At 40.7% G+C, this 144,179-nt stretch overlaps 5 protein-coding genes and 4 pseudogenes across 5 annotated transcripts; 2 read left to right on the top strand and 7 right to left on the bottom strand.

The window, feature by feature from the left end:
* Positions 1-1,712: 1,712 nt before the first annotated feature.
* LOC101277213 (zinc finger protein 709-like) lies at positions 1,713-26,067 on the bottom strand. Its single transcript, XM_033401333.2, has 4 exons — positions 25,941-26,067; positions 11,600-11,726; positions 11,324-11,384; positions 1,713-9,475 (listed from the first exon to the last, which is right to left on the bottom strand). Exons 1-4 carry the CDS (start codon positions 25,941-25,943, stop codon positions 7,912-7,914), a joined length of 1,755 nt encoding a protein of 584 aa, XP_033257224.1. The 5' UTR covers positions 25,944-26,067; the 3' UTR covers positions 1,713-7,911.
* LOC117195755 (uncharacterized) lies at positions 15,870-15,963 on the top strand (annotated as a pseudogene).
* A 6,505-nt stretch (positions 26,068-32,572) lies between the features above and the next one.
* Positions 32,573-45,121, bottom strand: LOC101277456 (zinc finger protein 709-like). Its single transcript, XM_033401335.2, has 4 exons — positions 44,981-45,121; positions 35,841-35,967; positions 35,576-35,636; positions 32,573-35,185 (listed from the first exon to the last, which is right to left on the bottom strand). Exons 1-4 carry the CDS (start codon positions 44,981-44,983, stop codon positions 33,211-33,213), a joined length of 2,166 nt encoding a protein of 721 aa, XP_033257226.1. The 5' UTR covers positions 44,984-45,121; the 3' UTR covers positions 32,573-33,210.
* Positions 45,122-51,002: 5,881 nt separating this feature from the next.
* LOC117199251 (zinc finger protein 791-like) lies at positions 51,003-76,291 on the bottom strand. Its single transcript, XM_049707346.1, is given in 9 exon segments — positions 51,003-51,647; positions 51,650-51,712; positions 51,715-51,746; positions 51,748-53,052; positions 53,437-53,497; positions 53,699-53,825; positions 65,829-66,006; positions 71,494-71,627; positions 76,217-76,291. Coding segments are annotated over 9 exon segments (2,115 nt in total). The 3' UTR covers positions 51,003-51,507.
* LOC125963825 (interleukin-1 receptor-associated kinase 1-like) lies at positions 75,529-77,932 on the bottom strand (annotated as a pseudogene).
* A 5,724-nt stretch (positions 77,933-83,656) lies between these two features.
* On the bottom strand, positions 83,657-102,978 carry LOC117195732 (zinc finger protein 709-like). The gene is made up of 4 exons (XM_033401337.2): positions 99,987-102,978; positions 89,901-90,027; positions 89,468-89,528; positions 83,657-89,081 (listed from the first exon to the last, which is right to left on the bottom strand). The coding sequence occupies exons 1-4, from the start codon at positions 99,987-99,989 to the stop codon at positions 88,025-88,027; spliced, it is 1,248 nt and encodes a 415-aa protein (XP_033257228.1). The 5' UTR covers positions 99,990-102,978; the 3' UTR covers positions 83,657-88,024.
* A 2,499-nt stretch (positions 102,979-105,477) lies between these two features.
* On the top strand, positions 105,478-107,123 carry LOC105748372 (ETS domain-containing protein Elk-4-like; annotated as a pseudogene).
* A 13,924-nt stretch (positions 107,124-121,047) lies between these two features.
* On the bottom strand, positions 121,048-132,965 carry LOC101277937 (zinc finger protein 709-like). Its single transcript, XM_033401336.2, has 4 exons — positions 132,702-132,965; positions 125,248-125,374; positions 124,982-125,042; positions 121,048-124,305 (listed from the first exon to the last, which is right to left on the bottom strand). The coding sequence occupies exons 1-4, from the start codon at positions 132,702-132,704 to the stop codon at positions 122,829-122,831; spliced, it is 1,668 nt and encodes a 555-aa protein (XP_033257227.1). The 5' UTR covers positions 132,705-132,965; the 3' UTR covers positions 121,048-122,828.
* Positions 132,966-133,791: 826 nt separating this feature from the next.
* On the bottom strand, positions 133,792-142,921 carry LOC101278181 (ETS domain-containing protein Elk-4-like; annotated as a pseudogene).
* Positions 142,922-144,179: the final 1,258 nt, after the last annotated feature.

Consider the following 144,179-nt stretch of genomic DNA (forward strand, 5'->3'; position numbering starts at 1 on the left):
TCCCACACAATCACTGCAGCCAAGATCTGAACAGCATGCTTGTTTCTCTAAGAACACAGGCAGAACATTATATTAATGACATCTCCTCTAAGGACATTAAGGACACACAAATATTGAAAAAAGAAGCTCACAAAAAGCAGATGGGACAAGGCCATGCATATAATGTGAGTCCCTGATAACTCTGTTAAATTTCTGGAAATTATTTGATAAGCTGAGGCCAGCTCCCTCCCTGACACCATGAAGAAACGGCTATCGTTCCCCATAGCACCTACAACATCTACATGGTTCTTTTGATGTTCTGGAGGCAACATATTCCGTGTTTACAAATTTTACTTGAGCTCATTTTTTTTTGTTATTTGCAAGTTTGCCACCTTGTATGGGTACCCTGCCACAAAAGGCTAAAGACTCTCTTCAATTACAAGTGGCACTCCAGTTAGTGCCCTTAGAGAATCCTTCACTAGAGGCAGTATGTGAATGACTTGCCTCTTTGCTCTCCTTCTCAGGCCTCCTCACAGGAAGATAGCAGCCACCTCCTAAAGCTTTTAGCCTTAAAGGAACATAAGGTCGCCAAAGAAAAATTGCAGTTTGCCCGAACCCAGGTTCAATATTTAGGGCATCTGATATCAGAACATGGGTGACACATAGATCCAGATAGACTTCATAGTTTCCTAAGTTTCATGGTTCCCAAAGTAAGCACCAATGGTGAGGTTTTCTCAGGCTAGTGGGTCACTGCCAAAACTGGATTCCAAATTTCTCTCTTATGGCTAAATCTCTGTATGTTTTACTCAACAGTAACAACCCTGACCCAATTTTATGGAAAGAACCGGACAACAAAGCTTTCAAGGCCTTAAAGAAGGGTTTGATGGGGACTTCCCTGGCGGTCCAGTGGTTAAGACTCTGTGCTTCCAATGCAGGGGGCAGAGGTTCAATCCCTGGTTGGGAAACTAAGATCCCACATGCCATGTGGCGCAGCTAAAAAGAACAAAAAAGAAAAGAATTGCAAAGAATAGAGGTGTTTAATGAACCCACCTACCCTTGGCATTCCAATTATCAGATTCCCTTCATCCTTTTGGTATATGAAAAGGAATGGAATGCCCTTGGGGAACTCACCCAAAAACATGTACCACCACCCACCCATAGCATAGGGTTTTATAGCCAGCCAACTGGACCCTGTGGCATGGGGACACACCCCTGCCTCAGCTTAGAGCCATTATGGCCACTGCCCTTTTGGTTATGGCCATGCATAAAATCATTGTGGGATCCCCTTTAGCCATTTTTGTACCTCATGCATTTGAAGCTCTCCTAAATTTTCATCACACTCAACATTTCTCAGGCAGCCGCCTCACCTCCTATGAAGTCCCTTGTTAACTGCCCCTCACATAACTCTTTTACACTGTAATAACTTTTAACTCTGCTACTCTTCTCCCTTCCATCACTGATGAAGTACTCACAACTGTTTTAACACTGACGGACCACCTCCTGACTTGTAATGATGTGCAGGAAATTCCATTGGGCAATGTTGACTTCTCATGGTTCACTGATGGTTCTTTTTTTTTTTTTTTTGCGGTAAGCGGGCCTCTCACTGTTGTGGCCTCTCCCGTTGCGGAGCACAGGCTCCGGACGCGCAGGCTCAGCGGCCATGGCTCACGGGCCCAGCCGCTCCGCGGCACGTGGGATCTTCCCGGACAGGGGCATGAACCCGTTTCCCCTGCATTGGCAGGCGGACTCTCAACCACTGCGCCACCAGGGAAGCCCTCACTGATGGTTCTTATTTAAAAGGTGACAATGACAAATACTGTGCTGGGTATGCTATTACAACTCCTTTTGATGTTGTTGAGGCAGCATCTTTACCTATGGCTGCTTTGACCCAACAGGCTGAATTACGTGCTCTTACACAGGCTTGTACATTAGCCAAGGACAAAACTGCCAGTGTTGGTACTGATAATAGATACGCTTTCACAGTAGCTCGTGATTTTGCAATGCTGTGGAAGCAACGTGTCTTCCTTACTTCCGATGGAAATAAAGTTAAAAATGGCCTCTATGTTCAGGAATTACTGAATGCAATAATTCCCCTTCCGCATTAGCTATTAAGATTCTGAGGGTTGTTTTTTTTTTTTTCTTGGCTGCGATGCACGGCTTGTAGGATCTTAGTTCCCTGAACAGAGATTGAACCCATGCCCCCCAGCAGTGGAAGCGTGGAGTCCTAACCACGCCAGGGAATTCCCCAAAGGCATTTTAAATTTGACTCTCTGAAGCTAGGGAAAATCACCTTGCTGATATTTCTGCAAGGAATGCTGCCCTTAAAAGGATCTAGAGCAGCCAAATGTCTGTCATAGACCAAAGGGATATTTGCCCAAATAATTTAGAAAAACTGGCTAGACAGGCCCAACAATTGGTCTCAGAAAAGGAAAAACAAGATTGGAAATTCAACAACTTTTGGTTTGATAAAAAGAGAAAGCTCTTGTTTGGACAAAATACCAATCCATTCCTACCAGAGTTTCTAAAATTCCCACTCCTTACCACTATCCATGCATTAAACCATTGGTCAACTGACCAAATGATATCCTTCATCACTCAATATTGGTGGGGAAACATTAACAAGTCCACAAAAAGTGCCTACCTCACTTGTCCCACTTGTCCAAAGCATAGCCCAGTGAAGCCTGTCTGTTTCGCCAATAAACATTTAAAACTGCATAATGGGGATTTCCCTGGTGGCGCAGTGGTTAAGAATTCGCCTGCCAATGCAGGAGACACGGGTTCAAGCCCTGGTCCGGGAAGATCCCACATGCTGCGGAGCAACTAAGCCCATTTGCCACAACTACTGAGCCTGTGCTCTAGAGCCCACGAGCCACAAGTGCTGAGCCCGAGTGCCACAACTACTGAAGCCCACATGCCTAGAGCCCGTGCTCCGCAACAAGAGAAGCCACTGCAATGAGAAGCCCGTGCACTGCAATGAATAGTAGCCCCGGCTCACCACAACTAGAGAAAGCCCACGTGCAGCAACAAAGACCCAATGCAGCCAAAAATAAATAAATAAATAAATTTATTAAAAAATAAAAATAAATAAAACTGCCTAATGAACCATTTGAGGCCAGCAAATAGATTTCATGCAACTTCCTGTCTAATGGATATAAATATGTTTAAGACATGGTCTGTTATGTTTCCATACCGGACTGAAGCCTTCCCTTACAGACATGCTACTGCCTCTACTGTGGCTAAAATCCTTTTGGAAAAGATTATCCCTACCAGGGGAACTCCTCAAATTTCACAGTGATTGAAGAACCCACTTTACTGGTTAGGTGCTTTGACAAGTCTCTGCTGTTTGACAGGCAACACTGTCACTGTGCTTACCACCCTCAATCGTCTGGTTTAGTCAAACACACTAATGGTATTAAGACTCAATTGGCAGAATTTGTTGAGGTCCTACAAATACCTTGACCAAACGCACTGCCGTTAGTTCTTCTAAATCTCAGACCCACCCCTTTTGGAACTCATAAACTCTCACCCTTTGAGACAGTCACAGGACACCCAACGCACTTGACCTACTGCTTCTTTTGACCCACAACTGATAAAAGGGGAGATGCTCCAACATTGCAAAGGCCTAATTGTTTCTATGAAAAGTAATCATGTTTTGGTAGAAGAGTCTTTTCACAGTGTACCCTTGGGAAACAAAGACCTTTAAGTATCACATCTTGCAACCTGGAGATTTCATTTATTCAAAAATACACCTCCAGAAGAACTCTCTTCAAGCTCATTGGAAACACCCCTATCAAGTACTGCTGACCAACCCTTGTGCCATCAGATTCCAAGGAATGGACTCTTGGATTCACGTGACACATCTATGACACACCTAAAGAAAACATCAAACCCTGACTGGAGCTGCACATCATCTGGTGACTTGCAAGTAAAGATTTCCCAGAATTGAAGCAGACAAGATTTGATGAGACAGCTTTCCCAAGATATCAGGACCAAGTCTGCTGGAAGTTTGTTGCCAAACCCTTGATGATGACATAACTCTTCAGATGATAGCCAATGCTTATTATCTTAATAACATATGGACTAGATAAAAAGTGCCTGAAGGTTCTCTCTCTTACCCCTTCTTGTTACTCAAATGTGACCTTAGTAGGTTTCTTATCTGGTCACTTTCCCTTTGACATGAGATACTAAACCCAGGAAACCCTGACATTGAGGGGAAAAAGCTGCTGAAACTATATAGAAAACCTGACTCTTGATCAACGATGCTTTCAGAGAAAGATTTTCATCAAAAGGGGAAAATGGAAAAAATGAATACACAGAAACCTCAAATAGAGTGGGCAGACCACAAGGGGGAGCGCTCACATCCTGCAATGACAGTGGAGCCCAACAGGAAAGAAGAAAGATACCGCTTCTTTCCTGGCAAGGACTCAGCCAATGAAGTCACTGATGCTCTGTTTATTACAGCCCTTCCAACTTTCTTTTCTGCTCTACACAAGTGTTCACCTTCCCTTGCTGTGCAGGAACCTGCAATGTGACTCACCATGTTGCAGACCACGAGTTGCAGTGCTCCGCTGATCCTCAATAAACTCACCTTGGCTAGAGTAGTATCTTGTAGTCTATTTGTTTCAGGTCAAGAAGGTAAAAGGTTAGGTTATTGATTTGCGATCTCTTGTTAACATAGGCATTAATTGCAAATAGAAACATTTCTATGTACTATTTTAGATGCAAACTATAAACTTTGACTCCTTAGGCATGATATAATTTTCCTCATTATCTCTAATTATATATTTTTTGCTTTAAAGTCTATTTGGGGGGCTTCCCTGGTGGGGCAGTGGTTACGAATCCCCTGCCAATGCAGGGGACATGGGTTCAAGCCCTGGTCTGAGAAGATCCCACATGCTGCGGAGCAACTAAGCCTGTGCACCACAACTACTGAGCCTGCGCTCTAGAGCCCGTGAGCCATAACTGCTGAACCTGCGTGCCACAACTACTGAAGCCCGTGCGCCTAGAGCCTGTGCTCCACAAGAGAAGCCACCACCACAAGAAGCCTGTGCACCTCAACCAAGAGTAGCCCCCGCTCGCCGCAACTAGGGAAAGCCCGTGTGCAGCAACCAAGACCCAACGCAGCCAAAAGTAAATAAATTAAACAAATAAATAAAAAATAAAATCGATTTTGCTAGTTATTTTTATAATTTCTCCAGTTGTGGACTCATACTCCCCTAGACCTCATTGATTCCTCCCATGGTGGTTCCACCTTCTTAACTGAACCCTTTCTCCTTGACATCAGTGTCTAATTTGCACCCATGAGATTTTAATTTGTGGAGATGACTGGCAACACTGCTGGTGGGTGGGCTGAGTCCTGACATGAAAATGTACATTTTTTTTTTTTTTTTTTTTTTTGCGGTACGCGGGCCTCTCACTGTTGTGGCCTCTCCCGCCACGGAACACAGGCTCCGGACGCGCAGGCCCAGCAGCCATGGCCCACGGGCCCAGCCACCCCGCGGTACATGGAATCCCCATGGACCGGGGCACGAACCCGCGTCCCCCGCATCAGCAGGCAGACTCCCAACCACTGTGCCACCAGGGAAGCCCCACACTTTAAGTTAAATACAATAAAACGTGACTGAAGACATATTAGGGATTACACTCAGCTATGAATAACAGGAAACACACAGAACCTGCCGGATATGAGGAAGGTGCTGATGCTACACAGAAGGACTGCATCAGAGCAGTCACTGCGCAGTGCAGTAGAGGAACAAACTCTCATGTAGTTCTTTTGGACTGTACCACTGTAACTGTCATAGTGGAATGGGGAGCACATAGTCAGGAGCAGTATAAACAGAACAAGGTGCTTACAAATTAGACCTTATACAAATAAGATCTAGAGAACAGGGCACTCAGTGCTTCAGAGAATATTCTTAACCATGACAGTCTAAATTTCTTACAAGGTGGACACATGAGAGCTTGCAGGAAAATCCAAACTGTATTGGATCTTTAATGTTGAATTTGGGGACAACTGTAGAAGCATACAGCTCAGATCAAGTGGAAGTCAAGCAGTCTATGGTGGTTTTGAGGATATACTTGACTGATAGGGAAAATAATGTGGAAAACGGGCTGGAAGCAAGTGTCTACAAAGGCCCTATGCTTCTGTTTCCTTCCATACAGGTGACTTCAAAACCTGACTAAATCATACTTCATTTCTGCATTCCAAGTTTCATGTAAGTTAGGCTTTGGTGACTTCTCACATGGGATCATAAGGCAACACATTCTAGAAAATGTAGTTCATGTTACTCACATTAATATAACAGGATCAAGGGACATTGCCAAATCTAAATTTTATTGCCCTTTCACACGTCTCTCTTCTTTTTTTTTTTTTTTTCAGTATGCGGGCCTCTCATTGTTGTGGCCTCTCCCGTTGTGGAGCACAGACTCCGGACGCGCAGGCTCAGCGGCCATGGCTCATGGGCCCAGCTGCTCTGCGGCATGTGAGATCCTCCCAGACCGGGGCACGAACCCGTGTCCCCTGCATCGGCAGGTGGACTCTCAACCACTGTGCCACCAGGGAAGCCCCGTCTCTCTTCTTAATGTAAATTCCATAGTCCAAATCCCAACCAAAAGAAATGACAAAGTGTAAAGGACAAAAGATGAAGATAATTCACAAGAGACTGCGCTATGATAAACTTTGCATACTTACAAGTATATAGCAATTATATATTCCATGGAAAATAGAATAAGGATCTTTAGGCAATAAAAAGATAGTTTTCTGCTAAATAAGATGGAATATATATATATATATATGTATATATATAAATATATAAAATGAATAAGGCATATCCAGTACTTGCCACAGGAAGCCAGTAGGAAAAAAAAACCAAACCGGCATTTTTCAATGTTCTTTTCCTTACATATAACTTACAAAATTAGGTAAAAATTAAACCTACTTGCATACTAGAAATAAACTTCAATTCATGGTTCCAATAGACTTCAAAATAGACACACAAAAAATTACTAAATAACTAAAAGACTACCTATTAATTTTTAAGGAACTCTTGCTTAATGAGTATCTACAAAATTATCTCACTTCAATGTGTAATTTGAAAACAAATTAGAAATCCATACTAGAGAGAATCACTTTAAGAATGAGTCAATTACAAAGAAAATTTATAACATTTCTTTCATGTTGTGAATTTTCAGACAGCGTACCCATAGTACTTACATGGAGATAATTTCTTTCCAGTGCTGTTTTCATATGACTTTGAAAATATTTGTTAAAATTGAAAAGTTTCCCTAATTTTTCAGTTACAAAGTTTCTAACGCGTGTACATTTTTTTTTTTTTTTGTGGTACGCGGGCCTCTCACTGTTGTGGCCTCTCCCATTGAGGAACACAGGCTCCAGATGCGCAGGCTCAGCGGCCATGGCTCACAGGCCCAGCTGCTCCGTGGCATGTGGGATCTTCCTGCACCGGGGCATGAACCCGTGTCCCCTGCATCGGCAGGCGGACTCTCAACCACTGCACCACCAGGGAAGCCCCGCATGTACATTTTCACATAGTTTTGTAAGGATGTGGGGCAAGTGAAGGTTTTCCTACATAGTTTACATTCAATACAATTCTCTCCAGTGCAAGTTCTTTCGTGGCTTTCCAAGGAAATGGGACTGAAGGCTTTCCCACATTCCTTACATATATACTGTTTCTCTCCAGTGTGCACTCTCATGTGTCCTTGGAAACGTGTGATACATGAAGGCTTCCCCACATTCCTTACATTCAGTTTCTGTCTAGTACGAGTTCTTTCATGTATCTGAATATAACAGAGAGTGCTGAAAGCTTTGCCATACTGTTTGCAAAAATACGGTTTCTCTCCAGTGTGAGCTCTTTTATGTATTTGGAATGAACTGGGAAAAATAAAGGCTTTCACACATTCCTTACATTCATAGTGCTATTCTCCATTATGAGTTTTTTCATGGCTTTGAAAAGAACTGGGACAACTGAAGGCTTTACTACAAGTTTTACATTGATAGGGTTTCTCTCCAGTGTGAGTGTTTTTATGTGCTTGTAAAGAACTGGGACAATCAAAGGCTTTCCCACAATCCTTACATTTGCAAGGTCCATCACCAGTATGCATTATCATGTGTCTTTGAACATTTGAGGGATAAATAAAGGCCTTTCCACATTCCTTACATTCATAGGGTTTCTCTCCAGTATGAGTTCTTTCGTGTTTTCGAATGGAACTGAGATAAGTGAAGGCTTTACCACATTGCTTACATTCATAGGGCCTCTCCCCAGTATGACTTTTTTCATGTATTTGACGACAACATAGAAAACTGAAGGCCTTACCACATTCCTTACACTTATATGGCTTTTCTCCACTGTGAGTCCTTTCATGACAATGAAAGTAATTGGGACAATCAAAGACTTTCCCACAGTCTTTACATTTATAAGGTCCATCTCCAGTATGCTTCATCATGTGTCTTTGAAATTTGGCAAGATAACTGAAGGCTTTCCCACATTCCTTACATACATAGGGTTTCTGTCCAGAATGAGTCCTCTCATGTTTTCGACAGGAATTTGGACAACTGAAAGCTTTACCACAATTTTTACACTTATAGGGCTTTTCTCCACTGTGTCTCCTTTCATGACTTCGAAAGGATCTGGAATAACTGAAGGCTTTACCACATTGCTTACATTCATAGGGTTTCTCTCCAGTATGAGTTCTCTCATGTTTTCGAAAGGAACTTGAACAACTAAAGGTTTTACCACATTTTTTACATTCATAGGGCTTTTCTCCAGTATGTGTCCTTTCATGTCTTCGAATGTAACTGGCACAACTGAAGGCTTTACCACACTGCTTGCATTCATATGGTTTCAATCCACTATGAGTTCTCTCATGTTTTATAAAGTAACTGGGACAATTGAAAGCTTTACCACATTGCTTACATTTATAAGGTTTCTCTCCAGTGTGCGTTATTTCATGAATTCGACAGTATCTGAGAGAACTGAGGGCTTTACCACAGTGCTTACATCTATAGGGTTTCTCTCCAGTATGAGTTCGTTCATGTTTTTGAAAGTTGTGGTGATATCTGAAGGCTTTTCCACATCTTTTACACTCATAGGGTTTCTCTCCAGTGTGAATCCTTTCATGCCTTTGAATAGACTGGCGAAGCTTGAAGGCCTTCCCACATTTCTTACAATCATAGGGTTTCTCCCCCGTGTGAATCTTCTCATGGGTATGTCTGGACTGACGATGCTTGAAGGCTTTCCCACATTCCTTGCATTTATATGGCTTCTCCTCATATTCCTGATACTCACGTGGTTTGGGTGTAGTGTGAGATGTCATGTGCCTATTAAAGGATGAATGACGCATGAAGATTCGTCCACATACACTGAATTCACATAGTTTTATTCCAGTTTTCTTTTTCTGATTATGATTTGAAATTTGGCTAAATGTTTCCCCATACTGACTACCTTCATTATTTTTACAGAGTCTCTCTACCATATGACTGCTGTAAAAAATAAGAAGGATATTATTAATGAATTGTTTATTAATTATATTTAGTAATAGTTATGACAATGAAAATTTTACCATTTTAAAGGAAAGTGCACATTTTCTGCACATTCTGATTGAAAGTGAATTTACTAAAGCTCTGCAAGATAATCATAGCAATTATCAAAACAGTAATATTCATAAATGGTGATTCTGAATACTGATTCTAAGTGTACTATTTTTCAAACACTCAACATTTAGGACACATTTGAGAAAAAAGGTTTGATGCAAAAATTCTAAGATTCATTAATTTTAAGGCTGGGATGATTTATTTTATTTCTTTGTTTTACAATGTCATGGCATAAACAATCTTGAGAGAGAAGAAAGAAGCTAGAGGAATCAGGCTCCCTGACTTCAGACTATACTACAAAGCCACAGTAATCAAACCAGTATGGTGCTAGCACAAAAGCAGACCATAGATCAATGGAAAAGGATAGAAAGCCCAGAAATAAACTCATGCACTTATGGTCAATTAATCTATGACAAAAAAGGCAAGAATATACAATAGAGAAAAGACAGTGTCTTCAACATGTGGTGCTGGGAAAACTGGACAGCCACATGTAAAAGAATGAAACTAGAACATTCTCTAACACCATATACAAAAATAAACTCAAAATGGATTAAAGACCTAAATGTAAGACTGGATACTATAAAACTCCTAGAGAAAAACATAGGCAGAACACTCTTTGACATAAATCGCAGCAATATTTTTTTTGGATCTGTCTCCTAGAGTAATGGAAACAAAAGCAAAAATAAACAAATGGAACCTAATGAAATTTAAAAGCTTTTGCACAGCAAAGGAAACCATAAACAAAATGAAAAGACAACCTACTGAATAGGAGAGAGTATCTGCAAACGATGCAACTGACAAGGGATTAATTTCCAAAATATACAAATAGCTCATACAGCTCAATATCAAAACACCAAAAGACCCAATCAAAAAATGGGCAGAAGACTGAAACAGACATTTCTCCAAAGAAGACACACAGATGGCCAACAGGCACATGAGAAGATGCTCCACACCACTAATTATCAGAGAAATGCAAATCAAAACTACGAGGTATCACCTCACACCGGCCAGAATGGCCATATTAAAAAGTCTACAAACAATAAATGCTGGAGGGGGTGTGGAGAAAAGGGAACCCTCCTACACTGCTGGTAGGAATGTTAATTGGTGCAGCCACTCTGGAGAACAGTATGGAGGTTCCATAAAAAAGTAAAAATAGAATTACCATATGATCCAGCAATCCCACTCCTGGGCATATATCTGGAAAAGACAAAAACTCTAATTCGAAAAGAAACATGCACCCAGTATTCATAGCAGCACTATTTACAACACCCAAGACATGGAAGTAACCTAAATGTCCATCACGGATGAATGGATAAAGAAAATGTGGTATCACTTACACGTGGAATCCAAAAAAATGATACAAATGAACTTATTTATAAAACAGAAATAGACTCACAGACATAGAAAACAAACTATGGTTACCAAAGGGGAAAGGGTGGGGGAGGGATAAATTGGGAATTTGAGATTAACAGATACACACTACTCTATATAAAACAGATAAACAACAAAGACTTGCTGTATAGCACAGGGAACTATATTCAATATCTTGGAATACCCTATAATGGAAAAGAATTGGAAAGAGAATGGATATATATATACGTATAACTGAATCACTTTGCTGTATACCTGAAACTAACACAACATTGTAAATCAACTGTACTTGAATAAAACAAAAAATATCATGGCATACTAACATTCTGTCATGGGACATTGCTTTCTCATGTGAGTATAACTCACCTTAGATTTGTCCCATGATTTTCATACTGATTTTCAGTATCAGGGTCTTCCCATTTTTCTCCTAAAATGCAGACCAACAACAAAAAAAATCATTATAAGTTATAAAATATCAGAGAAAAGTTGTTACATGACAGGTCCATGATGAACTATGACCATGCCTGGTTTATTTACTAATGTAGTCCCTTTCCACATTTCACCTCTTGAAAATGTTGATAAGCAAGCAACACTGGTTCTCTAATTGACTAAGTAATTAAGTAAGAATGTCATCATCCCTACCTATTGAGGTCAAGTTCTTAAAGGTTTCCTGCATCACATCTCTGTAGAGTTTCTTCTGGGATAGATCCAGCAGAGCCCACTCCTCTGTGGTGAACTTCACACTCACATCCTCAAAGGTCACTGAATCCTAAAACATCCCAAATATGTATGTGAGAGAATGGACAGAATGAAGAGCACCAGCAATCTATACTCAATTCGTAGTAAGTTCACATATGACTCTGCGGTCTCCAAACATTTGTTCTATAACTTTGTCATTAGAACTCTCACTCTATGGTGACACTCCCTCATGAATTCAAGAGCATCATGAACACAAGGAATTTACTGCTACATTTGTACTGTGATCACTTCAAGTCTTTATTCCTCTCTGTCAAGACATAGAGCACCTTGGAGAAATAAGAGAAACTTGCTATACAGATGAAAGAAATAATCCATTTTAAGCACACCGGTTCATTCTGATAAAAACTTTCTCATTCCCTCTTTAGTACCCACCATATCGTGCAGCACTATACGAGCACAGGTTCACATCTGCATGAGGTTTTAACAAATAACAACACAGTGAAGAACTGGAAGGTTTTCTTTCTATTCTCATCATCAGACACGAGGCCAAAAGTCCTGTGGAAATCCAACCTGTAACAAGATCCAGCTAGTCATATTGTCCTGAAGTACTCTAGGCTAACAGAAGTAGTCAGATCCAGGTGGGTGAATGAAAATATTCTTGTGGAGGAGTATAAATTAAAATTTATATAATATTTATCACATACTCAGTTTTGCTTTCCTTTCTCTGTCTCATTTCAGGGGGCTAGGAAGTTATTCAGAGTCAGAGCCGAGACATGAGGAGGAAAACAGGACAACTCACACCTCCACAAAATCCCTATATTCATGTGCCTTGGGATGGCTTCTGAACAATTTTTAGAACACCCATACTGAGATGATAAGATCACAGAACACCTCATTTTGGCAGAATCATACAACTATAATCTGGGCCTTGATGACCTTGGGGAACAGGTTAAGACAAAGTTTGCAAGGGCTTCATTAAAATCTTCAATGGTTTCATGGTGAATTTGCACAAATTATAAAAATACATAAAGAGTTCAACAGTGCTTTCTCAAAAAAAAAAAACAAAACCCTTTTCTCTTAAAACAGCAAGTGATACCTGACCAGCCACTCTAGAGGCTGTCCTCCCACCTTCTCTCATTTCTGAGCTCCCAGGTGGGGCACAGCAGCATGACAGCCCATCCTAGGTATAGGAATTCCACAGTGGCATAATTTCCTAAATGCTGGTCCCTGAAAGAGACCAATTACCCGTTGATGTCCATGTGAAGGGAACAGAAAAAAGGCTCCCATCCACCAATTCTGATGCTAGAATTAGCTTGTTTGGTAGAGCAACATCAACGAAGGAACACCTCTCTTGTTGTGTGTCCAGGGAGTAAGAGGAGCGGCCTAGGGCAGCCCTAATTACTCTTTCTTCACTGGAACAACAACACTTGCTCATAACAAAATCCAACTACCTAGTGTGCAAAGACAGTGAACATTAGCAGGCCCAAGAATGCTTAGCCTTAGAAATGCTTGCTCACAAATTTCATCTTTCACTAGTATCTGGGATCTGTGATTTTTGGGAGTAAGCTGACCAACCTTACAGATAAAAGTGCCTCAGTGAGCCTAAAGTGTATATGGTAAACTCCTGTTTTCCTTTAGAGAGTGGTAATTTTGTGTCATGTTCAGCAGAAGGTGCCTACCTGATCAGCACCCACCTCCCTAAACAACTATGGTCACTGAGTCTCTAATCTGTTACTTGGAGAACTGAGCCCATCCTACGTGGTAACACCAAGAGACAACATTTGAGAGCTTGCTTCTGGTTTCCTCCACACCAAATTTAATTCAATACTAAACAAGACTAATACAAAATATTTAATGATCCTCATGTAAAAAAATTTTTTTTAATTATTGGGTAATGTTAAAGTAGACTGAAGTAAGTCAAATGATGGCATGTGTTCTTAGAAAGAATTCAGCATCGCCCAGATGTCATCTCTCCCAAATGATACATTTTTTAAGTTTTGCAAATACCTAAAACAGTTTTTAGGACTCGATAAAAGCTACTCCTCCAAACCTAATACAAAGAAGGAATGCCCAAAAATGGACAAATTCTTCTATGGAAAAACATGGCAGTCTACCTAACACACCTCTATGGTAATTCAGAGGATACAAGTATTAGCAGAAAGAAAAACAAACAGAACAAAGGAAAGGAAAAGTGTCTTCCATAGACCAGCATTTAATATGGAAAGTTGTTCAAGGACAGAATAGGAGATTAGCGGCAAATATCATGAACACTTGACTACATAAGGGACAAACTATTATCCAGTTGGAAAAAGGCAGCATATTTCCCTTCATTCCATAGACAATGGCCTCCTCATTGTAGATTTAAAGATAAAACTAGGCCACTTTTAGAAGTCACAGGTAAATGTTTTATTGATAGAAGAATAGAAAGAGTAGCTCATATAAGCAAAAGAATGATCTATAGAGACAAAGACAAATTCAAATGTATTAAAATTAAGGTAGTTAAAAGATACACAGGGCTTCCCTGGTGGCGCAGTGGTTGAGAGTCCGCCTGCCGATGCAGGGGACACGGGTTCGTGCCCCGGTCCGGAAATATCCCACATGCCGTGAAGCGGCTGGGCCCGTGAGCCATGGCCGCTGAGCCTGTGCGTCCGGAGCCTGTGCTCCACAACGGGAGAGGCCACAACAGTGAGAGGCCCACGTACCGCAAAAAAAAAAAAAAAAAATTACATAAAAAGGAAAATATCTGCAATGCACACAGATATAAAAATAGAAAAGGGCTACTTTGTAGAGTTAAAATGAACAGAGACAATTTTAAAATGGAAAAAGAAGCAAAACATATGTAACAGATATGAAAAGGATAATATATGAAAAAATGTCTATCACCTTGGCAACTGGGTAATAGGACACTAATATGTCCAGTAAATCCCATTTCACAGTGATTAGAACAAAACTTAGTCAATTTAATAATCTCAAGTGTTGGGACTTCCCTGGTGGTGCAGTGGTTAAGAATCTGCCTGCCAGTGCAGGGGAACAGGTTCAATCCCTGGTCTGGGAAGATCCCACATGCCACGGAGCAACTAAGCCTGTGCTCCACAACTACTGAGCCTGCATGCCACAACTACTGAAGCCTGCGTGCCCTAGAGCCCATGCTCCACAAGAGAAGCCACTGCAATGAGAAGCCTGCGCACTGCAACGAAGAGTAGCCCCCACTTGCCACAACTAGAGAAAGCCCGTGCGCAGCAACAAAGACCCAAAGCAGCCAAGAAAAAAAAAAAAAAAAGCAGAAGAAGAAAAAGAAAATCCCAAGTGTTGAAGACCATTGGGGGAAAAAATCATTAAATTATGCACAAATGGAGGAATGGAATGGCCAAGTGATATACTCCATTGCTATTTCCTGTGAATATGAACTTGATCACTATTTACAGCCGAGCAATTCCCAACAATGTCCACAGAATTTATTGCATAGTTGCACTTGGAGAGATATGCAAGGGTGGCATACACTAATATCAACAGATCTGAAGGTTTTATCAATAAAACAGTAAAGCAAAGAGTACTGTAAAAAGTGCAGCATGTTACCTATTCTGTAACTGTTATGGTCTCCTGCAAAGACAGATGAAGCCTCGCCCGAGATTTAGTTCAGATGTCTACACTGATGATAACACATACACACGTAAAGAGCATGAAAGGGGTTTCTTACTTCTATAATGGAAGTGTTTGGGAAAAGGAAAGGAAGCCTCTGAAGAAGGTGAAAAATGCCTTGAGACATCAAGGGAAGAAGGAAAGGAGCCTGGCCTGGGTTTTTTATTGAGCTTAGGGGATGGTATAGGGTGAGAATTCAAGTACACGAGCAAGGCCTTCTGTGGATTCAATCACTTGCCAGAATCAAAGGAAGGGAGACTGAGGCTTTCGTATCACCATGTACAGATGTGGGCACAAGTAGATGAAAGAAAGAGGAAGTAAGGTTTAAAGTTGTTAGTAGTCAAACATCAAAAAAAGGAGTCAGAGACTTCTTATCTATGGTCTGGTATCTAAGGAGCTTGGAAGTCAGCTTCTGGTACCTTCTAGTCCTCAGAAGAAAAAAAGCCAGAAACTTAAAAGCAACAACTCTTCCACCAGAGAACTGAGGTCACAGGGTAAACTGCTGTCTCCAAATTAGAAATAGAAACAAAAAAGTATACCCAGACACCTGAAACTAAAACAACATTGTAAATCAACTGTACTCCAATAAAAATTTTTAAATAAAATTGGAACAATACAGAGAAGATCAGCAGGATGACATGCAAATTAATGAAGTGTTCCATATTTTTATAAAAATACTGAATCACTATGCTGTACACCTGAAACTAATATAATACTGTAAATCAACTGTAAAAATAAACAAATAAAAATAAATTAATAAATAAAAATATACCCAGAATAGTTTCTTCTTTTTAACAAGCCTGTCCTGAAAACAATCTATTTCACAAGCGCGCAACTAACTGGGATTTTGCTAGAGCCTAACTGACCTGTGGCTGTAGGGAAATAGCCAACGTGAGTCTCTTTTAGCATTTTCTGCTCTCAAAGGTGGGGGCACCTCTGAGGATAATAGTGCTTTTTTCCCCTCCTAACAACAAATATGTGATGTCCCAATGCCACTTCTCCAACTCTCTGTCACCAAATAGATGTCCAACAGTTCAATTCAATTCTAACACTAACTCACATACGTTACACTCTATAGATTTAAGCGCTCAGTACTAGACAATGCCTCTACTTCAGATGCCAGACACAAATGGTGTGCTTTGGTTACCAACGTTTCTACTCAGCCGTCTACAAATCATAGATTTCCTTGACACACCATCAGGTTTCATAATTTACTTAAAACAAAAGACACTCTATCACCCTTATTACTCAAGTCATTCCAAGGACTTCAAAAGTTTTTGCTAGGAATGCGGGACACAGACCAAACATCTTTCTCATTGTAACACAGAAAGTCAAACCCAGAGATACAGGATCACTAAAAGATTGAGATCAAATCAGTGTCCTAGAGAATGCTTCCCCTCTGCCCACATCTACTTCTACATCAACTGGCCTCTTGTTTAATATAAATGGGCTATACAGAAAGACCTAGATGCTTTCCGGTAACATCAAGAAGAAGGCAAGGATGTCCCCTCTCACCATTCCTTTATCAATCTTATACTGGAATTTTTAGCTAATGCAATCAGACAGGAGAAGTAAATAAAAAGGATAAAAAATGAGAAGAAATAAAACTGCCTTGGCTGGCATATGACAAGACTGTCTTTGGAGAAAACCTCAAAGAATTCCAAGAGCAAAAAAAAAAAAAAAAAAAAAAGACCTTGAACTACTAAGAGAGTAGAGGAAGGTTGAAGATTAAAAGGTTAACATGCACAAGTCAAGTGCTTTCCTACAGATCCACACATAATACTGAACTCAACTTTGACGAAGGACCAAAGGCAATATTTAATTTAGAAAAAATTTAGTCTTTTCAACAAATAATGCTGGAAAAATTGGATATCCACATGCAGAACGAAGAAATGAATCTAGACAGAGATTTAAAACCTTTCATAAAAATTAACCCAAAATGGGTCAGAGTAGTTAGTGTAAAATGTAAAACTACAACATTCCAAAAAGATAACATATGAGAAAATCTAGATGACCTTGGTTTTGGTGATTAATTTTTAGATACAAAAGCAAATGCAAGATCCAAAAGATAAAAATAACTTTGACTTCATTAAAACGAGAAACTCCTGCTCAGTGAAACACAGTGCTAAGAGAATGAAAACACAAGCCACAGACCGGCAGAAAATCCTTGGAAATCATCTATATGATAAAGCGCTGGTATCCAAAACATCCAAAGGACTCTTAAAACTGAACAAAAAGAAAACAACCTAATTAAAAATGAGCAAAAGATCTGAACACACATTTTATTGACGATATACAGATGGTAAATAAGCACATGAAAAAATTCTTAATATATTACCAGGAAACTGAAAATAAAAGAATGAGATATCACCCGACACTTCCTACAATGGCTAAAATTACAAACATTCAGAACACCAAATAATGGCAAAGATGAAGAACTGGTGGTAATGGAAAATGGAAAGCTGGTGGAGTTTTGATGTGGATCTTGTGAAGCCATTAGTGGAAAACTAAACCTCTCAGGAAACAGAAATTAAACAGTTGGTGGTGCTTTTGAGGATAAGCTTGATTGGAAGATCAAAGAATGTGGAAATATTTAAAGGAGCAAAAAATCTGAAATTATTTAAAATATATTGGAAAAAAACACTCTTCTCTTTTCAACACCAAAAGCCGTCCTTTGATGAGATCAATTTAATAAAAGTGATAAGTATCTAGTCAACATAACAGAGAAAGGAGGGAAGACAGAAATTACTCATATCAGAAATGAAAGAAGGGGGAAATGAACATGAAAAAGCACTTGACACCATCCAATATCCATTTATGATGACAAACTAATAATAGAGGGGAACTCTCTCTTTTTGAGAAAGAACATTTACATGACACCTGGAGCTAACATCATACTTAGTGGTGGGAAACTAGATGCTTTACTGGTAAGACAGGAATGGAACAGAGCAAGAAGATCCATCTCACCACTCCTATTCAACACTGTACTACAAACAACACACACACACACACACACACACACACACACACAAAGAAAAAAATAAAAACAAAACACATTGTACTAGGAGCCCTAGTCAATGCAGTAAGAAAAGAAAAGGAAATAAAAGATATACAGATTGGGAAGCAAGAAATAAAACTGTCTTTGTTCTATATGACATGATTGTCTATGTAAAAGATCTGAAAGAATCTACAACAGATTACTCTTGGAATTAATAAGAGCAGAGCAAGGTTGAAGGATACCAAAGGAAATAAGGTATCAAGCCATGAAAACACATGGAGGAACCCAAAAGGGACTTCCCTGGTCGTCCAGTGGTTAAGACTCCGTGCTCCCAATGCAGGGGGCATGGGTTCAATCCCTGGTCGGGGAAGTATGATTCCCCATGCCGTGCAGCCGAATTAAAAAAAAAAAAAAGTATACTGCTAAGTGAAAGAAGCTAATCTCACAAAGCTACACACTGTATTATTCCAAGTATGTGACAATCTGGAAAAGACAAAACTATGAGCCAAGAAAAAAATCTCTGATTGTGAAGGATTTGAGGGTTCAAGGGAAGAATGAATGAATAGGTTGGGCATATAGGATTTTTAGGGAAATGAAACTACGCTATAGGATACAGAAATGAAATGAAGGATATATGTCATTAAACATTTGCCAGGATCTATAGATCTTTTAACACAAGGAGTCAATGCTACTGTAAACTGTATACTTTAATGTATCAACATTCACTGAACAATTTTAACAAATGTTCCACACACAAGATTTAAAAATAGTGTAAACTGTGTGGATGCAGAGTGGTTATGTGGGAACTCTCTGTACTCTCTATTTTTCTTTTTCTGTAAGCCTAAAATTGCTCCAAAAGAAAACTGAAGTGAATTAGAAAAAAAAAAGTTGAAGACAGACTCATTGCAATTCACCGCTGATGACTGATGATCAAAACGGGACACCTTTCATACAACTGATTTGAACTTATTTCAATAAGCCAGTATGGTGCTCCATGAGCCTGAGACCTGTTAACGGAAGTGAAACTTCAACTGAATGTCATGTTGGAGAGCAGCACTGTATTTTCTGAGAAGTGCCACGGTTACTACCAGTCATGTCTAGGACTCCAACATGGATAAGAGTGTCCTGGTGAGTCCCTATATTGTGGACCTAGTATATGTACAGATGAGAATAACCCTGAATTCTATTTTGGGTATCTCTAAATCAAGAGATCCCAACATTTCTTTTAATACAAAGCGGCAATTCTTGGACATCGTCCAAAAGGTTGTGAATACATGTAGATGGGGCCAAATTTTGGCCAGTATCAAGATGACTCTCTGATGTTTGGTTAGCTGTGTGGTTTGGTCATTTATCAGGGATATCACAAGGGATGAAGAGCAGCAACTTTCCACTGAGCTCATCATGCACAAATGCATATTGTCATCCTTAATGTCTATGCACACCCCAGAGCTATGCATTCAGTTAATCCCAAGAAACTCCCGAGGGAAGTCTCCATCTGGGGGAGTAGTGACCTCTTCCAAGACCACAGCATCCTTTAATGGACTGAAGAGGGAACAGGCCACCCTCCTGCAGGAGGCATAAACCAGGACAGGTTTTGCTCCATCATTGCACACAGTGGTGCTGGTAGGCATGCCAACCCGATGGGGTGCTAGTTCTAGGGTCAAAGGCACAATGGGCAGCTCAGCAGAGGGTCACAAGCTCAGTGCTTATGAGACCCTTTCTTTTCTTTTTTTTTTCTTTTTGGCTGCGTTGGGTCTTCATTGCTGTGCGCAGGCTTTCTCTGGTTGCAGCGAGCAGGGGCTACTCTTCGTTGTGGTGCACGGGCTTCTCATTGCGCTGGCTTCTCTTGTTGGGAGCACGGGCTCTAGGCGCACGGGCTTCAGTAGTTGTGGCTCGCGGGCTCTAGAGCGCACGCTCAGTAGTTGTGGCACACGGCCTTAGTTACTCTGCGGCATGTGGGATCTTCCCAGGCCAGGGCTTGAACCTGTGTCCCTTGCATTGGCAGGCAGATTCTTAACCACTGCGCCACCAGGGAAGCCCCAAGACCCTTTATTTTCAAGAGAGCTTAGTGTGTGACAGTCACTGCAGCTCTAATGGCAAACAGTGTGAGGCACAGGGCAGTTTCTTGCATCAGAAGCCTATGGACAATTTAAGGCCATCGTGGGTTAACTCTAGGAGGTATGAAAGGTCACTGAAAACTCTACAGTGAAGGAGGCTAAGAGGACTCTAACACAAGTTAGTGTTATGTATGGCTGTTGTACGGCAATTTAAACACAGTCTAGAGCCTTCTGTGGTAGGGGTGACCTCAAGGTGGGCAAATTTCCAAGCAATAGCAAATATGGGCTCAAGTAAAATTAGTAAACAAGGAAAACGTTGCCTCCCAACACCAAAAGGACCCAGCAGATCTTGTGGGTACTGAAAAAGACTGTATAACCATTTCTTCACAGTGTCAGAGAGAGAGCAGCCATCTGATTATCAAAGAATTTTCAGGAACTTGACCAAGGCATGAGGGTCTTATCTTATGCATGGGTCAATGGCCCATCCATCTCGTATGAGCTCCCATTCCAATACTAGTTCTGAATGAGTGTGAAACGAATATCCTCAGAGGAGGACGTCATTAGTGTGATGTCATACCTGTGTTCCTGGAGCAAAGTGCACGCAGTGCAGATCCTACCTGCAGAGACTGTGAAATGGCAAGGATGCTGAGGTTCCCTGAGGATAACCAGGTGAAGATGTATCATGTCTCTTCCTCCATGACATATAATTTAAGTAACCCAAGCTTAAATCAGTTAAAGCTAATTCCTTTGCTGTGTCACAGTGAGGTTATGGTGTCGTCCCTAATAACTCAGAGGGTCAGGAGCTTTGTTGCAGTAGAGGGAGAAGCAGCTGCAGCAGAGGTGCTGCCGATGAGCCCTCTGGTATTTGGAGAGTATACTCAGTCCACCAACTACTGGCTCCCTTCCTTCTCTTCTCTTTCTTTCCCTTTGAAATAACTGCTCTTTAAGAAGTAACCCCTAGGCTCATCTCATTCACGGGGTATAATAGTATTCATAACACCCTAATGTAACAGGGGTTATTTGCTCTCTTGCCTTGTTACAAAAGTCCTTTTACACACACACACACACACACACACACACATGTGTGTGTGTGTGTGCATGTGTATGTGTATATATATATACATATACATATATATATATATATATATATATATATATATATATTCCCCCCCACCCTTTGCCGAGGCAGTCAGCTTGCGGTATCTTAGCTTCCCGACCAGGGGCTGAACCTGGGCCACAGCGGTGAAAGCACCGAGTCCTAACCACTGGACCACCAGAGAATTCTCAGGCCTTCTATATTAACTGACCTGATTAAGCTGTACTAACTTCACAGAATGCACTAAAGTATTTTACTTTGTCCTCCTAAACTTCATCCCCTATAGCATGATAATCATTAACCAAACCCTAATTCCTAAGAATAACAGCACTTTTGACTAGCTGTTTTGCAGGGCTAGATGGTATCTACAGATAAGGGTGACTTAGGAGCTGGGACCTCCTGCCTCCTGGGAAAATGCCACAAGAAGATGAAAAACTGCCCTCTCACTTCTCCTCCTAGCATAAAAGAAACCTAAATTCTTTTCTGAATTAAGATGGCTCTTTAGGAAGTTAGTCCACCTTCTCGGTTTGCTGACTTTCAGAATAAAGTCACTACTTCTTGCCCCAACACCTCACATCTCATTTTATTGGCCTGTCATGCAGCTGTAAGCAGGTAAGTTAGGGGAACCTCAGGGAAAAAGAACCCTGGCTTTCTTGACATAAGAGAAGCCATTTCTGGCCTAAGCCATTTTGTGATCTAAGCCTGGCCACAATGCTTGCCCTTGAACAGGTCTCAGTAATCAATGAGCTTAAGGAACAAAGGAATGAAAGAACAGAGAAAAAGTAGTCAAACAATAGTGCAGTGATACAGCAGAGTCCTAGTTCCTCCTCAAGGGATATAGATATATATACAAAATAATATATCTTTGAGTTCTGCAGGAATGAAGGCCCCCACCCGGGTGGAGGACAGAATGATGATGTTGACCCTCCTGACTTCATAAACCAAAGCTTGGACTCTGTCGACCTTTGCCCCAATTTTATGCTGAATTCTCCTCTGCTAAATCCCCTTCATGAATATGCATGTACCCTTAGCTTAAAACTTCCCCAATTTTGTTGTTCAGGGTGACAATGCTTTGGGAAATATCCCCAGTGTTCTCCTTACTTGCTGCAAGTAATAATAAATCCTTCCTTCTCCCGATCTTTGGCTTGGTTGTGTCTATTGGCTCAACACCCACCAAGAGGTGAACCCAGTTTTTGGGTAACACAGTGAGCAGTATGAGCTTGAACTTGGTAACACTAAACCCCTCCTAAAGTTGGGGAGACACCAGCCTCAGACACATCTTCACTCCAAACACATAGATGGGTTACACCCAAGACATCCACCCAGAAACACTGTAAGGAGGGCCCCATGCCCATACTCCTGCTCCCAAAGGACAAAGAATTACAGAAACTGCCAATTCAGAATCCTCTGTATACAGAACCCAGCGTTGCTGGGATCAACAGTGCCACACAGGGCAGGAGAGCACACAGGAGGAGACCCCAACAAATAGCAGCTCATGGAGCAGGAGCTTCCAGGTTTTCTTATCAGCCTGCCCAGGTAAGAAGCTCTAGGGGAAAAGGGAGGGGTGAGGCTTAAGTTTTCAGTAGTCAAACATCAAATATGTGGAACAAACAGAAGAAAAATGTGCATTCACATGACTTGGTTTTATATAAAGAAACACTAGCAGGATGATGGAAGTAATCAAAACTTGTTCTTTGCACAGAAGTGGAGTGGGATATGTGGGCAGGGAGTTGCCTTAAGTTAGTTTCCTATCTTAGGGATTTTTTTAACCTTCCCATGAATTATTTATTTAAAAGAAGGAGAAAAAATTTTATACGCCATATTTTGCTATGCTTAATAATTATTTTATATTAACTTTTACATTTAAAAATTAATTTAATTTTAACTTTTCTACATAGGAAACCACACCAAGACTTAATCCTTTAAACAGTAAGGTGTATAAGACTGCAGACTGTAAATAATTTACAAATCCCTTTCTAACGAAAAGGACTAGGGGCCTCACAGTTTGTCCTTCCACTATATTTCACACTGGTGATGTTTTCAGGAACGAATGGCATACTCTAATACACTAGGACTTGCAAAGTAAGAGCTGAAGTAAACTAAGAATTTCAAATATTTACAGAGGCTTTGAGGATTTTCCTCATATCGATGAAAATAGAAATTCAATTGTTTTTTTCCTCACATTCATTAAAATAGGAACTCATTTACCTTAGGAATAGTATAATAGCTTTTAAATGTCAAATTTCTCTGGGGACAGGCACATACACTGATCTAAAAATGAAAAAAGCACCTGAGAACTTAAATATGCCCATCTCACATCTTGAGGTTCTCTTGCCTAAATGGAATAAAAATTCTATTTGGCTCCACAATTTTCTTGCCTTACATCGTATCTCTCGATCAACTTACATTTTAAAATCCCAAGTGCTGGTGCAAACTAGAGTTAAAGGGCTGCAATATTTTGGATAAAAGAATCCAAATACTGAAATAAAAACAGATAAGCAGTCTGCTTCCCTCAAATTCAGAAGAAAACCCCATTTTCAGAAAGTTGAACATATTCCAGACTTGGTGTCTAAACACTCCAGGTTGAGATGGAACCCCTAGAGTGGGTCAGTCCCTGGTGAAGGAGGGTAGGGACAGGTTAGCAGCCACACGAATCATCTCTGGGAGCTCTACATGTCCTCCCCTCTCCTGTAAGCATGGAAGCACTCCCTCCTCCAGGCTTCTCTTGTCACAAGTCAGGAAACTCTCAGGCTGATTCAGTTTAAGGCTCTGACCCAAAGGAACTCCCCAATTCATAAACCTTCTCTCCATGAGACAGAACACCTGATCTTCACAGACTCTCAGTGTGTACAAATTACACTAACTGCACGTACACTGTGGATGCAAAACTCAAACACTCTGTCTAAAAGTGTCTAGGCCTACGAACTACAACTACAACCTAAAAAAGGCATCATCCCCACCCCCACGTGCAGGTGCACCGCCAGCTTTCCAAAGCTCTGCATCTTCTCTCACTATAGTTTCCTTCTGTGGTGGATGCGAACAGGGAGGACACCTGAAAGGGTAAGGCTTCCCAGGAAGAACCAACTAGATTTCGCAGTACTTCCCTTACCAACTTCAAGGGGGCCTTAGTGAGGCTCACTGACCACAGGCCTCTACTCTCCCTGGACTTGCTTTGGATCCCTGAGATTTTAAATGACACAAAGCCAGTTTTTGAACAATACAGCAGAATAACTTAAATCCAGTGTTTATGTGGGAAGGAGGAAAGAAAATGGTAAGGCACTTTAGTAGTTCAAGCAGAAAACCCCAAATATCTATTCCATCCAGAATAAAAGATGTCAGTTAATTATTATTTCCTTGGCAAGAAATTCATTTGTAAATAATTAACTATACTTGAACACTTTTGGTCTAAGCCCTGCAATTTCATTTGAAAATATCCAAAAGTAAACACAGACCTCAGAAACTTACTACACACGTTCAGGGAAAGAAAGAGTGGAACCAAAACTCTTAACAAATGTAATGTAATACAAGAATATTTTATCTTCTCTCAGAGTCACCTCTTTCTTGCCTGTTTGGAACTATTTTATACTGTCCTTATAGCTCTATTGATTAAATACGTTTTTCCTTTATTGAAAAATGCAGACTAAGTCAGTAAATCTCTTTAAAGTACAAACCCAGGGAGAGGCAGTGCTGACAGTTTCCACAAAAATAAACTCCACCCAAAAGCCTTCCCATAGGATGTATGTGTCCTGTAAGGATTCTGGGGGAGAGGCACAAGGTTTTCATACAATGAACATGGTTCCGTGTGGTTATTCGTCTTTCTTCACATGTAAAACATCCACAGATAAAAAAAAATAAATCTTTAAGGGCCATCCATGGCTCTGTGGGAAAAGGATAAACAGTTAAAATATTCGGTCGCTTTGAAATGCACCACAGAGGACAAATAGTTGATAGTGATGCTGTGAATCGGAAAAGCGAAGCTGGCTTTGGGAATGGGAGGAGGTATATATTGCCAGAGCTAGGCTGGGGAAACAAGAGCTGTGAATTTGAAACCCTGCTCTAAAAACCACAACACTCGTAAAACTCAGAAGAAAACGAGTCCCGCTGACGTGAAAGGAGAGACTGTGGACTCCATAGAGCACAGCTCCTCCCACGCACGATCCCCGGAGACCCAATCACAACTGTTCCCTGATGACCCTCCCTGTGGTCACCGCACAGTCTCGGGGAGACGACAAACTGCGGGCGCAGAGCTGCCCAGAGAGGCTCCGCGGTCAGGGCCCAAGTCGCCGCGCGCAGTGACGGGACAGGACGCCCGGGGTTCCGGCTGCCGGCCCCGCCCCCACGCTGCCAGACCGAGGGGACTGAGGTCCAAGCGGAGACACACGCGGCTCGGGTCCGCATACCCCAGAGTTGACCGCGGTCAGACCCGGGTCCTGCCAGGGCCGGTTCCGACCAGACCGTGCACCGCATCTCCACATCGCTGGGCAGCGCACTTACCATTTCTAGGTTTCCCTGAGTCCCTCCTATGACTCCCACGACCGCTGCAAAGCACAGCGTGAGGGACACTGCGGCAAAGCCACAGAGGCGATTAAGGGCGAGTAGGGATGTCTGCGCCAATGCAGTGCATGTCCCCACCCACTTTCCCCAGCGGGGTTCTTGATTGGACAGTTTGAGAGGCCTCGCCCCCCACGCTTGAGTGACAGCGGGGCAGGAAGATGCATGTCTGCGGAACCAGACTCTGCGGGTGGGCGGCGACCTGATCCGGCAAAGGATGTTTGCATTTAAACGGAACTTCTTTCCGGCTTCGGGCGGCCTGTGTTGTTTTCGCCCAGTTCTGTATGAACGCGGAGGTACAGGGAAATGCTGATTAAATTCCCAAATGAATAAAGTAAGTACAGCATTGGAAGATGGCCCATATCAGGCGACACTGAAACAATAGGGTCTTACGTCCTATATGGGTCAGGGTCTTGGCTTAAGTCTGTCAGACCATTCTAAATTGTGACCCTTGTTTAGAAACAAAGACACTTAAGGTGACCCCGCCATCTGTAATAGTCTGGCTCCATTTTAATATTTGTCCTTTGACAGGATTGAGCCTTCCATCCATCCCTGCGTCTTCCCCACTCATATAAAATTATGAAACAACTTGCCAATTTCTTACAAAGATTATAGCTGGCATTATAATAGGTATTACATAGAATCTTCAGATCATTTTGTGAAGTAGTGCCAGTTCAGCAGTGTTAACTCTTCTGAACCATGAAATTGGAATGTTTCCTATTTACACTTGTCTTAATTTCTTTTCATCACGTTTTGTAGTTTGAAAAGTACTCATTTTATACTTTAGGTTTAGCTTGTTCTTTTTCTAGTTTTTGAGGTGTAAATTTAGGTTGTTAATTTGATAGCTTTCTTTCTTAATATAGGTGTTTATAAGTTTCCCTTTTACTATACCTTATGCTGTATACAAGTCTCCTTGTATTTATCTCCCCTGCTGTGTTTGGGTATCCCTAGAAACTCAATGTTAAATAGTCTATGTCTTAAAACTCTGTTTTAATCCACTCCTTTTATACTGAGCCCTGTTGATACGGTAGGAAGGTACTAGTGTGGGAAAATGTTCTCTTATGATTGAACCCGTAATGTTTTGGCAGGACAGAATCCCTGGACTATGAGCCTCGGAACAGGTTCTTAGTATTCATTCCTTCCCTTTTGACACAGAGAAAACCTGAAGGGTCAGGGAGCTGTCTGACTGCTCTGCCCCATTTCAGATAAGGTTTTGGCAAGTTAATTTTCTTTGAGAGCCTGAGTTACAGGGAACAGAATGTTTTGTATGCTTATCAAAATTGTTTTCCTGATTCGTGCATGAAGCATGAGGCAGTGTTTTTCCATCATTCATGAGGAGAACCTGGTTGGGCTCCTGTAGGAAAAATTCATAAATTTGGGGGGTTCCCTGAGACTGGACTCCCTAAATGTTTTAAATCTCAAGGTAGTCCAATCTGTGTCTCCAGCAAATTCAAGTTACCAGTTTAAATGTTCCTAGAGGTTACTAGCTCCAGTTGCTTCACCTCCAGGTAACTGACAGTTCTATTTATCTGTCTCTGATTTGGGGAGCATTGATTGCCATGTACTCAAATCTTTCATGAATCTAAGAACAGGGTTGCCTTTCAGGTTGTTTAGTTTTTCTTTCTTGTTGTGAAGATAACAATGATCTCTCAGAGCTCTTTACATATCCGAGCAGAAACCATCCATTCAGTTGTGCTGTTCTGTATTTTTCCTTTATAAGACTGTCTATCATTTCACTTATTCATTCCTCTGCTAGTGACCATGTAGGTGGTTTCAAAGTTTTTCTTCTGTGATCATATTTGGATCTCTGTATTTGAATTTCTTTCCTCATGTTCTAAAATAGCTTACCCTGAATACATGTTTGTCACCCTAAAGACATTTTCCATGCGTTACCTTCTGTTTTATCATTGCCCTTTGGGGACAGAATTAACACCTTACCCAAAATGGGATCAGATGTCAACACTGATGTTCTCAAGTGCATCAAAAGAAAGATGCTGGACTTCCCTGGTGGCGCAGTGGTTAAGAATCCGCCTGCCAATGCAGGGGACATGGGTTCAAGCCCTGGTCCAGGAAGATCCCACATGTCACGGAGCAACTAAGCCCATGTGCTACAACAACTGAGACTGCGCTCTAGAGCCTGTGAGCCACAACTACTGAGCCTGCATGCCACAACTACTGAAGCCCGCACACCTAGAGCCCGTGCTCCGCAACAAGAGAAGCCACTGCAAGGAGCAGCCCACTCACCTCAAAGAAGACTAACCCCGTTTGCTGCAACTAGAGAAAGCCTGTGTGCTGCAATGAAGACCCAATGCAGCCAAAAATAAATAAATTTATTTAAAAAAATAGAAAGATGCTTATTACTCAAAGGTACTTTCTAAGGAGAGTCGGGCAAGGGTAAGCTACTTCAGGTGCCTTGTGTAAAGAATGGCTTGGCTATTTAATGTGTGTATAAGTGGAGGCTGCAGGTTTTCAAGTTTTGACCCTCCCACCTGCTGACACAAAAAGAAAAGGAGCAGGTGTCACCCTTCCTAACTTAGTTATGCACTGTAGGCCAGACAGGTGAGCAGATACCCGAAGCCTTAAGAGTCAGATATCAAAAATGAGGTCAGTTCTTTCACTCCTTAAGTTTACAGACTGAATGCTGCCACATCTCATTGAAATGAATTTGAATATTAATTGAAAAGCCATGTGACACAAGCAACATAATTAAGATGATGAAGCTTCGAAACAACATTGGAATCCTGTCATGCCCGGGTATTTTGAGGGATACAGGAAAGTGTGTCAGTATGGTTCTGGAATTCTGTTCAAATATTTCAATAACGTTGTTGTTGTTTATTTTAATTTGCTGTCTCATTTGTGTTACTGGTGGCACTTTGCCAGTGTATTCCACCCACATGCAGCAAGAAGCCCTCCTAGGGGAACAGAACTCTCCCTCCCTGGCTCATAAATAGTGCAAAGCCAAGCGGTCATCAGCTACCATGTCCACTAGAGAGTTGTTCTTCATGGAAAACACCTGAGGCATTAGCTGACTACTACATGTATTTTGAAAGTTTTTGACATTTCTTGATTGGCATTAATGATATGTTTGTTGAATGACATTATGTGTGCCCAGGTCAGTGCCAGGGGCTCCAACGACAATGAGTCTGTGATTGTAAACTGTAGGAAAAGAGCACATTTGTGTTGGATGGGCCAGAGGGGTTTGAAGGAGGGTGCCCCAAATGAAATACTGACATGTAGGTTACCCAGTCTATGGATGATGTTAGGAGGAAGAACTGGGAGTGGGATATACATGTGGTGGCCAGGATCTACTATGAAAATAAACCAAAGACCTGTAGGAGTGACCAGAAATGTCACTGACAGAATGTCTAGTATAGAAAGGCTCTACTCGTAAGATAACAGTAAGCCTGATGACCAGAACAAAGTAACTGGCCCCAAAGACTGTGGATTAAATCTGAATAATGCCCTGAACAGCAGGAAGACCTATGTATAGAAGAAAGCAAGCTTTAAGTAAGCCATTAGAACATCCTATGAGGGTTGTAGACTGGGGTCCTGAGACTGCCAGTGAATGCCTTTTTCAACAGCCTGGTTTTTCAGAATTGAGTGGATATCAATAATTTCTACTGTGTGTCGGTGAGTGATTGCATTTTGGTTTCAGAAGGGTTATGTGTGATAGGATAAGTAATTTTTGTATATAAGTATCTACCAAGTTTAGAGCATAGCAAGTAGCCAGTAGAGGGGGTGAAGGGCCCTACAAAGTCTGTTTGCCATCAGCTGTAGGGACCCCTTCCTTGGTCAGGAAACTATGTCTATTGAGTTTATTACCAATGGTGTGTTTGTTCACATCAGATGCCTTGGTCAGTCACTAAGGCAGCCATGGCAGAGATGGGATGTCCCATGAATATTGCCTAACATTGAGGTTAGAGGCCTCTAAGTGGTTACGGATTGCGGGGGCTCACAGGACCAAGGTTAATACCATCAGATCCCAGGTGAGAGTGTGCCCAGAAGTCAATTTATCACTCTGAACACAGCCTCTGCAGACTGAGGTTTAATATATGCACAGAGTAAGGACTGTCATTGATTTGGACTTGGATATTGTGAGGCGTTACTCTCAGACTTCTTAATGCCAAAGGGGGTAACTTTGGATAAGGAGCTGTGATTGGTGCTTGAGGCACCTAGATCATTGGCAGTGGCCAAAGGATCTGTAACAATGTACAGATGAGTTCCATTCTTGGCTGGGGAATTCTCTATTGCTAGCACGATTGCCTGGAATTTGACTAATCCATCTAATGCTTGGGTCCAATCTCTCATCTCAGATGGCCTGTTTGATTTAGGGACAGAACACAGCATCTCTGCAGTGGACCCCATCAGGTGTGGTGGCAGCACACTGTATATAAAGTATGTGGACTCCCTGGTCTCTCCTAGGATCCCAAGTGACTCCTCAAGTGGCCATGTGTCCAGAAAGAAGTGACCTACTCTAGAACAAAAGACATTAACTGGGGGGGAACACAGTTCCTTCAGCAAGTGGGATGTGACAGAGGGGCCAATTTTTGCTTTATGCTGCAAGTACCAATGGCTTTTTAACGAGGAAGACTCTGCTTTGCAAAACTGAGGGGTCCTACATTCATGACCCAAGGCAAAATAGGAAATTGGCTGTGGAGGCTCAACTCTGGCCATGGGAGGGCCTCCATTTACAGAACAACTCTGTCAGCTGCCAGCAGAGCTGTTCTAATTGTGTGCAGTTAACAGCTGAGGAGAAGAGTTTCTGGTACAAGAATGCCTTGGATAACTTGTGTCCACCATGGGTGGTTTAGAGACACCTGGATGCATAAACAGAGGCTGCTAAAGCCTTTATGGTAAATGGGTGTGGGGAGGGAGACAATAATGGAGTAACTGTTACGTAGACAAATTCCAGAGTGTATGATTCCCCATTCAAACTCAGTAAAAATTGAAGTACTGTGTGAACAAGCAAGCAAACATATTTTACAAATATGAGACAGCCAGGATTACTGTGGCCGATGGAATGTGCCCATAACATAGGTTCTGCCAACTGTTTCTATTACCCTCTCAGCTCACAGTCACTGGTGTTGCCTCAGGAAATTTTCCAGAGTGGGATATACATGGATTTCTAAAGATGTTTCCACATAAGCAGGCACAGAGTAGGCTTGAGAGCTGGAAATAGTCTACAGATGGTGATGGGAGGAAATGATGTGATTTATACAAACGAGGATGTCTCCAGGTAGATCCCACTTGGGATACACCATTAGGTTTCAGAACCACAGTATTCCTGATATGAGGAAGGAGCTTATTCTCACATGGAAACAATGGGTCAAGGCAGACACTGCCCAGTGCAGCAGAGAAACAAACCCCCATGTTGACCTCTTTGGCTGCACCCTTCTGAATGTCATGGTGAATCAGGAAAACATACTCACTAGCACTATTAATGGCATAAGGTGTTTCCTATACAAATTAGACATTATAAAGATATAAGCTACAGAAGGTGGTAATCAGACAATACTCCCAATGATGAAACATGAATTACTTTCCAAGTGGACATGAGGCCTTACAGAAAAATTCAAACTCTGATGGATTTTGATGTGGAACTAGTCAAGACATCAGGGGAAAACTAGACTTCTAATAAAATGGAAATCAAATATTTGTTGGTGGTGTTGGAGATACTCTTAACTACAGGGTCACAGAATCTGGGAAATAAGCTGCAAGACATTGTCCTCAAACCTCCTATTCATCTTTCTCTTTCCCAGTGTGGTGGCTCCAAAATCTGAATAATACCCTCTTTGCATCTGCCTTTCAATCCAACTCAGGTAATGCAACTGATGACTTCTAACTCAGAGTCACAAAGGAGATGAATTCTGGTAAATCTAGCTCCTAACATTACTCACAGGCAATGTATCTCCAACTCTATAGATTTTTTTGTCCTATCACAAGTCTCTCTTCTTTTTTTTAAATTTAATTTTAGTTTTATTTGTTTATTTTTGGCTTGGTTTGGTCTTCGTTGCTGCGCACAGACTTTCTCTAGTTGCAGCAAGCAGGGGCTACTCTTCGTTGTGGTGCACGGGCTTCTCATTGTGGTGGCTTCTCTTGTTGCAGAGCATGGGCTCTAGGTGTGCGGGCTTCAGTAGTTGCAGCACATGGGCCCAGTAGTTGTGACTCATGGGCTCTAGCACGCAGGCTTAGTAGCACACAGGCTTAGTTGCTACACAGCATATGGGATCTTCCCGGACCAGGGATCGAACCCATGTCCCCTGCATTGGCAGGCGGATTCTCAACCACTGTGCCACTAGGGAAGCCCCCTCCCCTTATTTTCAGTATTTATTTATTCATTTGGCTGTGCCGGGTCTTAGTTGCAGCACACGGGACCTAGTTCCCTGACCAGGGATTGAACCTGGGCCCTCTTCATTGGGAGCACAGAGTCTTAACCACTGGACCACCAGGGAAGTCCCATAAGTCTCTCTTCTTAATTCAAATTCTATTCACCAACTACCAGTCAGAAGGAAAGACGAAAAGCAAAGAGGAAAATCATAATTTACGTAAAAGTATACTCTTTGACAACCTTTCCATACATAAAAATTTATTCCAAGCCTTTAATAGAATAGGAAACTGAAAAAGGCTCCTATACCCACCACCCCCCAAAAAGGATCTTTCTCAGTAAAAAAGGTGCAATATATATAATAGATTAGGAGTATACAGGAACTGTGACCCAAGGCCAGTAGAAAAATCCCAACATATACCAAACTGCCATTTTCAATGACCCTTTAACAGAGAATGAACAGAATATTACAAAAATTTAAGCCTACCTGCATATTAGAAATACATTTTAATTCATCCATGGATCCAACAGACTTCAAAACAGAAAGAGAAAAAAACCATCTGATTAAACTCAAAATCACTACTTTTGAACCTTATGTACTATTGTTGAAAGACAACTTACAGAACTCACATTAATATTTATTTTTGAAATTCGTAGAGATCCTATGTCCAAGGATACACTTTAAGAAAGATCCTTGCTAAACACAGCATATTTAAAAACTTTTAAAACAACTCTTTCATACTGAAGGTTTTCTGGAACATTAGGCATGGATTACTTTCCATCAAGTTATCTCATGTTACATTTATACCTCTTCATAGGAGTTTTCACGTCTAAGGATGTGGGCCAACTGAAGTGTTTCCCAAGCTGTTTACAAACAAGAGGTTTTATCTAGTGAACCTTTTCATGCCTTCGTAAATTACTGTGATAAAGGAAGGCTTTCCCACATTCTTCACATTTATATGGTTTCTCTCCAGTGTGCAGTCTCATGTGCCGTCGAATGCTTGACAGAGAAATGTAGGATTTCCCACATTCCTGACATTGATAGGGTTTCTCTCCAGTGTGAGTTCTTTCATGCACTTGAACATAGGTGGAACTGAACGTTTTCCCACATATTTTACATTCATAGGGGTTTTCTCCAATGTGGGTTCTTGCATGATTTTGAAGAGAACTGTGAGTACTAAATGCTTTAGAACATGTTTTACACACATACCGTTTCTCTCTAGTGTGAGTCTTTTCATGTCTTTGAGAAGAACTGGTAACAAACAATGCTTTCCCATATTCCTTACATTCATAGGGTTTTTCTCCAGTGTGATTTCTTTCATGATTTTGTAAACCTTTTTGAGAACTAAAACTTAAACCACATTGTTTACATTGATAGGGTTTCTCTCCAGTGTGACTCCATTCATGGATTTTAAGAGAACTGGGATTAATGAACACTTTCTCACATTCTTTACATTTATAAGGTCCATCTCTAGTGTGTGTTATCATGTGATATTGGAAGGTTTTGTACCATGTATAGGTTTTCCCACATATTTTACACTCATAGGGTTTTTCTCCAGTATGGGTTCTTTCATGCATTTGGAAACCTTTTTGAGAACTAAAACTTTTACCACATTGTTTACATTGATAGGGTTTCTCCCCAGTGTGACTCTTCTCATGTATTTTTAGAGAACTAGGATTAAGGAATACTTTCTCACACTCTTCACATTTATAAGGTCCATCTCTAGTATGTGTTATCATGTGATATTGGAAGGTTTTGTGCCAGGTGTAGGCTTTCCCACATTCCTTACACTCATAGGGCTTTTCACCAGTGTGGGTTCTTGCATGATTTCGAAGAGAAGTGGCACTACTCAATGCTTTAGAACATGTTTTACACACATACGGTTTCTCTCCAGTGTGATGCCATTTGTGTATTCGGAAGGAACTGAAATAACTGAAGCCTTTACCACACTGCTTACATTCATAGGGTTTCTCTCCTCCGTGACTCCTTTCATGTGCTCGAAAGGTTTGTTTACATCGAAAGGCTTTTCCACACTGTTTACACTGGTAAGGTTTCTCTCCAGTGTGACTCCTTTCATGGGTTCGAAGAGAACTGTGGTATCTGTAGGCTTTCTCACAGTGTTTACATTGATACGGTTTCTCTCCTGTGTGAATTCTTTCATGTGTTTGAATGCTTTCATGACAACTAAAGGCTTTTCCACACTGTTTACATTCATAGGGTTTCTCTCCAGTGTGAGTTCTTCCATGTACTCGTAAGGAACAGTAATAACTGAAGGCTTTGCCACATTGTTTACATTGATAGGGTTTCTCCCCAGTGTGACTCCTTTCATGTATTTTAAGAGAACTGGGATTAACAAATACCTTCTCACATTCTTTACATTTATAAGGTCCATCTCCACTGTGTGTTATCATGTGTTTTTGAAAGGTTATGAGCCATGTGAAGGCTTTCCCACATGCCTTACACTTATAGGGTTTTTCTCCAGTATGAGTTCTTTCATGTTTTCGAAGACAACTGAGAGTACTCAATGCTTTAGAACATATTTTACATTCATACAGTTTCTCTCCAGTGTGACTTCTTTTGTGCATTAGGAAGGAAGTGAAATGATTAAAGGCTTTACCACAGTGCTTACATTTATATAGCTTGTCACCATATTTTTGAAACTTTCCCGGTTCACATTCAATGTGACATTTCATGTGTCTAGTAAGGGATGAACGATACATGAAGACTTTTCCACATGCACTGCATTCACATGGTTTTAGTCCAGTAGTTTTCTTCTTCAGATTGAGAGATGGAATAAGGCTGAAGTGTTCTCCACAGGAACTACTGTCTTTACGTTCAAAGAGTCTCTCTACCATAGGACTTCTGGGAAAAATGAAAAGTACATTTCTAATGATTTCTTTATTGATCTTATATTTCTTGTATTTATTATGATTTATAGGAATAGTATAGGTTTTCCACCTTGTGTGAATTGTTAGAAATTGAATATACTGAATGTACTGCAATGGGACTTCACCCTTCCTACTATTAAAAGTGATATTCAAATATAGGGTTTATTAATAATATTTGCAAGTGATCTATTTTGCAAACACCTAACATTTATGTCACATTTAAGAAAATGTTTTTGGTAGAAATTTTCTAAGAAGAACTAAATTTGAAGAAGGGGCTATTTGTTTTGTTTGCTTGTTTTAAAAATGTCATAATTTACCAGGATTCTCACTTGAGACAATGCTTTGTATTGTGAGTGTGACTTACCTTAGGTTTCCCCCCTGGTTTTTGTACTGATCTCCAATGTCATGATATTCCCATGTTTTTCCTAAAATGCAGACCCAGAAAAATTATTCCAAAATATTAGAAATTAATAAGAATTATTTGATTCTATGTCCATTGTTTAGGGTGACCAAGCCCAGCTGATATCCCAATATCCTCCCTTCCCCAATTCCACATCTTAGAACAATGTCAAGTAGCACAAAGCATTTGTTCTCTAACTGACTAGGTGAAAGAACGTCCCCATCCTTACCTACTGAGGCCAGGTTCCAGAAGATTTCCTGCATCACATCTCTGTAGAGTTTCTTTTGTGAAGGATCCAGCAAAGCCCACTCCTCCAGGGTGAAGTTCACAATTACATCCTCAATAGCCAATGAGTCCTAAAACACCCAAAATATGTGTACAGTAAGATGCATGAGACTGACAGCACTAGGCATCTATATTCCATTTATAGTAAGGTTACTTATGAACCTGTTGTTTCCAAAGAGTTATTCTATGACTTGATCATGAGAAAAACTTATTCTCTCCATGCTTCCTCGTAAATTTAATGGCATCATGAACACACGGATATTATTTACACATTATTTTTGTGATCACATGATAACTTATACCTCATTAATGGTAGAGCCCAGAGATTGCTGGGAAACGACAGAAATGCTATACAAGTAAAACAAATATCATTTTAAAGACATTGATTTCGTGTGACAAAATTCTTTCATCTTCTCCCTTATTTTTTTTTTACATCTTTATTAGAGTATAATTGCTTTACAATGGTGTGTTAGTTTCTGCTTTATAACAAAGTGAATCAGTTATATATATACATATGTTCCCATATCTCTTCCCTCTTGTGTCTCCTTCCCTCCCACCCTCCTTATCCCACCCCTCCAGGCAGTCACAAAGCACAGAGCTGATCTCCCTGTGCTATGCGGCTGCTTCCCACTAGCTATCTACCTTACATTTGGTAGTGTATATATGTCCATGCCTCTCTCTTGCTTTGTCACAGCTTACCCTTCCCCCTCCCCATATCCTCAAGTCCATTCTCTAGTAGGTCTGTGTCTTTATTCCTGTCTTACCCCTAGGTTCTTCATGACATTTTTTTTTCTTAAATTCCATATATATGTGTTAGCATACGGTATTTGTCTTTCTCTTTCTGACTTACTTCACTCTGTATGACAGACTCTAGGTCTATCCACGTCATTACAAATAGCTAAATTTCGTTTCTTTTTATGGCTGAGTAATATTCCATTGTATATATGTGCCACATCTTCTTTATCCATTCATCCGATGATGGACACTTAGGTTGTTTCCATCTCCAGGCTATTGTAAATAGAGCTGCAATGAACATTTTGGTACATGACTCTTTTTGAATTATGGTTTTCTCAGGGTATATGCCCAGTATTGGGATTGCTGGGTCGTATGGTAGCTCTATTTGTAGTTTTTTAAGGAACCTCCATACTGCTCTCCATAGTGGCTGTACCAATTCACATTCTCACCAGCAGTGCAAGAGGGTTCCCTTTTCTCCACACCCTCTCCAGCATTTATTGTTTCTAGATTTTTTGATGATGGCCATTCTGACTGGTGTGAGATGATATCTCATTGTAGTTTTGATTTGCATTTCTCTAATGAATAATGATGTTGCGCATTCTTTCATGTGTTTGTTGGCAGTCTGTATATCTTCTTTGGAGAAATGTCTATTTAGGTCTTCTGCCCATTTTTGGATTGGGTTGTTTGTTTTTTTGTTATTGAGCTGCATGAGCTGCTTATAAATTTTGGAGATTAATCCTTTGTCAGTTGCTTCATTTGCAAATATTTTCTCCCATTCTGAGGGTTTTCTTTTGTTCTTGTTTATGGTTTCCTTTGCTGTACAAAAGCTTTGAAGTTTCATTAGGTCCCATTTGTTTATTTTTGTTTTTATTTCCATTTCTCTAGGAGGTGGGTCAAAAAGGATCTTGCTGTGATTTATGTCATAGAGTGTTCTGCCTATGTTTTCCTCTAAGAGTTTGATAGTTTCTGGCCTTACATTTAGGTCTTTAATCCATGTTGAGCTTATTTTTGTGTATGGTGTTAGGGAGTGATCTAATCTCATACTCATCTTCTCCCTTATCATCCACCATTTATAGCACTCCATGAGGTAGAGGGTCAAATCTGCATGAGTTTTCAATGAATGAGTCTCCTGAGGAGAACTGGAAGCTTTTCCTCCTAGTCCTGTCACCAAACATGAGAGTCCAGGGGGCCTGTAGAAATCAAACTTTTACCAAAGCCCAGCTGGCCCCACTGTTCCAAAGTCCTCCAGCCCTTTAGAAGTAATTAGATGCACCTGACTGAATGTAACTCTTCTTGTGGGGAAGCACTGCTTTTAAGTTGTGTAATAATGATCACAGACTGTGTTCTTCCCTTCTCTCTATGTATAATTTCATGCAGCTAGAAAGTTATTCTAAACTTAGAGCTCAGACCTGAGGAAAAAGGAATAACAACTAAGACCACAAAATCCCTCTACTCATGTGCCTCAGGGATTGTTCCAGCCAAACTGTAGAATACATACGGAGATAATAGCCAGAATAGCTCCTCCTGATCAAACCCTGTTCCCTTGAGGAAAAGGTTAAGAGCTACAGATTGCGAGTGAGTTCACTTAAGTTCATATGGGTTGATGGTGAATTTGTCCATGATTATAAAATATGTAAAGGTTTCATCAGTGGTTTCCTCCAAAACAACATAAGGTCTCCATTCTGCAATTGCAAGACCTAATGTTTCCTGAGCAGCCACGCTAGCTGCTGCCTGGCCAACTTACGTTCTGGAATTTATGAACCTAAAAGTTGTGATTTTCAATCTTACTAGAAGAGAATGAAAACATTTGAAAGTCTTCCTAGAGCCATGAGACAAATGACTTCAAAAGACAAACTGGTGTCTCTGGAACTGGGAAAGAGAAAATAAAGACGTTTTAAAATATGCCACAAATATTCTGTTCTTAAGTGCTGTACTGAAAAAAAATGTTTCACCAGAGTGTAATGCAAAGACAAAAGGAACAAAACAGATAGAACACGCTATCCATAAATCCTAGCATAACTTTTTCTAACAGAAGATTAAAAACACATATAATGAAAATAACTGAAGGAAAAGAGAGACAGAAAGAAACAGAAGATGTAAGTAACAATCACTGAGATTTTTCTAAAATTAATGATAGACAACAACTGTAGATCCATGAATCTCAGTGAACACTAAACATGAAAACACCTAAAAAGAAGACTAAAGTATATCATACTCTAACTAGAGAAAAATCAAATGCAAAAAGAACATATTTTAAGAAGCCAGAGGGGGAAACAGACCTCAGGTATAGAGAAATTAGAATTAAACTGGACACCTTTTCAGAAAACAAACAAGCAAGAACAGAGTGGGGCTTCCCTGGTGGCGCAGTGGTTGAGAGTCTGCCTGCTGATGCAGGGGACATGGGTTCGTGCCCCGGTCCGGGAAGATCCCACATGCCGTGGAGCGGCTGGGCCCGTGAGCCATGGCCGCTGAGCCTGCGCGTCCAGAGCACGGGAGAGGCCACAGAGTGAGAGGCCCGCGTAATGCAAAAAAAAAAAAAAAAAAGAACAGAGTGGATTGAAATGCTTAAAGTTCTGAAATTAAAACCACTCTAAGAATACTACATCAAGGACAATTATCCTTAAAAAACAAGGAAGAACTGAGGACTTTCTGAGACAAAAATTGAGGGAATTTGTCATTACTACATCTACTTTGAAACAAGTGTTCAAAATTCATAAGAAAGGGAGGGAGACGCAACAGGGAAGACATATGGGAACATATGTTTATGTATGACTGATTCACTTTGTTATAAAGCAGAAACTAACACACCATTGTAAAGCAATTATACCCCAATAAAGATGTTAAAAAAAAAATTCATAAGAAAGAATACAAATGATGAAGGTGGATTAGGAGGGGAATAAATAAACATCTTTAATATTATCATATATAACAGATAAGACTTTGTGTAAAATAATATTAACAACAATGACACTGGTAATGAAAGCCTTGTGGATAAGTAAGGTAAGACAGGAGGGAATTGAGAATAGTGTGGTATGAGATACCTGTACAACCAATGAAGAGGTATAGTATTACTTGACAGAAGACGTAGGCTAATTCTAAATATATACTGAAAACTCAAGGGCAACCACCAAAAAAAATTTTTTTTAATGTGTAACTGATAGGCTAAGAGAGGATTAAAATGAAGAATCAGGTAAAATGCTCAGTTAAAGCCAGAGAAGATAGAAAAAAGGGGGAAGGCAAATGAAAGAAAGAACAAAGGCAACAAATAGAAACAGGAGAATGTATGGTAGATATTAATCCAACTGTATTAATCACCATTTCAATCATCAATGGTCTCAATACAAGTGAAAGACAAATACAGTAATATCAGATATTAAAAACTGTAATTATATGTTGTCTACAAAAATTCATTTTAAATATGGAGACACAGGTAGATGAAAGGTAAAGGGATGGAGAAAAATGCACTATGCCAAAACTAATAAAAAAAAAAGCTGGCATTGGTATATGAATTTCAGATAATGGAGATTTCAGCCCAAGGAAAACTCAGCGATAAAAAGGGGCTTTACATAGGGACAAAAAGGTCCATTCTCCAAGAAGGTATAACAATCCTTCATGTGTACATACATAGCAACAAAGGGGCAAAGTACTTAAGGAAAGACGTGAAGAATGCAGGGAAGGATACATGAATCCATTATTATAATTGTACATGAACACCCCCTTATCACAAGCTATAAATTTCAGCAGGCAGAAAATCAGGAAGGACAGAGTTGAACTGAACAAGCACCATGAAACAACTCAACTTAACTGTAACCTATGGAATGCTTTATGCAACAAGGGCAGAATACACATTCTTCTCAACTTTACATGGAACATTCACTAAGACAGAACACATTCGGGGATATGTAACATACCTTAACAAATCTGAAAGAAGAAAAATCATACAAACTATGCTCTTAGACCTCAAAGGCAATTAATCTAGATATCAATAACAGCAAGAGTTGGAGAACCTCTCAATACCTGGAGATTCAACAACACCCTTAGAAATAATACAGAAGATCAAAGAAGTCTCAAGAAATATAAAATTTATTTTGAACTAAATGAAATGAAAACATAATGTGTCAAAGGATGTGGGATGCAGCAGAAGAAGTGCCTAGAGGGAAATTTATGCCATAAAACAAATACACTGGAAAAACACCAAGATGTGTAAACAATAGCGTAAAAGCATGTACCTTAGGAAACGATAAAAAGAAGAGCATATGAAACGCAAAGTAAACAGAATAAAAGAAATAATAAAAATTAGGAAAAAAGTAAGGTAACTGTGGGATATCGATGGAGAAAAAAAATTTTTAACTCTTGTTCTTTTTTTTAAAAAAATATTTATTTATTTATTTGGCTGCACCCAGTCTTAGTTGCGGTTCATGGGGTCTTCATTGCAGCATACGGACTCTTAGCTGCATGCATGTGGGATCTAGTTCCCTGACCAGGGATGGAACCCAGGCCTCCTGCATTGGGAGCGAGAAGCCTTAACCACTGGACCACCAGGGAAGTCCCTAACTCTAGTTCTTTACCAAGATTAATGACATTAATAAATATCTAGTCAAGATAACTAAGAAAATAGGGAAGAGAAAAAGTACAAATATCAGAAAGGGACAGAGGGCGAAATGAAAATGAAAAAGAATTTGATAAAATCCAACAACCATTTATGAAAACAAACTGCTAACAGAGGGAACTTTCACCTCCTGAGAATGAACATCTTCATGAATCCTGTAGCTAAATATATAACATTTGTTTGTATAACATGATTATCCCTGTGAAACATCTGAAAGAATAAACAATGAAAGAGATAGCTCCTGGAATCAATAAGAGACTGAGATTGAGGGTTAATCAGTTGCTTTCCTATAGACCCACACAAATGCATTCAACTGAACTTGGAGAAAGATGGCAAGGAAATTCAAATGAAAAGGGAAACTTTTAAACAAATAGCACTGGAAATAACGGATATCCACATAAAACACATGCACACACACAGACATACAACAATGAATGTAGACACAGGCCTTACACATTTCACAAAAAATAACTCAAAACACATCATAGATCTCAATGTGAAATGCAAAAGTAATAAACTCCTAGAAAATAATACAGAAGGAAATGTAGGTGACTCTGGGCTTAGTGATGAATTTTGAAATATAACACCAAATGCAAGGTCTGTAAAAGAAAAAGGTATAATTTCACTTCACTGAAATGAAAACATTCCTGCTCTGAGAAAGAAAAGTGTTAAGAAAATGAAAAGACAAGTCAGAGAGTAGGAGAAAATCTTTGCAAAACATTTATCTGATAAATGACTGGTATCCAACAGATGCAAAGAACTCTTAAAGCTCAACAGTAAGAAGAAAAACAACCTAATTAAAAATGGGCAAAAGATCTGAACAAACAGCTCCCCAAAGAAGATACACCAAAAAGAAATATGCTACATGAAAACATACTCCACATCAAATGTCAATGGGAAATTGAGTAAACAACAACGAGGTATCACGACACACTTATAAATGGCTATAATTCAAAATACTCAGAACGCCAAATATTGGTGAAGATGGGAAGATAATCCTCAGTCATTGTTGAGGTGGAAGGAAATTGGTACCCTAACAATGAAAGACAGGAGCTTTCTTTCAAAAAATATACTCTTATTATGTATAGTAAGATTCAGCAATTACACTCCTTGCTATTTATCCAAATGAACTGAAATCTTATGTTCACAGAAAACCTGTATACAAAAATCTGTAGAGGTTTTATTCATAATTGGCAAGAGTTAGAGTTAAGCAAGGTATACTTCAAGAGTCTAATAAATAAATGATCAGTGCAATGAAATACTCTTTGGTGATAAAAAGAAATGAGGTATCAAGCTTTGAAAATACATGGAGGAAGCTTAAAAGTATATTGCTAAGTGAAAGAAGCCAATCTAACAAGGTTATATACTGTATGGTGCCAAGTATACGAGGTTCTGGAAAAAACAAAAGCATGAGACCATAAAAATATCTTTGGCTGTGAAGATTTTGGGCTTTTGTTTTAAAGGATTTGAGGATTAGAGAAAGAGATGAATCAACAGGCTGAGCACAGAGTATTTTTACGTAAGTAAAATTACACTACATGTGCATAAACGATGGACACATATTGTGTATTGTCAAATCCATACATTACATAACACAATACAAAAGGTCCACACTAATACAACCTGTGCACTTTTAATGCATCAGTATTGGTTCAGCAATTCTAACAAATGTAGCAGTCCTACAAGATTTAAAAAACAGTGAATACTGTATGGATGGAGAAGGGTTATGTGAGAACTCTCTATAATTTCTGTTCAATTCTTCTCTAAACCTAAAACCAATCTAAAAACGCTGAAGTCTACACCAAAAGAAGAAGAAGACGATGACAGATCTGTACAGCTCACCCCTGAGGACTTTCTGATTTTTCTTTAGGTGTGGTGAACCATGGGTGTGCTTATCTACCAAGGCTGTCCCAATTGAGGGATGAAGGGCAGCAACTCTCCACGGAGTTCCAATACACCCTGACAATACCTCAGGGGTGTACTGTCATCCTTAGTCTATGCACTTCCCCAGACCTGTGCATTCAGTTAATCCCAAGCAACTAACCAGGGAAACAAGGTGTTGGAGACAATGGCTCCTCCACCACCAGAGCATGTTTCAAAGGACTGTAGAAAGAAATGTCATCTCTCCACCGGGAGGCATAAGCCAGAGGGCCAAGGTTTAGCTGCATCATATAACAAGTAGGTGTGAGTAGTCAGTCTGAGCTGACTGGGATGCTCTTTCCAGTACCAAAGCCATAACAGGCACCTCAGTGGAGCCCTCTATTTTTAAGAGATCCCAGTACGTGGAGACAGTTACAGCTTTAATGGAATATTAAGATGGGACCTGGGCAGTGCCTTGCATCAGAAGCCTATGGACAACTTAAAGCCGTCCTCCAGAGAGCCTCCCATTACTGCCAGCGGGGTTAGAGGCCTCCTCATGACACTGATTGCTTTATAGAATTTAAGGAACTCACTTATGTTGGGTTTGAACTAATCTCTTTGCTGTGCCAAACTGAGACAGTGGGTGTTGTCCATCATAACCCAGAGGGTAAGGAGCCTTGTTGTAATAGATGAAGGGGCAACATCCTCTTAAAAGTTATTTTAAAAGTTTTGGTGAGCCTTCTGGAATCTCACCACCTACTAGCTGCTTTTCCCTGTCTCTTTTCTTTCACTTTCTTTGAAGTAACTGCTCTCTAAGTAGTGACTGTCTTTTGGGCTCACCTCATTCACAGGGTATAATCATCCTCCTACTCTTCCAGTCCTTCCCTCAACACTAATGTCTGGGCAAACCCGGCTTCAGTCACACCTTCACTCTAAACACAGATAGGTTCCAGCTCAGACATCAATCCAGGACCATTGGAAGGAGGGCCCCATTCTCATATTCCTGCTCCCAAGGTACAAGGGATTAACAGAAACTGCCAACTCGGAGTTCTAAGTGTATACAACCCAGGCTTGGTGGGGTCAACAATGCAATACAGGGCAGCACAGGAGGAGACCCCAGCAAACAGCAGCTCACAGGGCAGGAGCCTCCAGGCTTTCTTATCAGCCCGTCCAGGTAAGAAGCACTAGGGGAAAAGGGAGGGGTGAGGCTTAACTTTCAATAGTCAAACATCAAATATGCGGATCCCAAGTAATCATTCCAAGAACAAAAACTGTAAGGAAAACAGGCATTCGCACTGGATTGTTTGTGTATAAAGAAACGCTAAAAGGATGATGAAGTAGTAATCAAAACTAGTTATCTGAGGGTGGCTGGAGTTAACAGTGGAAGAGTGTAGGAGGATATGCGGGCAGGGAGTCCTGAGATACTTTCCTCCCTTAGGAGTTTTCTACAAAGGAAACTACTGCAAGATCTGATCCTTTAAACAGTAATGGATATAAACTTGTAATCCATAAAAAATGAAAACCTCCTTTCAAACTAAAAGGACAAGGGACATTATAGTTGGTCCCTCCACTATAGTAAACAGAATGGTCCCTTAATGACCCTCCCCGTGGTCAACGCACAATCTGGAAGAGACACGGGGCTGCGGGTGCAGAGTTGCCCAGAGAGGCTCCGAGGTCGGGCTGAAGACGCTACCCGCATGGACCGGGTCCCGGCTGCCGGCTCAGCCCCCACGCTGCAAATCGGAGGGGACTGAGGTCCGCGCGGCGCTCCCGGTGGATTCGTGTCCGCAGACTCCGGAGTTGACCGCGAAGAGGCCGGTTCCGGACGCTTCCGACCAGTCCCTCCGCCCCGTCTCCGCTCCCCGGGGCAGCACACTCACCATTGCGAGGTTTCCTAGGTCTTCCTGCGTCCTTCCCTCGACTCCAACCACCAGAGCAGGTCAGAGCGGAACAGAAGAGACGGAAGCTCTACCAGAGACCCTGAAGGGTAAGTAAGCCGCCAGCCCAACGCTGTGGGAAGAACCGACGTCCACGCCGGTGCGCCGCGTCGCCCCGCCCACCCGCCTCCTGATTGGACAGGTCCCAGTGCCCCACCCCCTCATGCCTGAGTGACAGCCTGGGAGAGGAAGCCTGAGTCAGCGGAACCACTTTCTGCGGTTGGGATGGGACCTGTCCCCGCCTGGCACTTTTGGTTTGTGACAGAAATTTTTCCTGCCCCGGGATTGTCTCTGCTCTCTTTCACAGCTCCTCGTGCACTGGGATTCCTGACTCAATTTTAAGACGGAGCAAGTACAGATAAGAGGATGGCCCAGGCCTGCCCTGCCTGGAACAAGGTTTTATGTCCTCCAGGGCTCAAGGGCTTGGTGTAAGGCTGGCTGTATGGCCATTCATGGAGCTGTGCTTCTTGTTAAGAAACGCAGACATTTAAATGTGAACTCATCATCTGTAGTAAAGGGCCGGCTCCATTTTCATCTTTGGTCCTTGACAGCGCTGAACCTTCCACCCATCCCTGCCCCATCCCCACTCATTAAGTACTTAAGGTACCTAATCCCAGCGCACTTGGCTCTGGTAGGAGGTCTGAATCAGTCAGCTGGGTGCCAGGACAAATCTCAGTCAAACCACAGGCTGTGAGGTGTGTGCATTAACTTCTCAGGCGTACATTTTACACTGGAAGGAAATTTATTTTAGATCAGTGTTCCCTGTGTGCCTAGAAAACCTTGAAATGTCAACAGCTATAATATATATATATAAGGCAATTGTATTCCTATTTCCACTGACAGAAGAAAAACTATAAATTGTACTTAAAATTGGAATGCACCTAGAAACTCTTCCTGCCCCCCATCTTTATTGAAATATAACTGACTAATAAAATTGCATCTAAAGATTAAAACATAATGATTCTGATACTTACACTGTATTGTATAATAGATATTTGCTGAGAAAGTGGATCTTAAGCATACTCACCATGCAAACAAAAATAAAGGTGACTAACTGAGGTGATGGATGTGTTTAACCTGGAAAGTCTTATATTCCCAAGAGATTGAAATGCAAACTGCTTTACATTGCAAAATACTTCATGCATTGATTTCTTTGAACAGCTTTATGGAGACATAATGCACATACTTTAGAAGGCATCTATTAAGTGTACATTTTAATGGTTTCCGTATATTTGCAGATACACACAATTATCACAATTTTTGAGGATTTTTGTTACTTCAAAAAGAAACTCTTCTGCCCTTTAGCTATCACTGCTAATCTTCTTATCCTCCTATTCCAATCCCCCAGCCTAGAAAACCACTACTCTACTTTCTATTTCCATATTCTGCTCTTTCATATTAAAAGAATTATATATGGCCTTTTGAAGGACTTCATTCACTCAGCATAATTTCTTCAAGAGACAACTATGTGTGAATATTGCCTTCGTTTTATGTCAGAATAATATTCTACTGATTGGATAAAACATGTTGTGTTTATCTATTCACCTGTTAATTGACATTTGGATGTTTCTCCCTTTTGGTCACTATGAATCACATTACTACAAAATTCATATATAAGTTTTGATCAAATATGTGTTTTCATTTTCTTGAGCATGTACCTAGGTGGGATTGATGGGTCATATGATAATTCTAGGTTTAATATTTAAGGATCTCCCAGACCTTTATCCAGAGCAGCTTCGCCATTTTATCTTCATTCCACCCCATATGAGAGTTCAAATTTCTCCATGTATCCTCGATAAAACTTATTGCCTCTTATAACTTATGGCCTTTTTAATTTTAGCCATCCTAATTGTTGTCAAGTGGAATCTCACTGTGGTTTTGATTTGCATGTCCTTGATGACTAATGATATCCAGAATCTTTTCATATGCCCTTGAACATTTGTGTAGTTTACTTGGAAAAATGTGTATTCAGATCCTTTGTCATATTTAAATTGAATTATTTGATTTTTATAAATTGTTATGTCTAGATATTTTCATTACAAGTTCCTTTTCAGATATAAGATTGGCAAAATTTTCTTCCATTCTGTGGGTTGTGTTTTCACTCTCTTGCCCTAAAAATTTTACTTATATTTGTAGTAATATACACATACCATAAAATGTACATGTTCACCACTTTTAAGTGTATAGTTCAGTACTATGTAATACACTGCCATTGTGAAACCAATCTCCAGACAATTTTCATCTTCCACAAACATGTTGAGATAAACAAATAGACTGCCAGTTATTTCTCCAGCAAAATATGGGTTTATCCAGGACGAGCAAAGAATTGTAATTTGGGATCTGCAACCTTGGCATGTGAGATCCCTGGAGCAAGGAGACGACTCTTTTAAAGAAGGGAAAAGGATGTTGGGAGGGCTATCATAAACAAAGAATGATCTGAGCAACTGAGGGTTCAAAGTACAGTGGCTTTTCATTGGCTGAGTTATGACAGTTTCTCACTGGCCAAGATCTTGAGGCAAGAAGAGAAAGCCCTCCTTCTTTCTGTTGGGCTCAGCTATCCTCATAGGGTGTGATAGCTTCCCTTCTGGTCTCCTATTTAATTTAGGTTTCTGTTTATTAATTTTTTACATCCGTAAGACAACAAGTCCTCATTCTCCCATTGCCCAGCCCCTGGCAAAAACTATTCTACTTTTTGTCTCTAGGAATTCAACAACTCTAGGTACCTCATACCAATGAAACCACACAGTGCCATTTCAACAGTGTTAAATATTCTGATCCAAGAAATTAGGATGTTTTCACATTTATCTTACATTCATTTATTTATGTTGACCATGCTTTGTAGTTTTCTGAGTATTCATTTTGTATTCCTTTTGCTAAATTTATTCCTAATTATTTTATTCCTTTTCATCTTATTAGAAGTGCATGTCTTAGCTTCATTATATCATTCCAAGTGTATAGAAATACACTAAAAATAATTATTATATTTTGATCTTGTATATTATCACTCTGCTGAACTCAATAATGAGCTCTAATACTTTAAAAAAATTCTTTAGTCTTTTCTGAATAGACGATATCTCATCTGGAAATGGAAATAGTTTTTCATCTTCCTAACCAATCTTTAAGCATTTTATTGCCTTTTCTTGTATAATAGTTTTGGCTAAAATCTCTAGTACATTCTCAAATAGAAGTGACAAGACCAGATATCCTTGTTTTGTTCCATATCTTCAGATGAAAGCATCCAATCTTTCATCATTAAAAATATTAGCTTTGGGTTTTCCACAGATGTTCATTATGAGGGTAAGAAATTTCTTTCTATTCTGAGTGTTTTAATCATGGTGTATATCATAGGTGTATATCACTACAACCTTCCCTTTTACTACTCCTTATGCTGCATACAACTGTCCTTGTATATTTCTCTCCTGGTTTTTACTTAATACTAAACACCATGGAAAATATTTAATTTCTTCTGCTCTTTAATAAAAATTGAAGTTGTTACTTTTATTTTCTAGGTTTCCAGAAAATGTGCTGGAAGTCTAAACATATGGAAATGAAACCTGTGAATAGCAAAATGTGCTGTGGGCTTTGTGGATCATCGAAACGAGAGGCGTCCTGCTTAAAGGAAAAAACATTAAAAATTTCCCATATCTCCTTTTATACTCAATTATGATATTACATGAAATGACACAAATCACCAAAACTTATAGGCCTCACTTGAGTCATAAAGGAGATATTAAAAATATTACATAGTATACTAAACAGTAAATTTATATATTATAACGGAGGTACTGCTTGGTACCTCAGGAAATACATCAGTGTTTAGATAACAAGTAGGAAATGCAAAAGCTGTTCCAAAGGACCAGGAGCTGGCCTGTATTCTTTGTAAGGCCAAGTCTTTTCCTGTTGAAAAGAAAAATGTCACACACCTCCTTCATCAAGGCACTCAGTGGCCATGAAGGACAAAGACATTTATATGGATATTTTATAACACTATCTCTAAAAATGGTAAAAGATAAAACTCCAAATCATAAAAATGACCAGTACTTTCCTTTTCTTCCTAATGTGACTGACTGGAATGTCTTATGAAAAAACTTTCACTCTAATTCTCATTTTTACCTTCTAGAAAACAACAATTATGATCACCAATGAGAGAAAAGTTTACCTCCTCACACCATTCAATTCAGAAAAACATCTTGCTTGGTTAAATAGCAATCATATCCTCTAACAAGAGTCAAAATCCTATAAGAAGTCCATTTCAGCATCCTGTTGCTATTATACTTCACAGCCCTTTGCGGTCTGTGTTCATTCTTATTAAAATTCATTATACTTCCCCCTTTTTTTTTTTTTTTTTTTTTGTGGTACGTGGGCCTCTCACTGCTGTGGCCTCTCCCGTTGCAGAGCACAGGTTCCGGACACGCAGGCTCAGCCGGCCATGGCTCACGGGCCCAGACTCTCCACGGCATGTGGGATCTTCCCGGACTGGGGCACGAACCCGTGTCCCCTGCATTGGCAGGCGGACTCTCAACCATTGCGCCACCAGGGAAGCCCCCTCTACTCCCCTCTTTGACTACAGGTGTGATCCTATGGGTCAGTGGCAGAGGGCACTGAAAAATTTTTACATTTTTGGTATTAAGAGTGAATGAGAAATGAATTTCAAATCAAAAATTTTAACTACAAAAAAGTAAAATTTTTCTGAGAAAAAAATACTTGAACATGATAATACTAATGCAAAAATATAATGATTAAATGAATAAAAATGCAAATTTATCTGAATATCCATAATTATAATGGGTATTTTAAAATATATTCTGAGAAAAGATAAACCACAGTATTTGTTAGCATATGAAAGCTTAGGAAAGAGTTGATAAAATATCTATCCGAAACAACTACAGAATCATTTCTTTCACCAAAAAATGAACATACTTTTAATCATGTACAATCAAACATAACTGAAAACAAAGAGGGATTATATTCAGCTACAAGTAACAGAAAACACCCATATTTTTCTTGATATGAGGAAGGGGCTTCTTCTCATATAGAAGGAGTGGGGTCAAGGCAGCCACTGCACAATGCAGCAAACTCCCATGTCATTGTTCATCGCTGCACCATTGTGAATGTCATGGTGAATCAGGAAAACATACTCACCAGCAATGTTAACAGCATAAGGTGTTTCCTACACAAGTTAGACATGATGAAGCTATAATCTACAGAAGAGGGTAATCAAACAATACTCCAAACCATGAAATTCTGAATTATTTTCCAAGTGGACACAGAAGGCTTCACAGAAAAATTCAAACTATAACAGATTTTGATGTAGAATTGTGAAGACATCAGAGGAAAACTACACTTCTGATAATAGAAATCAAACAGTTGGTGGTGGTTTTGAGGATACTCTTGAATACAAAGGCACAGAATCTGGAAAATAGGATGAAAGGTGGTGTCCTCAAACCTCCTAGGTATCTGTCTCTCTACCAGCGTGGTGGCTCCAAAATCTGAAGTATGCCTTCTTCTCATCTGCCTTTAAATTGTACACAGGTGACGCTATTGGTTAATTCTAACATTGAACCACAAAGGGGATAGATTGTGGAAAATCTAGGTCCTAATATTACTCACAGGCAGGATATCTCCAACTCTAGATTTTTTTATCCTATCACAAGTCTCTCTTCTTCAAAGTCTATTCACCAAATACCAGTCAGAAGGAATGAAGAAGCAAATGGAAAAACATAATTTACGTGAATGTACACCCTTTGACAACCTTGCCATACAGAAAAAATTATTCCAAGTGTTTAACAGTATGGAAAATGGAAAAAGGCTCCTATACTCACCACCACCCAGAAAAGATCTTCCTGTAATAAAGGTACAGTATATATAACAGATTAAGGATATCCAAGAACTGCCACCCAAGGCCAGTAGGAAAATCTCAACAAATACCAAGCCTAATTGCCTATTAGAACTACACCTTATGGGGTATATGTATACGTATAGCTGATTCACTTTGTTATAAAGCGGAAACTAACACACCATTGTAAAGCAATTATACTCCAATAAAGATGTTAAAAAAAAAAACAAACTACACTTTAATCACCCATAGGTCCAACAGACTTAAAAATGGAAAAAGAAAATATCATTACCTGATTAAAGGAAAAATCACTACCTTGTAACCTTATGAATTATTATTAAAAGATGACTTCCAGAATTACCTCACCTAAATATTCATTTCTGAGGGTAACTTGTACAAATCCAACATCAAGAAAGGCACGTTCATAAAGATCCTTAGTAAACACATATATTCATAAATTTTTATAACAAGTCTTTTATATTGAAAATTTTCTGAAACATTATTCTTGGATTACTTTCCAACAAGTTACCTCATGTTACTGACATTTATATTTGTTTCTCATGGGAGTTTTCACATATAAGTATGTGGGCCCACTGAAGTCTTTCCTAGGCTCTTTAAAAACTATATTTTTTATCTAGTGAACCCTTTCATGCTTTTGCAAAGTAGAGAGATCAGAAAAGGTTTTCCCATATTCTTCATATTTACATGGTTTCTCTGTAGTATGCATGCATCTCTGAATGCCTAAGACAGAAATGTAGGCTTTCCCACATTCCTACGTTCATAAGGCTTCTCTCCAGGGTGAGTTCTTTCATGCACTTGAACATTAGTGGAAGCGAAGTTTTCCCACATATTTTACAGTCATAGGGTTTTTCTAGTATGAGTTCTTTCATGTTTTTGAAGAGAACTGGAAAAACGAAATGCTTTAGAACATATTTTACACACACACGGTTTCTCGCCAGTGTGAGTCCTTTCATGTGTTTGAAGAAAACTGGGAATAATAAATGCTTTCCCACATTCTACACATTTATATGGTTTCTCTCCAGTGTGCAGGCTCATGTGTCTTTGAATGCCTGAGAGAGATATGTAGGCTTTCCCACATTCCTTACATTTATAGGGTCTCTCTCCAGTGTGAATTCTTTCATGCACTTGAACATAGGTGGAACTGAAGGTTTTCCCACATATTTTACATTCATAGGGTTTTTCTCCAGTATGGGTTTTCTCATGTTTTCGAAGATATCTGGGAATACTAAATGCTTTAGAACATGTTTTACACATATATGGTTTCTCTCCAGTGTGAGTCCTTTTGTGTATGTGAAGAGAACTGGGATTATTGAATGCTTTCCCACATTCTTCACATTTATATTTCTCGCCAGTGTGCAGTCTCATGTGCCTTCGAATGCCTGAGGGACAAACGAAGGCTTTCCCACATTCCTGACATTGATAGGGTTTCTGTCCAGTGTGAGCTCTTTCATGCACTTGAACATAAGTGGAAGCAAAGGATTTCCCACATACTTTACATTCATAGGGTTTTTCTCCAGTATGGGTTCTTTCATGTTCTCGAAGGTATCTGGGAATACTAAATGCTTTACAACATGTTTTACACACATATGGTTTCTCTCCACTGTGACTCCTTTCATGTATTTGAAGAGAACTGGGGTTAATCAATGCTTCCTCACATGCCTTACATTCACAGGGTTTTTCTCCAGTGTGATCTCTTCCATGTTTTTGGAAACCTTTTTGAGAACGTAAACCTTTACCCCATTGCTTACATTCATAGGCCTTCTCTCCAGAGTGAATTCTTTCATGTGTTTGGAAACCTTGATGATTACTGAAACTTTTTCCACATTGCTGGAATTCATACAGTTTCTCTCCTGTGTGAGTTCTTTTGTGCCTCTGTAAGGAACTGTAGTATTTGTAAACTTTCCCACATTCCTTACATTTATATGTATTATACAGTCTCTGATCATATTTTTTAAAATCTTGAGGTTTGTGTTCAATGTGACATTTCATGTGCCTATTAAGAGATGAATGATGCATGAAGACTTGTCCACATACACTGCATTCACATGGTTTTAATCCAGGAGTTTTCTTGTTCTGATCAAGAGGTGGAATAAGGCTGAAATTTCCTCCACATGGATTACGGTCTTTACGCTCAGAGAATCTCACTACCGTATGATTTCTGAAAATGTGAGAAGCACATTATTAATGATTTATTAATCATTTTATATGTATTGCATTTATTACAATTGATAGGAATAGTGTGGTTTTCTAATTTGTGTGAATTGTTAGGAATTGAATATACTGAATGCTCCGCAACGGACTGCACCCTTTCTATTGACAAGTAATATTCAAATACAGGGTTTATTAATATTGCTTGCAAGTGAATTATTTTGCAAATACTGGACATTTATATAACATTTAAGAAAATATTTTTGAAAGAAACTTTCTAAGAATAATTAAATTAGAAGAAAGGGCTATTTGTTTCGTTTGCACATTTTTAAAATTTCATAATATACCAGGATTCTCACGTGAGTCAAAGCTTTCTATTGTCAGTGTGACTTACCTTGGTTTTCCCCCCTGGTTTTTGTACTGCTCTTCAATGTCATCATCATCCCATTTTGTTCCTAAAATGCAGACCCAGTAAAATGATTCCAAAGATTGGAAATTAAAGAAATATTATTTGACTCTATGTACATTGTTAGCTGTGACCATGCCTGGTTTATATACCAACATCCTCCCTTCTCACATTACACAACTTAGAACATCAATGAGCAAGAAGCATTTGATCTCTACCTGAGTAACTGATGGAAAGTCCCCATCCTTACCTACTGAGGCCAGATTCCTAAAGGTTTCCTGCATCACATCTCTGTAGAGTTTCTTCTGTGTAGGATTCAGTAGAGCCCACTCCTCCAGGGTGAAGTTCACAGCCACATCCTCACAGGTCACTGAGTCCTAAAACATCCCAAGTATGTGTACAGTAGGATGAGTGACAGCACTGGACACCTATATTCCATTTATGGGAAGGTTATGTATGATTCTGTCCTTTACAAACATTTACTCACCCTCTGTCCATACCTTCTTCCTCATTAATTTATCAGTACCATAAAGACATGAAAATTATTTATACATTTTTACTGTGATCACATTACATTTTATTTCTCTCTAATGGCAGGGCTCAGAGAATACTGGGAAATGACAGAAATGCTATACAAATGAAACCAATATTATCATTTTAAGACCATCAATTCCTTATGAGAAAAATTATTTCATTTCCTTCCTTATTACCCACCAATTCCAGCACTCCAAGAGACAAGGGGTCAAATCTGTGTGAGGTTTCAATGCATAAACCACTGTGAATAACTGCAAGCTTTTTCTTCTCTTCCCATTACCATGCATGAGAGTCCAGGAGGCCTCTGGCATGTAACATTTAAAAAGGTCCAGCTAGTTACAGATCCTACAGTCCTCTAGAACATTAAAAGTGACAAGATACAACTGGCTGAATGAAAATATTCTTGGGGAGAAGCACTGCTTTTGCCCTGTGTCATATGTATTACAGATTCAGTACCTCCTTTGTCTCTCTGTCCAATTTAATGGACTAGAAAGTTATTTGGAACAGAATTCGGACATGACAAAGAAGGCATGACAACTTAAACCACAAAATCCCTACACTCCTGCACCTCAGGGCAGCTTCCTGCCAATTCTGGGAACACACAGGCATACACACTGAGATAATAATGTCAGAAGAGCCCATGTGACACACCATGACAGTCGATCCTCATCCCTGCTGACATTAAAAAACAATTTAAGGAGAGGAGAACAAGATGGAGGAGTGGAGGGACATGGAACTCACCTCCTCCCGCCAGTACATCTACATGTGGAACAAATTTTTTAGAATTCCTATTTAAAGCCTGCAGAAGATCTCATATAACCAAAGCTGCAAGAAAGATCCCCACATAACTGGGTAGGATGAAGGGAGAAGAGAGAAGAGAAACTGAGATGAGACCTGTGCCCCTGGGAGGGAGCTGTAAAAAAGGAAAGGTCCCCTAAGCCAGGGAACCTTCTTCACCAGCTGGGAGGTCCACCAGGATTGATAGGGAGCTTCAAAGGCTGAAAAGGAGAGTGTGGCAGCTGGCCTGTAGCCTGGCAGGGTAGAGAGAGATCCGAACTGAAGGTCCTGGTAACGTGCCCACACTTCTCAGCCCAAGACATGTGCCTGCTGGTGTGTGCAATGACTGGGTGCAGAAACGTGGCTTCAACGGACAGACCCAGGGAGAGGACTCAGTTTGCCTGCACAGAGACAGCCCACAGGGCCTGGACTGTGGCCTGGGTCGCAACTGAGGGCATGAGCAGGACGGAGAGTAGGTCTGCCATAGGAGCCCCATTGTCAACACAGGCAGGAGGGGAACAGGTCTGCCACAGCAGCCTCATTGTCAGCATGCTCATAGAAGGGATCTAGCTGCAGTGGGTTCTTTGAACTTTGTGGGCCTGCACAAGCAGAGGCAGGGCTGAAATCTGAGCCAATTGCAGGCAGTCCTACTGCGGGTGCTGGGATGCAGCTCCAGCGGGTTCTTGTTCCAACAGATTTTGGGACCGGGACTGCTTGTGCTTGCCTGAGAGCCACCTGAGCCAACTATCTGCTGGGTCAAGGGGACATGACTCTGTGGGTTTAAACACTGGTGGCCCTGTGGGCACACATACACGCCTAAGGAATCTCTAACCTGATTACCAGAGCCCCCAAGGGAAGGTGGCCATCAAGGGCAGTGCCAGTAGCAGTGATCTTTGTGGGTACGCACACCAGCTGGCAAGTAGCATCACAGAATCACACACCCCACAGACATCTCCTGGGGATGAAGATGAAGCAGCTCCTCTCCCAGTGGGAGGCCTCCAGTGTCACCTACCTCACACCACAGCTTAGAACCGGATCTAGGAGCTTCTATTCCAACAACTAGAGAGCAGACCCTGCCCCCAACAGACCTGTGACAACCACAGAGCAAAGAGGAGGCCCCGCCAAACATCCAGTGCAGTCTCTGGTCACCACAAGGCCAAACACACCAACAAGGGCCAGCAGAACCTGATGAGACACATGGCAAGCATACATACTAAAAACAGCCCTTGCACCATGAATATTGGACTCAAGCAGTCTACACAGTGACACTCCCACAAAACATCAGCACTGCAAGACCACAGTAGATAACTGTTTCTCCTAAACTGACAGAGTCAGAGAAATATAAGAAAAATGAAATAGCAAAGGAACTACTCCCAATTAAAAGAACAAGAGAAATCCCCTTAAAGAACAAACAATGAAACAGACCTCTCCAGTCTACCAAACCCCAAGTTCAAAAAGGAGGTAATAAAAATGCTGAAGGTATTAAGAAAGGCTACCAATAAAAATGTGGATCACTGCAACAAGGAACTAGAAACTATAAAGATGAGCCAATCAACATTAGACAACTCCATTGCCAATATGAATACTGAGTTAAACATAATAAATAGCAAACTTAATAATGCAGAACAATGAACAAGTGACCTGGAAGAAAGAATAATGGAAATCACCCAATCAGAACAGCAGACAGAAAAACAAATGAAAAATATGAAAGTAACACATCAGATGTATGGAACAATATAAAGCATGCCAATTTACGCATAATAGAATCCAAGAAGGAGAAGAAAGAGAAAAGGGGATTGAAAAAGTATTGAATAAATTATGGCTGAAAACATCCCAAACCTAAAGAAGGAAACAGAGATCCAGGTACAGGAAGCACAGAGGGTCCCAAACAAGATGAACCCAAACAGACCTGCTCTAAGATATATCATAATTAAAATGGGAAGAAGTAAAGATAAAGAGAGGATTCTAAAGGCAACAAGAGAAAACCAAAGAGTCAATCACAAGGGAATCCACATAAGGCTATCAGCTGATTTCTCTACAGAAGCTTTGCGGGGCAGGAGTGGCAAGATACACTGAAAGTCCTGAAAGGGAAAAACCTGCAACCTAGGATACTCCACCCAGCAAGATTATCATTTAAACTAGAAGGAGAGATATAGAATTTCTCAGAAAAGCAAAAACTAAAAGAATACAGCAGTACTAAGCCTATCTTACAAGAAATATAGAAAGGTCCCCTCTAAATGGAAAAGCAAGAATCTATATGAATGGGAAAATCAAAATAGTAAAGGTAAATATATAAGAGGACTGAAGATCACTTAAATAAACCAGTACATAGATTAAAAAAGAATCAAAAGAATACTGTGAAAGCAATTATAACTATAAGGAACAGCAAAAGGGAAATAAACATGAAGATGTAAAATAAGACATCAAAATCACAAAACGTGTGGGAAGGGAGTAAGAATGTAGATCTTTTACAATGTGTTTGAGCTTATATGACTACCAGTCTAAAGCAAGTACATAAAGGTTAACAAACTTGAAAATCAGGCTAACCACAAACCAAAAACATACAATAGATTCACAAAACCCAAAATGAAAGAAACTCAAGCATAATACAAAGAAAACCATCAAACTACAAAGGGAAAAACAAAAAGAAGAAAGGAACAAATAAGAAATATAAAATCAACTGGAAAACAAGGTTTTAAATGTCAATAAATACATACTTACCAATAACTACTTTATGTGTCAATGGAATAAATGCTCCGATCAAAAGACAGAGTGGTAAACTGGACAATAAAACAAGAACTTTCAATGTGCTGCCTACAAGAGACCCGATTTACAGCAAAAGAAACATAAACATTAAAAGTAAGGGAATGGAAAAAGATATTTCATACAAATGGAAATTACAAGAAAGTAGGGGTAGCAATACTCATATCAGACAAAATAGACTTTAAAACAAAGGCAATAAAGAAAGACAAAGAAGGACACTAGATAATGATAAAAGGATCAATACAAGAAGAGGATATTGCACTCATTAACATACATGCACCCAATGTAGGAGCATCTAAATACATAAAACAAATATGAGCAGACATAAAAGGAGAAATTGATGGGAATACAGTAATAGTAGGAGAGTTTAACACCCCAGTGGCATCAATGGACAGATCTTCCAGACAGAAAATCAGTAAGGCAACAGAGATTCTGAATGACACAATAGTTAGATTTAATAGCTATATATAGGACACTACATCCAAAGAAACCAGAATACACATTCTTTTCAAGCGCACATGGAACATTCTTCAGGATAAACCACATAGTAGAAAAAAAAACAAGGCTCAACAAATTTAAGAGGACAGAAATTATTTCAAGCATCTTTTCTGACCACAACAGCATGAAACAAAAAATGAAGCACAGAAAGAAAAACGAGAAAAAAATGATTACATGGAGACTAAAAACAACATGTCCCTAAAAAAACCAATGGGTCAACAATGAAATCCAAGAGGAAATTAAAGAATACCTCAAGAAAAATGAAAATGAAAACACAGCCATACATAATCTATGAGATGCAGCAAAAGCAGTTCTGTGAGGGAATTTCATAGTGATACAGGGCTTCTTTAAATAAAAACAACAAATCCCAAATAAATAACCTAACCTACCATTACAAAGATTAGAAAAAGAACAAACAAAACCTAAAGTCACAGAAAGAGGAAAATAATAAAAATCAGAGAGGAAGTAAATAGAGATTTAAAAAAAAATAGAAAAGATCAATAAAACAGAGACTTGGTTTTTTGAAAAGATAAAAAAAAGAAAAAAATCAACAAACCTCTAGCCAAGCTCACCAAAAAGAAAAGAGAGAGGACCCAAAGAAACAAAATGAGAAATGAAAGGGGAAAAACAACAACCAATACCACAGCAATACAAAAAAATCATAAGAGAATACTATAAACAAGTATATGCCCACAAAATGGACAACCTAGAAGAAATGTACAAGTTCTAGAAATATACAGCCTACCCAAATTGAGTCAAGAAGAAAGAGATAATTTGAACAGACCAAGCACTAGGAGTTAAATGGAAACTGTGCGAATCCCCTGGTGGTCCAGTGGTTAGGGCTCAACACTTTCACTGCTGTGGCCTGGGTTCAACCTCTGGTCGGGGAACTAAGATCCCACGAGCCATGTGGTGCGGCCAAAAATAAATAAATTAATTTAAGTTTAAAAAATTGAAGCTGCAATATAAAAACAAAAACAAAAAACTCCCTGCAAACAGAAGTCCAGGACCAGAGAGCTTCCCTGGGGAATTCTACCAAACATACAAAGAAGAACTTATACTGATCCTTATCAAACTATTCCAAAAGACTGAAGAGGCGGGTACACTCCCAAAGTCATTCTATGAAGCAACCATCACCCTGATGCCAAAACCAAAGACACTACATAAACAAGAAAATTACTGGCCAATACCTTTGATGAATACAGATGCAAAAATTCTCAACAAAATGTGATCAAATCAAATCCAACTATACACAAAAAGGACCATACAACATGATCAAGTTGGATTCATCCCAGGCTCACAAGGATGGTTCAACACACACAAATCAATCAATGTGATACATGACATCAACAAAAGAAAAGACAAAAACCACATGATCATCTCAACAGGTGAAGACAAAGTATCTGATAAAATTTAACACACATTCATGATAAAAACTCTCACCAAAGTGGCTATAGAAAGGACATATCTCAACATAATAAAAGCCATTTTTGGCAAACCCACAGCCAACATAACACTCAATGGTGAAAAGCTGAAAGCATTCCCAGTAAATTCTGGAATGAGACAAGGATGCCCACTTCCACTACTTCTACAACAGAGTATTGGAAGTCCTAGCCACAGGAATCACAGAAGAAAAAGAAATGAAATCCAAATCAGAAGGGAAAAGGTAAAATTGTCATTATATGAAGATGACATGATACTCTATATAAAAACCCTAAAGACTCCACACAAAAACTACTAGAACTGACAAATGAATTCAGCAAGGCAGCAGAATATGAGATAAACATACAGAAATCTGTTGCATTTCTTTACACCAAAAAAGAAATATAAAAAAGAGAAAGTAAAAAGACAATCCCATTTAAAATCACATCAGGGACTTCCCTGGTGGTGCAGTGGTTAAGAATCTGTCTGCCAACGCAGGGCACACATGTTCAAACTCTGGTCCAGGAAGATCCCACATGCTGCAGAGCAACTAAGCCTGTGTACCACAGCTACTGAGCCTGCACTCTAGAGCCTGCAAGCCACAACTACTGAGCCCACATGCCACAACTACTGAAGCCCATGTGCATAGAGCCTGGGCTCCACAACAAGAGAAGCCACCGCAATGAGAAGCCCACGCATTGCAACGAAGAGTAGCCCTCACTCGCCACAACTAGAGAAAGCCTGCGCAGCAATGAAGACCCAATGCAGCCAAAAATCAATCAATAATAAATAAATAAATTTACTAAAAATAAATTACATCAGGACTTCCTTGGTGGTGCTGTGGTTAAGAATCCACCTGCCAATGCAGGGGACACGGGTTCGATCCCTGGCCTGGGAAGACCTCACATGCCACAGAGCAACTAAGTCCGTGCACCAGAACTACTAAATCTGCACTCTAGAGCCTACAAGCCACAACTACTGAAGCCCGCTTGCCACAAATACTGAAGCCCGCTTGCCTAGAGCCTGTGCTCCACAACAAGAGAAGCCACAGCAATGAGAAGTCCATGCACTGCAACGAAGAGTAGCCCCTGCTCACCGCAACTAGAGAAAGCCCGTGCACAGCAACAAAGACCTAATGCAGCCAAAAATTAATTAATTAAAAAAATAAATAAAATAAAATCACATCAAAAAATGAAATACCTAGCAATATGCCTAACCAAGGAGGTGAAAGACTTGTATGCTGAGAACTATAAAATATTGATAAAGGAAACCAAAGATGATTCAAGGAGATGGAAAGATATTCTATGTTCTAGGATTGAAAGAATTATATTGTTAAAATGGCCACACTACCCAAAGCAATCTACAGATTTAATGCAATCCCCATCAAATTACTCATGACATTTTTCAAAGAACTAGAACAAATAATCCTAAAATTTATATGGAACCGTAAAAGACCCAGAATTGTCAAAGCAATTCTGAGGAAAAAGAACAAAGTTGGAGGAATAACCCTCCCAGCCTTCGGACAATACTACAAAGCTACAGTAATTAAAACAGTGTGGTACTAAACAAAAACAGACATAGAGATCAATGCAACAGAATAGAGAGCCCAGAAATAAACCCACACACCTATGATCAATTAATCTTTGACAAAGGAGGCAAGAATAAACAATGGAGAAAAGATATTCTCCTCAGCAAGTGGTGTTGGGAAAACAGGACAGCCGCATGTAAATCAATGAAGTTAGAACATTCCCACATACTATACACAAAAATAAACTCAAAATGGCTTAAAGACTTAAATATAACACCTAATACCGTAAAACCCCTAGAAGAAAATATAGGCAAAACATTCTTTTGCATAAATTGTAGCAGTGTTTTCTCAGGTCAACCTACCGAGGCAATAGAAATAAAAGCAAAAATAAACAAATGGGACCTAATCAAACTTATGAGCTTTTGCACAGCAAAGGAAACCATACACAAAACAAGATGACAACCTATGGACTGGGAGAAAATATTTGCAAAGGATGTGAGTGACAAGGGCTTAATTTCTAAAATATACAAACAGGGCTTCCCTGGTGGCGCAATGGTTAAGAATCTGCCTGACAATGCAGGGGACACAGGTTCAAGCCCTGGTCCAGGAAGATCCCACATGCCATGGAGCAATTAAGTCTGTGGGCCACAACTACTGAGCCTGCGCTCTAGAGCCGGCAAGCCACAATTACTGAGCCCGTGTGCCACAACTACTGAAGCCCGTGCACGTAGAGCCCGTGCTCTGCAACAAAGAGAAGCCACCGCAATAAGCCCGCACTCTGCAATGAAGAGTAGCCCCCGCTCACCGCAACTAGAAAAAAGCCCACGCACAGCAACAAAGACCCAACGCAGCCATAAATTAATTAATTAATTAATTATTTTTTAAAAAGGGACCTAAATAGACATTCCTCCAAAGAAGACATACAGATGACCAATAGGCACATGAAAAGATGCTCAACATCACAAATTATTAGTGAAATGCAAATCAAAACTACATTGAGGTAACACCTCACACCAGTCAGAATGGGCATCATCAGTCTACAAATAATAAATGCTGGAAAAGATGTAGAGAAAAGGGAACCCTCCTACACTGTTTGTAGGAATGTAAATTGGTACACTATGCAGGTTCCTTAAAAAACTAAAAAGAGTTACCATATGATCCAGCAATCCCACTCCTGGGCTTTTATCAAGAAAAGAGGAAAGCTCTAATTTGAAAAGATACATGCATCCCAATGTTCACAGCGGCACAATTTACAATAGCCAAGACATGGAAACAACCTATGTGTCCATCAACAAATGAACGGATTCCAAAGATGTGGTTTATATATGCAATGTATTATTACTCGGCCATAAAAAAGAAGGAAATAATGCCATTTGCAGCAACATGGATGGACCTAGGGATTATTAGACTAAGTAAATCAGACATTGATAGACAAATATATGATATCTCCTATATGTGGAATCTAAAAAAGAGTACAAATGAACTTATTTACAAAACAGACAGGCTCACAGACATAGAAAACAAACTTATGGTTACCAAAAGGGAAGGGGGGAAAAGGGATAAATGGGGAGTATGGGATTAACACATGCAGTTTACTACATATTAAATAGATAAACAACAAGGATTTGCGTATAGTATAAGGAATTTATAAATTGAAAAAAAAAATTTAAGAGCTGCAGATTGTAAGGGAGCTCACTGAAGTCCATGATGTTTTCATGGTGGATATTCCCATGATTATAAAATAAATAAATCTGTTCACAGTGTTTTCCTCCCAAAGAACATAAAATCACCATCCTCTAATCAGAAGGAAGTCCTCTGTGACCAGCCACTGTAGAGGTGTCCTTCCTTCCTCTGCCATTGTCAAGCTCCTCTAGGAAGAAAAGGAACATGCAGTTTAACCCCTAAGCATAAGAATCCCTTAGCTGAAGACAGCACACACTGCCAGTAGGCTATAAAAGGGTATATTCCTCCATAATTGAGGTCTCTGGCGAGTGTAAGGCAGGCCTCTCAAGCAGGCGTGAAATAGCTTGAGAGAGCAAGGAAACGTGTGTGGACTTTTTTATTTTGGTTTTGTGGTGGGATACAGTGAGACTTTATACACAAGGGCAGAGCATGTGTGGATTCAATCTTTTCCTAAGCCAAAGGTAGGAGCAAAGCCTTTCTCACTGCCTTGGATACATGTGGGTCACAAGGGGAAGACAGAGGGATGAGGCTCTAAAGCTGTCCACAGCCAACTGTCAAAAAATTGGAGTCAGGGCTTCCTTGGTGGCACAGTGGTTGAGAATCTGCCTGCTAATGCAGGGGACACGGGTTCGAGCCCTGGTCTGGAAGGATCCCACATGCCGCGGAGCAACTAGGGCCGTGAGCCACAACTACTGAGCCTGCGCGTCTGGAGCCTGTGCTCCAGAGGAGAGGAGAGGCCGCGACAGTGAGAGGCCCGTGCACCGCGATGAAGAGTGGTCCCCACTTGCCACAATTAGAGAAAGCCCTCGCACAGAAACGAAGGCCCAACACAGACAAAAATAAATTAATTAATTAATAAACTCCTACCCCCAACATCTTCTTTAAAAAAAAATTGGAGTCAGAAGCTTCTACTTCCGGCTCTAGCATTTAATAACTTAGAAGCTATCATTCCCAACCTCGCAAGAAAAAAGCAAAATAACTTGAAATAAACTTCTCTTCTTAGTTTCTTCACAGCATTTAGGTCACAGGGCAACCCACGATCTTTAAAATTGGCAAAGAGAAAATAAATACAACATTATAAATATTCCCCAAATATTCTGTTCTTACCATGGCCTGTCAAAAAATTCTATTTCAGCAGAGTTTAATGGAAACACAAAAAAGACAGAACAATATCTATGAACCCTAACATAAACTGTCTTAAATAGAAGATTTATAACCATCATGGGATTACGAAAGGAAAAGAACAGAAGAAATTAGTGTAGTAACAATCATTGAGATTTTCCTAAAGTTAATGATACACGACACACTGTAGATCCAGGAAGCTCAGAGGACACTAAACACATAAACAATAAAAATGCACAACCAAGTAGCCCGTATTCAAACTACACAAAAACCAAAGACAACGTGAATATATATGGAAAGAAGCCAGAGGGGAAAACACCTTAGTTATACAGAAACAAAGATTAGAATTAAATCAGACTTCTTTTCAGAAACCATGCAAGAAACAAGAGTGGAGTGAAATATTTAACGTTTTGAAACAAAAAACAACTCTCCTAGAATTTTGTGTCAAGCAAAATTATCTTCCAAGAATAAAGGAGGAATAAAGACTTTCTCAGAAAAAAATTGAGACTTTGTCTTAATAGACCTACTTTGAAAGAAACATTCAGAAACTCATCAGAAAGAATGTAAATGATGAAGATGCAGGATTAGAAAAACAATATATGAAGGTAAAATATCTACTGTAATTCTTATAATTAATATGGCAGATAACCACTTTGTTTCAAATATGAACAAGAATGTATTTGGCAATTATAAACTTATGGATAAGTGAAATAAATGAGAGCCATGTGACAAGGGACCAGAGATGGGGGAAATGGGAATAACTTCATATGAGGTACCTGCATGCCCAATGAAGTGGTATCGTGGCACTTGACAAATGTGGCTTAGTTGTAAATGTATACTGAAAACTCAAGGGCAAGCACTAAAAAAGTGAAAAAATATGTGTAATTGATATACTAACAGAGGATTAAGAAAAACAATCAGGTAAAATGCTCAGTTAAAGCCAGAGACAGCAGAAAAAGTGGGAAGACAAAAAGAAACAAAGTACAAGGGTAACAAATAAAAACAATAAAAGGTGTGGTAGGTATTAATCCAACTGTATTAGCCACCACTTTAATCAAGGTCCCAATACAACTGAAAGACAAATACAGTAATGACAGATTTTTAAAATCACACTTAATCGTATGTTGTCCACAAGAAATCCACTTTAAACCTAAAGACACAGACAGACGAATGTTAAAAGGATGAAGAAAAATGTCCTATGACAAAGCCAGAGAGGGGCAAGGCTGACAGATCAACCAGGAAATCTTCCAAAGAGGACCACCACTGGCAGGATTTCGGATAGGATGTCTGTGCCCAGAAAAGATCCTGAGGGAGAGGCATGAGGATTCAAACAGTAGTTCCACGTAGTTATTCATGGCTGTCCTCTCATGTCAAATATCCACAACGAATATAAATCTATAAAAAGGAGTCATCCATGACTCTGTGGGGAAAAAAATTAAAACAAAAAAAAATTGGGTCTGCTTGAAATGCACCACGAAAGACAAATAGTTGATAATGATGCTGTGAATCGAAGAGGAGAAGCTGGAGTTTTAGAATTCGGGAAGGAATCTGGAAATTGAGGCATTTATTGCCACTCTAGGAAGAGCTAGGCTAGAGGGACAGGGTCGTGGATTTGAGACCCTGCTCCCCAACCATTTGGAAAACTCAGGAGAAAACGGGTCCCGCCCTGGGGAGAAAGGAGGGACCACACAGCTCCTCATATACAGGTACCCCGGGGACCGAGTCAGTATTGTTCCCTGATGATCCTCCTCGTGGTCACTGCACACCCTGGGGAAGACGCGGGCTGCGGGCGCGGAGCTGCCCAGAGAGGCTAGGAGGCGGGGCCGAAGTCGTGGCGCGCAGTGACGGGACAGGACGCCCGGGGTCCCGACTGCAGGCCCCGCCCCCACGCTGCGAGCCGGAGGGAATGAGGTCCCAGTGGCTGTCCAAGTGGACACGGGTTCGCAGACTCCGGAGTTGAACGCAGGGAGGCCCGGGTACCGCCTCGGCCTGTTCCCGCCGGTTCCTACCAATTTCTCCGCTCCGTCTCCACACGCCGGGGAGGCACACTCACCATATCCAGCTTTTCCGGGTCTCCCCGAGTCCCTCCTACGCCTCCCACGACCACTGCAGAAACGACTGGGACCATTAAGGGCGGGGAACGCCAGATATCGTCCCTGGGACATCGGAGTCCGTGGCGACTTTCTTGCGGGTGCTGTGCGTCGCCCCGCCCACCTCCACCAGCGGCCCCCCTGATTGGACAGTTCGAAAGTCCCGCCACTTCGTGCCTGAGTGACTGCAGAGCAGGAGGGCTGGGCTCCGCCCAAACATCTTCTCCTCTAGGTGGTAACCTCACCAGCCAGCTCCATTTGCATTTAAACAGAAAGTTTTCCTGGCCTGAGGCTGCCTATGGTGTTTTCACCCAGCTTTTTGTGAAAGTGTGGGCTCAGATGTGCGCCGGGAATTCCCGATTCAGTCTCAGGTTGGAGAAATACAGAGCAAGAGGATGGCCCAGGCCAGGTCTGCTCGTAACAAATGGGCCATCTGTCCTCTGCAGGTCAAGAGCTTGGCGTAAGGCTGCGGCGAACCACTCATGGAACTATGACCCTTATTTAGAATGTCAACCATAAGGACCACCAATTATAAAGAGGCAAAATGGCAGTCTATTGAGGGATCTTAGAATTGCAATTCAAGGGGTCACAGATTCTGGAGAGACCCAGAATGGCGTCCGACCCGAGGAAAATGGGTAAAAGTTTTTCTAGGAAAAAGGTGGTTGTTCATTCAGGCTTAAAAACTTCTTTACCAAGAATTTGGATTGGAGGGTAAAATTCGTCTATACATACCATTGGGTTACGGAACACATCTCATCCGTTTCTAGGGAAAGGTATGTTTTCTTTAGTCCAGAATAAGTCCAGTTATCATCATCATTATTTGGCAACTCAGCAATTATTCAGCCATTTTATTTAGAGAGCTCAGCAAAATTCCAACGCGGGAAGAAAGATGGGGGTCCTTTGGTCACATCTCACTCGTTCCTGACACAGTTCTTTTCATAAGAAACACACTTAAGTGTGACCTCACCGTCTGTAACAGAGGCTGGTCCATTTTAATCTTTGATCTTCGCGAGCACTGAGATTTCCCTCATCCCTTTTCCGCCCCCACTCTTTTGGTACTTAAGGTAAAGAATCCCAGAACACTTGGCCCTGGTGAGAAATTTGAAGCCCGCAGTCCTAGGTGGGTGCAAGGACTCTGCTCAGTCTAACCATAGGGTGTGAGATGTGTTCATTAAGTTCTCATGTCTGCATTTACACTGAAAGGAAATTTATTTTACATCAGTTTTTGCTGCAAACCCTAGTGAACTTTGAAATGTAAACGACTATGACATCCCTAAGGCAATTGATTCCTATTATTTCTGTTACAAGAAAAACAATAAATCATCCTGTAAACTTGGGATTCATCTGGAAACTCTTCCCCCACAGCTTTCTTGAGGTATCATTGACTAACAAAATTGTCTATCCTTCTGTTACTACCACATCTTGATTACCTTTGTTTAGTACAAAGTTTTGAAATCAAGAAATGTTAATCCTACAATTTTTTTTTTCTTTTTCAAGAATGGTGTGGCTATTCTGGTTTCTTACAATTCCCTATAAATTTATGAAAGAGATTGCCAATCAAATTACTGTTCAGATTATGATTATTGAATCTTAGATCATTTTGCAGAGAAGGGCCATTTCAACAATGTTAAGTCTTCTGATCCATGAAACTGGGATGTTTTCCCATTTGTTTATACATTAATTAATTTCTTTCAAACATGTTTGTAGTTTTCAGAGTATTTGTTTTATACTTCCTTTGTTATATTTATTCTGTTTTATTGCCTTTGATTCTATTGTAAATACATTTCTTTTCTGAATTTCATTATCAGAATGTTCATTGCAACTGTATAAAAATGCAGTTGTTTTTATTTTGATCTTGTATCATACAACCTTGTTAAATTCAATTACTAGTTCCTATAGTTTTTTTAGCAGACCCTAGAGTTTATTATATATAAGATACCTGACTGGAAGTAGAGACAGTTTTACATCTTCCTAACCAATATGCACGCATTTTAATCCTTTTCTTGCCTAATGAGTTCTTGGCTAAAATCTCCAATAAACTGTCAAACAGAAGTGACAAGAGTAGACATCTTTTGTTAGTTATGGCTGGGGGTAAGCATTCACTGTTTCACCATTAAATATAATATTAGCTGTGGGTTTTCCATAGATGCTCAATATGAGGTTAGGACATTTCCTTCTATTTTATTTTATTTTTTTATTTTTGGCCGCTTTGGGTCTTCATTGCTGTGCGAGGGCTTTCTCCAGTTGCCGTGAGCAGGGGCTACTCTTCGTTGCGGTGCACAGGCTTCTCATTGCCGTGGCTTCTCTTGTTGTGGAGCACGGGCTCTAGGCACCCGGGCTTCAGTAGTTATGGTATGTGGGCTCAGTAGTTGTGGCTCGCAGGCTCTAGAGCACAGGCTCAGTAGTTGTGGTGCACGGGCTTAGCTGCTCTGCAGCATGTGGGATCTTCCCGGACCAGGGCTCGAACATGTGTCCCCTGCGTTGGCAGGCAGATTCTTAACCACTGTGCCACCAGGGAAGCCCTCCTATTTTTGGTGAGTGTTTTAATCATGAAGGGGTATTATTTCTTTTGTCAATTATTTCTTTGAATCTATTTAGAAGACCTTGCATCTATTGACCTCACTCATTACATTAATGATTTTGAGATGTTAATCCAAACTTTCATCCCAGGAACAAATCCCACTTGGTCATGATGTATAATTCTTTTTATCTGTGGCTGTATTGAGTTTGCTAGTATTTGTTGGGTGTTTTTCCATCCGTATTCACAAAAGAAACAGGTGTGTCTTTTTTTTTTTTTTTTTTTGGTACTTCACGTGTTGGCTTTGGTATTAGAGTAGTTCTGGCCTCACAAAATGAGTGTGAAGTATTGTCTTCATTCTATTATTTACAAGACTTTGTGAAAATCAGTAATAAACCTGTCACCCAGGGGAGAAACCCGACGGTCCCTAAACCACCATGCCTAAATTGTCTCTATAAACAAGTACACCTGTCTTAGGCAAGGAGGCAAGGAAGCCAACCGCCCCACCCTCCCATTCTAATAAAAACCTCCCTCCTGGCAAACTTGCAGAAAACCAGAACTAACTGTATCTACTAGTTGTGTTTACATGACAGCAAAAAGAGGGCTTAACCATAAGAATCCAGGATAATCTGACTGAACTTCAAAAGTGGGACAAAGGTCACTCTACAGCCGATTACCATCTCATCGTAATAATAAAATCTCCACCCCTCACCCCCCTGCCATATTGGTTCTACATGCTTCTGACCCAGACCCAGAAGGGCCACCACACAGCAGCAGAAAAGAGAACTGAATTGCATTCCAGGAAACCTCCATCCATTTCCATGAGTCAGGATGACAAAAGACACTCGTCCCCTGTAACCTCCTTCACCATTTTCTATAAAAAGCTTATCCCTGCTTGCAATCAGAGAGAAGGTGTCTTTAGAGCATTAGCTCCCCTTCTCTTTCTCTGGCCATTGAAGAAAAGCCTGTCTTCCTTGCACCAAACTCAGTTTCCTTATTGGCAGCTCAAACCTGAGCAGGAAAGAACTCCCTGACCCAGCCAGGGGGTCTTTGGTTCAGCTAGGGGCCAGGAGGGGAGTCTCCAGTCTAATTCAGTAACAAATCTTCTTTAAAATTTTTGGAGAACTTTGTGTAGAAGCCATCTACGCAAAGGTAGAGTCTAGGTTTATTTTACGCGTGGATTTTGTTTACTAACTCAACCACTTCTCTTTTTACAGTTCTATTCTGATTTTCTGGGTTTTTTTTCTTTTTCCGTTGTTTTTTTTCTTTTTACTAATATGTATTTTTTAAACTTATTATTGAAATATAGCTGATTTACACTGTTGTGTTAGTTTCTGCTGTACAGCAAAGTGATTCAGTTATACATATACATTCTTTTTTATATTCTTTTCCTTTATGATTTATCACACGATATTGAATCTAGTTCCCTGTGCTATACAGTAGGACCTTATTGTTTATCCATTCTATATATAATAGTTTGCATCTGCTAATTCTCTACTAATATGTTTTGTTTTCTAGTCTATTTTGCCTGGTATTTATATAATCTTTCCAGTTTTCATGTTGGTGTACCTATCATACGCTTTTACTTTCAATCTGTTGGTATCTTTGCATCTAACGTGTGCTTCCTCTCAGGTAGAAGGTAGTTGGGTCCCTGGGCTGAGCAGCTGGGAGTGTGTCAAGCAGAGTAGATTGGAGCTTTGTTTTCCTTAGACACACCAAGGACAAAGTTAATGGCAGGAGCTGAGCTCTGCTGGAGTAACGAGATAAGAGGACCGCATCTATCAATCCTGAGGTCAAGGAAACCTCCCTATCTGCACATGGGCAGGAAGGCTCCTTGGAGGTCAAAAAGGGAGGGGGCACCACCCCACAAAAAGTGTGGACATACTCCTGAAGTCCTCTGTGTTGGAATCCATTTGGGCAAAAAGTTGCGCACGCATATTGGGGAGAGCTCTAGGACAGGTCAAGTGTGGAAAACAAATGAGATAACTGGCCAAACGTAAACAAAGATCCAGAAGAACTGCCCTGTATAAATGATGTAACCACCTCTTTACTGTGCTCCTCATTAGGGAGGACCCCACACCCCTTCTCTCCAGGTGTGTATTTCTGCCTTGCTTCTGTCTTAAACAAACTGTTTCTCCATGTGCTCTCCCACATGATATGCTGTGTCTCTGATAATAAACTCTGTACCTGTTTTTACAGTTTTTGCCTCTTTGAGAAATCCATTTTTCAAATGGGGCAAGAGCCAGGGAAACTTTGCTTCTAGCCTGGTGGTCTAGCAGCTAGGATTCCTGGTTTTTCATCCAGGCTACCCAGGTTCAATTCCTGGGCAGGGAACTAAAACCTAGCTTCAAGACCACTTGCTGTTGTCTCTCTGAGATCACCTCTACACAGAACATAAATGTAGATCATCGTTTGTTTGTTTAATCTGGGGTGACAATCTCTTCCTCCTGTTTGGATCATGTAATCCATTCACATTTAGTATTTTTGACATAGTTGCAATTATACCTGCCATTTTACTTTTTGTTTTCTACAATTCTCATGTTGTTTTTAGTTCTTAGTCCTCCTTTACAAGTTTCTTTTGCATTAAGTGAATATTTTCAAGTGTAACACTTTCATTTTCAAATGACTTCTCCATTATATATTTAAAAACATTTCAGAGGTTGCCGTTTTAACATAGATGTATTAAATTACTAAAATGAGACTCAGATTTATACTAGCTTAATTCCAGTGATACATGGAAACGTTACTCATATAAAGCTCTATCCCCTTTTGCCCTTTTTGTGTTGTTATTGTTATGCAGATTACTTCAACTTATGAAATAACCCCCAAAATATTTTCTTACACTTATCTACCATCTGTAGTCATCTCCTTAGCCCAGTACAGCTTTACTCCCACCTTTGTGCTCTTTAATGGCAAATGCACTCACTACACAGATATTCTCTCTATGTTGCGCATTAGACTGTTACTGTTACAGTTACTAGACTGTGTGTTACTACACACAGTCTAGTAACACATTACATACCTAGGATTTATACAGTTCCTTTGACATCAGTTGAAAGAAGAAAAGAGAAAATATGTATTGATTCTGCCTTTTCTAATTACAGAATTACCTGTATGAGTGTTTTTGTTTCTTTATGTTGATATGAATTACCTTCTGGAGTCCCTTGCTTACAGCCTGAAGAACTCCTCCAGTAATTCCTGTGGGGCAATTGACAGTCAATATATTCTTTGAGCTTTTGTTGATCTGAAAAATGAAGGGCAGCCTTCATTTTTTTCAGAAGGCAGTTTTTGGTGAATATAGGATTGTTGGTTGACAGGTTTTTTTCCTAGTGCGCTTTGAATATTTCCCTCTGCCTCTGGCCTCCCTGTTTTTTGCTGAGACATCACCTGGTTTTACTGGGGTCTCCTTGTAAGAGTTGGCTCATTTTTCAATTGCTCTTTATTCCCACCATCTGGTTCCTACCTTCCTATTTCTTTGCATGTCTCATATTTTGTTGTAAACTAGACATTTTAGGTAATATATTGCAGCAACTCTGGGTTCTGGATCCGTTCCTTCTGGGGATTATTATGGTTATGTGCCTATTTATTTGTTCAGTGACTGCCTGGATTATTTTAATGAAGCCCATTCCCACTGTACTGAGAAGTCAGAGCTGGTGTATTGAATTAAGAATATGCAGATTATGACCTGCTGAATAACGGGCACATCCTGTTCTTGACCTTAAAAATGGAAGTTATTTTACCAGTAAAAATGAGTTTATGCAGAAACAGCAAAGGATTGCAACTCTGGACAAGCAAGCTATAACAAAAGCCATAGTCAAGACCAACAAACAAAGGAGAGGAATGTTGTTTTATTGAGATAAAGGAGGAAGTTGGGAGGAGCTTTTATTTTTTGGCTGTGCCGCACAGCATGCAGGATCCCAGTTCCCTGACCAGGGATCAAACCTGCACCCCCTGCATTGGAAGCACAGAGTCTTAACCACTGGACCACCAGGGAAGTCGGGAGAAGTTGCTTTGATGGAAAGTCCACTGGAGAAAAGTGAGAGTTCAGGGTGATGACAGTTTCTCATTGGCTGAGCTGCTGGGCAACTCAATTTTTTGTAGGAAATGCAATGTACATTCTTCTCTTTGTGACCTATAAAGGATGATTCTTTCCTGATGAAGATTCTACTGTTGAGGTGTGTAAATGACAATTCCTCCTACAACTGATGTGGAGAGGTACTGGGCTACAGGTCCCCATCATAGGCTCCCAACTCCATTTTAGTGAGGTTCTCTTTTATAAATTCTCATAACCATCCACATGGGGTGGGCAGCTATCTCCCTCAGCAAATGAGTTCCCACTTTGGGTAAGTGAAACCCATGGGGTTGTTTTGATTGAAGGTGCAGTTTCAATAAACCCAGAGAAAGCAAGTACAGCCAGGAGATCTATTACTTACACATCCCAGAAGTTGGGGGCTGAGGGGGGCGGTTACAATGACCCTGGGAAAAGGGCAGTCCTCAGTCCCAGGTCAGGAGCAAGCAGGAGAGAGAGTAGGCACCTACCAATTATAAGACGGATGGCGCTGTCAAGTAAAAAAACAGTGCACAACCTAAAAGTTGACAAATATGTTTTTTAATTAATTAATTAATTATATTTTTGGCTGCGTTGGGTCTTCGTTGCTGCGCACAGGCTTTCTCTAGTTGTGGCGAGTGGGGGTTACTCTTCGTTGCAGTACGTGGGCTTCTCATTGTGGTGGTTTCTCTTGTTGTGGAGCATGGGCTCTAGGCGCATGGGCTTCAGTAGTTGTGGCTTGCGGGCTCTAGAGCGCAGGCTCGGTAGTTGTGGCGAACGGGCTTAGTTGCTCCGTGGCATGTGGGATCTTCCCAGACCAGTGCTTGAACCTATGTCCCCTGCATTGGCAGGCGGATTCTTAATCACTGCGCAACCAGGGAAGCCCGAGAAATACGTTTTATTTGGCAGAACTTCTGAGGACTCAAGCCCTGGAGACAGCCTCTCAGATAACTCTGAGGGACTGCTCTGAAGAGGTTAGGGAGGAGACAGAATACATAGGAATTTTTACAATAAAAACCAGGTAGTTGGAACATGAAAATCAGGTAGTCTGGTTAATTAAAGAAAACCAGATATCTCAGGTTAACGAATTTAGCACTTTTCCATGTACAGGAAGATGCAATAATCTGGGGTCACTGAAATCGTTCCTTTGATATGCACCTTAACTTACTATCCTTGATGGTCCTTACTATCTAGGACCAGTATCCTGCTCTTCTCCATCCTGAATCCCCTCAGGGAGCACCCTTGGGGGTGGCAGCAGCACTTGCTGGCTAGATGGCCCCAACATCCTTTGTTTACTGATATGGCAGATAACAGTCTTCATCCACAGTGCAAAGGTCACTAACTTTTCACAAGCATAACTCTAAGTGGTTTTATTGTTTGTTTTTGTTGTCGTTTGCCTGTTTTTGGCCACGCCTGGCAGCACGTGGGATCTTACTTTCACAACCAGGAATGGAACCTGCGCCCCCTGCATTGGAAGCGCGGAGTCTCAGCCACTGGACCGCCAGGGAAGTCCCCCTAAGTGGTTATTTTAATAAATGTCCTGAGAAAACCTTAGCAGGAACTAAGAGTGGAATCCTAAACTCAAGTCTTTATCTAAATGTCCAGATTCTGGGTGTGAGCAGGGTTATCATACTGTAAAATGCCTAGGCAGTGACTAGGAAAGACAAAAGCAGTTTTTTGAAAAGTGGTTTTTCTCACCACACCCCAGACATAGTGAAACTTCTAACACAGGTCCTCAGATTGGGCGCAGCTTTGGGTAAACCCGCTGTATCCTGGGATGACAGGACCATTGGTGAGGCTCTCTCACTCTTGCACAGACCTCACCCAGTGGTGAAATTAAATCAATCTGTGGCTGATGGCTTGACTGTTTTCACCGACACGGAGCAGAGAGGGGGAGGAGAGCAGGAAAGGGCATAATTTACTCTCCAATTTATTCAATGCAATTATGGTTCCTTTGTAGAAATATCTCCCAAAATCAGTACGTGATATTTGTTTAACCCTTGGAATCCTCCTCTCAGCACTCTAAGCTCCCAACTCTACCCAGAAAACTAGGCAGTGTACAGGTAGGCTACTTTCATTAAATACAGAATCTACTCCTAACTGATTTTCACCTCATTTTCCACTTTTTTGCTAGGGTCCTTTGACTTCCACTTTTCATAATCTTTTGCCAGGCACTTTAATTCTTTGGAAAGGTAGTCAGAGCTCGCTTCCCACCCACGCACCTACACCCCACCACCCTGTACTCAGGAAAAAACCTCTGTGCCAATCCTGGAGCTGTTTGGGGGTAATAGGAAGCCTCTCTGAATGACAAGACCATCCTAAGAGCTGAGTGCTCAATGGAGGGGAGACAGCAGCCAGTGGTCCTCTTGATTGTATCTTCAGGCACCTCAGGAATGACTTATGATACAGCCACCTCACCTGCTGGGAAAAGGGCAATCAACACCCTGTACTGTCAGTGCACACAAAGGCATCACCTCTGTTCCATGTGTAGGGAATAAAAGAATCGTGTCCCAAGTTTGTAAGAAGAGTCATCCAGCAGTATTAACCCCCAGCAACAGGCAGTAGGGGCCGGTTTGAATAGTTGAAGTCTGTTCTTTCTAGGAAAACAGTCCTCTTGAGTGGGAGCTGCGGTAACATTGTGCCATGTTTTCTAGGTCACAGTAGTCTAAAGTGGAATCTTCAGCAACCTAAGCTGAGAGGAGCTAGAGAGGGAGTGAAATAAAATGCGTATTTTATGGCAAGTCAAGAAAAGTTTAAACAAATTCTTCTCTGCCCTTTGGCTTCCTCTCTCCTCCCACTGTGCCTTGTGTATCTGCATTATGCATCAGCTAGACCTCCCCCATCAGCAGGAATGTCTGCTCAACCATAAAGAGTAACATTTTTCTAGCATCAACAAGACAACTCCTTAAAAGATAACATTTCTTCTTGATCTTGTAAGAGGTCACATGACCCACCATGATCCTGCTTAGATCTGGATTATGTAAACTGTCAATAATATGTCATTTGATGTACAGCCCTCTACCTCAAAAACCTTATATAACTGTGCCTTGATTTCTTTTTTTTTTTTTTTTCCGAAGTGTAAGCTTTACTACTCCAGCACAGCTTGGACTTCACCAACGCCTACCTTCGTGGGGCATGTAGTGCGACTCATGATTGCAGACACAAAATCATTTGAAGCCTGTGCTACAGCTCTGGGCTACTTTCAAAGACATTCAGTTACACGAACCGTGACTTGCTTCTAAAAATGTGAGTCCCATTTTCATTTTCCTTCCTCTCTGCCTTGCTCCCTACTTCCCGCCTTCTTGGGACTTCTCACTGTCTGGGTAACAAAGCTTGGGCCTAGCCAAACCTGGGGTAGTGAGACCCCTCTGTCACAAGCAGTGCCCGGGCCTGAGGCTGAGCCTGTGGCCTCTGGAGCCCAACCTGGCTTGGGGCAGCACCAAGGGGTGGCCTGTTAGGCTAGTTCCCAGCTCCCTGGGGAAGCCTGCGGACACTGGCCTTATGGGAGGCGCTACTGCACTCTCTGGGGCCTCTCAGAACTCCCACTTCTAGTTAGTGGACCGAACCACGGGACAGCCACACCTCACTTTTCCTTTTCCCAATTACAAGCAGTTGGGAGGGCCCCTGGCCTCATCAGCTCTGTCATCAGAGTGGCTGCTTTTCCCCAGGGCTTCAGCAAAGTCCGAAAAGAAGGCCTAAGGGCTGCTGCTGTAGGCCTGGGCTGCGGAAGCCCCGCCCAGCTCTCAGGGGAGCTGGCACCCCGCTAGTCCCACTGGACCACTCACCTCTCCTCCTTGGCCTGTGTAGCCAGCAGCCTTCAGACCTGCCCTCCTCCCCGCCACCGGCCCCTCCAACGACATCGGCTTTCCTCTCCCGCGAATGCTGGCCTCAAGGCAGGCTGTTGAGAAGTCCTGCCCTACTGACAGCCAGCAGCAGTCAGCCCGGAGGGCTCTGAGCCCTGCCTGTGCCCACACCCCAAGAGCAGCAGGGCCACCACCTGCCCTCCTCCGTGAGGACGGAGCCCCCACTCCCCTGCCCAGAGACTGCAGAGGGTTCGCGAGCTGTGAGAACTTCCAACCATGAGAATTTTGACCTCCGGGTTTAGGGATCTGACCAGATGGACAGTTCAGCTCTGAAACTCATCACTCTCTTCGGGGCCCTGCCTGTTCTGTTGTTCCAGGCCCAAGTCTGGGAGGGAGCTGGACGACAGCAGCTGCAGGCTGTCTAGGACCCCATCCTCGTGCAAGGCCAGCTTCTGCAGCATCTTCTGTTGTGCTGGCGTGATGACGCTCTGCGGGGGCTGTGACGACATCGAGCCGCCCAGGAGTGATCCTTCCATAGCTGTGGGCTGGAGCCCCGGGCCGCTCCCCCAGCTCGACTCTCGGGTGGTACCCCCTTGAGTGCAGCCAGCCTGCCTGAGGGGTGCTGGTGCACAAACGGCGGCCCCTGGGCCAGAGCTGCCTGGCTGGGCTGGGCCCAGGGGGCAGCTTGGGGTCAGCAATGCAGGGCAGCAGATAGGCCGGACATGCTCTTGTCTCTATCCACGGGCTGGCTGGCACCTTTCTGCGGCCTCTCTGGAGCCTGGGCCAGGCCTCCCGAGGGCGCTGCCAGGGGCTGCCATGGGCGGGCACCGCTCAGGGCACTGCTGGTGGTGGACACGTAGGAGTTCTCTTGCGGGAAAAGGGTTGGCGGCTGGCGGCCTCTGGCTCCAGAGACGGTCCTGCCACTGCTGCCTGCAGCTTCTCCAGCCTCTGGTACACCTGGTTCGTGGGAGGGGGGATGGGGGCGGTCTCCTCTTGGCCCGGTGGTGCAGGCAGCAGCAAGCCAGATGGCCCAGGGCCAGGCCCAGCTCTGGTGGGCATGGCCCGGGCCTGCGTTCCAGGTGTTTCTTGTAGATTTGGGTGGAGATCAGGGCCGCTCAGGCATCTGCAGCCGGACCTGCTTGGAGTGTGGTCTGGGTGCTTTTCAGGGCCACCCCAGCCTCCTCGGCTTCCTCTTCAACCAGGTCTTTCAGATACTTGGTCTGGGCACCGTGCATCCTCACAGCCCTCCGGCCTGTGCCATGACTTCTAACGAGCGAAACAGTTCTCAGAGCTTTCTGAGATGCTCTTCCCAGGTTACAATCCTCAAATTTGGCTCAAATAAAATTTTCCAATTCTTTCTTAGATTGACGGATTAATTTTTCATTCACAGGGAGTGCTCTTGGTTCAAATAACACAGACTCATATTTCATACAAATCTTTATGAGTTTTTCTCTTCTTCAAGTTTTATTGAGATATAATTGCATACATCACTGAAGGTGTACCACATAATAATTTGACCCACATACATCAATGCAATGCAAACTTATCACACTAAATTTAATGAGCATCCATCATCTCCTATAGATACAAAAATAAGAAATAGAAAATAAAGTTTTTCCTTGTGGTGAGAACTCTTAGAATTTATTCTCTCAGCTACTTTCATATGCCACATACAGCAGTGCAAATTATATTTGCCATGTTGTACATTACATCCTTAGTACTTATTTATCTTTGAACTGGAAGTTTTGACCTTTTGACTGCATTTATTGAATTCCCCTCCCCCACCTCTGGTAACCACAAATCTGCTCTCTATTCCTATGAGTTTGTTTGCTTTTGAAATATAATTGACCTACAACACTATGTTAGTTCCTCTTACACAACACTGTGATTCAATATTTCTATACATTTCAAAATGATCACTGTGATAAATCTAGTTACAATATGCCACCTTACAAAGATACTACATGGTTATTGACTCTTCCTAGATTTACTTGAACAAATGTTCTTCATCTGCTGTTTGCCTTTAAGACTATTTCTGGCAGCTTGAAATATTTGTTATTAAAATAATTTTCACGAGTTTTATTGAGGAATGAGTCTGAAGACCTCCTCACACTGTAAGGACATCCTAATACATTTAGTATGAAGCCCATTCCAGTCAATAGAGAATGAAAGTGATAGCTCTAAAATCACTTGTCATTTTATATGTGATCAAAATTGAGAAATTTTGTTTTTTATGATTTCCAAAACGATACTGAACACTTCACAAAATTTACTGTTTAGGAGATTACACAGAAAAAATGACTCCTCAATTATAAGGCACAATTTGATTTCTAATAGATAAAAATTAAAATACAATGTTAGTCATGATCCTTCACATAAACAGAACCATCATGATGCGTGTAAGTGTATGTGTTTATACACATATATTAATTTTCCTTTTCCTTTTTTTTCCTCTTTAAGAAAGTGGCTCATGTTCTTATGGAGGATTGGCTAAATAAAAAATATGCAATCGAGGGAATTCCCTGGAAGTCCAGTGATTAGGACTCTGTGCTTTCACTGTTGAGGGCCCAGGTTCAAACACTGGTCAGGGAACTAAGTTCCCACAAGCCATGTGGCGCAGCCAAAAAAAAAAAAACAATCTAAATGGGCACGTTGGAAACCTAAGGGAAGAATTGTAGTTGAAGTCCAAACGCAGTCTAGTGGCAGAATACTTCTGGTTCAGGGAAGATCAGTTTTTGTTCTGTTAAGAACTACAGGGGCTTCCCTGGTGGTGCAGTGGTTAAGAATCTGCCTGCCAATGCAGGGGACACAGGTTCCAGCCCTGGTCCGGGAAGATCCCACATGTGGCAGAGTAACTAAGCCTGTGCACCACAACTACTGAGCCTGCACTCTAGAGCCCACGAGCGACAACTACTGAGCCCGCGTGCCACAACTACTGAAGCCCGCGTGCCTAGAGCCCATGCTCCATGACAAGAGAAGCCACCACAATGAGAAGTCTGCGCACAGCAATGAAGAGTAACCCCTTCGGGCTTCCCTGGTGGCGCAGTGGTTGAGAGTCCGCCTGCCGATGCAGGGGACATGGGTTTGTGCCCCGGTCTGGGAAGATCCCACATGCCGTGAAGCGGCTAGGCCCATGAGCCATGGCCGCTGAGCCTGCGTGTCCGGAGCCTGTGCTCTGCAACGGGAGAGGTCACAACAGTGAGAGGCCCGCGTACCACAAAAAAAAAAAAAAAAAAGAGTAGCTCCTGCTTGCCACAACTATGGAAGGCCTGCTCACAGCAATGAAGACCCAATGCAGCCAAAAAAAAAAAAAAAAAAATCAGAGCAGAAATAAGTGAAATAGGGACTAAAAAAACAGAAAAGATCAATGAAACTAAGAGCTGGTTCTTCGATAAACCTTTAGCCAGACTCATCAAGAAAAAAAGAGGGCCAAAATCAATAAAATCAGAATGGAAAAAAGAAAAGTTACAACCAATACCACAGAAATACAAAATAATGTAAGATACTAGTATGAACAATTACATGCCCATAAAATGGACAACCTGGAAGAAATGAAGAAATTCTTAGAAATGTACAAACACCCAAGATTTAATCAGGAAGAAACAGAAAAAAAATTGCTAATTATCAGGGAAATGCAAATCAAAACTGCAATAAGGTACCACCTCACAGCAGTCAGACTGTCCATCATTAAAAAGTCTACAAATAACAAATGCTGGAGAAGGTGTGGAGAAAAGGGAACCTTCCTACATTGTTGGTAGGAATGTAAATTGGTGCATCCACTTTGGAACACAGTATGGAGGTTCCTCAAAAAACTAAAAATAAAGTTGCCATATGATCCAGCAATTCCACTCCTGGGCGTATATCCAGACAAAACTATAATTCAATAGATACATGCATCTCTATATTCAGAGCAGTGCTATTTACAACAGCCAAGACATGGAAACAACCTAAATGTCCATCGACAGATGAATGGACAAAGAAAATGTGGTACATATAAACAAGGGAATACTACTCAGCCAGAAAAAAGAAGGAAATAATGCCATTTTCAGCAACATGGATGGACCTAGAGATTATCACACTAAGTGGAGTAAGTCAGAAAGAGAAAGACAAATACTATATGATATCACTTATATGTGAAATCTAAAATATCACACAAATCAACATATCTACAAAATATTATATATATAGGATGGATAAAAAAATGGTCCTACTGTATAGCACAGGGAACTATATTCAATATCCTGTGATAAACCATAATGGAAAACAATATGGAAAAGAATATATACATATATATAACTGTGTCATTTTGCTATATGGCAGAAATTAACAAAACATTGTAAATAACCTATTCTTCAATAAAATTTTTTAAAAATTAAAAAAAAAACAGGAATAGGGGCCAAGGCGCTATGCCTATTTATATACACTGGTTACTCTATGCACATTAAAGGAATGGAGAAGGTGTAAAAAAAATGACACAACTGAATGTATTTAGGAAACAGAAATAGACTTACAGACATAGAGAACAGACTTGTGGTTGCCAAGGGGGAGAGGGGGTGGGGGGAGGGATGGATTGGGAGATTGGGATTAGCGGAGGCCAACTATTATACATAGAATAAACAACAAGGTCTTACTGTATAGCAAAGGGAACTATATTCAATATCTGTGATAAACAATGGAAAACAATATGAAAAAGAATGTGTATATGTATAACTGAACCACCCTGCTGCACAGCAGAAATTAACACAACATTGTAAATCAACTATACTTCAATAAGATAAACATAAAAAAAAAAAAGAGTATAGTGTTTCAGAAAGGGATCACTGGCAACGTAGTCCTATCTTTCTCCCTTGCCAGCTTTGTATTGCCTCACAATTTACCTAAATTTATAGACCTCAGTTAAGTCACTAAAATGATTTCAAAAATATTACCTAGTATACTAAGAAGTGAATTTATGTATTTTATAACCCTATCTCTAACAATGATAAAAGATAAAATGCAAAACCATAAAAATGACCAATAGTCCCCTCTTCTTACTAATATAATTGAACGAAGCTTCTTACTAATTAAGTTTATCTCCACAACACTGTTTTTGCCTTCAGGAAAATGATTATGAACACCAACGATAAAATAAACTGCCTGAAAGCATTCAATAAAGAAAAATGTCTTGCTATCTTGTATAGCAATCAAATCCTCTAACACAAGTGAAAATGCTGTAAGAAGTCCTCTCAAGCACACTGTTACTATTATACACCACAGTCGTATAGGGTTTGTAATCATTTTTTTTAATTGAAGTATAGTTGCTTTACAATTTTGTGTTAACTTCTGCTGTACAGCAAAGTGATTCAGTTATACACATAGATATTCCTTTTAGTATTTTTTCCATTATAGTTTATTAAAGGATACTGAATACAGTTCCCTGTGCTATACACTGGGACCTTGTTGTTTGTCTATAATCATTCTGAATAGAATAGTTTTAATCACATACAATAAAATAAACACATTGAGGGATTATATTGAGCTAAAAGTAATACGAAACATGCATAGCCATCCTGACAGAAGGAAGGTGCTTATTCTCACATGGCAACAATGAGTCAAGGAAGCCACTGCACAATGAAGCAGAGAAACAAACTCCCATGTCATTCTTTCTGGTGGCACCATTGTGAATGCCGTGGTGAGTCAGGAACACATACTCACTAGCACTGTTAACAGCATAAACTGTTTTCAACACAAATTAGACATTATAAAGATATAATTCAGAGAAGAGTGGAATCAGAGAATATTCCCAACCATAAAACACTGAAATACTTTCATGGTGGATATAAGAAGACTTACAGAAAAAATTCAAACTCTGATGGATCTTTTATGTGGAAGGTGTGAAGACATCAGGGGAAACTACACTCTATAAAAATGGTAATGAAACACTTGTTGGTGGTGTTGACAATACTCTTGACTATAAAGACACAGAATCTGGAAAATAAGCTGGAAGATGGTGTCATTGAAGCTCCTATGTGTCTGCCTCTCTCTCAGTCTGGGGACTCCAATATCTAAAGAATGTCTTCTTTGCACCTGCTTTAAAATCACACAGGTGAATTATTGGTGAATGCTGATATGGAACCAAAAAAAGGATGGATTCTGGAAAGTCTAGGTCTTAATATTACTCACAGGCAAGATATCTCCAACTCCAGATTTTTTGTATTATCACAAGCCTCATAGTCTATTCAACTAATACGAGTGAGAAGAAAACACAAAAAGCAAATAGGAAAAATCATAATTTACATAACAGTATGCTCTTTGACATCCTAGCCATACATAAAATTTATTCCAAGTGTTCAATAGAATGGAATGGAAAAAGGCTCCTATACGCACCACCACAAAAAAGGATCTTTCTCAGTAAAAAGGGTGAAATAGGGATTTCCCTGGTGGTGCAGCTGGTGCAGCGGTTAAGAATCCGCCTGCCAAAGCAGGGAGCACAGGTTTGAGCCCTGGTCTGGAAAGATCCCACAAGCCGCAGAGCAACTAAGCCCGTGTGCCACAACTACTGAGCCTGCGCTCTAGAGCCTGCGAGCCACAACTACTGAAGCCCACGTGCCTAGAGCCCATGCTCTGCAACAAAGAGAAGCCACTGCAACGAGAAGCCTGCGCACCTCAATGAAGAGTAGCCCCCACTCGCCACAACTAGAGAAAGCCCACGTGCAGCAACAAAGACCCAACGCAGCCAAAAATAAATAAATAAATATTTCTAAAAAGGGTGAAACATATATAATGGATTATGAATATCCAGGAACTGCCACACAATACTACTAGGAAAATTCCAACAAATACCAAACTGCCATTTTTCAATGTCCCATTAACAGAGAATGAATAGAACATTATAAAAATTGAAGCCTAATTGCATATTAGAAATACACATAAATTCACCCATGGATCCAACAGGCTTCAAATGTAAAGAGAAAAAAATCATTGTCTGATTAAAGGAAAAATAAGTACCTTTGAAACTTATGATTATTGTTGAAAGACAACTTATGGAATTAACTCACATTAATATTCATTTCTGAAATTAGTATAAATGCATCATTCAAGGATACACATGAAGAAATACGCTTAGTAAAAACAAAATATTTATAAACTTTTAAAACAACTCTTTCATATTGAAGGTTTTCTGGAACATTAGGCACGGAGTACTTTCTATCTACTTATCTCATGTTACTACTATTTATACTTCTTTTCCATGGGAGTTTTCACATGTAATGATATGGGTCAAAGTGTTTCTCAGGTTTTTTTTTAATTAACATATTTATTGAGGTATAATTGCTTTACATTTTGTGTTAGTTGCTGCTATATAACAATGTGAATCAGCTATACATATACATATATCTCCATATCCCCTCCCTCTTGCGTCTCCCTCCCACCCTTTGTATCCCACACCTCTAAATGGTCACAGAGCACCAAGCTGACCTCCCTGTACTATGCGGCTGCTTCCCACTAGCTATTTTATATTTGGTAGTGTATATATGTCAATGTCACTCTCTCACTTCGTCTCAGCTTACCCTTCCCCCTCCCCGTGTCCTCAAGTCCATTCTCTCTGTCTGGTCAGGGAACTATGAGATGTGGCAACTACGAGTTCGCATACTGCAACCAAAGATCCAGCATGCCTCAATGAAGATTGAAGATCCTGCATGCCACAACTAAGACCCAGCACAGCAAAATAAATAAATAAATATTGGGTTGGCCAAAAACTTCCTTCGGTTTTTAAGTAAAAATGAAAGACACATTTTTCATTTTCACCAAAAACTTTATTGAACAGCATATTCACCATTTTGTTCCATTACCTTCTGCCATTTTTCTGGCAACTTCATAATTCCATCTTTCCAAAACTTTTTATCTTTTTGAGTAAAGAACTGTTCAAGGTGCCTTTTACAGTCTTCCAGGGAATTGAAATTTTTTCCAGTAAGAGAATTTTGTAAAGACCAAAATAAATGGAAATCCGAAGGTGCAATGTCTGGTGAATACGGCAGATGAATCAGAACTTCCCAGCCAAGCTGTAACAGTTTTTGCCTGGTCATCAAAGAAATATGTGGTCTTGCGTCATCCTGATGGAAGATTACGCATTTTCTGTTGACTAATTCTGGATGCTTTATGTTGAGTGCTGCTTTCAGTTGGTCTAACTGTGAGCAGCACTTGTTGGAATTGATCGTTTTGTTTTCCAGAAGGAGCTCATAATAGAGGACTCCCTTCCAATCCCCCCATATACACAACATCACCTTTTTTGGATGAAGACCAGCCTTTGGTGTGGTTTGTGGTGGCTTGTTTCACTTGCCCCACGATTTTTTCTGTTCCACATTATTGTACAGTATCCACTTTTCATCACCCATCCCAATTTGTTTTAAAAACGGAACGTTTTCATTACATTTCAGTAGAGAATCGCACGCAGAAGTACGATCAAGAAGGTTTTTTTTTGCTTAACTTATGTGGAACTCAAACATCAAAGCGATTGACATAACCAAGCTGGTGCAAATGATTTTCAGCACTTGATTTGGATATTTTGAGTATGTAGGCTATCTCCCACGTGGTATAATGTCGATTGCTCTCAATTAATGTCTCCATTTGATCACTATCAACTTCAACTGGTCTACCCCAATGTGGAGCATCGTCCAGCAAGAAATCTCTAGCATGAAACTTGGTAAATGAATTTTGACACGTTTGGTCAGTCACAGCACCTTCTCCATAAACTGCACAATTGTTTTTTGCTTTTCAGTTGCGTTTTTGCCTTTCTTGAAATAATAAAGCATAATATGCCGAAAATGTTACTTTTTCCCTTACATCACCAATATTAAAATGGCTACACAAAAATTCACCAATTTTGATTTTTTTAAAATGCTTACTGATATGAGAACTGCCACAATACAATCTAACAAAATTGTTTCAAATGAAGTTAAAGACAACTTAGTGCTACTAGACCATTTTTTTTAATTAAAAAAATTTTTTTTAATTTATTTATTTTTGGCTGCATTAGGTATTTGTTGCTGCATGCAGGCTTTCTCTAGTTGCAGCCAGCAGGGGTTACTCTTCGTTGTGGTGCGTGGTCTTCTCATTGCAGTGGCCTCTTTTGTTGCAGAGCACAAGCTCTAGGCATGTGGGCTCAGTAGTTGTGGCTTGCAGGCTCTAGAGCACAAGCTCAGTAGTTGTGGCACATGGGCTTAGTTGCTCCACGGCATGTGAGATCTTCCCAGACCAGGGATTGAACCCTTGTCCCCTGTGTTGGCAGGCAGATTCTTACCCACTGTGCCACCAGGGAAGCTCTGCTAGACCATCTTACAGAAAAAAATGAACAAACCTTTTGGCCAACATAATATTTTTAAAAAACTTACTCACATTGCATAATGATTAAATGAAGAAAGCTACAAGGTTTTTCTGAATATTCATACATAAAAAGGATACTTTAATATATTCTTTGAGGAAATGAAAAGTAACATTGTTAGCTAATGAAAGCTTCAAAAAGAGTTGGTAAAATATTTGAAAAGACTAAAAAACTACTGTTTCACAAAAAATTCAAACAGTTTCAATCATGTAAAATAAAAGACAATAAAAAACATGTTGGGGGATTATATTCAGCTACAAGTAACAGGAAACACCCATAGCCATCTTGACAGAAGGAGGTGCTTATTCTCACATGGAAACAATGGGTCACCAATGTCCCTGTGCAATGCAGTAGAGAAACAAACTCCCATGTCATTCGTTTTGGTGGCACCTTTGTGAATGTTGTGGTGAGTCAGGAACACATACTAGTATTACTAGTATTATTAACTACATAAAGTGTTTCCTACACATATTAGACACCATAAAGATATAATCCAGAGAGGAGTGTAATCAGAGACTATTACCAACCATAAAATACTGAAATAACTTTCAAAGTGGACACAAGAGGCCTTACAGAAAAAATTCAAACTCTGATGGATCTTTGATGTGTAAGCTGTGAAGATATCAGGGGAACCTACATGTCTATAAAAATGGAAATCAAGCATTTTTTGATGGTGTTGAGGACACTCTTGACTACAAGGACACAGAATCTGGAAAATAAGCTGGGAGATGGTGTCCTTGAAGCTCCTACATATCTGCCTCTCTCCCAGTGTGGGGAATCCACTATCTGAAGAACGTCTTCTCTGCATCTGCTTTAAAATCGCACACAGGTGAGCTGTCGGTGAATGCTAACATGGAACCACAAAAGGGATAGATTCTGGAAAGTCTAGGTCCTAATATGACTCATAGGCAAGATATCTCCAACTCCAGATTTTCTTTATTATCACAAGTCTCACAGTCTATTCAACAAATACCAGTCAGAAGGAAACACAAAAAGCAAATAGGAAAAATCATAATTTACATAACAGTATACTCTTTGACATATTAGTCATACATAAAATTTATTCCAAGTGTTTAATAGAATGGAAAATGGGAAAAGGCTCCTATACACACCACCACCAGAAAGGATCTTTCTCAATAAAAAGGATACAATATATACAATATATTATATACCTAGGAACTGCCACACAAAACTACTAGGAAATCCCAACAAATACCTAACTGTCATTTTTCAATGGCCCATTAACAGAGGATGAATAGAACATTATAAAAATTTAAGTCTCACTGCATACTAGAAATACACTTAAATTCATCCATGAATCCAACAGGCTTCAGAAGTAAATAGAACAAAGTAACTATCCAAGTAAAGGAAAAATCACTACCTTTAAACGTTATGTACTATTGTTGAAAGACGAATTACAGAATGAATTCACATTAATATTCGTTCGTGAAATTAGTAGAAATCCACCATTGAAGGATACACTTGAAGAAAGATCCTGAGTAAACACAACATATTTATAAATTTTTGTTTGTTTGTTTGTTTGGCTGCATTGGGTCTTTGCTGCTGTACATGGGCTTTCTCTAGTTGTGGCGAGTGGGGGCTGCTTTTCGTTGCAGTGCACGGGCTTCTCATTGTGGCGGCTTCCCTTGTTGTGGAGAATGGGCTCTAGGCGCATAGGCTTCAGTAGTTGTGGCACGTGGGCTCAGTAGTTGTGGCTCATGGGCTCTAGAGCCCAGGCTCAGTAGTTGTGGCACATGGGCTTAGTTGCTCTGTAGCATGTGGGATCTTCCAGGACTAGGGCTCGAACCCATGTACCCTGTATTGGCAGGCAGATTCTTAACCACTGCACCACCAGGAAAGTCCTATAAACTTTTAAAACAACTCTTTCTGGACTTCACTGGCAGTCTAGTGGTTAAGACTCCGCACTTCCATTGCACGGGGCACAGGTTTGATCCCTGATTGGGGAACTAAGATGCCCCACATGCTGCACAGCCTGGCCAAAAAAAAATAATAATAAATAAAATTTTTAAAAACTCTTTCATATTGAAGGTTTTTTGGAACATTAGGCATAGATTACTTTCCATCAAGTTATCTCATGTTACTTACATTTATACTTCTTTTCCATGGGAGTTTTTACATGTAATGATATCGACCAACAACCCAGGCTGTTTACAAATAAGGTTTTATCTAGTAAACCCTTTTATGGTTTCATAAACTACAAAGATCAGAAAAGCTATTCCCACATTCGTCATATTTTATATGATTTCTGTCCAGTGTGCAGTCTCAGGTCTTTGAACGACTGAGAGGCAAATGAAGGATTTCCCACATTCCTGTCATTGATAGGGTTTCTGTCCAGTGTGAATTCTTTCATGCACTTGAACATATGCAGAAGTGAAGGTTTTCCCTTCATTTTTACATTCATAGGGTTTTTCTCAAGTATGGGTCCTTCGATGTATTTTCAAAACTGCTAGATATCTATAGCTTTTACCACATTGTTCACATTGATATGGTTTCTCTCCAGTGTGACTCCTTTCATGTGTTTTAAGAGAACTGGGATTAATGAATACTCTCTCACATTCTTTACATTTATAAGGTCCATCCCCAGTGTGTGTTATCATGTGTTTCTGAAGGGTTATTTTCCATGTGAAGGCTTTCCCACATTCCTTACATTCATAGGGTTTTTCTCCAGTGTGGATTCTTTCATGATTTCGAAGAGACCGGGCAGTATTCAATACTTTAGAACATGTTTTACACACATATGGTGTCTCTCCTGTGTGATGTCTTTTGTGTAGCTGTAAGGAACTGAAATGATTGAAGCCTTTTCCACACTGCTTACATTCATAGAGTTTCTCTCCCCTGTGAATTCTTTCATGGATTTGAATAGTTTCAGGACTTTTAAAGGCTTTTCCACATTGTTTACATTGATAGGGTTTCTCTCCGTTGTGACTGCTTTCATGCATTCGAAGACAACTGGGATAAATGAATGCTTTCTCACATTTCTGACATTTGTAAGGTAAATCCCCAGCGTGAGTTACCATGTGTTTTCGAAAAGTTGTTTCCCACATGAAGGCTTTCCCACATTCCTTACATTCATAGGGTTTCTCTCCTGTGTGAGTTATTTTGTGTAGTCGGAAGGATTTTTGATATCGAAAGACTTTTCCACATTGTTCACATTCATAGGGCTTCTCTCCAGTGTGACTCCTTTCATGTGTTCTAAGAGAACTAAGAGAAATGAATGCTTTCCCACATTCTTTACATTTATATACCTTCTCATGGTACTTTTGATACTCTCTTCGTTTGTTTTCAATGTGACATTTCATGTGTCTATTAAAGGATGAATGATGCATGAAGACCTTTGCACATGCACTGCATTCCCATGGTTTTAAACCAGGAGTTTTCTTCTTCAGATTGAGAGTTGGAATAAGGGTGAAGTTTTCTCCACAGAAACTACTGCCTTTACTTTCAGAGAGTCTCTCTACCATAGAACTTCTGTAAACAGTAAGAAGATTATCAATGATTTCTTTATTAAGAAATCATTTATTTATTGTATTTATTATGATTTATAGGAACAGTGAGGTTTTCTATCTTGTGTGAATTGTTAGAAGTTGAATAAACTGAATGCTCTGCAACAGGACTTAACCTCTTCTATTAAAAAGTGATATTCAAATATAGGGTTTATTGACTGCACATGAACTATATTGGAAACACAGAACATTTATATCACATTTAAGAAAATACTTTTTCGGAGACATTTTCTGAGAATAGAATAACTAAATTTGAAGACTGGGCTATTTGTTTTTGTTGACTTCTTTAAAATTTTCAGAATATACCATGATTCTCACAAGACAATGCTTTGAATTGCGGGTGTGACTCACCTTAATTTTCTCCCCTGGTTTTTGTACTGATCTTCAATGTCATGATCTTCCTGTTTTGTTTCTGAAATGCAGAACCAGAAAAATGATCCCAAAGTACTAGAAATGACAGAAAAATTATTGGACTTTAGGCCCATGATGAGCTCTATGTCTAGTTTCCTTTCTTTCTTCTTCTCTTTATTTTGGGGGGGCGGGTGCTGTGCAGTATGGCCTACAGGATCTTAGTTTCCTGACTAGAGACTGAACTGAGGCCACAGCAGTGGTGAAAGTGCCGAGTCCTAACCACTGCACCGCTGGGGATTTCCCTTTGATCCCCACCTCCCCTAGTTTCTTTACCAAAGTTTTCCCTTTCCACATTCCACAACTTTGAACAATATTGACAGGTAAGAAACACTTGTTCTCTAATTGACAAAGGGAGGGAATTTTTCATTCTTACCTACTGAGACCAGGTTCTGGAAGTTTTCCCGCATCACATCTCTGTAGAGTTTCCTCTGTGAGGAATCCAGTAAAACCCACTCCTCCAGGGTGAAATTCACAGCCACATCCTCAAAGGCCAATGAGTCCTAAAACACCCAAAATAGGAGCACACTGAGATGCATGAGACTGACAGAACTAGACACGCACACTCGATTTATAGGAAGGTTACATACAATTCTGTTGTTTACAAAGAGTTATTCTATGACTTGATCATGATAAACTTATTCTCCATACTTCCTCAATAATTTAACAGCATCATGAACAAATGGAAATTATTTACACATAACTTTTGTGGTCACAGTATCGCTTATATCACAATAATGGCAGAGCCCAGAGAATGAGAAATACTTTACAAATGAAAGAAACGTCATTTTAAGAACAATGATTTCTGCTGAAAAAATTCTTTCATCTTCTTCTTATGATCCACAAGTTACAGTACTCCATGAGGCAGAGGATCAAGATTGCATGAGGTTTTAATAAATAGGCATACAGTGAAGAACTGGAAGCTTTTTTCTAATCCTATCACCTATCATCAGAGGCCAGGTGACCTGTAGAAATCAAACTTTTAACAAAGCCCAGCTGGCCACACTGTCCCAAAGTCCTCCAGGCCTTTAGAAGAAATCACAATCACACACAGTTGCCTGAATATAAATATTCTTCTGCAGATGCACTGCTTTTAAGTTGTATAATGATTAGCATAGACTCTGTTTTTCCTTCCTCTCTACATATAATTTGATGCAGGTAGAAAGTTACTTCAAATTTAGAGCTCAGACATGGGGAAGAAGCATTAATATGTTAGATCACAAAATCCCTATACTCAGGTGCCTCAAGGCGCTTCCAGCCAAATTCTAGAACACACAGTGCAATTACATGCCCAAAAAACTCTTTCTCTTCACACCATAACAGTATACTCTGGGTCTTACTGCCCTCAAGGAACATGTTAAGAGCTACAGTTTACAAGGGAGCTCACCAAAGTCCATAACACTTTGATGGTGAATTTCCCCATGATTATAAATTATGTAAGGGTTTCATCATTGGCTTCCTCCAAAAGAACATAAAGTCTCCATCCTGCTATTTCAGGAACAGGAGTTTTCCAAGCAGCCAGTATTGCAACTGCTAAGTGAAAATCTAGTCTGGGATTTATGAAATTAGAAGTTGTGATTCTCCATCTCACGAGAAGAGAATGAAAAATCTTGAAATAAACAAGTCCTCCCAGAGCCATGAGAGCACTGACTTCAAAGGGTAAACTGGTGCCCTAAAACTGGGAAAGAGAAAAGAAAGACTTTTTTTTTTGCAGTATGCGGGCCTCTCACTGTTGTGGCCTCTCCTGTTGCGGAGCACAGGCTCCGGACGCGCAGGCTCAGCATCCATGGCTCACGGGCCCAGCCGCTCCGCAGCATGAGGGATCCTCCCGGACCAGGGCACAAACCCGCGTCCCCTGCATCGGCAGGCGGACTCTCAACCACTGTGCCACCAGGGAAGCCCAGAAAGACATTTTTTAAATATGCCCCAAAGATTCTGTTCTTAAGGCTGGTACCCAAAAAAACTGTTTCACTGTAGTCTAACACAAAGACAAAAAGGATCAAAAAAGATAGAACACAGTATCCATGAACTCTGGCATGACCTTCTTTAACAGAAGATTTAAGATACATATAATGAAAATAATTGAAGGAAAAGAGAGACAGAAATAAGTAACGACCACTGAGATGTTCCTAATATTAATGATAGACAACACCCATAGATCCATGAGGCTCAGTGAACAATAAAAATGAAAACACCTAAAATGGAGACCAAAGTATATTATATTTAAAGTAGAGAGAAAAACAAAGGCAAAGAGAATATATATTGTAAGAAGCCAGAGGTATACTTTAGGTACAGAGAAATAAAGATTAGAATCAAACTGGACTTCTTTTCAGGAAAAAAAAACAATAATAATAATTATATACATACGTATATATAAAAGAACTAAGTGGATTGAAACATTTAAAGTTTTGAAATTAAAAAAAAAACAGTGTCCTAGAATTGTTAGGAAGCACAATTATCCTTAAAAAATAGAAGGCCATTTTGAGACAAAAATTGATGGAACTTGTCATTAGTATGCCAACTTTGAAAGACATTAAAATTCATCAGAAAGAACGTAAATTATGTAGGAGAATTAAAAGAGGAATAAATAAAGGTAAACATCTTTTATATTTCTTTTATAATAGATGATACTTTGTCTAAAATCATATTAGCAAGAATGACATTGATAATGATAACCTTGTGGATAAGTGAAATAAATGACAGCCATATCAATAGGGACAGAGGAGGGGAAATGGGAATAGTGTGGTATGAGGTACCTGAACAACCACTGAAGAGGTACTGCGTTAAGTTGCAGACTGATGTGGGTTAGTTCTAAATGTATACTGAAAACTCAAGGGCAACCACTAAAAAAGTTCTTTACAAAGGTATAGGTTAAGAATGGAAAAAAGGAAGAATCAGACAAAATGCTCAGTTAAATCCAGAGAAGGTAGAAAAAAGAGAAAAGACAAATGAAAAAATAAGGGCAACAAATAGAAAGAGTAAAAAGTGTTAGATATTAATCCAACCATATTAGTCACCATTTCAATCAACAATGGTCTCAATACAAATGAAAGAAAATTACAGTAATATTAGATTTACTTATTCACTTTTATTGAAGTATAGATGATTTACAAAGTTGTGTTAGGTTCTGGTGTACAGAAAAGTGATTCAGATATATATATACATATATATATATATATATTCATATATATATATTCTTTTTCATATTCTTTTCCATTAAGGTTTTCTACAGGATTTTACAGTACCTTGTGCTATACAATACGACCTTGTTGTTTATCTATTTTATATATAATAGCTTGTTTCTGCTAATTCCAAACTCCTAATTTATCTCCCCCCACCCCCTTTCCCCTTTGGTAACCGTAACTTTCATTTTGATGTCTGTCTGTTTTTGTTTTGAAAATAAGTTCATTTGTGACATATTTTAGATATCACATATAAGTGATATCATATGGTATTTCTCTTTCTCCATCTGATTTACTTCATGTAGTATGATAATCTGTACATCTATCCATGTTGCTGCAAATGGCATTATTTCACCTTTAATGGCTGAGTAGTATTCCACTGAATATATATACTACATCTTTATCCATTCATCTGCCAATGGACATGTAGGTTGTTTCCATGTCTTGGTTGCTGTAAATAGTGCTGCTATGAACATTTGGGTGCCTGTATCATTTCGAATTAGAGTTTTCTCTGGATATATACCCAGGACTGGGATTTCTCGATGATATGGCAACTCTAGTGTTTTGGGGAACCTCCATACTGTTTTCCAAAGTAGATGCACCAATCTACATTGCTTCCAACAGTACAAAAGGGCTCCGTTTTCTCCACACCCTCTCTAGCATTTGTTATTTGCAGACTTTTAATGATGGCCATTCTGACCAATGTGAGGTGGGCACCTCACTGCAGTTTTGATTTGCATTTCTCTAACAATTAGCAATGCTGAACATCTTTTCATGTGCCTATTGGCCATATGTATGTCTTCTTTGGAGATATGTCTATTTAGGTCTTCTGCCCATTTTTTATTGGGTTGTCTGGTTTTTGTTATTGGATAGTATGTGCTATTTGTATATTTTAGAAATTAAGCCCATGTTGGTGGCATCATTGACAAATATTTTCTCCTAGTACGTAGGTTGTGTTTTCATTTTGTTTATGGTTTCCTTTGTTGTACAAAAGCTTATACGTTGTTTGGGACCCATTTGTTTATTTTTACTTTTATTTCTATTGTCTTGAGAGACCAACCTGAGAAAACATTGGTATAATTTATATCAGAGAATGTTTTGTCTATGTTCTCTTCTATGAATTTTATGATGTCATGTCTTACATTTAAGTCTTTAAGCCATTTCGAGTATATTTTTGTATATGGTGTGAGGGTGTGTTCTAACTTCATTGATTTACATGAGGCAGTCCAACTTTCCCAACACCACTTGCTGAAGAGACCGTCTTTTCCCCATTGTATATTCTTGTCTATTTTGTCAAAGATTAATTGACCATTGGTGTGTGGGTCTATTTCTGGCCTCTCTGTTCTGTTCCATTGAGTCTATATTTCTGGTTTTGTGGCAGTATCACACTGTTTTGACAACTTTAACTTTGTATTATTGTCTGAAATCTGGGAGGGTTATGCCTTTAGCTTTTTTCTTTTTTCCTCAGAACTGCTTTGGCAATTCTGGGTCTTTTACAGTTCCATATATCTTTTAGGATTATTTGTTCTAGTTCTGTGAAAAATGTTATGAGTAATTTGATAGGGATCACATTAAATCTGTAGATTACTTTGGGTACTATGGCCATTTTAACAAAAATAATTCCTCCAATCCAAGAGTATGGGTTAGCTTTCCATTTTTTTAAAAATAAACTTATTTATTTATTTTTGGCTGTATTGGGTCTTCACTGCTGCACGCGAGCTTTCTTTAGTTGTGTCGAGTGGGGGCTACTCTTTCTTGTGGTGTGCAGGCTTCTCAGTGCAGTTGCTTCTCTTGTTGTGGAGCACGGGCTCTAGGCGTGCAGGCTCTAGAGTGCAGGCTTAGTAGTTGTGGCACATGGACTAAGTTGCTCCACGGCATGTGGGATCTTCCCGGACCAGGGCTCGAACCCATATCGGCAGACGGATTCTTAACCATTGTGCCACCAGGGAAGCCCAGCTTTCCATTTTTTGATTCAGTTCAATTTCCTTTATCAATGTTTTATGGTGCTCAACATATCTCTTTCACCTCCTTGGTCAGGTTTGTTCCAAAGTATTTTATTTTTTTCGGTGCATACTGTTTTTTTTTACTTTCCCTTTCTGATATCATAATATGTGATTTTTAAAATTACAATTATATGTAGTCTACCAAAAACTCATTTTAAATATGAAGGCACTGGCAGATGAGAAATAAAGCAATGGAGATAAATACACCATGCCAAAACTAACCAAAAGAATGCTGGCACTCATATATGAACTTTAGAGAATGCAGATTTCAGACCAAGGAAATCTCAGGGGTAGAAAGGACTTTACATAATGACAAAAAGGTCCATTCTGCAAGAAGCCATAACAATCCTTCATGTGTACATACATAGCAACAAAGCGGCAAAATACATAAGGCAAGACATGAAGAATGCAGGGAGGAATACATAAATCCATTATTATAGTCATACATCAACACCCCCTTATCATAAGCTGTATATAACAGCAGGCAGAAAATCAGGAAGGACAGACTTGCTTTGAGGAATACTATGAAATAACTAAATGTAATTGTAATCTAAAGAACACTTCATGCAACAAGAGCTGAATACACATTCTTCTAAAATTCATATGAAACATTCAACCAGACCGAACACTTTCTGGGACATAAAGCATACCTTAACAAATCTGAAAGAAGAAAAATCATACAAACCATGCTCCTAGAACTCAAAGGCATTCATCTAGCAATCAATACAAGCAAGATATTTGGAAAAACCCCTAACACACAGAGGTTCAACAACATATTTCTAAGTAATACATGGGATCAAAGAAGAAGTCTCAAGAGAAATTAAGATTTGTTTTGAGCTAAATTGTGGCATGTAGCAAAAGCAGTGCCTACCGAGAAATTTATGTCATCATCAACTGGGAAAAAACAAAGGTCTGTAAACAACAACACAAGCATCTACCTTAAGAAACAATAAAGAGGGCTTCCCTGGTGGCGCAGTGGTTGAGAGTCCGCCTGCCGATGCAGGGGACATGGGTTCGTGCCCCGGTCCGGGAAGATCCCACATGCCGTGGAGTGGCTGGGCCCGTGAGCCGTGGCCACTGAGCCTGCACGTCCAGAGCCTGTGCTCCACAATGGGAGAGGCCACAACAGTGAGAGGCCACAACAGTGAGAGGCCCGCGTACCACAAAAAAAAGAAACAATAAAGAGAAGACGATATAATCACAAAATAAAGTTATAAAAATCAGAAAGGAAATTAATGTAATTGTGGGTAATTGAAGGAGAAAAAAACTTTTAAGCTAGTTCTTTGACAAGATTAATAACACTGATAAACATCTAATCAATATGCCTATAAGGGAAGACAGAGGGTAAAAGGAAATATCAGAAAAGAACAAAGGGGGAAATGAAAATTTCAAAGGATTTGGTAAAATACAGCATCCATTTTTAATCACAAACAAGTAATAGAGGGAACTTCTACTTCCTGAAAAAGAATATATTCATGTATCCTGTAGGTAAATTCAAATATTTGGTCTCTAGGACATAACTATCTCTGTGAAACATCTTAAAGATTCTCCAACAACAGATAACTCTTGGAATTAAGAGGGCATATCCTGGGCTTCCCTGGTGGCACAGTGGTTAAGAAGGTACCTGCCAATGCAGGGGACACGGGTTTGAGCCCAGGTCTGGGAAGATCCCACATTTCGTGGAGCAGCTAAGCCCGTGTGCCACAACTACTGAGCCTGCACTCTAGAGCCTGTGAGCCACAACTACTGAGCCAACATGCCACAACTACTGAAACCTGCACGTCTAGAGCCCGTGCTCCACAACAAGAGAAGTCACCGCAATGAGAAGACCACGCACCGCAACGAAGAGTAGCCCCCGCTCGCCACAACTAGGGAGAAGCCCACGCGCAGCAACGAAAACCCAAAGCAGCCAAATAAATAACATAAATAAATTTATTAAAAAAATAGAAGACATATCTCAAGATTGAAAGATAATCAACTGTTTTCCTGTAGACCCACACTGAACTTGGACAAAGAAGGAAAGGCAATTCAAATGAAAGGAAAATCTTTTAAACAAATAGTGCTGTAAATAATGGATATTCACAAACAAACACACACACAAACAAAGCAAATGTAAACATAGGACTTACACGTTTTACAAAAAAAAGCCTCAAAACACATCACAGATCTAAATGTAAAATGCAAAAGTAATAAACTCCTCCAAAATATCATGGAAGGAAATCTAGGTCACTTTGGGTTTGGTGATGAATTTTCAAATATAACAACAAACACAAGGTCTGTAAAAGAAAAAAAGGATAATTTCACTTCATTAAAATAAAAAACGTCTCCTCTCAGAAAGGCAGTGTTAAGGGAATGAAAAGCTGAGTCACAGGATATGAAAAAATACTAATATTTGCAAAACACTTATGTGATAAATAACTGGTATTCAAAATATCCAGGAACTATTAAAACTCAACAGTAAGAAGATAAATAATCCAATTGAAAATGGGCAAAAGATCTGAACAAACAGCTCCCAAAAAAAGATATATAGAAGGGAAACAGGAAATATGAAAACATGCTCAATGTCAAATGTCAGTAGGAAATTGCAAATAAAACGAGCTATCACTACACACCTATTTAATAACTAAAATGCAAAACACCAAATAGATGTGAAGGTAATCCTCATTCATTGCTGGGGGGAATGGAACTTGGTACCCCTACAAAGGAAGACAGGAGCTCTCTTTCAAAACAAAATATACTCTTAGTATGTATATTAAGACCCAGCAATCACACTCCTTGTTATTTGTCCAAATGAGATCAACTCTTATATTCACACAAAACTCATACACAAATACCTGTAGGAGCTTTATTCATAACTGGCATGAGTCAACAGGTAAGCAAGATATCTTGCAAGAGTCAAATAATCAGTGGTATATCCATATGATGAAACAGTGTTCACTAATAAAAAGGAATAAAGTATCAAGCTATGAAAACACATGAAGCAAAGCTCAAAAGTATATTGCTACCAGAAAGAAGCCAATCTGGCAGAGCTATATGCTATATGATTCCAAGTATAGGAGGGCCTTCAAGTACTTCCCCTTGCAGGCTCAAACGGGGCCTTGGCCTGAAGACACTGACCTCAGGCTCTGCTCCCAACTACAGGTGCTCTCCACCACCACTGATACTTTAAATACACAAACCCTGTTTGAACAATTCAGCAAAATCACTCAAATCCAGTGTTTATGTGGAAATGAGAGAATAAAATTATAAGCCACTTCTACTAGTTCACCAGGAAACCCCAAATATCTATTCCTTTTTAGAAAAAAATGTCAGTCAATTACTTCCAAGGCAATTTCATTTACTACATAATTAATCACGCTTGAATACTTCTCCTCTACAAGTCTAAATCTTGGAACTTTATTTGAAATCCACCAAAAGTAAAGGAGAGGCCACAAAAATTTAACCACACTTCCTCAGGGATTGAATAAAAGCAAAAAATTATTAACAAATGGAATGTAATACTGGAATTTTTTTCCCCCTGAAATTCACCTCTCTTACCTCTTTGGAAATATTTTATATGGACTTTGAAGCTCTATTTTACACTATTGAAGAAAGAAACTTAAATAAGCGAGTAAATCTTTTGAAGGGGACTAACCTAGGGATGGGCAGGGTAGATCGTCCATAAAAGTTCAAAAAAAACCTCCACGAAAGGACTTCCTATAGGATATCTGTTTCCAGTAAAAAATCAGAAGAAAGGACTTCATACAACCCACTTCCAAGTGGTCATTGTCGGCTTCTGCTCTTGTAAAATATCCACAGACCACCCCCCGCCCCCAAAATAATACCATCCACGTCACTACGGAACTAGGATAAACAATTAAAGTATTTGTTTGAAATGCACTGCGGAGACGAATAGATGATAGGTAATTTGAATCGGAGAGGCGAAACCGACTTTGGGAATGAGGGAAGCGATCTGGAAATTTAATGAGTTATTGCCAGCCCTACAAAGAGCTCCTCTGGGGGGCTAAGGTCTTTGAAATTCTGCTTCCCAACCATTTGGAAAACTCAGAGAAAAAATGAAACCGTGTAAGTCAGATGGGACTTGAACCCACGTGCCGGGACTCGAACCCTGCCTAAACCCAGATTGGGACTTGAACCTATGGTCTTTTAATTAGAATCATTCACCTGGTGTTGGACTTACTGAGGCTCGGGTTCTTTGTGTCACAGTGCAGAAGGAATTCAGCAAGAGGCAAAGAGATAGGCAAGATGTAGATTTATTAATATAGGACGCTTGCAAGAGACGCAAGCAGGCAGGGGGGCTCTGCCCTGAGGATTAAGTGGGCTATATTTTTACAGTCAAAGGAAAGTGGGGAAGGGGAAAAAGACTGCCTTCTTCCTCATTCTTCGAGTAGATGTCAGGCTTAGGTCACTAGCTCCTCCTTCCTATGGCATAGGAGAGTGTCTGACCCTATGAGGTCAAACTAGGACTGTCATAGAGCTTATTCAAATCAGGAGAAAGGTGGTAACATACACTAAAGTATGTTGTATCATCTCAAGTCTCCATATAATGAGGGTCTCCTACTTTGGAATGTCGCATTTCTCTTAAAATTCCTGTCCTTGGTGTTAAGGATCATTACCTTGCTGAACTCGACCAGCAGAATGCAGGCCTCATTTTTTCTTCCACTTAATGATCTGGGGCATATCTCATGCTTTTATTTATGGCTTTATACTTAAGGAGGCCTGATTGGTTCCACAACATTTTCGATAGCTTTCTTGAGCGATCAATAAGTTACAGTGGTCTCCCAAAGTTCCCTAAGTTTCCCTCTCTATTTACAATCCCCTACTGGGACTTCTACAACTACCAGTGTAACTATCCTATTCTATCCCTATCAAAACGGGTGCCCCCTGGGGCAGAAAGGAAAGGCTGAGACCCCTCAGACCACAGCTAATCCCACGACCGAACCCTGGAGAACGAGTCCCAATTGTCACCTGAAGGCCGTGCTTGAGGTCACCACACAATCTGGGGGAAGAAGAGGGGCTGCAGAGCAGCCGGGTGAGGCTCCGGGGCCAAAGTTCCTTCAGCGAAGTGACCGAACAGGACGCCCGGGGCCCGAGCTGCCGGGCCAACCCCGCCACTGAGGCCCGGAGGGGACTGAGGTCCGAGCAGCGCCCCAGACCCCCGCGTATCCGCAGACTCCGGAGTTGACCGCGAAGTGACCGGGTCAAAAAAGATGGCCGGTTTCGGCCGGTTGCGACCAGTCCCTTCGCAGCGTCCACAGTCCGGCTCAGCACACTCACCATTTCGAGGTTTCCTGGGTCTGAGTCCCTCTTAACGCCTCCAAGGACTAGTGCAGAACACAGGGCAACAGAAGGTACGTGAGAGTTAACAGGTTAGTGAAGCGGCAAAGATGCGCGATCCCTCCGCTGTAGAAGGTAAGGAAGTCCACGTCTGAGTGGGGGACCGCTCCGCCCACCTGCCTCAGCGGCCGCCTGGTTGGACAGACTCAATACCCCGCCCCCTAATGCCTCCCACCTGTGGGAGGTGGGATGGGACCTGTCCCCGCCTGGCACGTTTGCTTGGTAAAACAACATTTCCTGGCCTGGGATTGTCTCAGTTGTCTTCCGCAGCTCCTCCTGCACTGGGATTCCTGATTCTGTTTCAAGATGCAGCAAGTACAGATAAGAGGATGGCCCAGGTCAGTCCTGCCTGGAACAAGAGGGTCTTATGTCCTCCAGGGGTCAAGGACTTGGTGTAAGTCTGTGTGGCCAGGCACGGAACTGTGCTTCTTGTTAAGAAACGCAGACACTTAAATGTGAATTCACCATCTATAATAAAGGGGTTGACTCCATTTTCATCTTTCGTCCTTGACAGCGCTGAGCCTTCCACCAATCCCTGCCCCATTCCCACTTATTAGGTACTTAAGCTAAAGAATCCCAGAGCACTTGGCTCTGGTAGGAAATTTGAATCAGTCAGCCTAGCTGGGTGCCAGGACAAATCTCAGTTAAACCACAGGCTATGATGTGTGTTCATTAACTTCTCAGGTGTACGTTTTACACTGGTAGGAAATTTTATAAATAAATTAATTAATTACTAATTTTTATTGGACTATAGCTGATCCACAATGCTTAGTAGCCTCAGGTGCACAGCAAGGTGAATCAGCCACACATATACATACACCAACTCTTTTCTTAGATTCCCCTCCTATATAGGCCATGACAGAGGACTGAGTAGAGTTCCCTGCGCTACACAGCAGGTCCCCATCAGTTATCCGTTCTACGTATAGTAGTGTGTACACGTCAATCCCAACCTCTCAATTTATCCCTCCCTATTTATCCCCTGGTAACCATAAGTTTGCTTTCTACACCCTCGACTCTACCTCTGCCCTACAAACAAGTTCATTTGCACCCCCTTTCTAAACTCCATATATAAGCAACATCACATGACATCCAACCTTCTCTGTCTGACCCACAGCACTAAGCACAACAATCTCCAAGTCCATCCATGTCGCTGCAAATGGCATTATTTTGTTCTTTTGTATGGCTGAGTAATATTCCACTGTATTTATGTACCATATCTTCTTTATCCATTCCTCTGTTGATGGACATTTAGGTTTCTTCCAAGTCCTGGCTATTATAAATGTAAATAATGCTGCAATGAACATTGGGGTGCATGTATCCTTTCAAATTATGGTTTTCTCTGGATATATGCCTAGGAGTGGAATCGCTGGGTCATATGGTAGTTCTATTTTTAGATTTTTAAGGAACTTCCATACTGTTCTCCATAGTGGCTGTATCAATTTACATTCTCACCAACAGTGTAGGGGGTGTTCCCTTCTCTCCACACCCTCTCCAGCATTTACTGTTTGTAGATTTTTTGATGATGGGCATTCTGACCCATGTGAGGTGATACCTCCTCGTAGTTTTAATTTGCATTTCTCTAATAATTAGTGATGTTGAGCATCTTTTCATGTGCTTTTTGGCCAACTGTATGTCTTCTTTGGAGAAATGTCTATTTAGATCTTCCTCCCATTTTTTGATTGAGTTGTTTGTTTTTTTGATATTGAGCTGTATGTGCTGTTTGTATATTTGGGAGATTAATCCCTTGTCGGTTGCTTCATTTGCTAATCTTTTCTCCCATTCTGAGGGTTATATTTTGTGTTTGTTTATGGTTTCCTTTGCTGTGCAAAACTTTTAAGTTTAACTAGATCCCATTTGTTTATTTTTGTTTTTATTTTCATTACTCTAGGAGGTGGATCAAAAGAGATCTTGCTGGGATTTATGTCAAAAAGTGTTCTGCCTATGAGTTTTATAGTATCCGGCCTTACCTTTAGGTCTTTAATCCATTTTGAGTTTATTTTTATGTATGGTGCTAGGGAGTGTTCTAATTTCATTCTTTTAGGTAATTTGGACGATTAATAATTTTGTGCTTCAAAGGAAACTATCAAGAAAGTGGAAATATCCTTTGGAATTCTTGTGTGATATTGCTTGGAATATAAAATTGTATTGATGGTATGAAAAGAAAAAGGCAATTCCTCAAAAAATTGCAAACTGAGTCACTATCTGATCTAGCAATCCGACTTCTGTCAATTGAAGTAGAATTGAAAGCAGTGACTCGAACAGATATGTCAAAACAGATATATATGTTCATTTCACATTATTCATAGTAGCCATAGGTGGAAGCAACTCAAGTGTCCATCAACAGTTGAATAGACAAAAAAAACACGGTGCATACATACATCAGAGTATTATTTAGCTTTAAAAAGAAAGCAAATTTTACTCTTGCTACAACATAGATGAACCTTAGGACATTATGCTAGCTGAAATTAGCCTGACAAAAAAGGTCAAACACTGTATGATTCCATGGGTATGAGGTACCTACAGTAGCTAAATTCCTAGAGACAAAAAGTAGAATGGTTTTCTCCATTGTATATATGTACCACATCTTCTGTATCCATTCACCTGTCGATGGGCTTTTAGGTTGCTTCCATGTCATGGCTATTGTAAACAGCACTTCAGTGACCATTGGGGTGCATGTATCCTTTCAAACCATGGTTTTCTCTGGATATATGCCCAGGAGTGTGATTGCTGGACCATATTGTAGCTATGTTTTTAGTTTTTTAAGGAACCTCCATACATACTGTTTTCCATAACGGGTACAGCAATTTACATTCCCACCAACAACCCCTTTTCTCCCCACCCTCTCCATCATTTATTGTTTTTTTGTTTGTTTTTTTCTCTAATGATGGAATACTCTCAAAAGGGAGAGCTTAAAGCACCTTGTGAATTATTTATTTTATTTATTTATTTTTTCAAATTCTTTTCCCATTTAGATTGTTACATAATATTGAGCAGAGTTCCCTGTGCTATACAGTAGGTCCTTGTTGTTAATCCATTTTATTTATTTATTTTTCAAATATTTATTTATTTATTTGTCTATGCCCGGTCTTAGTTGTGGCATGCGGGATCTTCAGTTCTGGTGTGCAGAACTTTTAGGTGCGGCGTGTGAACTCTTAGTTGCAGCATGTGGGATCTAGTTCCCTGACCAGGGATCAAACCCAGGCTTCTTGCACTGGGAGTGTGGAGTCTTAGCCACTGGACCACCAGGGAAGTCCCTGGTTATCTATTCTAAATATAGCAGTGTACATGTAAATCCCAAACTCGCTAAGTATCCCTCCCCCTCGCCCCTCTGGTAACCATAAGTTTGTTCTCTAAGTTTGTGATTCTGTTTCTGTTTTGTAAATAAGTTTATTGTATCTTTTTTTTTTTTAGATTCCACATATAAGTGATATCATACGATATTTGTCTTTCTCTGACTTAGTTCACTCAGTATGACATCTAGGTCCATCCATGTTGCTACAAATGGCATTATTTCATTCTTTTTAATGGCTGAGTAATATTCCATTGTACATATGTACCACTTCTTTTTATCCATTCATCTGTCATCCACCATTTATTGTCTGTAGACTTTCTGATGGTGGCCATTCTGACTGGTGTGAGGTGATATCTCACTGTAGTTTTGATTTTCATTTCTCTAATAATTAGCAATGTTAAGCATTTTTTCACATGTCTCTTGGCCATCTGTATGTCTTCTTTGGAGAATTGTCTATCTAGGTCTTCTGCCCATTTTTTGATTGGGTTGTTTGTTTTTTTAATATTGAGCTGCATGAGCTCTTTGTAGCTTTTGGAGATTAATTCCTTTTCAGTCACATCATTTGCAAATATTTCCTCCCATTCTGTGGATTGTCTTTTTGTTTTGTTTATGGTTTCTTTGCTGTGCAAAACTCTTTGCTTACTATAGACCTCCCAACTTCCTTTTCCCTTCTTTAAAAGAATACTCTCCTTGCTGCAGGGGAACTTCCATGCCAAGGTTGCTGACCCCAAATTACAATTCTTTGCTAATCCTGGATAAACACATATTTTGCTGGAAAAATAATTGGCATCCTATTTGTTTATGTCAACATGGGTATAGAGTTTGGTTTTGAAAGATGAAAATAGTTCTGCAGATTGGTTTCCCAATGTCAATGTATTTTGTACTACTGAACTATACACTTAAAATGATGAAAATGTAAATTTTATGGTATGTGTATATTATAAAAATTAAACTTTTAAGGCAAGACAGTGAATACAACCCTTAGAATGGAAGAAAATTTTGCAAATCATATATTTAAAACAGAACTTATATTGAAAATATCTAGAGACTTCTTATAAGTTAGTTATAAAAAGTCAATTAACTCAATATTAAATGTGACAAGCATCTGAAGTCACATTTTTCCAAGTAAAATATACAAATGATCAAGGGCATATGAAAAGATTCTGGCCATTATTAGTCATCAAGGAGATGCAAATCAAAACCACAATGAGATTCCATGTCACAAAAACTAGGATGGCTAAAATCAAAAAGTGAGGTAATAAGTTTTATCCAGGATAGATGGAGAAATTTGAACTCTCATACAGGTTGGAATGAAGACAAAATAGCGAAGCCACTCTGGAAAAAGTTCTGGGAGTTCCTCAAATATTAAACCTAGAGTTATCATATGGCCCATCAATCCCACTCCTCGGTATATGCCCAAGAATATGAAAATACTTATTTGGCCAAAACTTATACATGAATTTTAGAGTAATGTGATTCGTAGTAGCCAAAAGGTAGAAACATCTAAAGTTCCATTAACAGATGAATAGGTAAACAATGTGTTTTACCCAATCAATAAAATGTTATTCTGATGTAAAATGAAGGAAATATTGATTTATAATTTTCCCTTGAAAAAAATCATGCTGAGTCAATCAAAAGACCATATACTATAGAATTCTTTTCATATGAAAGACCAGGATGGAGAAAAAGAAAGCAGATTAGTGGTTTTCTAAGGCCGGGGATTGGAGGAGGAAGATGGGAAGATTAGCGGTGACAGCTAAAGAGTAGAAGAGTTTCTTTTTGAAGTGAGAAAATCTTCAAAAATTGACTGTAGTGATAAATGCATGTATCTACAAATATACTAAAAGCATGAAAATGTATACTTAATGGGTGCCTTCCACAGTATGTGCCATACATTTCAATAAAGTTGTTCAAATAAGTCAATGCATGAAGTGTTTTGCAATGTAAGAGTTTTGCAATTAAGTCTCCTGGGAGTATAAGAATTTCCAGGTTAATTAATATCCATCACTTCACTTAGTTATCATTTTGTTTTTTTTATTTCGCTGTGCTGGGTCTTAGTTGCAGCATGCGGGATCTTCCATCTTCCTTGCAGCATGCGGGCTCTTTTAGTTCCAGCATGCAAACTCTTAGTTGCGGCATGTGGTATCTATTTCCCTGACCAGGGACGGAAGCCGGGCCCCTGCGTTGGGAGTGCGGAGTTTTACCACTGGACCACCAGGGAAGTCCTAACTATCTTTATTTTTGTTTGTGTGGTCGGAATGCTTAAGATCCACTCTCTTAGCAGGCATGGAGCGACTGGCAGGCCTGGCTGCTGCAACGAATGGCTTGGCTGCCGCCGCCTTCTCCAGCTCCGCCACAGGGGTCACAGTGGCCGCGGTGCTGTCCTCGAGTTTCCAGCGTGAGGAGGTGGCCGGTGGAGAGAGGCATCATGTTTGAGGCAGAGACCCTGAGGCAGCCTCGCAAGTGGCCTCCTTCATTGCTCTTAACAATGCCATCACCCTGTGGCAGTTCCTCCTTCAGCTCCTAAAGGAGCCTCAGAACGATCACATGATCTGCTGGACTTCTAATGATGGGGAGTTCAAGCATTTGCAGGCAGAAGAGGTGGCTCGTCTCTGAGGGATTCAAAATAACAAGCCTAACATGAATTATGACAAACACAGCCGACCCCTCAGATACTATTATATGAAGAATATCATTGAAAACGTGAGGGGTCAGAAGTTTGTGTACAAGTTTGTCTCGCACCCAGAGATTTTGAATACGGTTCCTATGCCAGCGGGCAGGCTTGAGGGAGACTGAAGTTTTACGCATCAGTGAAGTCAGCAGCGAGAGCTCCATAGATGAAGAGAATGGAGGGAAAAAGAAGCCACCGCAGCCTGGTGCCAAGACCCCTAGCTGCAGTGACTACAGACACTCTGGCTTATATTCTCCATTTACCCTCAGATCTTTGAACTCCTCCAATAGGAAGCTTTTCAAATCTATAAAGGTTGAGAATCCAGCTGAGAAATTGGCAGAGAAAAAAATCCCCTCAGGAGCCAACACCATCTGTTACCAAATTTGTAACACCTTCTAAAAAGCCACCAGTTGAACTTCTTGCTGCCACCAGTTCAACTGACCCAAGTATTTCTCCATCTTCCAAAGAAACTGCCCAAGCGCTGGAGACTTTGTCTTCCCCCAAACTGCCTTCGCTAGAAGCACCAACTTCTGCATCCAGTGCAACTGCCACTTTTACCACCACACCTCCTATTTCGTCCATTTGCCCTTTTCAGGAACCTCCTAGAACACCTTCACTACCGCTGAGTTCCAACCCAGAGATGGACCCAGACATGGACGCAGACATGGAGCCTCAAGACCAGGATTCAGCTTTGCCAGAAAAAGACAAAACAAGTAATTCATCAAGGTCCAAGAAACCCAAAGGGTTAGAACTAGTACCAACCATCATGATCACAGGCAGTGATCCAAGCCCACTGATTATTACGCTAGGATTATTTTCACAGACACCCTTCTCGACTCTGAGTGCCTTGGTCTCCAGTATCCACTTTTGGAGTACCCTCAGCCCTGTTGTTCCCCTAAGTCCAGCCAGACTGCAAGGTACTAACACACTTTTCCAGTTTCCTTCTGTGCTGAACAGTCATGGGCTCTTCACTCTGTCTAGCCTGTATGGACCTTCCACCCCTGGCCCATTTTCCACAGATCTACAGAAAACAACCTATGCACTTGTGGAATGGGAGAAACAACGAATAAACAGAGAGACATTGAACATGAATATATTTAAAGTGTGCGATTAATACTTCCACAATGATGATAATAGTCTATTGTGATTTCTGCCATTCCCCATTAAAATGCATTTTTTAGGGTTCCCTTAAAAAAAAAGATCCACTCTTCATCAATTTCAATTATACAATACAGTATAAGTGTATCAGATCATCATGTTTTAATCTTTAAATGCAGTTTTATTAGTTAGTTATACTTCAATAAACCTGAGGGGAGGCAGGAAGACTTTTAAGGTATTTTCCAATTTTCAGTACAACTTACAGTTTTTCTTCTATCAGTGGAAATAGGAATACAATTGCCTTGAATGCTGACATTTCGAGGTTTTCTAGGCACACAGGGAACACTGATCTAAAATAAATTTCCTTCCAGTGTAAAATGTACAGCTGAAAAGTTAATGCACACACCTCACAGCTTGTGGTTTGACTGAGATTCGTCCTGGCACCCAGCTAGGACTGAGTGAAAGCCAAGTGCTCTGGGATTCTTTAGCTTAAGTACCTAATGAGTGGGGATGGGGAGGGATGGGTGGAAGGTTCAGCGTTGTCAAGGCGCAAAGATGAAACTGGAGCCAGTCTCTTTATTACAAACGGTGAGTTCACATCTAAGTGTCTGCCTTTCTTAACAAGAAGCACGGTTCCATGCCGGGGAATCCCAGGCCAGGGAAAAGTTCTGTTACAAACCTTAAGTGCCAGGCGGGGACAGATTCAATCCCAGCGGCGCTAAGTGATTCTGCTGAGTCAGGCTTCCTCTCGCAGGTTGTCACTCAGGTACTTGGGGGCGGGTTATTGGGAATCTGTCCAAGCGGGAGGCCGCTGGGGCAGGTAGGTGGGGCGATGCTCCGCACAGGCGTGGATGTCCTTTTTTTCTCCAATTGCGCCTAGACAGAACTTTTCCCTGGCCTGGGATTGCCTGTGATAAGAGGATGGCCCAGGCCAGTCCTGCCTGGAAGAAGAGGGTCTTATGTCCTCCAGGGATCATAAGGTGTAAGGCTGTGTGGCCAGGCATGGAACCGACCTGCAGAATAGCTCTTAGTAGGGCTGGCAAGAACTCATGAAATTTCCAGAGCGCTCCCCGCCTTCCCAAAGTCAGTTTCCCCTCTCCGATTCACATCATCTATCAACTATTCTTCTCCCGTGGTGTATTTTAAACACACCCAGTATTTTAATTGTTTATCCTATTTGCGCAGAGTCGTGGATTGCACTGGGGAGGGGGGCGGTCTGTGGATGTTTTACACGAGGGGAAAGCCGAGAATAACCACTTGGAAGTAGGTGTATGAAATCCCTTCTCCTCCCAATTTTTTTTTCTTGGAAGAGACATCCTATGGGAAATCATTTTGTGGAGGGTTTTTTTTTTCAAACTTTTCTGGACGAGCTAACCTGTGACCACTGCCCATCTCTGGGTTAGTGCCCTTCAGAAGATTTACTCACTTATTTAAATTTCTTTTTTCAATAGTGTAAAATGTACTTAATTAATAGAGCTTGAAAGACCGTATAAAATATTTTCAAAGTGGCAAGAAGGGTAAATTTCAGGGGGAAAAAAAAATCCAGTGTTACATTCCAGTATTTAAGAATTTTTATTTCACAGGCTTCCGTGGTGGCACAGTGGTTAAGAATCCATCTGCCAATGCAGGGGACATGGGTTCAAGTCCTGGTCCAGGAAAATCCCACATGCCGCGGGGCAACGAAGCCCGTGCACCATGACTACTGAGCCTGTGCTCTAGAGCCCACGAGCACAACTACTGAGCCCTCGTGCCACAACTACTGAAGCCTGCACACCTAGAGCCTGGGCTCTGCAGCAAGAGAAGCCACCAAAATAAGAAGGCTGCGCACTGCAACGAAGAGTAGCCCCCACTCGCCGCAACTAGAGAAAGCCCGCGCGCAGCCATGAAGACCCAACGCAGCCAAAATAAATAAATAATAAATAAATAAATAAATAAATATTGAGAAATGTCCTTTTGGGGGGCTTGTGGATACAGGAGCTTTTTTCAGTTTTCCATTCTATTAAACACTTGGAATAAATTTTAATGCATGGCAAGGTTGTCAAAGACTACACTTTTATGTAAATTATGATTTTCCTGTTTGCTTTTTGTCTTTCCTTCTGACTGGTATTTGTTGAATAGAATTTGAATTAAGAAGAGAGACTTGCGATAGGACAAGAAAAATCTAGAGTTGGAGATACCTTGCCTGTGAGTAACGTTAGGGCCTAGATTTTCCAGAATCAATCCTCTTTGTGGTTCCTTGTTAGAATTTACCAACAGCTCATCTGTGTGTGATTTTAAAGCAGATGCAGAGAAGGCATTCTTCCGATTTTGGAGCCACCACACTGGGAGACAGACAGATACATAGAAGCTTCAAGGACACCATCTTCCAGCTTATTTTCCAGATTCAGTGCCCTTGTAGTCAAGAGCATCCCCCAAACCACCATCAACTTTTTGATTTTCATTTTCATAGAAGTGATTTTCCCCTGGTGTCCCACATGAAGATCCATGAGAGTCTGATTTTTTTCTGGAAGGCTGCATGTCTCCACTGAGAAAGTATTTCAGAGTTTTACGATTGGGAGTATTTTCTGATTCCACTGTTCTCTAGATTATACCTTTATAATGTCTAATTTGTGTGGGAAGCACTTGATGCTGTTCACAGTGCTAGGGAGTATGTTTTCCTGATTCACCATGATATTTACAATAGTGCAGCCAAAAAGAATTACATGGGAGTTTGATATTTGACTTTTAATTGGATTTACATACCTAGTCACCCTTCCTGGCCCACAATGGATAAACAAGTTAGGAAGGTTTACTCATGTTCCTTTTTCTGTGCCAGTGTGTAAGAGGGTCAAACCTTTAAAACCTGTAGGCTCTACTCCTATACACCTTAAAGGGGCAACACATGAACTTTTGACAAGCCAGCTTAACCCACTTAACCTTGCCCTACTCTCCTTCAAAAGTATTTTTGTGGAATAATACTACTTCTATTAACTTAATGCATGTGTCAACAACAGTCTTAACATATGATCATATTTATTTTAGGTTGGGTGTTAATCCTGTCTTCAAAGGGCAATGATAAAATGGAAGATAACCCATGGAAAATACCTTTTAGGTATTGGACAGGTATTCAGCATAGGAAATTTTTAGAAGATGAGGATAAGAAATTCAAAAGTAGAAATCCCAGTATGATGTATTTAGGCACATTGGTCACAAAAGAAAAACTCTGAAACCAACTCCATGGGCACTAGCAGTAGAATCAATAATTGAAAGTGGTATAGTCTTAGAAAGGAAAAATAGAAAAAAAAAACCCGAATGGATGGTTTTTCTTCCAGTATGTAAACAGCTCTGAGTGATTATTCTCATCCTCACAACTGGGAAAAAACTGAACAACGAGAAGAGCAATATCTCTTCTTAGATCCATGACAGATTGGAGATTACACGTGTTAACTGAAAGAAAAACACATGATGTGAGATCTGTGACTTTGTTTTATTTATGGACTTACTGAGGACTGTAGCAGGAGACAGCTTCTCAGGTAGCTTTGAGGAACTGCTCCAAACAGTAAGTTTGAAGTTCCATATACCAGTGATTTAGAGAAGGGGTATGTGCACTCAAGCACACATTTTTGTAATAGAAGGTTACTTTTAGTCATGAGGAAGAGATATCTTCATTGATGATTTTAGCGCTTTTCTAAGTATAGGAAAATGCAAAATTGGGGTTCATAAAGTTTTTACTGACAATATCTAACTATCTAAAGTCCTGTTTTTCCACTTTTCCCAGAGCACAGGGTGCCTCATTCCTGATCTCATCCCTGAATTCATTTCATAGTGTGTGGGAAGTCAGCAACTGTATCAACTAATGGCTTACTTTTTGTAGAACTGGGTGGTGTTTGACATTATTTTTATTTATTTACTTGAAGTTTATTTTACTGAAGTATAGCTGATATATAGTATTATGTAAGTTACAGGTGTACAACATAGTGATTCACAATTTTATAGTCATAAAATACTGAATATATTCCCTATGTTGGACAATATATGCTTGTAGCTTATTTATCTTATACATAATAGTTTGTACCTCTTAATTCCCTACCCCTGTCTTGCCTCTCCCCCTTACCCTGTCCCTACAAGTATGCACTAGTTTGCTTTCTGTATCTATGAGTCTTTGTCTTTTTTGTTATATCCTCTTGGTTTTTTTTTTATTTTTTAGATTCCACATATAAGTGATATCATACAGTATTTGTCTTTCTCTGTGTGACTTATTTCACTTAGCTTAATACCCTCTAAGTCCATCTATGTTGTTTCAAATCACAAAATACATTCTTTTTTTATGGCTGAGTAGTATTTCATTGCATATATATACCCCATCTTCTTTGTCCATTCTCCTGTTAATGGACACTTAGGTTGCTTCCATATCTTGGCAGTTGTAAATAATGCTGCTGTGAACATTGGGGTGCATGTATGTTTTTGAATTAGTGTTTCCAGTTTTTTCTGGATATACATACCCAGGAGTGGAATTGCTGGGTCATATGGCAGTTCTATTCTTAGTTTTCTGAGAACTCTCCATACTGTTTTTCAGAGTGCCTGCAACACTTTACATTTCCACCAACAGTGTAGGAGGGTTCACTTTCTCCACTTCCTCACCAACACTTGTTATTTGTTTTCTTTTTGGTGATAACCATCCTGACAGATGTGAGGTGACATCTAATTGTGGTTTTAATTTGCATTTCTCTGATGATTAATGACATTGAGCAACTTCTCATGTGCCTGTTGGCCATCTGAATGCCCTCTTTGGAAAAATGTCTATTCAGGTCTTTTGTCTAGTTTTAAATCGATTGTCCAGTCATGTGATCTTTTTACGTGTTTTGGATATTATTAACGCCTTATCAGTCACACGATTTGGAAATATTTTCTCCTATTCAGTAGGTGTTCTTTGTGTTTTGTCCATGGTTTCCTTTGCTGTGTCACAGCTTTTAAGTTTAATTTGGTTCAATTTGTTTATTTTTGCTTTTATTTCCTTTGATTTCAAAGACATATCCAAAAAAATATTGCTATGATTTAGGTGCAAGTCTGCCTGTCTTTTCCTCTAGAAGATTTCTGGTTTCTTGTCTTATATTTATTTATTTTTATAATTAATTAATTAATTTTATTCTTGGCTGCTTTTGGGTCTTCGTTGCTGCGTGCCAGCTTTCTCTAGTCGCGGTAAGTGGGGGCTACTCTTCGTTGTAGTGCACAGGCTTTTCATTGCAGTGGCTTCTTTTGTGGAGCATGGGCTCTAGGCACACGGGATTCAGTAGTTGTGACATACGGGCTCAGTAGTTGTGGCTGGCGGGATCTAGAGCACAGGCTCAGTAGTGTAGTTGCTCCATGGCATGTGGGATCTTCCGGGACCAGGGCTTGATCCCGTGTCCCCTGCATTGGTGGGCAGATTCTTAACCACCGTGCAACCAGGGAAGCACTATATTTAGATCTTTAATCCAGTTTATTTTTGTACATGGTGTTAGAGAATGTTCTAATTTCATTGTTTTACATGTAGCTGTCCAGTTTTCCCAGCACCACTTATTGAAGGGAGTTTCTTTTCTCCATTGTATATTCTTGTTCCTTTTTGTAGATTAACTGACCATAATTGGGTGGATTTTTTTCTGGACTCTTATTCTCTTCCATTGATCTTTGTGGATGTTTTGGTGCCAATGCTATAATGTTTGATTACAGTACATTTGTAGTTTGGTCTGAAGTCATGAAGCATGATTCCTCCAGCTCTGCTCTTATTTCTCAAGATTGTTTCAGCTATTCAGAGTTTCCAAACAAATTTTAGAATTATTTGTTCCTGTTCTGTGATAAATGTCATTGATATTTTGAAAGGAATTGCATTGAATCTGTAGATTGCCTTGTGTGTTATGGTCATTTTAACAGTATTAATTCTTCCAGTCCATGAACACAGTATATCTTAACATCTGTTTGTGTTGTCTTCAGTTTCTTTCATCAGTGTCTTACAGTTTTCCAAGTACAGGTCTTCTTACCTACAACATAGGTTTATTCCTAGGTATTTTATTCTTTTTCATGGGATGGTAAATTGGATTGTTTCCTACATTTCTCTTTCTGATAGTTTGTTTTTACTGTATAGAAATGCAACAGATTTCTGTGTATTATTTTTTTATACTGCAACTTTACTGAATTCATTGTTGAGCTCTGGTAGTGTTTAGGTGGCATCTTTAGATTTGGTATGTATAGTATCATGTCATCTGAAAGCAGCAACATTTTTACTTCTTCCTTTTCTGTTTGGATTCTTTTTATTTCTTTTTTGTGTCTGATTGCTGTGGCTACAACTCCCAATGCTATTTTGAATAAATGTGATGAGAGTGGGCATCCTTGTATTTTTCCTGGTCTTAGAGGATATGCTTTCAGCTTTTCACCATTGAGTATATTAGCTGTGAGTTTGTCATGTATGGTCTGTATTATGTTGATGTACGTTCCCTGTGCACACCCATTTTGAAAAGTTTTTATCATAGACGGATGTTGAATGTTTTCAAAATCTTTTCCTACATCTATTGAGATGATCATGTGGTTTTTATTCTTCAATCTGTTAATCAGGGGAGCTCTAACCCAGATCTTCTCCACCTCAGTTACAGGAGGAATTGTCAGTTTAATTACACACCCCAGCAATAGAATCTGCATCACAAAAGAATGACCCATTATAGGCCACATAGAAAAAGAATGCACATTATATCTCCTACAATAAATCGACCCCTTCAACTACTCACCCAGTGAGCAACTGTCATCACCCTGAACTCTTGTTTTTCTCCAATGGAGTTTCCATTAAAATAACCCTTCCCAACTTCCTTCTTTTTCTCAGTGAAATAATGTTCCTCTGCTTTGTTTGTTGGTCTTGACTATGGCTTCTGTTGTAGCTTGCTTGCAACTCAGGAGCTGCAGTCCTTTTCTATTTCCCCATAAACCCATTTTTACTGGTAAAATAAATGACCATTTTATTTTTAAGGTCAATAACGGGGTGTGCCACCTTATTCAGCAGGTCGTAATCTGCATATCCTTAATTCAGTATTGGAATCTGTCCAACCAGGAGGCCTCTCAGGCAGGTGGGTGGGGCGACCCTCAGACCAGCTTAGAAGTCCTTTCTCCCACCACACATAAGGTAGCACGCTGTGTAAGCTTCCCAGGCTCTGGAGACCCTCACATATACGCACTAGTCATTAGAGTCGTTAGAAGGGACTCTGACCCAGGAAACCTCGAAATGGTGAGTGTGGTGCCCTGGGGTGCCGAGACGCAGAGAGGGGCTGGTCGGAACTGGACATCTTTTGAACTGGCCTCTTCATGGTCACCGTTGGAATCAGTGGATACTTGTGGGTTTGGGGTACCGCTCGGACCTCAGTCCCCTCCAGCTGTGGGAAGGGGGTTGGCCCCCAAAGCCAGGATCCCGGGCGTCCTGTCCCGTTACTTCTCATAGGAATTTCCACCCTGGAGCCTCTCCCCGCAGCTCTGCACCCGTAGCCCCTCTTCTTCCCCACATTGTGCCAGGCGAGTGTAGGTTCAATCCCAGCGCCTAAGCGTGGTTTTGCCGGGTCAGGCTTCCTCTCGCAGGTTGTCACTCAGGACAAGGGGGCGGGGTATTGCGATCTGTCCAACCCGGAGTCCCCTGAGGCAGGTTGGTGGGGCGTTGCTCCGCACCCACCTGAATGTCCTTTTTTTCTCCCAAGGCCTGGCAGAGGTCGAACGCTGTGTATGGTTCACTTGCTCTGGAGACTGTCACATATCATCTGTCGCCCTGTGATCTGTGCTGGTCATGGAGTCGTTAGTAGGGACTCAGACCCAGGAAACATTAATGATGAGAATCCAGAATAATCTGACTGAACTTCAAAATTGGGACAAATATCACTTTACAGCTCTTTACCATATCATTGTAATAATAATATCACCCTCCCCCTGCACCACAGACTGTCAGAATAGAGGCACGAATTGCATCCTGGGAAATCTCCACCCATTTCCATGAATCAGGAAGACAAAAGACTCCTGCCTCATATAAGCACATTCACCCATTTCTTTTTTTTTTTTTTTTTTTTAGTGGACCATTTTTAAAGTCTTTATTGAATTTGTTACAGTATTGCTTCTGTTTTATGTTTTGGTTTTTGGCTGTGAGGCATGTGGGATCTCAGCTCCTGGATCAGGGACTGAACCCACATCCCCTATCTTGGAGGTGAAGTCTTAACCACTGGCCTGCCAGGGAAGTCACCACCCACTTCTATAAAAAGCTTGTCCTCACTTGTAATCAGAGAGAAGGTGTCTTTAGAGCATTAGCTCCCCCTTCTCTTTCTCTGGCCATTGAATAAAAGCCTGTCTTGCTTGCACCAAACTCAGTTTCCTTATTGGCAGCTCAAACCTGAGCAGGAAAGAACTCCCTGACCCAGTGAGGGTTCGGGGGCAGGGGGGTGTTGGTTCAGCTAGGGGCCCAGGAGGGGAGTCTCCAGTCTAATGCAGTAACAAATCTTCTTTAAAATTTTTGGAGAACTTAGTGTTGAAGCCACTTACACAAAAGTAGAGCCTAGATTTATTTTATGGGTGTTTTTTGTTTACCAACTCAACCACTTCACTCTATAGTTCTATTCTGATTTTGCTTTTTGTCTTGAGTTAGTCTCAGTTGCTTGTTTCTCCTGAGGAATTTATGCATTTCTTCTAAGTTATCTTATATTTTGGCATACAGTTGTTCATTGAATTCCTTTATAATCCTTTTTATTTCTGTAATGTCCATAGTCATATCCCTCATTCTTTGTGATTCTATGAATGTGAATATACCCTCTTTCTCTCTAGATCTATCTAGCTAAAGATTTGTCAATTTGTAAGAACTTGTAAGAAGACAGGGTAAGGGGGTCCCTAGAGAAAGAGAACCAGGCATGACTTTCTTGACAGACAAGAAGCCATTTCTGGCCTAAGCCATTTTGTGATCTAAGCTTGGCCGGAATGCTTGCCCTTGAATAGATCTCAGTAATTAACCAAAATAAGGGAATGTAAGAACAAAAGAAAAGGATCAAGTAACCATAGGTCAGGGATAAAACAGCGTCCTAGTTCCTCAAGGGTACACATAAAAATCTGATACATGTCTTTGAGTTCTGCAGGACCTAAGGAAGGCCCCCAAGTGAAGGATGGAATGATGGTGCTGACCCTCCTGACTTCAGTCAACTAAAGCTTGGACTCTGTGAACCTTTGCCCAAATTCCTGGCTGAATTCTCCTCTTCTCAAGCCCCTTCAGAATATGCATGTACCCATAGCTTAGAAGTTCTCCAGTTTTGCTGTTCTGAGTGACACTGCTTTGGGAAAGATCCCTGTGTTCTCCTTACTTGCTGCAAATAAATCCTTTCCTCTCCACACCTTTGGCTTGGATGTGTCTTTTGCCTAACACCCACCAAGAGGCAAACCCAGCTTTTGGGTAACAAACTCACTTTTGGTTTCATTGGTTTTCTCTACAGTTTTACTATTCCCTGTTTCACTCATTTCTACTTTAATTTGTATTAATTCCTTTTCTCCTTGTGTTTAAGACCTCATCTTTACAGTCTCTTGAAGTACATACAGGGTACTGATTTGAGGTCTTCCTTCTCTGCTAGTAGAGATATTAATGGCTATAATAATTTTTTCAAGGTTCTGTTTTAGATACAAGCCATAAAGTTCGACCATGTTGGAATGATGTAATGTCCCTCAATATGCCTAATGATACCTTTTGTATTCAAGTCCATTTTGCCTAATATTTGTATAATCTCTCCAGTCTTCATGTTGGTGTTGTTCACAGATATATCTATCACAGGCTTTTATTTTCAATTTGTTGGTGTCTTTGAATCAAAAGTGTGCTTCCTCTACATAGCACATATTTAGATCATGGTTTCTTTGTTTAATCTGAGATGACAATCTCTTCCTCCTGTTTGGGCTATGTAAACCACTCACATTTAGTATTAATACATAGTGGCAATTATACCTGCCACTTTACTTTCTGTATCCTACAATTCTCATGTTGTTTTTAGTTCTTAAGGCCTTCTTTTACATTAAGTGAATATTTTCAAGTTTCCACTTTCTTTTTTTGCGATACGCGGGCCTCTCACTGCTGTGGCCTCTCCCGCTGCGGAGCACAGGCTCCGGACGCGCAGGCTCAGCGGCTATGGCTCACGGGCCCAGCCGCTCCGCGGCATGTGGGATCCTCCCGGACCGGGGCACGAACCCGTGTCCCCTGCATCAGCAGGTGGACTCTCAACCACTGCACCACCAGGAAAGCCCATCCACTTTCATTTTTAAATGACATCTCCATTATACATTTAAAATTTTTTTAGAGGTTGCTCATTTAACATATATGTATTAATTTTAAAAATGAGACTCAGATTTATGCTAGCATAATTCCAGTAATATATGGAAACATTACTCATATAAAGCTCTATTCCCTTTTGCCATTTTTATTACTGTTATGCAGATTATATCAACTTATGATATAACCCGGAAATACTCTCACACTTATGTACAATCTGTGGTCATCTCCTTAGCCTAGTACAGTTACTCCCACCTTTATGCTTTTTAATGGCAAACATACTACATAAATATTACACTGCTATATATAATGGCCTAGTAACACATTACATACATAGGATTTTACACAGTACTTTTGACATCTGCTAAAAGAGAAAATATGTATTGATTCTGCCTTTTCTGGCTACAGAATTACCTGTACAGGTGTTTTTGTTTCTTTATGTTGATACGAATTATCTTCTGGAGTCCCCTGCTATCAGCCTGAAGAACTCCAGTAATTCCCGTGAGGCAATTGGCTATCAATATATTCTTTCACTTTTTGTTGATCTGAGAGAGTCCTTATTTTGCCATCTTTTTTCAGAAGGTAGTTTTGAATATAGGATTGTTGGTTGACAGCCTTTTTTCCTAGCGCACTTTGAATGTTTCCCTCTGCCTTCTGGCTTCCCTGTTTTCTGCTGAGACATCACCTGGCAATTTTACTGCAGTCTCCTTGTAAGAGTTGGGTCACTTTTCTATTGCTCTTTATTCTCACTGTATGGTTTACCTTCCTGTTTGTTTACATGTCTCATATTTTTGATATAAACTAGATAGTTTAGGAAATATAATGTAGCAACTTTGGGAACTGGACCCATTCCTTCTGGAGATTTTTATTGCTATGTGCTTATTTGTTCAGTGAGTGCCTGCATTATTACTATATTTTTTCAATATTTATTTATTTGGTTGTGCTGGCTCTTAGTTGTGGCAGGCGGGCTCCTTAGTTGCAGCTCATGGGATCCTTAGTTGTGGCATGCGAACTCTTAGTTGCAGCATGCACATGGGATCTAGTTCCCTGACCAGGGATTGGACTCAGGCCCCTTGAATTGGAAGTGCAGAGTCCCAACCATTGTGCCACCAGGGAAATCTCAAGTGCTTGCATTAGTTTAATAAAACCTGTTCCCCCTATAGTGAGAAGCCAGAGCTGGTGTACTGAATTAAGAATATGTAGATGACTGACTTCCCTGGTGGCGCAGTGGATAAAGACTCCATGCTCCCAATGCAGGGGGCCCAGGTTCGATCCCTGGTCAGGGAACTATATCCCACATGCATGCCACAACTAAGGAGTCTGCGAGCTGCAACTAAGGAGCCCGCCTGCCGCAACTAAGACCTGGCACAACCAAATAAATAAATATATTTTAAAAAAAAGAACATGCAGATTATATGATCCTGCAATCCCACTCCTAGGCTAATATCTGGAGAAAACTATAATTCTAAAAGATACATCTGGGGCTTCCCTGGTGGCACAGTGGTTAAGAATCCGCCTGCCAATGCAGGGGACATGGGTTCAAGCCCTGGTCTGGGAAGATCCCACATGCTGCAGAGCAACTAAGCCCGTGAGCCACAACTACTGAGCCCACGTGCCACAACTACTGAAGCCTGTGCACCTAGAGCCCGTGCTCCGCAACAAGAGAAGTCACTGTGATGAGAAGCCTGTGCATCACCGTGAAGAGTAGCCCCCACTCGCCACAACTAGAGAAAGCCTGCACGCAGCAACAAAGACCCAATGCAGCCAAAAATAAATAAATTAAAAAGATACATCCATCCCTATGCTCACAGCAGCACTATTCACAATAGCCAAGAGATGGAATCAGCTTAAACGTCCATCGACAGGTGAATGGATAAAGAAGATGTGGTTAATATATACAATGGACTACTACTTGGCCATAAAAAAGAATGAAATAATGCCATTTGCACAACATGGATGAACCTAGAGATTATCACACTAAGTGAAGTTAAGTCAGGGAGAGAAAGACAAATACCAAATGCTATCACTTACATGTGGAATCTAAAATATGACACAAATGAACTTATCTATGGAACAGAAACAGACTCACACACATAGAGAATAGACTTGTGGTTGCCAAGGGGGAGAGGAAATGGTGGAGGGATGAACTGGGAGTTTGGAATTAGCAGATGCAAAGTATTATACATTGAACAGATAAACAACAAGGTCTTACTTTATAGCACAGGGTACTGTATTCAACATCCTATTATAAACTGTAATAAACTGAAAAAAATATAAATAATAAATATATATGTATATATAACTGAATCACTTTGCTGTACAACAGAATTTAATACAACATTGTAAATCAACTGTAGTTCAATAAAATTAATGTTTAAAGAAAAGAGTATAGTCCTTCAGAAGGGTTCACTGGCATAGCAGTCCTATCTTTCTCTCTTGCTAGCTTTTTATTGTCTCACAATTTGCCTAAATTTATAGGCCTTGGTTATGTCACAAAAGAGATTATAAAAATATTACCTAGTTGTGCTTGCTTCGGCAGCACATATACTAAAATATTACCTAGCATACTAAGAAATGAATCTATGTATTTTATAACCTGTCTCTAATAGTGATAAAAGATAAAATTAAAAATCATAAAAATGACCAACAGCCCCCTCTTCTAACATAATTGAATAAAGTTTCTTAGCAATTAAGTTTAGCTCCACGAGAATGTTCTTGCTTTCAAGAAAATGATTTATGATCACCAATGATAAAATAAAGTTAACCGCCTAAAAGCATTCAATACTTCTTGCTACCTTGAACAGCAATCAAATCCTCTAACACAAGTAAAATTCCTATAAGAAGTCCTTTTGAACACCGTTACTGTTACACACCATAGTCTTATAGGATTTGTAATCAGTCTCTTTTGTAATTTTTATTGTATAGTTAGTTTACAATATTGTGTTAATTTCTGCTGTACAGCAAAGTGATTCAGTTGTATATGTACAGATTCTTTTTTTTAAAAATTTATTTTTGGCTGTGTTGGGTCTTCCTTGCTGCATGCAGGCTTTCTCTAGTTGCGGCAAGCAGGGCTACTCTTCATTGTGGTGTGCGGGCTTCTCTTGTTGCTGAGCAGGGCTCTAGGTGCGTGGGCTCAGTAGTTGTGGCTCATGGGCTCTAGGGCGCAGGCTCAGTAGTTGTGGTGCACAGGCTTAGGTGCTCCACGGGATGTTGGATCTTCCCAGGTCAGGGCTCGAACCCATGTCCCCTGAATTGGCAGGCAGATTCTTAACCACTGCCCCACCAGGGAAGCCTGCCTGTAATAATTCTTAATTGAATTCGTTTTGCCCCCGTATTTGACTAGAGATATGATCTTGTGATCACTGGCAAGACAGCACCGAAAAAAACCCAAGATTAAACTTTTGCAGATGAGTAGAAATTAGATCCAGGACAAAACTGTAACTAAAAATAAGAAATGGCCTGAGGATAAAGTAGCTGACCTTCTATTCACAGGATAAAAATTCACAGACTCATATTGTATAATGATCAAATGAAGAAAACTGCAAGTTTTTCTGAATATTTATAAAATGGGTACTTCAATATATTCTTTGAGGAAATGAAAAACAACATGTGTTAGCTAACGAAAGCATCAAAGAATTGGTAAAATATTTGAAACGACTACAAAAACTGTTTTACAAAAAAATTCAGTTTTAATTATATAAAATAAAATAAAAAACACATTGAGGGGTTATATTCAGCTACAATTAACAGGAAAAACCCACCATCTTCCTGACGGAAGGTGCTTATTCTCACATGTAAACAATGGGTCAAGGAAGCCACTGTACAACGCAGCAGAGAAACAAACTCCCATGTCATTCTTTTTGGTGGCACCATTGTAAATGCTATGGTGAGTCAGGAACACATACTCACTAGCACTATTAACAGCACAAAGTGTTTCCTACACAAATTAGACATTATGAAGATATAATCCAGAGAAGAGTGGAATCAGAGAATATTCCCAACCATAAAACACTGGAATACTTAGACAGTGGACACAAGAGCCCTTACAGAAAAAATTCAAACTCTGATGCATCTCTGATGTAGAAGGTATGAAGACAGCAGGGGAAACTATATATCCATAAAAATGGAAATCAAACATTTGTTGGTGGTGTTAACGACACTCTTGACTATAAGGACAGAGTCTGGAAAATAAGGTGGAAGATGGTGTCATTGAAGCTCCTATGAATCTGCCTCTCTACCAGTGTGGGGATTCCAGTATCTGAAGAGTATCTTCTTTGTACCTGCTTTTAAATCACACACAGGTGAGCTATTGGTGAATGCTGATATGGAACGAAAAAGGGGATGGATTATGGAAAGTCTAGATCTTAATATTACTCACAGGCAAGATATCTCCAACTCCATAGATTTTTTTGTATTATCACAAGTCTCATAGTTTATTCACCAAATACCAGTCAGAAGGAAATACAAAGCATAACTTACATGAAACTATATTTTTTGACATCTTTCCCATACATAAAATTTATTCCAAGTGTTTAGTATAATGGAAAATGAAAAAAGGTTCCTATACTCACCACCACCAAAAAGTATCTTTCTCAGTGAAAAGGGTACTATATATAATAGATTATGAATATCCAGGAACTGCCACACAAAGCTACTAGGCATAACCCAACAAATACCAAACTGCCATTTTGCAATGGCTCATTAACTGAGAATGAATAGAACATTATAAAAATTTAAGACTAACTGCATATTAGAAATGCACTTGTGGACTTCCCTGGCAATCCAGTGGTTAAGACTCTGTGCTCCCACTGCAGGGGGTGCAGGTTTGATCACTGGCAAAGGGACTAAGATCCCACATGACGCATGGCACAGCCAAAAAAAGGAAAAAAAAGAAATACACTTAAGTTCACCCATGGATCCAACAGGGTTAAAATGGAAAGAAAAATAATCATTATCTGATTAAAGGAAAAATCACTACCTTTAAATCTTATGTACTATTGTTGAAAGACGATGTACACAATTACCTCACATTAATATTCATTTCTAAAATTAGGAGAAATCCACTGTTCAAGGATACACTTGAAGAAAGATCCTTACTAAACAACATATTTATAAAACTTAAAAAAAAACTCTTTCATATTGAAGGTTTTCTGGAACATTAGGCATGGAGTACTTTCCATTAAGTTATCTCATGTTATTTACATTTATACTTCTTCTTCATGGAAATTCTCATACATGATGTTGGCCAACTGAAGTTGTTACCCAGGCTGTTTACAAATGCAGTTTTATCTAGGGAATCCTTTCATCCTTTTAAACTACTGAGATCAGAGAAGCCTTTCCCATTCTCCACACTTTATATGTTTTCTATGCAGTGTGCAGTCTCATGTGTCTTCAAATGATTGAGAGATAAATGAAGGCCTTCCCACATTCCTGACATTGATAGGTTTTTTATCCAGTGTGAATTCTTTCATGCAGTTGAACATAAGTGGAACGGAAGGTTTTCCCACATATTTTACATTCATAGGGTTTTTCTCCAGTATGGGTTCTTTCATGAACTTTGAAACCTTTTTTTGAACTAAAACATTTACCACATTGTTTACATTGATAAGGTTTCTCTCCAGTGTGACTCCTTTCATGGGTTCGAAGAGAACTGTGGTATCTGTAGGCTTTCTCACAGTGTTTACATTGATACGGTTTCTCTCCTGTGTGAATTCTTTCATGTGTTTGAAGGCTTTCATTACAACTAAAGGCTTTTCCACATTGTTTACATACATAGGGTTTCTCTCCAGTGTGAGTTCTTCTGTGTACTCGTAAGGAACAGTAGTAACTAAAGGCTTTGCCACATTGTTTACATTGATATGGTTTCTCTCCACTGTGAATCCTTTCATGTATTTTAAGAGAACTGGGATTAATGAATACTCTCTCACATTTTTTACATTTATAAGGTCCATCTCTAGTGTGTGTTATCATATGTTTTCGAAAGGTTTTTTGCCATGTGAAGGCTTTCCCACATTCTTTACACTTATAGGGCTTTTCTCCAGTGTGGATTCTTTCATGATTTCGAAGAGAACTGGCAGTACTCAGTACTTTAGAACATGTTTTACATACATACAGTGTCTCTCCTGTGTGATTTCTTTTGTGTATTTGGAAGGAACTGAAATAATTAAAGGCTTTGCCACACTGCTTACATTCATAGGGTTTCTCTCCTCTGTGAATTCTTTCATGTATTTGAATAGTTTCAGGACTTTTAAAGGCTTTTCCACATTGTTTACATTGATAGGGTTTCTCTCCGTTGTGACTCCTTTCATGCATTCGAAGACAACTGGGATAAATGAATGCCTTCTCACATTTCTTACATTTATAAAATCCATCTCCAGTGTGTGTTACCATGTGTTGTCGAAAGCTTGTTTCCCACGTGAAGGCCTTCCCACATTCCTTACATTCATATGGTTTTTTCCCAGTGTGATTACTTTCATGTATTTGGAAACGTTTTTGAGCACTGAATCTTTTACCACATTGCTTGCATTCATAGGGTTTCTCTCCACTGTGAATTCTTTTATGTGTTCGGAAGGATTTCTGATATGGAAATGCTTTTCCACATTGCTTACATTCATAGGGTTTCTCTCCAGTGTGACTCCTTTCATGCATTCGAAGAGAACCAGGATAAATGAATGCTTTCCGACATTCTTTACATTTATATGGCTTTACACCATATTTTTGATACTCTCGTGTTTTGTGTTCAATGTGACATCTCATGTGTCTATTAAGGGATGAATGATCCATGAAGACTGTTCCACATGCACTGCATTCACATGGTTGTAATCCAGGAGTTTTCTTGTTCAGATTGATATTTGGAATAAGGTTGAAATTTTCTCCACATAAACTAATGTCTTTACTTTTACAGAATCTCTCTACCATAAAAGTTCTGTAATAAATGAGAATATTATTAATGACTTCTTCATTAATCATTTTACATTTATTATATTTATTATGAATTATAGGAACTGGTTTTCTATCATGTGTGAACTGTTAGAAATTGAATACACTGAATGTTCTCAATGGGACTTCACACCTTCTATTAAAAAGTGATATTCAAGTATAGGTTTCATTGTTAATGACTGCAAGTGAACTATTTTGCAAACACTAAATATTTATATCCCATTTAAGAAAATATTTTTGGGAAACATTTTCTAAGAATAACTCAATATGGGGCTTCCCTGGTGGTGCAGTGGTTAAGAATCCACCTCCCAATGCAGGGGACACAGGTTCAAGCGCTAGCCTGGTAAGATCCCACACGCCGTGCAGCAACTAAGCCCAGGTCCCACAACTACTGAAGCCCGTGAGCCTAGAGCCCGTGCTCTGCAACAAGAGAAGCCACCACAGTGAGAAGCCCGCACAGCGCAACCAAGAGCAGCCCCTATTCGCTGCAACTAGAGAAAGCCTGCACATAGCAATGAAGACCCAACACAGCCAAAAATAAATTAAAACAAACAAACCAACCTCAATTTGAAGGCAGGGTTATTATGTTGCTTCTTTTAAATTTTTCATAATATTACTGCAATTCTCACGAGACAGTGCTTTGTATTTTAAGTGTGACTCACCTTAATTTTCTCCCCTGGTTTTTGTATTGATCTTCAATGTCATGATATTCCCGTTTTGCTCCTGAAATGCAGACCCAGAAAAATGATCCCAAAGTACTATAAATTATAGAAAAATTATTAGATTCTAGGTCCAGGATGAGCTCTGACCATTTCTAGTTTCTTTACCAATGTCTTCCCTTTCCACGTTCCACATCTTGGAACAATATTGACAGGTAAGAAATACTTCTTATCTAATTGACAAAGTTAGAGAATTTCTTCATTCTTACCGACTGCAGCCAGATTCCTTAAGGTTTCCTGCATCACATCTCTGTAGAGTTTCCTCTGTGAAGGACCCAATAAAGCCCACTCCTCCAGTGTGAAGTCCACAGCCACATCCTCTATGGTCACTGAGTCCTAAAATACCGAAAATATGTGTACACCGAGACGCATGAGATTGACAGAACTAGACATCCACACTTCATTTATAGGAAGTTTACGTACGATTCTGTTATTTACAAAGTTATTCTATGACTTGATCATGAGAAACTTACTCTCCACACTTCCTCAATAATTTAGCAGCATCATGAAAAAATGAAAATTATTTACACATTATCACTTATATCACAATGGCAGAGCCCAGAGAATGCAGGGAAATGACAGAAATACTGTACAAATAAAACAAATATCATTTTAAGAACATCAATTTCTTGTGAAAAAAATTCTTTCATCTTCTTCCTATGATGCTCCATTTACAGCATTTCATAAGGAAGAGGATCAAGACTCATGAGGCTTCAATGAATAGAAACACTGTCAAGAACTGGAAGCTTTTTCCTAGTCCCATCATCTAACATCAGAGTCCAGGTGCCTGGAGAAATCGAACTTTTAACAAATCCCAGCTGGCCACATTCTCTCAAAGTCCTCCAGGCCTTTAAAGAAATCAGACGCAGACGCCTGAATATATTCTTCTGGGGAACCATTGCCTTCTACTTGTGTAACAATTATCAAAGACTCTATATTTCCTTTCTCTCTATATATAATTTGATGCAGCTAGAAAATTTGAAACTTAGAGCTCACTCATGAGGAAGAAGCAATATTATATTAGACCACAAAATCCCTATACTCATGTGCCTCAGGGCTGCTTCCAGCCAAATTTTAGAACACACAGTGCAATTACATGCCAGAAAAACTCTTCTCATCACACCCTAACAGTATACCCTGGGCCTGTCCTTAAGGAACAGTTTAAGAGCTACAGTTTGCAAGGGGGTTCACTGAGGTCCATAATAGTGTGATGGTGAATTTTCCCATGATTAGAAAATATGTATAGGTTTCATCAGTGGTTTTCTCCAACACAACATAAAGTCTCCATTCTGCAATTTCAGCTACAAGTGTTGGGCATGCAGCCACACTGGCTACTGCCAGGTGAAAATCTAGTTCTGGGATTTATGAATTTAGAAGCTGTGATTCTTAATCTCACAAGAAGAGAATTTAAAAGCTTGAAATAAACAAGTCCTCCCAGAGACATAAGAGCACTGACTTCAAAGGGCAAACCAATGTCCTAAAACTGGAAAAAAGAAAAGATGTTTTTAAAATATGACCCAAATATTCAGTTCTTAACGCCTATACCCAAAAGAATCTGTTTCACCAGAGTCTAACAAAAAGACCAAAAAGAACTAAAAGATACAACACAATATTTATGAAGCCTGGCATAACCTTCTTTAACACAAAACTTAAGATACACATAATGAAATTAACTAAAGGAAAAGAAAGAAAGAAATAGAACATGTAAGTAACAACTAAGAGTTTTCTAAAATTAATGATAGACAATACCTATAGGTTCATGAAGCTCAGTGAACAGAAAACATGAAAACACAGAAATGGAGATCAAAGTATATCATATTCAAACTAGGGAAAAAACGAAGAGAATACACTGTAAGAAGCTAGAGAGAAAAACGTAAAATGCAAAAGTAATAAACTCTTGGAAAATATCACAGAACAAAATCTAGGTCACCTTGGGTTTGGTAACAAATTATCAAATATAACAACAATCACAAGATTTATAAAAGGAAAAAAAAGTATAATTTCACTTCATTAAAATGAAAAATGCCTCTTTCAAGAGAAAGTGTAAAGAGAGTGAAAATCACAGAATAGGAGAAAATCCTTATAAAATGCATACATGATAAATGACTGGTATTCAAAATATCTAAAGTATTATTGTCAAAGTAAGAAGACAAACCACCAATGAAAAACTGGCCGAATATCTAACAGCTTCCCAAAGAAGACATACAGAAGGGAAACAGGAAATATGAAAATGTGCTCAACATCAAATGTCAATGGGAAATTGCAAGTGAAACAATGAGATATCACTACACACTTATTTAATGGCTAAAATGCAAAACACTCAAAACAACAAATATTGGTGAAAAGGTGAAGAAAATCCTCATTCATTACTGGGGGAAATGGAATTTGGTAGCCCTACAGTGGAAAACAGGAGCTTCCTTTCAAAACACTACATACTGAGTAAGATCCAGCAATCACGCTCCTTGCTATCTGTCCAAATGACTTCAACTCTTATAGCTCTTAGGTTCACATGAAACCCATACACGAACACCTGTAGGGGCTTTATTCATAACTGGCATAAGTCAGAGGTAAGCAAGATATCTTTCAAGAGTCAAATAAATAATGAGTGGTATAGCCATACGATGAAATACTGTTCACTGATGAAAAGAAATGAGGTAGAGCTATGAAAACACATGGAGGAAGCATAAAAGTATATTGCTAAGTGAAAGAACCCAATCTGACAAAGCTATATACAACATGATTCCAAGTATATGACATTCTGGAAAAGACAAAAGCATGAGACAGGAAAATGATCTTTGGTTCTGGAGGATTTCGGGATTAGAAGAAGAGATGAATCAATCTCTGAAGCAGAGAGGAAGTTTAGGAAAGTAAAATTACACTATATGTGCAGAAATGATTAATACATGTTATACATTTGCAAAATCCATACATTATGCAACACAAAAAGTCAACGCTAATGTCACCTGCCCACTTTAATGCATCAGTATTGGTTCAGTAATTGTAACAAATGGACCAGTCATACAAGATTTAAAGAATAATGACTACTGTGTGGATGCCGAGGCGTTATTTGGGAACTCTGTAATTTCTGATCAGCTTCCTAGTAAACCTAAAAAAAGCTGAAGTCTATTTTAAAAAAAGAGCACTGACTCATTACAACTCATCCTGATGACTGCTTGATGTTTGGTTAGGTGTGGCGACAGTTGGTTTTGGTCCTTCATCAAGGCTTTCTCAACTAAGGGATGAAGGGGAGCAACTCTCCACTGAGCTCCATCATGTTCCAGGGTGTACTGTCATCTTTAGTCTATTCACTCCCCAGAGCTGTGTATTCAGTGAATCCCAGGCAGCTACCCAGGGAACCAAGGTGTTGGAGAGGGTGGCTCCAACAGCACCACAGCATCTTTCAAAGGACTGAAGAAAGAAATGTCATCTCTCCAAGGGAGCATAAGCCCAACGGCCAAGGTTTGGCTCCATCGTATCACAAGTAGGTGTCAGTGGCCGAGCTGAGCTCCTGGGGTGCTGTTTCCAGTACCAAAGCCATAATAGGCACCTGAGTGGAGTCCTCTGTTTGTAAGAGATCCCAGTATGGGGGGATAATTGCAGCTTTAATGGCATATTAATGTGAGACCTAGGACAGTGCCTTGCATCAGAAGCCTATGGCCAACTTAAGGCCCTCCTCAGAGAGCCTCCCATCACTGCTCGCAGGGCTAGAGGCCTCCTCATGACACTGATTGCCTTATAGAGCTTAAGAAACCCGAGTTCAAGTTGGGTTTGAACAAATCCCTTTGCTGTGCCAAGCTGAGATGGTGAGTGTTGTCGACTGTAACTGAGAGGCTAAGGATCTTTGTTGCAACAGATGCAGGGGCAACAGCCTCAGAGTTACTTAAAAGTTTTGGTGAGCCTTCTGGAATCTCACCACTTACAGGCTGCCTTTCCCTGTCTCTTCTCTTTCGCTGAAATAACGGCTCTTTTGAAAGTAGTGACCGTTTTTTGGGCTCACCTCATTCACAGGGTATAATCATCCTCCTACTCCCCCAGTCCTACCCTCAGCACTAATGTCTGGGCAAACCCAGCCTCAGTCACACCTTCACTCTAAACACAGATAGGTTCCCTCTCAGACATCAACCCAGGACCACAGGAAGGAGGGCCCCATTCTCATATTCCTGCTCCCAAAGTACAAAAAACTGACAGAAACTTTCAACTCAGTATCCTCCCTGTATACAGCCCAGGCTTGGTGGGGTCAGCAGTGCAACACAGGGCAGCACAGGGCACAGGAAAATCTCCCCAGCAAACAGCAGCTCACAGAGCAGGAGCCTCCACACTTTCTTATCAGCCTGTCCAAGTAAGAGGCACGAGGGGAAAGGCAGGGGGTGAGGCTTAACTTTCAGTAGTGAAACAACAAATATGTGGGTCCCAAATAATCATTACTAGAATAAAAACTTTAAGAAAAACAGGCATTTGCACTGGATTGTTTTATATAAAAAAACACTAAAAAGATGATGAAGGCTTAATCAAAACTGGTTATCTGAGGGTGGCTGGCATTAAGAGCAGAGAAGTGGGGCAACATGTGGGCAGGGAGTCTTAATTTCTTCCCTTAGGAATTTAATTTTAACCATTCTATATAGAAAACCACTGAAAGATTTGATCCTTTAAACAGTAATGGATATAAAAGTGTAAACCACAAAAAAATGAAAACTCCCTTTCTAACTAAAGGCACACAGGATATTATAGGTTTTCTCTCCATTACAGTAAACGTTGGAGATATTTTCAGAAATAAGTGGCATATTACACTGTATTTTAGGTTTGCAATTAAGCCTTAAATGGACTAGGAATTTGAAAGATTGACATAAACTTTGAGGTGTTTTCCTCGTATCAATTGAAATAGAATTTGTTTCTTCTTTTCTCCCACATCCATTAAAATAGAAATTCATTTGCTTTAGGAATACTAGAGGACTTTTAATTGTTAAAGTTCTCTAGGGACAGGCACTTACAAACACTGACCTAAAAATGGAAAAGCACCTGAGAACTTAAATGCACCCATTCCACGTCTTGAGGTTCTCTTGTCTAAATGAAACAAAAATTCTACTTGACCTCACAATTTTCTTGCCTTAGATGGTATTTGTTAATCAACATAGATTTTAAAAGCCCACGTGTTAATGGAAAATAGAATCAAAGGGCTGTAATCTTGAATGGATAAAGGAATCCAAGAAAAGAAACACAAATATTGGAATCAAAACATACAAGCAGGCTGTGTCCGTACAATTCGGAAGCCCATATTCAGAAAGTTGAACATCTTTACAGACTTGAGAGTCTAGATAAGCCCGGTTGAGATAAAACTCCTGTAAACGGTCAGTCCCTCAATGAGGGCAGGGACACCTGGGCAGCCACAGGAATAAACTCTGGGAGCTCCACAAACCCTCCCCAGTCCTGTAAGCAGGGAAGCTCTCCCTACCCCAGGCTTCCATTATCACAAGTCAGGAAACTCTAAGCCTGATTCAGGTTAAGGTTCTGATCCAAATGGACTCCCATATTCATAAACCCTTTGTCCACGAGACAGAACACCTCATCCTCACAGACTTCTCAATGGGCACAAATTACACTCTGAGTGCACCTATTATCATGGAGGGACCACTCAAATATAACATTTAAAATGCCTAGGCTAGGACTTTCCTGGTGGCGCAGTGGTTGAGAGTCCGCCAGCCGATGCAGGGGACACGGGTTCATGCCCCGGTCCGGGAAGATGCCACATGCCGCAGAGCGGCTGGGCCCGTGAGCCATGGCCACTGAGCCTGCGCGTCCGGAGCCTGTGCTCCGCAACGAGAGAGGCCACAGCGGTGACAGGCCCGAGTACCGCAAAAAAAAAAAAAAAAAAAAAAAAAATGCCTAGGCTAAAGGAAATCACAAATACCACCCTGAAAGGGCAACATCCCTATACCCTTGTGAACTTGCACCCCCCAGATTTCAGGGCTCTGCAGCTTCTCACAGTATAAGGACTACCATTGGTGGGTGTGAGCAGGTAGGATTGGGCAGGAGGAGGATGTCCAGGAAGATCCACTTCCCTGTGCAGGCTCAAAGGGGGCCTTAGTTTGAAGATACTGACTTCAGGCTCTGCTCCCCACTACAGGCGCTCTCAACCACTACTGATATTTTATGTAAGATACCCAGAAAGGCAAATATATAGAATCAGAAAATAGATTAGTGATTTCCTAGGCCTCGGGATGAGAAGGGAGAGTTACTGCTAATGAACATGAGGTTCATTTTGGGAGTGATGGAAATGTCTTAAAATTAGTGTGGTGACAGTAGAACAAGTCTTTAAATACGGTAAGCACCAGTGATCATTTAAATACAGAAACCCTGTTTGGACAATTCAGCAAAATCACTCAAACCCAGTGTGTATGTGGAAATGAGAGAAGAAAATTCTCAGCCACTTTTATTAATTCACCCAGAAAACCCCAAGTGATCTATTACTTTCAGGAAAAATATGTCAGTCATTTATTATTTCCAAGGCAAGTTTAATTAGTACGTAAGTAATCACACTTGAATACTTTTTGTCTCCAAGTCTAAATCCTGACATTTCATTTGAAATCAACCAACAGTAAAGGAGACTCCAAAAGAACTCACCTTACTCAGGGAATTAAAAAAGTGAAACAAAAATTCTTAACAACTGGAATGTAATACTGAAAATTTTTTACCCCCTGAAATTCAACTCTCTTACCTCTTTGGAAATATTTTACATGGTCTTTCAAGCTCTGTTAATTAAATACATTTTACACTATTGAAAAGAAAAACTTAAATAAGTGAATAAATCTTTTGAAGGGGACTAACCCAGGGACGGGCAGTGGTCACAGCACAGATCGTCCAGAAAAGTTTCATAAAAAACCTCGACAAAAGGACTTCCCATAGGATGTCTCTTCCCAGAAAAAAAACGGGGAGGAGAAAGAATTTCATACACCTACTTCAAAGTAGTTGTTCTTGGCTTCCCGCTCCTGTAAAACATACACAGACCGCCCCCCTTCCCAATGCAATCCACGACTCTGCGCAAATAGTAAAAACAATTAAAGTATTGGGTTTGTATGAAATGGACCACGGAAGATGAACAGTTGACAGACGATGTGAATCGGAGAGGGGAAACTGACGTTGTGAAGACGGGGAATAACATGGAAATGTAATGATTTACTACAAGCCCTACAAAGAGCTACTCTGCTCGGGGGCCTTTGATTTGAGACTTTGCTTCCCAAACATTTGCAAAACTCAGAGGAAAACGGGTGCCCCCTGGGCAGCTAGGAGGGGCTGGGACCCGTCAGGGAACAGATAATCCCAGGACCGAATCCTGTAGAACGAGTCACGATTGTCACCTGAAGACGGCGCCCGAGTTCACAGCACAATCCGGGAGAGAAGAGGGGCTGCGGGCGCAGAGCCGCGCAGAGAGACGCCGGGGCGGAAGTTCCTGCACGAAGTGACAGAACAGGACGCCTGGGGTCCCGGCTGCCGGGCCAATCCCCACGCTGCGAGCCGGAGGGGACAGAGGTACGAGCGGCGCCGCAGGCCCCGCGTATCCGTAGACTCCGGCGTGGAGCGCTAGGAGGCCGTGTCAAAAAGATGGCCGGCTTCGGCCGATTTCGACCAGTCCCTCCGCGGCGGCCGCAGCCTGGGGCACCACACTCACCATTTCGAGCTTTCCTGAGTCTGAGTCCTTCCTAACGACTCCAAAGACCCGTGCAGATACGTGACATGGAGGGCTCTCCAGGGGTAGTGAACCGCACACAGCCAGCGGCTCTAGGCGCAATTGGAGAAAGAAATGACGTCCACGCCAGTGCAGAGCATCGCCCCACCCACCTGCCTCAGCAGCCTCCCGGTTGGACAGATTTCCAATACCCCGCCCCCTCGTGCCTGAGTGACAACCTGCGGGAGGAAGCCTGACTCAGTTGAATCACTTAGCGCCGCTGGGATTGAATCTGTCCTCGCCTGGCACTTAAAGTTTGTAACAGAACTTTTCCCTGGCCTGGGATTCCCTGGCATGGAACCGTGCTTCTTGTTAAGAAAGGCAGACACTTAGATGTGAACTCACCGTTTGTAATAAAGAGGCTGGCTCCAGTTTCATCTTTGCGCCTTGACAGCGCTGAGCCTTCCACCCATCCCTCCCCATCCCCACTCATTAGGTACTTAAGCTGAAGAATCCCAGAGCACTTGGCTTTGGTAGGAGGTCTGAATCACTCAGTCCTAGCTGGGTGCCAGGACAAATCTCAGTCAAACCACAAGCTGTGAGGTGTGTGCATTAACTTCTCAGCTGTACATTTTACACTAGAAGGAAATTTATTTTAGATTAGTGTTCCCTGTGTGCCTATAAAACTTTGAAATGTCAACGGCTATAATATATATAAGGCAATTGTATTCCCATTTTCACTGATAGAAGAAAAACAGCAAGTTGTACTTAACATTGGAGTGTACCTGGAAACTCTTCCTGCCCCCCACCCGCAGCTGTACTGAGGGATAACTGACTAATAAAACTGCATTTAAAGATGACAACGTGATGATCTGATACACTTATACTGTATAGTATAATTGAAATGTAGGAAGAGAGTGAATCTTTTTATTTTTTTGAGGGACTCCTAAATAATCATTTTAATGGGAAATGGCAGAAATCACAATAGACTATTATCATTGTGGAAGTATCAATTGCGCACTTTAAAAGTATTCTTGTTCGATGTCTGTCTGTTTCTTTATTCCTTGGTTCTCTCATTCCACAAGTGCATAGGTTATTTTTTCTGTAGATCTGGGGAAAATGGGCCAGGGGTGGAAGGTCCATCCAGGCTAGACAGTGAACAGACCATGACTGTTCAGCACAGAAGGAAACTTGAAAAGTGTTTTAGCACCTTGAAGTCTGGCTGGACTTAGGGGAGCAACAGGGCTGAGAATACTCCAAAAGTAGATACTGGAGAGCGAGGGACTCCAAGACAGTAAGATGGGTGTCTGTGAAAATAGTGCTGGCCTAAGAAAAGCTCTAGGGAGAGATGGGCTTAATATTATCGGTGGGCTTGGATCACTACTTGTGATCATGAGGGTTGGTGCCAGCTCTAAACCTTTGGGTTTCTTGGACCTTGATGAATTATTTTGTCCTTTTCTGGCAAAGCTGAATCCTGGTCTTTAGGCTCCAGTGACAAGTTATCTGGAATTTCCATTGACTGAGAAGCCACTAATTCCCTGTCTGCGTCCATGTCTGCGTCCATGTCTGGGTCCATGTCTGGGTTGGAACTCAGCGGTAGTGAAGGTGTTCTAGGAGGTTCCTGAAAGGGCAAACGGACGAAATAGGAGGTGTGGTGGTAAAAGCAGCAGTTGTGCTGGATGCAGAAGTTGGTGTTTCTAGGGAAGGTAGTTTGGGGGAATATAAACTCTCCAACGCTTGGATAGTTTCCTTGGAAGATGGAGAAATACTTGGATCAGTTGAATTGACGGCAGCAAGAGTTTCTGCTGGTGGCTTTTTGGAAGGTGTTACAAATTTGATAACAGAGGGGATTTTTTTTCTCTGCAAATTTCTCAGCTGGATTCTCAACCTTTATAGATTTGAAAAGCTTCCTATTGGAGGAGTTCAAAGATTTGAGGGTAAATGAAGAATATAAGCCAGAGTGTCTGTAGTCACTGCAGCTAGGGGTCTTGGCACCAGGCTGCGGTGGCTTCTTTTTCCCTCCATTCTCTTCATCTATGGATCTCTCGCTGCTGACTTCACTGATGTGTAAAGCTTCAGTCTCCCTCAAGCCTGCCCACTGGCATAGGAACCGTATTCAAAATCTCTGGGTGCGAGACAAACTTGTGCACAAACTTGTACACAAACTTCTGACCCCTCACGTTTTCAATGATATTCTTCATATAATAGTATCTGAGGGATCGGCTGTGTTTGTCATAATTCATGTTAGGCTTGTTCTTTTGAATCCCTCAGAGACGAGCCACCTCTTCTGCCTGCAAATGCTTGAACTCCCCATCATTAGAAGTCCAGCAGATCATGTGATCGTTCTGAGGCTCCTTTAGGAGCTGAAGGAGGAACTGCCACAGGGTGATGGCATTGTTAAGAGCAATGAAGGAGGCCACTTGCGAGGCTGCCTCAGGGTCTCTGCCTCAAACATCATGCTTCTCTCCACCGACCACCTCCTAACATTGAGAACTCAAGGACAGTGAGGCAGCCACTGACACCCCCGTGGTGGAGCCAGATATAAGACTTTAATTTATTTAAGAAAATGAATACCCTCTTAAATGACATTAAACACACAATAAAACAGCATCACAAATATTTGTAGGCCATATCAGTTGGAAGTCTCAATCTCAGTTAACAATGTCAATACTCAAGCCCACATCATATATATATATATATATATATATATATATATATATAAAATTTGTAATGGTTACAAAACTGAAGATGAACCATATCCATATTTTATCTTTATGGTGAATCTTTACTGATAATCAAGGAAAGCAGGACTTTCTATATTGCTACCCTCTATTTACTTACACGAGAAAGCAGATCCTGAAACAGCGTTTAAGGTGTATTATGTGGTGGAAATACAAGTGATCAATAGTGACATCTTCATTTACTGAGGCAGACTTTGATCTAAGAAGAGGGATGTGATAGGACCATAAAATGTAGAGTTGGAGATATCCTCCCTGAAGGTTAAATCAGGAACTAGGTATTCCAGAATTCATCCCCTTTGTGGTTCCATGGTAGAATTCACCAATAGCCTCTTTTGCATGAGATTTGGAAAGCTGATGTGAAGAAGGCGTTAGTCAGATTTCTGAGCCATCATACAGATAGAGACAGATACATCGGAGTCAAGGACACCATCTTCCAGCTTATTTTTCAGATTCTTTGCTTTCCTAATTAAGAGTATTCTCAGGGGCTTACCTGGTGGCGCGTGGTTGAGAGTCCGCCTGCCGATGCAGGGGACACAGGTTCGTGCCCCGGTCTGGGAGGATCCCACATGCCGCGGAGCGGCTGGGCCCGTGAGCCATGGCCGCTGAGCCTGCGTGTCTGGAGCCCGTGCTCCGTAACAGGAGAGGCCACAGCAGTGAGAGGCCCGCGTACCGCCAAAAAAAAAAAAAAGAGTATTCTCAAACCCACCAATGATTTATTTGACTCCATTTTCATAGAGGTGTAGCTTTCCACTGCTGTCTTTATAAGATCCATATGAACAATCCATTGGGATTTAGATTTTTTTGTAAGGCCTTTTGTGTCCAACAGGAAACTATTCAGACTTTACTGCTTGGGAATATTCTCCGATTCTCTTCTACTTTATATTCACATAAGTCTTAATTGCATAGGAAACACCTTATTCTGTCAATAGTGCTAATGAGCATGTTTTCTTTTTTTTAATTTATTTATTTAATTTATTTATTTTTGGCTGCATTGGGTCTTCGTTGATGTGCACGGGCTTTCTCTAGTTGAAGCCAGTGGGGACTACTCTTGGTTGCGGGCTTCTTGTTGCTGTGGCTTCTCTTGTTGCTAGGCGTGCGGGCTTCAGTAGTTGTGGCGTGCGGGCTCTAGAGCACAGGCTCAGTAGTTGTGGCACATGGGCTTAGTTACTCTGCAGCATGTGGGATCTTCCCAGACCAGGGCTCGAACCCGTGTCCCCTGCATTGGCAGGAAGATTCTTAACCACTGCGCCACGAGGCAAGTCCCTAAAGCTAATATTTTTAATGATGGAAGGTTGGATGCTTTCACCTGAAGATAAGGAACACAACAAGGATATCTGGTCTTGCCACTTCTACTTGAGAACGTACTGGAGATTTTAGCCAAAACCGTTATACAAGAAAAGGCAATAAAACACCTAAAGATTGGTTAGGAAGATGTAAAATTATTTCTACTTCCAGATTGGCTATCTTCTATTCAGATAAATGTAAAGAATCTAGTTTAAAAAAACAAAACAGGGGCTTCCCTGGTGGCGCAGTGGTTGAGAGTCCGCCTGCTGATGCAGGGGACACGGGTTCATGCCCCAGTCCGGGAAGATCCCACATGCCACGGAGCGGCTGGGCCCGTGAGCCATGGCTGCTGAGCCTGCGCGCCTGGAGCCTGTGCTCCGCAGCGGGAGAGACCACAACAGTGAGAGGCCCGCGTACCGCAAAAAAAAAAAAATAAATAAATAATAATAATAAATTTTTAAAAAAATCAGTGGTGGTCAGTAGCAGTGTGCCTGGGAGCAGAGGCCTGAGGTCAGTGTCTCCAAGTACTGTGTCCTGGGTTAGAGCTTATGCATTTGGGAGCTTATTTTAGTCACAGCCTTAAACTGAGTCCTGCTGAGTTTTCTCACTGTGGGAATGGAATTCTGAGAAAGGGAGTGGTTCCATTATTACCCAGAGAGAGGAGGGAGAGAGTTTATTCCTGTGGCTGCTCAGCTGGCCCCTACCCTCCTCCACCAGGGACTGACCTGGTCCAGCAGTTCTGTCTCAACCAGGAGAGCCTAGCGTGTGTTAAACTTTCCGAACGTGGCTCCTTTTGTCCTGTGGGTTGCTGGCTACTTATCTGTACTGATTCCAATATTTGTGTTTCCTTCTTTGGATTCTTTCATCCATTGAATAGTGCAGGCATTTGGCTCTAGTTTCCCTTAGTACTATATAATTAATTCCCAGTGTGAGAAATAACATTTTTGGTTTGGGGGGGCTTAAAAATCTAGGTTGATTGAGAGAAATGATGTCAGCAAGGCAAGAAAATTGTGGAACTAAATAGAATTTTTGTTCCTTTTAGGCAAGAGAACCTCAAGATGTGAGATGAATGTTTAAGTGTTCAGGTACCTTTGATTTTCAGATCAATGTTTGTATATGCATGTCCCTAGAGAACATTGAAATTTAAAAGGTTAAAGCAATTGATTTCCTTTTTTAATTGATGTGAGGAAAACTATTCAAAGCTTATGTAAATCTTTGAAAATCCTGCTACGTTTAAGGAGCTAAACCCAAGCCTCTACTGCATTATAATATTCTACTTATTCCTGAAAATAACCCCCATGAAAGATAGAGTGGAAGGATAAGCCAGGATGTACCTTGTCGTTTTAGTTAGCAGAGATTTGAAATTTTTCCTTTCCTGAAAAATTTATGGTTTATACTTTAGTAATTGTGTTTAAAGGAATTAAATCTTAGAATGGTTTTTTATATACAAAGGGTGAGAAATATTAGTAAATAGTAAATCATTGTATATATAAATTTTTCTGTTTATTTCAAAGTAACTCTGTAAGATAGGAAATTCTATTTCTAAATTGTAGCTCACCACCAACATACCCTGGTTTCCTTCAGCACTGTTACTCCAGCCACCCCGAACATACACTTTTGATTATTTATTGAGCCTCCTGTGTTTGTTTATATAAGAACAGGCAATTGGGAATGCATATATTTGTTGCCCACCTTTGTCTTTGTAATGAGTAGTTGGAATCTGCAGAGTTGATGTTTGCTGACAGCTTACCACCCCAATCCCTCCCACCCCCGCCACCCGTCTCTCCCTCTTCCCCTTGTGTCCCCACCTGGACAAGCTGTTAAGAAAGTCCTGGGGCTCCCTCCTCTGGCACTGGCTTCAGATACCAACTGCACAAGCAGAACTCTTTCCCTGCCCTCGCCCCCCCTCAAAGATTTTTTCCTTCCTCAAACTATTAAAGTCTGAGCCTGATTAACAGGCTCCTGAACCTCCTAGGCCTATTTGTGTAGTTCTTTGTAAATCCATTCTTAGTAAGAACCCTGCTTTGTCAATTGAACCAGAATCCCCCTACCCCCCATATCTGATCGCATTTCCCCACTTTCATCACCCCTCAAGTGATGTGTGATCACCCTGGCCTGTCTTCAGTACAATCCTGTTAGGTCCGTTTAGTCAGAACCCCCTAACTCCTGACTATTTCTTTTAATATTCCATCCCCACCTTGACCTCTGGCCATGAATTCCCACTCGCCCATACTGTATTCAGTGTTGAGCCCAAACTCATTTTTCACCTCCTGTGAAATCCCATTGCAGTGGTCTCTATACCTGTCACAGTGGTTCTGGGTAAAATTTGCTTTACCCTCTTTGACAAGTGTCATTGAATATTTTTTCTTTAACATCCCCTAGCCATGATAAAAACCCAGGCCAGGATCCTTTCCTTGCTTGCTGAAGCCATTTCAGAGCTGCTTGAGAGGCGGTTCCTGCTCTCTTCTGAGACTCCAATTGTGTCATAAGCCTCATCCTACCCTGTGTGTGTGTGTGTGTGTGTGTGTGTGTGTATGTGTGTGTATGTGTATGATATACCAGCATCAGTCTCAACATGGGAACCACACCTCTGCAGATAACCATAACAGTTGGTGCCGTAAGCGGCATGTTCAGACATGACCACAACTCATGGGTCTGTCTGTCTTCTCTTGCTGTGACTCGCACACCTGCTCTGCTGTCTGATGGCGGCTGGCACTGTGGGCTGCTGGGGAGCTTGTGCTGTGAGCTGTGCTGCCCTGTTCCATTGTTAACCCCACCAGGACTCAGTTCTATGATCAGCTGACCAGTGTTGAAAGTTTCAAGAATTCCTAAGCCTTTGGGAGCAGGAATATGGGGTTGGGGCTCTTGAAGGAATCCTGGGTTGATGTCTGTGCCAGTGTATATCTGTGTGTTAGAGAGAAACTGTGACAGAGGCTGGGTTAGTCCCAGCGTACCCTGGAGGTGGTGGGAGAGAGGGACTATACCCTGTGCAAGAGGTGAGCCCATCAGGTCCTTGTTCCCGAAACAGCTGTCATTTAAAATGAGAAAGAAGGGCTTCCATGGTGGTGCAGTGGCTAAGAATCTGCCTGCCAATGCAGGGGACACGGGTTCGAGCTCTGGTCTAGGAAGATCCCACGTGCCGTGGAGCAACTAAGCCCGTGTGCCACAACTACTGAGCCTGCGCTCTAGAGCCTGAGAGCCACAACTACTGAGCCCGCGCGCCACAACTACTGAAGCCCGAGCGCCTAGAGCCCATGCTCCACAACAAGAGAAACCACTGCAATGAGAAGCCTGCGCACTGCAACGAAGAGTAGCCCCCGCTTGCCGCAGCTAGAGAAAGCCCGTGCACAGCAATGAAGACCCAACACAGCCAAAAATAAATAAAATAAATAAATTTAAAAAAATAATAAATGAGAAAGAGAAGGGAGGGGAACGGCAGCCATTAGATGGCAGGCCAAGTCCATACTCCTTATACAGAGACTCACCAGGACCCTTCTCACCAGGACCAAGTTCTTCTGTTGCTACTGCCCCTGCCTCTACTGCAGCTAAGATCCTGACAGTCTAAGTTATATTGGGGACAACACTCATGGCACCCCTGTGGAACAGCAAAGGGATTAGTTCAAACCTGACTTAAGCCTGGGGTCCTTAAATTCTATAAAGCAACCAGTTGTCATGGGGAAAGCTTCTAATCCCGGTGGTGTTGATATGAGGCCCTCTGGCGGAGAAAAATATATAAATACCAGGGTAGAGAGGACACCCCTCCCCCAAGGTATATCCAGTGACACAAAAAACAAACAAGAGAGAGGGAATCCAAAAAAAAAAAAAAAAATGGAAAGGCCTGCAATTTGACCCATTGGAAATCCAAAATATACTAAAAGAATTTATACAACAAAAGAGATAAAGGGGTACTGTTTGGTTTCTGGGGCCTCTACAACATAGGTTCTGAATTAATTTTGCCATCTGCTGTAATGCACTAATTCACAAACCTTCATGCAACTAATCAATACCAGTTCTCAAATTACAGTCATATTGGGGTCCTACTAAATTTAAGGAAGGTACCCCCGGTAATCTTACGGGAATTACTGAATATAAGATAGGAAACAAATAGGCATGTCTCACCTTAACTATCAGCCAGCTCTTCTCTTGCCTAAATTCCTCATGGTCATAGCAAGCATTGTCCTAAAGTATAGGAAAACTCTGAACCAATGATTCAAAAACTAAAATTAAATTAAATCTTTGCCACTTCCAAATTGGCTTCACAGAATGGGACCCCACAGACCTTATCCTCTAAGTAAATTATGTAACATGGCCCAAGGTTAATTAAACAGAGCCTTGAAGGATTGGAAAACATTATACAAAAGTTATTTAGTGAAGAGGTGATTATCCCCTCTTAAAAGGAGAAGTAAAGGTACTTCTCCTTTTAACAGCCAATTTCACCTATTCTTAAACCTGGAAAAATGAATGACACCTCACAATGAATTACTGCAAACTTGAGGCTGTGGTTACATCAAATACGCACCTATTTTTTAGTTTCCAACATTATGGAAAGTACTAACTCCATCCAATCAGCAAGTGGTAAATATCCTGCTGTCATAGGATTGGATGGAGTTGGCTAAGTCTTTTCTGTTCAGTGCCTGTTTCCACAGCCTGTCAGCTGCAGATAGCCTTCACCTCTAAAGGGACATGAACACCTTTACTGGTTACCCTCCAGTAACCTCAGTACCATTGCCACTGCACACAGTCTCTGCAGGTATAGTCTGACCTGCATCCACCAGGCTCCATGAGCAGAGGTATAACATTACATTAATGACATCTCTTTGAGGAAGTTTATTTAACATTCATTCGGGACATACAGATATTGAAAAAGGGAACTCATGAAAAGTGGATGGGCCATTAGCTCACACATACTGTGAGGCCCTGACACCATGGTTAAGTTTCTAAAAATTATTTGGTAAATTCCCTCCCTGACACCATGAAGAAAGATCGTCCTTCTCAGCACCCACAGCATCTCCTAGGTTGTTATGATGTTTGAAGGCAACACATTCCTTGTTTACCAATTTTGTTTCTATTCAAGAAACTGCCCCGTCTTAGCTCACACTTTATGCCATTGAAGCTGTAATTTCCACCAGGTACTAGGCTCTCCTGGAAATATAAGCTGTCCTAGGACGTGACCATCTGACCCTTCACGCAGCTGCTCGTTGTGGCTTGGGTCCTGGAAACAGCCCCCCATGAGCTCAGCATGTCTACTGAGATTTGAGACATGACGGCAGAGTGCAACCTGAGCCCTCTGGCATAGCCTACCTGCAGGAGGGGGCACCCTCCCCCTCAGTCCCTTTCTAGATGCCACAGTTCTGGAAGAGGTCTCTTCGCCATTCACTATGATGTTACCTAGCATCTGAGAGGCCCAGGGGCCTGGTCCAGACTGTGGGGTTCATCCTCCCACCAGAACCAAGTGCCCCTGAGGTCCCACAGGAAATGATCAAAGATCAAAATGGAGCCAGACTCATTATTACATATGGGGAGATCACTTGTAAGTGTCCGTGTTTGTGAAGAAGTGGCACAGTTCCGTGAGGGCCTCTTGGCCTCATGGTTCGATGCAGTGTCTGTGGAGGGGACAGTTCCCGCCCACGGCCAGTACCAGCTCCGCTCTGAGACCTGACCTCCTGCTTGCTGTCACTCAGGCACGGGAGGGCGGGGCCTTGCAAACTGTCCAATCAGGGGAGTCACTGGTTACAGACGTGTGGGCGACGCTCCAATGACTACGTAGGGCGAGTGGTCTGCGTGCTCTGTTGCTCTTCAGTCGGGCCTCGACCTGGGTGCGTGATTTCTGCCCTTAAAGTCCTCAAGTGGCTCAGCGGCAGCCTCTGTTGCTGTGACCTGCACTTGCCACGAGAGTCGTGAGGTGGACAGCGCAGAACCAGAGAAACTGGGAAATGGTGAGTTGGGAAGACGGGTGTTGGAAGACGGGGGCGGAAGGACCAGTTGGAACTGGCCGTGGTGGGACCCGGGCCTCCCCATGGTCAACTCCGGAGTCTGCAGACTCTGCAGACCAGAGTCCACCCGGGGCGCGGCCGGCAGTCGGGACCCAGGGCGGCCTCTCCGCTCACTGCTGCGACCGTGTCTACTCCAGATTGTGTGGTGTCCACAGGGAGGGTGATCACTGGACAACCGGGGACTCGGTGTCAGGGCTTCATGCATAGGTGGAGCTGTGATCTGTGGGGTCCTTAGTCCCTCCTTTCTCCCTGGCGGGGGTGGGGACTCTTCTTCCCCTCACTTTAACGAATGTTTGAGGAACAGGGTCACAAATCCACGACCCTGTTCTTGCACCCCAGCTCTTCCCAGAGCAGGCAGTAAATGCCTAAATTTCCAGATCTTTCCCCACGTTCCCAAACGCCATCTTCCCCTCTCCAGTTCATAGCTTCATTACCAATATTTGTCCTCCGTGGTGCATTTTGAAGTACGCAGTATTGTTTATCATTCCTCCACAGAGCCGTGGATGGTTCTTTTTAAAGATATATTTTTCGCCTGTGGATGTTTTTACATGAGAGGAAATCAGAGATTAACCACCTGGAACTATGTTGCTTAAAAGCCTAGTGTCTATGTCCCCAGAATCTCCCTGGGCACAGACATTCTATGGGAATCCTTTGGGTAGAGTTTCCTCTTTGGTGACTTTCCTGAGTGATCTGTCCTTTCCTCACTGTTCCAGGTCAGAACTGCCCCTGCGTGAGTTTGCCCCTTATTCACTTTTTAAACTCTGTTTTGAAGTAAACATTTAAATATTTAATCATAGATCTTGATAGAAAATATAAAATATTTCCAAAGAAGCAAGAGAGTCGTGAAGATAAGAAAAAATAAATATTTTATTATTACATTCCATTTGTTTACACCTTTGTTTCTTTTTTTTTCCCCCTTTAGCAGTGTGGGAACATTCTGAATTCTGCCCATTTCTTTTGGGTGATTTCAAATTACAGTACCAGGGCTTAGACTTGCAACACCTAGAAATGTGTTCAATGTGATTGTTTTCCGAACAATTTCTTTTTTTCACCTTTTTCTTTTTCTAATTGAAGTATAATTGACTTACAATGTTATATTGGTTTCAGGTTTACAACATAGAGATTTGATGCTTTTTTTTTTTCTTTTTTGCGGTACGCGGGCCTCTCACTGTTGTGGCCTCTCCCGTTGCGGAGCACAGGCTCCGGACGCGCAGGCTCAGCAGCCATGGCTCACGGGCCTAGCCGCTCTGCGGCATGTGGGATCTTCCCGGACCGGGGCACGAACCCGTGTCCCCTGCATCGGCAGGTGGACTCTCAACCACTGCGCCACCAGGGAAGCCCCGAGATTTGATACTTTTATACATTACAAAATGATTAGGGTAAGTCTAATTACCATCTGTCATCATATAGAGTCATTCTAGCATTATCGACTATATTCCCTCTGCTGTACATTACATTCCCGT

Source organism: Orcinus orca, chromosome 3, assembly GCF_937001465.1.
Source record: "Orcinus orca chromosome 3, mOrcOrc1.1, whole genome shotgun sequence".
NCBI classification, from domain to species: domain Eukaryota; kingdom Metazoa; phylum Chordata; class Mammalia; order Artiodactyla; family Delphinidae; genus Orcinus; species Orcinus orca.

What these genes read in the sequence shown, in the direction of transcription:
- LOC101277937 (XM_033401336.2), bottom strand. An exon ending in AAGGAATCTGGCTGCAGTCG is followed by an intron (nt 125,043 to 125,247) that starts GTAAGAATGAAG and finishes TCTGCATTTCAG; the next exon opens with GAGCAAAACGGGAATATCAT. An exon ending in AACCAGGGGAGAAAATTAAG is followed by an intron (nt 124,306 to 124,981) that starts GTGAGTCACACT and finishes CATTTATTACAG; the next exon opens with AACTTTTATGGTAGAGAGAT.
- LOC117195732 (XM_033401337.2), bottom strand. An exon ending in CCAGAACCTGGTCTCAGTAG is followed by an intron (nt 89,529 to 89,900) that starts GTAAGAATGAAA and finishes TCTGCATTTCAG; the next exon opens with AAACAAAACAGGAAGATCAT. An exon ending in AACCAGGGGAGAAAATTAAG is followed by an intron (nt 89,082 to 89,467) that starts GTGAGTCACACC and finishes TACTGTTTACAG; the next exon opens with AAGTTCTATGGTAGAGAGAC.
- LOC101277213 (XM_033401333.2), bottom strand. An exon ending in TAAGAACTTGACCTCAATAG is followed by an intron (nt 11,385 to 11,599) that starts GTAGGGATGATG and finishes TCTGCATTTTAG; the next exon opens with GAGAAAAATGGGAAGACCCT. An exon ending in AATCATGGGACAAATCTAAG is followed by an intron (nt 9,476 to 11,323) that starts GTGAGTTATACT and finishes TATTTTTTACAG; the next exon opens with CAGTCATATGGTAGAGAGAC.
- LOC101277456 (XM_033401335.2), bottom strand. An exon ending in CTGGAACCTGGCCTCAGTAG is followed by an intron (nt 35,637 to 35,840) that starts GTAAGGATGGGG and finishes TCTGCATTTTAG; the next exon opens with GAAAAACATGGGAATATCAT. An exon ending in AACCAGGGGGGAAACCTAAG is followed by an intron (nt 35,186 to 35,575) that starts GTAAGTCACACT and finishes CATTTTTCCCAG; the next exon opens with AAGTCCTATGGTAGAGAGAC.